General features: G+C 40.5%; 4 protein-coding genes across 5 annotated transcripts; 3 read left to right on the plus strand and 1 right to left on the minus strand.

Moving 5' to 3' along the window:
• Positions 1-27,629: 27,629 nt before the first annotated feature.
• On the plus strand, positions 27,630-31,128 carry pnoca (prepronociceptin a; the record flags this gene model as incomplete). The annotated part of the gene is made up of 2 exons (XM_083915958.1): positions 27,630-27,749; positions 30,514-31,128. The coding sequence occupies 2 exons, from the start codon at positions 27,630-27,632 to the stop codon at positions 31,126-31,128; spliced, it is 735 nt and encodes a 244-aa protein (XP_083772084.1).
• A 3,012-nt stretch (positions 31,129-34,140) lies between these two features.
• On the plus strand, positions 34,141-47,598 carry pdpr (pyruvate dehydrogenase phosphatase regulatory subunit). The gene is made up of 18 exons (XM_083911871.1): positions 34,141-34,212; positions 34,931-35,204; positions 35,458-35,591; positions 37,079-37,160; positions 37,761-37,924; positions 38,136-38,257; positions 38,479-38,596; positions 39,108-39,257; positions 40,743-40,935; positions 41,135-41,259; positions 42,209-42,364; positions 42,471-42,604; positions 42,924-43,072; positions 43,159-43,271; positions 43,921-44,015; positions 44,226-44,315; positions 44,430-44,612; positions 45,218-47,598. The coding sequence occupies exons 2-18, from the start codon at positions 34,942-34,944 to the stop codon at positions 45,623-45,625; spliced, it is 2,679 nt and encodes an 892-aa protein (XP_083767997.1). The 5' UTR covers positions 34,141-34,212; positions 34,931-34,941; the 3' UTR covers positions 45,626-47,598.
• Positions 47,599-50,086: 2,488 nt separating this feature from the next.
• On the minus strand, positions 50,087-55,019 carry mrps11 (mitochondrial ribosomal protein S11). The gene is made up of 6 exons (XM_083935815.1): positions 54,882-55,019; positions 54,602-54,697; positions 54,341-54,439; positions 52,320-52,449; positions 51,295-51,360; positions 50,087-50,227 (listed from the first exon to the last, which is right to left on the minus strand). The coding sequence occupies exons 1-6, from the start codon at positions 54,968-54,970 to the stop codon at positions 50,120-50,122; spliced, it is 588 nt and encodes a 195-aa protein (XP_083791941.1). The 5' UTR covers positions 54,971-55,019; the 3' UTR covers positions 50,087-50,119.
• Positions 55,020-55,563: 544 nt separating this feature from the next.
• On the plus strand, positions 55,564-60,864 carry mrpl46 (mitochondrial ribosomal protein L46; the record flags this gene model as incomplete). Of its 2 annotated transcripts, none has more annotated exons than XM_083921242.1 (4): positions 55,564-55,836; positions 57,195-57,396; positions 57,741-57,911; positions 60,576-60,864. In XM_083921242.1, 4 exons carry the CDS (start codon positions 55,564-55,566, stop codon positions 60,821-60,823), a joined length of 894 nt encoding a protein of 297 aa, XP_083777368.1. In that variant the 3' UTR covers positions 60,824-60,864. The 2 variants fall into 2 exon arrangements, with proteins under 2 accessions (XP_083777368.1, XP_083777369.1); XM_083921243.1 differs by having other exon boundaries at positions 55,668-55,836; positions 60,579-60,864.
• Between the last annotated feature and the right edge of the window lie 83,315 nt (positions 60,865-144,179).

Consider the following 144,179-nt stretch of genomic DNA (forward strand, 5'->3'; position numbering starts at 1 on the left):
TCACTTTTTCATCTGTTTCACACATTTTTCACACCCTTTTTCAAAACAGTTAATCCAAATCTGATAGAAAGACACACAGCTCTATTGGGTTAACTGTGTTAGACAAAGGGAAAACATCTATTCACAACACCAAATATTCTCTGAGTAATTCCTCCCTTTGATAAAGATTAAAGCTTAGATCGGCATCTAGTTGACGTATACCAAATTAGCAACATTAGTACATGGCCAGGAGCAAACGTTAGCACGTCGAGAGTCAAGTGCAGGCAGCCAGCATTTATGAGTTATGATTTCAATCAATATTCAACACAGCACCAAAGACTGTAAAACATCGACCCTCACGGCTGGAGTGTGAGGTTAACTGTCCAAACTTGATCAACGTTAATTCTCCTGTTTTTATTTTTGTCTTTACATCTTTAATATCCATTTTGCACTTTTAAGCTACATAGTGCACACAGCATAGCAGTCCCTGATGTGATGCATGCGAGTGGAGGAGACATGTCAAGTGCTGTGAAAGGCCGCAGAGTGTGCACAACAGTGTTGCGCTTATAACATTGTAACTTTGTACACATTTGTTACTTACTTTGCTATAAATATATATAATATATATATATACAATTTCTGATTATCACACAGCTGTCTCCCCACCCAATTATAGGCTAATAAATTACTCTTTTAAATTATTAAAGGCTTAAAAAAAAATTAACATGATTAAGTGGATATAGTTGGGAAATGTGGGCCCGACCTGGCCCGAATCAGGCTCACGCTCAGGCAGAGGCTCAGGCAGAGAGTCTAACATCCAATAAAGATGCTGGCATGGATGCAGTGGTGCACAGCCGTTTATGATTAGTAAATTAGACCTTAGTGTGGCCTGTCAGTAGGATTTTATTGCCATTTCGTAAGCCTATACATTTTTTGGGTCAATGGTATAGTTTGCACACTGCTCGAGGTCACAATCTAGTATATGGCTGTTGAAAAGCCTGAAGCAGTACAATAACAACAGTTTCAGAGTAGCCTTGCCTTTGTTTGAGTTGGTTCTTTGATGAATAAAGGATGCAGTACAAAAGGTGTAATATATAGAATGTCAGAACTGTAGATCTTACATGGAAACAGCAGTAAAAGGACACAGAAAGAGCTACACACAAGAATAATATAAATGAAGAAAACTTTCTTAGAAAATGTCTCTTTTTACAGTATTTCAACAGGGCATTGGGTTTGTCATCTCTAGTTGAAGGAAAGAATAAAGTCCATGCTGTGATCTGCTTGCTTGCTTTTTTTTTGGCACATATTATAATTATGTTAAGGCAAAAACACAGGCATATAAAGTAGCTAAGTCTAAGGCTGAACTGGTTCAGTCCATAGGTGACTGGGCTGGGAACCGGAGGGTTGCTGGTTCGAGTCCCTGTGTGGACCATGAATGGAGTGTGGACTGGTGGCTGGAGAGGTGCCAGTTCATCTCCTGGGCACTGCAGAGGTGCTGTTGAGCAAGGCACCGAACCCCCAACTGCTCGGGGCGCCGGTAACTGGCAGCCCCCTCACTCTAACATCTCTCCATTGGTTGCATGTATATAGATCCTGTCTGTGCATGTGTGTGTATTTCGGGCCTGAGTGTGTGTGTGTGTAAAATGAAAAATAATAGAGTGAAAATTGAATTTCCCCATTCGCGGGACTAATAAAGGAATTCTTCTTCTTCTTCTTCTTCTTCTTCTTCTTCTTATTTTTGTATTTTGTTGTCTACTGTGCAATAATTGATCAATGTTTGCTTTTGTTGCGTGCGTTAAATGTTTTGAGAGTTTTAGATCATCTTGGCTCTGTGTGAGCTGTTTTAAAAAGGCAACTTCTAAGCAGACCAATGTGTTCAAACTAATGAGAACTATTATTGACTTTTGGCCTCTCGGAGTCAGAGGAAAACTTTGTTTGCCCTGCAGGTGGATGTCTCTCAAATGACCAAATCATGACAGTGCACAAATCATACACCTCGACAGAATTCAAATGATGTGAAGACAAAGTGTGCCACATATTGAAATCAAGTCAAAGTGGTTTGCATGGTTGTGTTATTTTAGTCACCTCATTTGTCAAACCTTTTTGTATATTGTACAGTAAACATGTTCTATATTTGTGCTGATGGTTGAACCACTCCACAGGAAGCATCACACTCATAAACAGCTAAATCACACATGTGAAGTATTAAAACAAATCCTGTGCACTGATCCTGTAATAACAAATCACCTACATACTTATATACCGTATATACAGCATACATGCATGAACAGCATTTGAATAATATCAATGTCCTGCCCAAGGCAAATCTTTGCAGGTTGTAAATACTGTGCCTATTAAATATATATATATATATATATGTGTATATGTGCTGTACATAAACCACCTACTGTGTCAACATAAAGTCACATATTACACTATTCATACTATATTTATGACAGTGTTCTTTTTACTCCTATAAACATTCTAACCACATTTCACAGTTGTTTTGTCATGATTATTTAGTGAAGCAGAAATAATGTAACAGATTTGAAGGAACCCAAGATAAGACCACAGCTTGAATTCATTAAAGAGAAAAAAAACATGTTCAGTTACCAGGCGGACATCACAAAAACAGATTTTTCTCAAGAGCAGGAAGAGACCAAAGCAGAGGATGTTTAAATAAGCAATTGTTCATTCAAATCCAATCCTCATCCTCATTTGCTGATGTTCTTCGTGGGCTGTATCAGCAGAGGCCAGGAGTACAGAAGTGTGGTGGACAGGTTTGTGGAGTGCTGTGGACTCAACGTCACAAAGACGAATGAGTTGATTGTGGATTTTAGGAAACAGAGGACCCGTCTGAACCTCGTCTCCATCAGTGCAACAGAGGTGACAACCACTACAAGTACCTGGGCATCCACATAGACAATAAACTATACTGGGCTTAAAAACACACATGCCTGTATTTCCTCAGGAGACTCAACATCTGCAGCGCCATACTGCAGATGTGCTATCACTTGGTGGTGTCATCTTCTACGCTGTAGTGTGCCGGGGCAGCAGGCTGGAGGCAGCTGACACTAACAGACTCCATAGGCTCATGAGGGAGACTGGTTCTTTCCTGTGAGTGGAACTGGAGTCAGAAATCTGATCACCTTAAGATAGCAGGGCTCCAGACTGCGACCAAATGATTGCATTTTGCGACCAAATTTTGAGTGTGCGGGTGATATTTACATCTGTAAGTGGAGTGGAGGTGTGAGAGAGGAGGGTGCCGAGGAAACTGCTCAGTATCATGGACATCACCTCTCACCCCCTGCACGCCACACTGGAGTCCTATCAGAGCACCTTCAGCCATAGACTAAGACCACCGGAGAGCACCACAGAACGCCATTGGAGGTCTTTTCTACCCGTGGCCATGAAACTGTATAACTCCTCCCCTTTCTGCAGGAAGGAAAGCTGCCAGGATGAGAGAACTTAACTTACATAACTTCTATTGTTTTTCTGTTATTCTATTGGGGACTTTTTAGTTGCACTTAACATACTTGAGACACTTTATTTTATATTCAGTTATCTTATACTGTTACTTGTAATTGTTGTTATGTTATCTTATATTGTTCCTTGTTTGTAATTTTTGGAGCAATCTGGGACAAATATTTCCTTCAGGATTAATATTGTTCTATCCTATCTTATCATCTTATAACAGGCAAATGTTCCTGCTCTGTGTAGAAACAGCAGAGGCAGCAGCACACTGTTGGGGATATTAAACCAGAGTGTAAACATTGTCATCCCACACCCGATACGTTTATCCAACAAATAAAAACTAATCCAAACCAGATTCACACTAAGCCTCACCAACAGCACTCCCAGTATGGACACAATGGTGTAGAAAGCCCTCCGCTTTGATAGGTCAACCTTCTCCCTGACCCCCACCTGTTGCCCTGGCCCTGGACGATTCAGAACGTGGAGAACAGTAAGGCTGCAGAAGGCGATGACCATCAAGGCGGGAGTAAGGAAACTGCATTCCAAGATTAAGGAGACGTTTTCAAAATGTATCAGACCTGCTGCTCCACAGCAAAGCAGCCAAACACAGCCGATGATGATATTTCTCATTCTGATCCCTCTCTCTCTTCTCAGGCTCAGGTAGATGAGGGGATGAACGGCAGCCAGGTAGCGCTCCGCACTGGTCAAGACGTGAAAGAACGTCTCTCCATACCAGGTTAAGGTCAACATAATGAGCCCCGTATAGAATGTATTGACATGATGCATGTAGCTACCAAAGCAGCAGATTGTGTTCCCTAAGACAGAAATCATCTCCATGGCGACCATGTGGTAGGTGAAGGTGTCTGAGTGACTGGTCATAGCTGCTGTTGAGGTGGAGCGCTGTTGGAGCCATCGCTGGAGACCCTGGTGGAGGACCAGAACGCAGAGAGGAAGGAGGAGGATGATATTGGTGATGTTGTATGACATGAAGATTAAGGAGCTTGGTCCGGTCATGAGGCAATGTAGGAGCGTAGAGTTGATAAGATGATGAAGGGAGTCATTGGAGGAGGAGGAATAGTTAACTGACATTTCTAGAAGAACAAAATGACAATCAAATGGAGAAAACATAAAAATTACACTTGAAGAGGGACCTGTGCTGTTCTTACAGCCAGAACCACTTGATGTGCCATTGGCCAGCCAACTTTTTGTCCTTCGAAGCTGTATTGAGCTCAATGCTAAAGCTAGAGTAAAGCTATTGCTATCATATGAAACTAGACAATCTATTCTAAGGAATCCGTTAGTACCAACAATGTCAAAAAAAAAAAACATTTCAAAGTTAGGCATAGCAAGTTCCCAGCCTCACAGGGGTCCCTTGACCTCTCACATCAAGATCACGAGGGGACATTATTTAGAAATTCCTCTCACATACATATGAAATCAAACACACGAGTCTCCACGTTACAGACATGCCCACTTTATGATAATCCAGACAGTTTGAGGCAAAAACATGCAGTTTTTCCTCCTTCAGTACAAATGTCTTATTTCTACCTATTCTAAAATGGTGCATTTTAATATCCCTACATAATGTGATTCATGGAATTGTATGAATTATGTCTGACTGTAAAGCTGAGACTCTTTGTGGATTCAGTGACCCAGTTGTATTCATGTGTGACAGTCTCACTCAAAATAGCAGCCATTTCATTGTAGTGAGGGCATTTTTTGAAAATTGAGCTAACTGTATACAATTATCTGTTGTGACCTCACAGCCTCATTAAACTTTACAAACACAATCTAGAGACACAGGGCATTCAAAGGATGGATGGTTTCCCCAGGTATACTGACAATAAAGGGGTTTTTGAACACAGGCGGGCACCCCCTGTGGCCCAATTGTTCAAAAATGCATGCTAAAGTGCCCTCCAGGAGCCAAAACACATGCTTAAGTACCCACCATGAGCCAAAACCGGTCTTAAGTGCCCTCTTCAGACGTGCTATATGTGTTCATTTTCGCCCCTGCCCTTTAAAAAGTCTGTGCACGCCACTGTTTCTGAACAGTGCTCGCCATTCATTAACTGAAAAATGCAATTCTTGTCGAAATCTTCAAACGTTTTTGATACAGAATGAGAGCATGGATTTTTCTGTGGTGTTTCTTGATGTCTTAATGTGATATTTTCAAAGGTTTTATCAAGTAATAAAAAGGGGCGGCAGCGGCTTAAGGACTTGGCTTGGGAACTGAAGGGTCGCCAGTTCAAGTCCCCATATGGACCAAGAGAGGAGGGTGGACTGGTGGCTGGAGAGGTGCCATTTCACCCCCCTGGGCACTGCCGAGGGGACGTTGAGCAAGGCACCGATCCCCGAAACTGCTTTGGGCGCTTCTCATGGGGCAGCAGAAGGGCATCATTAACTCATATATGTTCTAATAACTAATACACTCTAAACATATGAAGAGGCGCTAAACAAAAACACAGCTTCCCAGCTTTCAGATGATGTCTACCACTGCAATTTGGCATCTACTGTTTGTCGATGCCAAATTGTTTATCTTCCCCTTAATATCCCCTGTCCCTCACCCCTCTAGAAATAAAGGCAGAAGTTACAGTAAATCATAATTTAATTTATGTAGAGATTAACTAAGGAAAACCATTGCCTTTTAAAAAATACAGGATGATATTAAAAAGTAATAAAAACACAAACCTTTCAAATGTTTGTTTCTGCTCTTCCCCCCTCTGTGTCCGATCCAAACATAATGGCTAGATGTTGCAGCCCCACTCCTCCTCCTCCTCCTCCTCCCCTCTTTCTTTCAAAGATGAATCCAAATTCAAATGTTTTATTTGAATAAAAACAAAGCAGCCATGACTGACTGACTGATTGAATAACCTAATGATGAATAAACAATCACAGTGACAGATCATATTGAAAATGTCTCATTTATTTCCTACATGTATTCCTTTATTTCGTTGCATAACTGATTAATGCACACACATATAATATGTGTCCATTGGTGTCGATTTCAAAATGTTCTGGTCAGATCAATTGACCCCCAAGACTATTTCTCCCCCATGTTTATCAGTAGTAGGAACATCTGCAGTCTTCACTTCTCCGCCTTTGGCTAAGACTGCTATCACCTGCTGTTGGTGATATAGTCATTTGTCCGTGTAATTGTTTATATGCAATTTGGAAGGATATTATTTTATTCGTTTTGCAATATACAGTATTTCAACCCTGTAGCTGAAAATTGTTTCCAGGAATTCATTGGCACAGAGGACTGCTTTACTGTTGTAAAATATAATAATCTGAGTTTTTGTGAATAAATTCATAATTGAATAGGTTGTCATATTATTATTATTATATTTTTTAAATTTACTTACATTTTCCGTGGAGACAGTTTCATCATAAATTGGTGCATAGAAATATACACAAAGGCAAAATATGTATTTGCAAACAGAAATGATTTACATGTTTATTTACATATAGAGCAGGGGATTGATATCCATGTGACATGTCACATTCTGCTTCCAGGTCTCAACAGACAGATGAGAGCTGTCCACTTGTGGTCAAAACAGTCCCAATAACACAAACAAAGTAAATTAAGCTACAGTAGATCAACAACTCTCTCGTTTTGTGAGGTAAAATTTCTGTTTGTTGTCGAAGGAGTCTGGTGGCTTTGAAGAGAGCATAGATAACGGCTTCAGTTCCCGGTTTGAAAGAGCTTTCTGATGGCAAGGGAAAACTGTGAAAATATTCTCAATAGTGTATGTTTAAGCCAATATAGATTTTTTTTAGGTCGGCCTTTTCCTGCAGCTAAAATACTTTGAGCTGCTGCCCAAATCCACAGCAGTACATTGCTTAGCTTCCATGCCTGTCCATGGATAAGTAGCTCATATAACCCCACCTCCTCAGCATATCTGAACTATACCTTTAAGTGTTGGGCAAGACATTTTGAATTTGGCAAGTCAATATTTGAACAGTAAGGAAAAATATCTGTGTATCAACCTTGGTGGCACTAGCTCAAACGTAAATCACATTGCTGTAGCTTTAAATGCTATTGTTTCCCTTCTTCTGGTTGTTTTGAAGTGGGCTAAAATTAGCATCTGTTGTGGTTCTGTCTAATTTACTGATGAGCTATCAGCCATTTCCCACAGGAAAAGTCTTAACGAGTATTTAATTAATGACACTGATTAATTTGGTGGAAGAAAATCTGTTTCATGGATCAGACAATGAGATCAGACAAAGATGTCTGTAGTTGTTTCTTAGTCCTTGTCTCAGTTACTCTCTCTGTGTTTTACACACATACATTTATTTCAATTTATTAATTGCGTGTTTTAAAAACGGTCCTGTGTGAACATTGCCTCTGTAGAAACCCAACATGTCTCTGTGATGTTGTTTGGCTCAATTAGCGATCAACTAGCGTCAGTTGGTTCCACAATAAAACTTACTGTTAATTTAGCATTTTGTCTCTTTTCAGATTGCCAACACAGTGTGTAATCAGGGTTGGGCGCGGCAAATAAGTCAGCATTGCAGACCATCATTATTGTGTGGGTGATTGTCTGATGCTGCTGAGGTTTATTTCCTCCTGTCTGGTGTCAGAAGATGGACAACTTTGAACTGAAGGAGATATGGATCTGATGACTCTGTCTCTGCTCTCATTATTATTACGCGCTATCTGCTCTCTGTTAACTTGATTTGTGTGTGAGTTCAGTCCATATTTTTTAATCTGAGTTGAGTTTGGCTCAGTGATGTGATGTCTGCGAACGAAACGCTGCTTTTATTGTTTTGTTCTGCCCAAATTTCACCACCTGCCCTACTGTAGATCAGCGCCAGGCTCCTGCTCACATAAGCACTCTGCGGTGTTTTTGCCTCCTCCTGTGGCTGTGAGCAACAGCAGTATCAGCAGCAGCAGCAGGGGCTGCATAATGCACACTGTTAGACTGAAAACACACCAAACATGCTCTTGACATTACATTTTATCCAAGATGTGTGTGTAGGCAGGTGTGTGTGCATAATGCTTAATCAATTGGATAGTAACTCCCCTAAAAAAGGATTAAAAAACAAACAATGAGCTGCTCTTTTAAGTGGCTCTTGGAAAGAGCAGCCATGATGTTGGTTTTGCATTCGTGTTGTGGCTTTTGCATTCGTGTTGTGGCTTTTGCATTCGTGTTGTGGCTTTTGCATGCGTGTTGTTGCTTTTGAATTCGTGTTGTGGCTTTTGCAGTTGTGTTGACCCTTCTGGCGACGGTAGGAGTGTACCATGAGATCCGGATCCCACCAAAGAGCCGTAATTCTCTTCAGTAGTTGGGCTGAGTTGAGTCAAGTCGAAATATTAAAATCGTTCTAGGCCATTTCTGACAACCAAGCCACCACCACTACCCATCAGTGTAAATTAAAACCAGCTTGGGATTTATTCAATTCTTAGTATGCAAGTACTGAGCAGGTGAAAACAGCATCGTCTTCACACGGAAGTCATGCCCTTAAACCACAGTGAACTTTTAGCGATCAAAACTCATATGGCGGCCCTACATGAACAATTTTATTTACTTTCAACAATGAATGGTAAACACAGTTTTGATGCTTCTGACATTTTTCTAATGTTTGTGAGGTGCTTTGAGGTGGATCATGATATGACGCTGTGTGAATCGTGAGATGAGTGGGCACTGAACCTGCTGTGATGTCTTGATTATGGGACAGTCTTGGATTACTTGACCAAGCTGCTGTCTGCCCTGTGATGCCTATCTACTAATGAACAAGAAGAGGCAAACACAGTAATAGCCTATTGAACTCCAGAGGGCTGTCTTTACTGCTGCTGCAACAACCAGTCTGTCGGGTCAACAGTTTGTTGGTTTCTTGGCAGTGAGGTAATATTTCACAGAGATGACATCTGTGACTCACCATTTATGGGATGCTCTCAATAAGAACATAACCCAAATAACCTAGGGATTGTTTAACATTTTGGGAAACATAGACACACTTATCCACTTTCTTGCTGAGAATTTAATGAGAATATCGATACTACTCTCATATCTGTTCATGAAGATGGAGCCATTAAACAGTTAGCTTCGCACAATTCTAGTCAGACTTGACTTGTTTGTTCCAAGGTAGAAACAATCTTCCTACAAGCAAGACCAGCAACATCACTAAAAGTATAAAAACAAATCATGGTTTTACAGGGGGTTATGGGCCATACCAGTCTTCACTGGTTGCATGAAAACCTCATGAGGACAACAACGGTGTTGGTATGGTTTAAACAAATGTGATACAACATGCTAATTAGTGAGTTGTACCAACGCATAAGGCACCTTTGAACGTGGCTTTTAAATCCAACAGGTTTTCAATTGTAAACTCATCAGAGCAAGTTCTTCCTGGTGAATGATCTTGTAGTTGGTGTCTCCTTGTTGCGGGTCAGTGCTGATAGTGTGAAAGCCACAATAACTTCAAGACTCCTGACACAAGTTGACAAAGGTTGAGCAGTTTGAACAGCACGGCAAACTGACGACTTTGAATGTCTTTTCTTGGGAACTTTATTTCACCATCTCCTGGCTCCAGCTTTATATTTAATGGACAGGCATGACAGTTATATTAATATTCTCATCAAACTCTTAGCAAGAAAGTTAAAAAGCCAACCCGTTCTCATGTCAGCTTGTCACAGACAGACGCTTTATCAGGACCACCAAATGACTATGTTTATAACACAGCTGAAAGGATGCATGGGACATAACGGGACATGAACCGCAGCCTTCAGGGTTAAAGTCATGTGATGTTTGACCCATCCACCACCCGACCTCTTCCCTACGTGGACTTTGTCAGCTCTGCGGCACTTACTCTGAGTTTACAACTCGGCGTGTCTCATACAGACACTCACGGCACATATCGGTATTTGGCGCCCTGGGAAAAAGAATCGGCTGAATACTCATATTGTTCAAAATGTCAAACATTGTCTTTAAAAATAAAAATCACTAAGAAATGTCCTGTCTGTCAGAAAAGAAGAGCATGTTTGTTGGCGAGTATGTGTGTAGATTAAAGAGGCAGAGTCTCCTGCAGCTTCTAGATCCCATCTCACAAAACCTCTGTTGACTTAAGGAAACCAAACATGATGCACACAACCTGAGACAGGAAATACTCCAGAAATAGTAAACTAACCCACCAGGTTGACATGAATCCTCATGAGGAATGACCACTTGACAAAACCTATTTTAGGTTGCTTCAGCTCCTCTCAAATTGAATAATTCATTCTGCCTTTTGTGAGGGACTTATCATGCAAAAATATGACATTCAATGTATATGGGCATAGAAAAAAAAGACTGGCATTCAAAGGGAACATCCGAATAAATGAGCCGAGAAACATAATGTATGATTCTATATGCTGCATCAGGGGTCACTAAATGGCTTGATGAGCACGGAAATAATAATCTTCCACCTCAGATGACCAATGAAACCAAATCTTACGCAATTAGAAGTAAAGTGCACATGGTCTGACATATTTATGCTCATTACACACACAACTATCCATGCACATTCACAAGGGACTAAGATATAATTGCAAGTAGTTATACTACTACTTCTATTACGACAGGATCATAATCAAATGCTTATTCAAGTGATCATTTGATGAAGTCCTATTAAACTCACTCTGGGCTCCAACTTTATCAGAGAGAAACATAGTTTGCACTCTCTCTCTTGCCCACACTTTACTGTGAACATAATGAAATGATAATTGATTCATTATATTACAGCCACACATCCCTGTCTCAGTAAACTTTGTATCTCCTGTTTCCTTTTATTATTATTATTGTTACAGAAACATGCATGTTTAATTTTCATCCTGCATCATAGCAAATGCATAGCCAAACCCTAATCAGAGAGAAACAGAGCGCATCCTCCTGACAGATCCTGATAATGAAGGCCGGACAGATGCATAATAAGACACTCTGTAACTCACGCTTGTTGTAGTTCTTTTTTTTTTCTCCAGCACAGATTTTTGTTTTTGAGCAGGATGACAGTAATACAATCCTGCCACTGCCTGAAGAGAGGTTGGAGGAAATCTGACTGTCACTCCTTCACCATGTTGTGGGAGTGACAGTCAGATGTCCTCCAACCTCCTCTCAAAAGAACGCTGCACATACATACAACATTTTCTTTGCATTTTACAGGCACACAACTGTGTAATGACATGCAGCCTGAGTATATAAACATGAGGATTAACAACTGGTAGTATATAATAGGTACAAGGCACAGCTAAATGAAAAATAGGGCATAGGCCAATTTAAATGTAAGCTGATGTGATGGACAGATGTTTAGGGAATATTATATCAGATATAATGATTCATGTGAAGAGTAAAATGAATACAGTAAAATTAAATAGAATTTACTAGAACAAAGACATTCATGTAGAACCTGATTCAAATTTATCCCCCCACTCAAATGTGTTTCTTATTTCTAGTTTAGCTGGATGTTTGAGCGTCACTGTGCAGGATGATGTATGTGCAGAGTTTGACACTAGAAGGTCGTCTTCTGGTCTGACATCTGGTGTAGGCGGAAAGATTTCTGTGATCACATTGTAAGACATGTACGCACAAGCTGGTCCAGTATGTTTATTTCAAAAGTGTTATGTCCCATATCACATTTTCGCTCCCAACTCAGGAACTTTTTAAATGTGCAGGGTGGGGTTGGGTTTCAGGCAACAAAACAACTTGGTTAGGTTTTGGACAAGACTGTTTGGGTTGCAATAAGCATGTTTGTTACTGAGGAAGAAGGTAAGTTACTTAACTTTAAAATAAGGACATAGAAAGCAGTCTCCTGTGTGAAAGCCCTGTGTTTGTTTGACCCATCCATCCACTCCGACTTCGCCCCTTTGTTGACTTTGTTGCTCTTTATGCGGTAGGTGCTAGATCGTCGTTACCAAACAAGGTTACGGAACGCAAATGGCATACTGCGCAGGTGTCAAAACTTAAGCTAGCAACTAGCTCGTTATTAAAGGTTAAGGTTAAGGTTAGGTCAAAAGACAGGATTGGAGGTTACATGTCGTTACTGAGTCCCGTCTACATGTGTAATGAATTATAAAGTTGCCGCGGTTAGCCTCATATTTATTAACTTCAATGTCGGGTTGTAGCAGGGTTCAAATAACCGTCTGTGTGTTGACGTTAGTGCAGGATCTACCCCCGCAGACTTTGACACTCTTTGTATTAGCTCATCTCACAGCCCTGCAGATGATCGTACCCGCTGGACATGTGACACGGGCATACTGAAGGCATTAACACTTCGACATGATTCAGCAGACGTTAATCTTGCTACCACGTAATGCTGTAGAGAATAATTATGAGGCCAAATAAAGCAATAATCTACTTCATAGTACTTGTGTTGACCACATAACTGCCTCCATGGCTGGTGCAGAAGGCGGTTAACGATTGCTTGGTGTTGACATTGCCGAGTAGGGTGGGTATGATCTAGCACCTGCCTTACTCTGAGCGTCTATTGCAACTGACTTTTTCATTAAAAGCCTGGTGCATCTCATACAGACACTACAGGGTGCCTTGAATAACTAGTGAGAACTGGTTAATCCAGCAGTTAAACTTTTGTAATGAATGACATATGCATATTCATACATTTTGGATATCTCAGTGAGAGAATGGAGTAGATTTCATGTTAAGAATTTGTATTTATGTATAAACTATGTTTAGGGTATTTTTTATGTATTAATTCATGCCTGAAGGGAATCTTTCATGCCAGTATACTTTTTTTTATATGTTATGTGTCTTTGATGTCAACAAGTTATCTATTTGATTTATACTTTTTCTAAACTCAATGCATTAGTGTTGTTTTCATCGTGTATCTCAACCAGGAAAAGATAAAAATTGAAATATCTTGGAACATAGCATATTCCCCCAACATTAAAGATCGTCTGATGAATGAATAGCTCCTTCGTCCCTCCTTTCTTCTTCTACTTCTTCCTCTCTCATTGCAGTTCGTCCACCTCTCATCACCCTTTTTCTCCCTATCTTCTTCTCTCTTTCAAACATTTTGTCCCCTTTGAATTTTTTTCTCCTGTCATTTTCTCTCTTGCCAACCTCTTTTTCTCCTCCTTCCTTTCTCCATTTACTTTTCTCCCTTTTAACCCCTATCATTCTCTCTCCTCCTACCTCACATCCTGTCACTGCTCTTTCCCCATCTTCTTTATCCTCTCTCATCTCTCTCTGATTTACATCCCTTCCTCTCTCCCTCTCCTTCTCTCTGTGATGAAAGAGGGAGTTTTGAAAGAGAGAGAGAGAATCAGAGGAGGAGGTTGAAGGGGAGGGGTGGGATCCTATAAGAGTGGCTGCTTCCAGACTCCACGTAGCCAGAAAAACTACGCTGAGACTGAGGGAAGGAAACATATAAGCTGACGAACCTCAACCTGCACCCGAGGGACCCCTTGATAGGCACCCACAATCTCACCCCGACACAGGTAAGAAGCCCCTGTGGAGAAGAAGGCAGATCTGAATTGGCCTGACCTCTGACCTCTGATGCAGAATGTTTTGCGTATTTCAGGTATAAGTAAAGACATTTCGTTGTATTTGTTAAAAGATTGACAGGCAGAAGTCACACTTTACCGATAGTGATGACATGATTTTACATCCTTTTACCTCTTTACCTGCTGCTTCTAATATTGGTTATGTAGAATATTTAGAGAGCAAGAACTCAAATGTGAATATCATTTTAGTTAAACCTAATTCAACTGAAACAATTGGACAAAAGGGAGGGGAAAGGACATGTCGGTAAGATTTTCTCACTTGTCTTTCATCCACTCCTGCTGTAGGGTCCCAGGTTAACTGTTGCAGCTATTGTCGCCGTGCTGTGACCCTCTGACCCTTGATTGCTCGTAATGACACTGATCTAAGAATTAAATCTTTATCTACTGTCGACAGACAAGTCAGGATAATGTCTCAGATCACTCTAGGTAACAAACCACCAATCGTCTGATGCATCAATGCATCACCTCCAAAGGAGCAACTCTTACGACCTACAATACTCCCGCAAGGTTAAATACTATGTGTTTGAGAGGGTTAAAAGCATTAGGCAACGGGGATTTACACACTACACAGAGCACGAGGTGTTGATGCTCCATTTGAGGACTACACGCCATTTGTCTCAAGAGGCAAAGGTCATAAATAGTTGGTTAATCGTTAGAATCTTAGAATCGTTAAGGTCTGATTAACTGCCACGCTTTGATGGGTTTCATGAATGAAAGGGCGCTCTCTGCAGAAAGCTACTGCGTGTTTGTGTTTACGCTGTAGCCAGAGTAATGAAAGTTAATTTGGGTGAGTGCACGTTGATTAATCAAGGTCAGATTTTCTCAGGCTCACTTCATTAGGCATTCGCCTGAAGGTAACTGCCTGAGTCATTATTCTTGACACATTTTGATTTTTTAGCCCCGCCAGATTCAGATTATCAATAAAAATATTCTAAAGGTTTCATTTATGACCACACAACTGAATAATTAGAGAGCATGGGGTACGTTTAGACTGATTCCACTATTATTTTAAATATTGATTTACTGTAAATGTAGCGGTGTGGAAATTTATACTAACAAAAAATATGAATAAATCTCAGGTTAGTTTTGTTGTTGACATTCAGAACCCCGCAGTAAATAAACGCTCAGTAAATGAAGGGGGGGAAAAGGTTAAAGATGTTAATGTAAATAGATTTTATTGATCACATATAAAGCATCTGGCGACATCGCAGAGCCCCGTGCTCCCCTCTGATTCTTCCAAGGTTGGATTGATGGACAAATAACAGGCTTAATGTAACAGGTCAGTCATTTTTATTGAGGAATATATTAAATCACATTATCTTAAAACCTTGAGATCAATTGATTCTTTGTAATGATTTGGAATTAAGATTTTGTAATGATTTTGAGATGATAACTTGAATTATTAGTTGAACTTATCATTATTAGTAGTAGCAGCAGCAGCATTGATACTAACTATTAGTGTTATATTCCTCATGCCTTTAGGCGTTTATGTGTAAAACTCATTATTAAGTGTTTAAAAGAAAGGTTACAGGAAATGATTATGACGTTAATAAACTTTTGGGTGTAACGTTTTTCCACGTTTATTAATCAACACAGTGTTTCTGTTTGGCCTGAGGCTCACTTTTCTTTTGACCTTGAAAGAAACTCCACAAACAAAGGCATTGCTTGAAACTGGTTACTTTAAGTAAAACTATTACATTAAAAGGCACTTTTCTCCACCACTGGGGATAACAGATTTGAAAGCGCATGTATCTGGTTCTAATTGTCCGAGTAACAAAAGCTTCTGTACAGACAGCACTCAGGCTGAAGCGACGTGGTTTTGAACTGAATCATGGGCTGCTTTCTCATACTTTCAGGCAGAGCAGTCCTGTGACTGCAACAGATTTGGGTAGATGTAGAATGTATTTGTTTTCAGATTAGCTTTGTATTATGTTGTGGCATTTCTGCATTGGTCAGCTGAAACAAGGCAGGTAATGTTTTCAGTCGGCTGCACAGACAGAGGGAACAGAACGCAAAGCAAATCATAAGTCTGAGGGTTTCATGTTTAAAAGTTAAGAGCCATAACTTCTGTTGAAATTGAAGCTGTGATATGTAGCTGATATCAGATGGATACACATCAGAGATAAAGACGTCAGTCACACCAGCTGTTGGCAATGAACATCCATTGTGTTGGATAGATGGCAAAAACATAAAAGAGGCGACGATGACATATGGAACTGAGAAAGAGTGGGAGACGAGATTTTAGCACCTACTATAGTAGAATTTAAAACAAAAAATGTTTGAAATATCGAACTCTTGTGAGCCATTCGGTGCAAGTCTCTCAGAGACAATGGGCTACGTTGTCTTTCTATTTCAACACCAGGCTGGAAGAAGACTATGAGAAGCCTCGATAAAGCAACAAGACAAGTGGTTTATTGAGGAAAGAGTGCCATTTCCTTTGTTGTTTTTCTGTAAATCGATGAAGAGTGAAAACATATGAGCGGAAAGAAAATAATTAATTCCTCTTGCAAATTCAAACCACACTGACAGAGTATATATAGAATAAAGACAGATCCATAGAGTATGTGGTGTAGTGAAATAACGCATAGAAGAACCAATGTCAGAATAACAGAAAGTTCTCCTGTTTTTCATACAGCATAATGTGCGAGTGCAGTGGGCTGCACGACAACAGAAGTAAACCAGGAAGAGGGAGCAACTTTCATTTCAATTAATGTACGCCATGTAGGAGTTAGGTATCCTGTTTTTTAAAAAAAACATGTTGGTTAAATGATGAGGTACACTCGTTTTAATCTTGAGATACCCAAATAAATACTTTTAATTAGCATCAAATTTGGTGCACACTACCAAAGCTAGCAAATGACTGAGTGAGCCAATTGGAATGCAGCCATTTACATTAGTTGCACTTGTATTCGATAAAGCTTTAATATAAAAAAACAAAAAACATTATTTTTCTTATACTGTCTGAATATACCTGTATGAACTCTCTGACTGAAAGGCTCCGTTTTCACGCCCGTCTCTTTAAGACCCCCCTAAAGAGACAGTCTGCTCTGATTGGTCTTCTGCATTTGAGCTGTATGCGTCTCTGCACGTCATTGCAACGAGGGCAACGGTACTGTAGCAGCACTTTCTACCTCTCATTTAAATGTACAGTTTCTGAATACGGGCTGTGTGCATTTCTCAGTGGATTCATTTGTCTTCACATCTCGACCTGCTTTATGATAAAAAAATCACATGGAAATCTCACTTTTTACAATATAAGACTTTATTGAGGTGCAGCACCATTTCCATAGCCACGCGTCTTTTCTCCTCGGTATCAGTGAATTTGTTGGTTTCCTCCACAACACATGACACCATTCTCATTCATAGGGTGGATGGGGATGGATCACAGGTCACACGGCATTGTGTTCAGCTCAGGTGGATGCACTGAATTGGCTGTGAATGTGGAGTGGAGTTAATCTGAGGTTGCAATGTTCCTAACGCAGCATGGTCCCTGTCCATCCTTTTGTGCTGCGAGGATTTCACAGGTCCTTCTTCATGTCTCCCCTTCCTCTTTCTCCCTGTCTGTGTCCATATCAAAGGAGAACTGATTCTTGTCATTTAACTGGAATTGTGCGGACAGAGATATACATATTATTTTGCTGTTGTCAATTACATGAATGTTCTTATGGCACAGGAAACACGTCAGAGCACAAAAGTCCTGGCCTTTTTTCAGCCTCCATGATTTTTTTTCGCAAGTGTCAGTTAGATCCACACTACATACTTCAGGGCGGCCGGTGGCAAAGTGGTTAGGGCAGGCTGAAGGTCTTCGAGGCAGCGTCCGTGAGTTCAACTCTGACCTTGCTGCATGTCCACTACCTCTCTCCCTCTCATCCCATTTCATCCCAGTCCTATCTAATAAAAGGCTTGAAAAGTGCCCAAAATATGATATTTACAAAAAATACATATTTCCTCTTTGCAGTCTAGTAGTGAAATAACGCATAGATAAACCAATGTCAGAAAGTTCTCCTGTTTTTCATACAGCATAATGTGCGAGTGCAGTGGGCTGCACGACAACAGAAGTAAACCAGGAAGAGGGAGCAACTTTCATTTCAATTAATGTACGCCATGTAGGAGTTAGGTATCCTGTTTTTAAAAAAACATTTTGGTTAAATGATGAGGTACACTCGTTTTAATCTTGAGATACACAAATAAATACTTTTATTTAAAAAATCCAAATGCTTTTAATTAGCATCAAATTTGGTGCACACTACCAAAGCTAGCAAGTGACTGAGTGAGCCAATTGGAATGCAGCCATTTACATTAGTTGCACTTGTATTCGATAAAGCGTAAGAGATAGAAGTAGTGATAACTCATAATACATAAATACCAGGGGGAAAAACAGAGGACAAGTAAATGTCAAATTTGTGATAGTGGTAGAAAAGAAAAAAACAGGGCATCACCTCATCTCAAAACAAAAACAAAAAAATCAATATGAAATGAGTTTGCTGTGCCCCCCGTGTAAGTGTGCGAGCACACCTCCCGGCCATTAATTGACCTTAAGTGATTAGGTGCAATGAGAAGGGAAATTGATTTAACTTAGCGCATCTGCCTGTAATGGCTTCAGCGTGTAGTTTACTGCGTCACACACAGTCTGACTGACAGGGGGCATCTACTAAAAGCACTAAAGGTTTCTTCGATACGTCAAACCACCCCCTCTGCAGAAACATCTGTGAGGTGACTTGACCTCTGACCAGGAGACAAGGAGCAGGATCATGAGGAACATTGTTCCTCATGCAAGAACATTTTTGTATTCTTCACTGAACTTTCTCTTACTTTTTGTTTTCCGGTGTGTTTGTGAGTGCAACGTCAGATTCAGTAAATGTTCCTAAGATAACTGTGTAAATGACCTGCTTTAAACATGATGAATACCACCTGTGCGTAAATGAGCGCGCCTTCATGAGAATTAAGGCTCTGCGTACTGCTGCGTACTGCCTCATATGTCTTATTCAATTCTTTCGGAGATCCATAAAGGACAGTGGATTATGTTAACAGTTTCAGCAGCGGAGTTAAGGGATCTGATGAAGCCAAGTAATGGGAAAAAATAACAAGTGCTGTTTTTGGCGTATCACCTGAAAAAAAGAAGTGGTCCAATATAAATGTTCGCACCAATTCCTACCAATTCAAAATACGAGAAAATTGGTGAATGCAGCAAGTTTTCCTAAATCACTCGATTGCTTCTGCATTACATTCAGTTTTTGTGACATAAAATAGTAGGGAAGCCCTTTGTGAACTTTTTTGCTAATTGTGGAAGTAGTTTTGTCACGTTTTGTATGTATGTGTTAAAAGACAAAGAGTGAGAAAGTGTACGGGGGAGGAGGTGGGAGAGTAAGCGCATGAATGGGTGAAAATGAGATGCAAATTAGAGGAGGAGAGAGGTAATGACGGATAAACCAGTAGGTAGAGGGTGTGTGTAGGCATTTACACTGACCGTTAATATATAGATTGGATATTGTCAATCAGTGTGATAAGATACAGGTAATATAGATCTACTGGCCCGGAATGTGTCACCTTAGTGACCACCCTGCCATTTTGCCAGATAGCTATCAATATTAAAACAAAGAGTACAATGTATTTTGAGTGGGCCTGAGACAAGCTGTCAATCACACGGACTTTTCTGACAGTTAAAGTAGCTTGCTGTCTGGCTCCAGGCAGAAGACTAAATAACATTTAATTACCTGTCAAACTGACTCATCCACTCACAAAGGCAACATCATGAAGACACTCTAATTATTCAGTATTTCTTTGACAACTATTTTTTATTGGTGAAAGAAAAACATACAACATTTACATATATTTACATACCACCAGATTTTACTGTAAATAGTCAATATTTATTTTGTTTTCATTATTATGCTGGTTCTTTATTCGATAAAGACCCAATGTAGTAAAAAGGGAAATATCCATGTCTCCTTTTTTTTTTATCATAAAGCAGATTGAGGTGCTTTATAATTACTGTGAAAATATCTCTCATTTCCCTCTCCCTACACACACACACACACACACACACACACACACACACACACACACACACACACACACACACACACACACACACAGAAGAGAGAGACAATAACACACATTTTCAGTGGTTATTAACACACACACACACACACACACACTCATATATATATATATATATATATATATATATATATATATATATATATATGTAGACAGACAGTAGAAGAAAACATATGAACATTAATAGTAGAAACACAAAGTTACAAATATGAACCTGAAAACGAGCCTAATATTCCCTTCGAAGTGTTGGGAGCTATTGTTCTTCAGTTAAATTTAAAGCTCTTCAAATTAAAACTGCAGTTTATCAGGCCAGTATGCAGTTGTGCACAATAATTGTAGTGGTAATACTTACTCTTTATTAAATCATTAATTCTATAAGTAATTATAAGTTAATATTAGATTCATTCAGGCTTTTATATCTCAAAAGGTCATGGTGTGTCCAAATCTCCAGAATCATATAGAACGCATCCAAAAGTTAAAAAAAACTTTCAGCCAAGAAACATAGTACCGACATGAATTTGACAATATTGTGGTTATTACATTTAAGTGACGTAATAATCTGCAGTCGCATTTTAAAAATAAAGATGAGCTGCAAGACGGATGAACACTGCTCCTCCGTTCAACCAGGCGTGAATAATCCGGCTTTAAGTCTTTCTTCAGGCTGAGAGTAATTTATTTTGTACTTTCTGTTCTTGATGAGAAAATGGAAATAATGGAGAAAAAATGACGGTGCAAACAGTCGATAACACTGTGCGAGACTGTTGTGAGTTGTTGGATGACGAGACCATGCATTAGACCAGAACCAACATTTGAATGTTCCTGTAATTTTAACAGTACTTATTCATGGTTGACTACACCTTTAATCAACGACTTGAAGATGGTCATGATGTCAGTACTTTTTTCCCTTTAACCAGGCAAAGCTTGTTGGACTCACATTTACACACAGAGAGACTTTCCAATGAGACGGACTAGACAGTGTGACCATGTTTTCACTGTATGGTAAAGCACCACTCAATTTGCCTTTTTGGTACCAGTACTTTTCTCTTTTCATTTTCCACTTCAGATGGTACCCCCTAGGTGTTGGTGGGATTCTTAAATGATCGCCATAGCAACTTAGCATGAAACTGCCATGAAATCACCTTCAACACGACACTCAATGAATCCTTTTATCTGCAATTAAACAGAGGAATGTCTGCACTTTGCCAATTGTACATGTACATGGCCATTGGTATGAACAAAGACTGCTATTGTGGTAACTCGTCCATTTGAAAATCTGGTTTGTGCCATGAGTGACAGTTCTGGCCGACCAATCAGCAAGCCCGCCGCTACGCAGAACGCGTAGGGCCCCAAGGACCCGGCGGGGCCCCCCAAAATTAATGTTAATAAAATACGGCACTATAATTATTACATTTCAAAAATATATAAATAATTATGAACAGGCCCATGTTTTAATTGTGTACCCTATCCCCACTGGCTGCTGCTGGGGAAGGAGGGGAAGCTCAATTTTCCGGCCCACATCATAAATGTGTTGTATTTATATGTAAATTTTACTCCTCTTTCCTTTTCAAGAAAATTATCTGTGTGCACCAACTAGGCGTCTTTTCCAGGGACTTGACCAGTGTCCTCTCAATGGCAGCAGAGCTGGGCTGCTTAAACGGCCTTGGCCCAGCTGGAGCTGCTGCACTAGACTACTGTGAAGTGTGACTGCCTGAGAGTGTGAGTGATCGTGACGGGGGGACAAGCTCCGCAGCTGCCGCTGCTCGTTGGGGAAAGAAACCGCAGAGTGATAGAACAGAGTCGCCAAACACAACGCTAGTCGTTTTTTAACAAAGACAAAGTCTCTGGGGATCGGTAAAGTCTCTGGATCAGTTCAGAACAACGGAATGAAAAACCTGGAAAATGCTCCGGTGGATGTTTATTCTTAAAGATTGCTGATTCGCACATTTAGCTGTCAATCAAAAAAGGTTTCTGCCTCAGACAGCTCATCCAATCATCATGCAGAAGCCGAGCGTCCGGGCCAGCCCACTGCCCCATAGACCCCCAGAGACGCTGAGCGTCTGACTTTGTAAATCGCTGTGGAGATGAATGAGAAGGAAGTTGCACTGGTTACCTGTGATAAATAGCTGATTCTGAACTAAAGATGAAGGTTTTCTAGCGCGTATTTAGTCAATGAAATGTTCACACAGCAGTACATATTTCAACATTTTTTTTTTTTGGGGTGAAATTTTAGGGAAAGCTGAGCTTCCCTTGCAGTCTTAGAGCAATCACCACTGCCTGCACCTTTGGTTACCTTGAAGTGCAACTTGTTTGTCTCAAATGGCAAAACATCAGCAGGTAACTAGTTGAGAACGGATGACAGATATCACTGAGAAATATTCTATGGAAAGGGGTTCCGTGCATCTGAAGATGGTCTTTAATATATATTCTATCATCTACTGGACTGTAAGGCCTTCATCAGCAGTGCCTCAGTGCAGCACCAGACAGTAATGACTTAATTAACTGGTTTATTTAGTGGTTAATCAGTTAATTAAAAGCAGAGTAATTGGGTTTTAAAGGGCTCTCAAGAGAACCTTGCAGGCGTCAATAGAGGACCATAAATAAGATCAGTCGATGGAAAGTCCAATTTTTTAGTAATAGTTAATAGTTTAAATAGTTTTTAATAGAGTTTTTAATAGCACAGAGTACTTTACTTACAAGAGGACAGAAAACAGATAACAGCTATGGAGTACCTACCTGTGTGAATGTCCCATCTGCAAATAGTGAGGCTTGAGTGACTGAACTCAGGCAGGCTGTTTGCATTCGGTCTTGGTATGGACTGAATAGGAAATCGGAAATTTTAATCTTTTTCAGCAGAGAGGGAAGAACTAGGGCTGGAAATTTCGGACTGCTACTTAAACCTCCAATGACAGCTGTCAAACCATATTCTGTGGTTCTTATATTATGATTCACAAAGTCTAGATTATTATGACAAGATCATCCTCACAGGGGAAGATATTTCCCTGCCCTATCTGAACCCTTGCAGTGATTATATTTACATCTACTGTAAAAATGAGTGTTATCTTTGAATCCTAGTTCCTCGGCCCAACACTTTTGGTCCAGACTGAAACAGCTATTAGATGGATTGCCATGAATTTAGGTACAGAGATTAACATTTCTCAGATGACGAATTGTAATGACTTTAGTGATCCCCTGACTTTAGCGCCACCATGAGGTTGACATCATTGGTTTTGAGTGAAAGATCTTAACTGTTGAATGGATCTCCATGAAATTTGTTACACACATTAATGTCGCCCTCAGGATGAATTGTAATATCACTGGTGACCCCTTAAAGTTTGAATGTATTTTTTATTGCCAATGGCTAAACGAGTTGTAACATGACCTAAAACAAAAGCATCCCAGCATTTCTCGGTTGCCTATGACAGCCTGTGGTCTGACTTCTATGTGAGGGACTTGGGACACATTTTCCAGGAAAATGCACTAGGTTATGGTTAGGATCAGGGTTAGAGGGTAGTGTTAGGGTCTACATGGACCTGTTTGCCGGGGAGTTTGGCACTGATTGTGGAAAAAAATAACAGACCCGGGAACGTAGGACCCTTTCTGTGACAAGCGGGGAACATTGGACCCTTTTTTAAAAAAAGGTCTGCTTTTTCCCAGTCACATACAAAGCGGGGAACATAGAACCAAGGTAACATAGGTACGCTCCCATACATTCTGCAGCCAACAGACGGACCTAAGGTTGGTGGCTGGGCGCTGGGGCTGATGCTGGATAAGGGTCTGATTAAAATCCTATATGAAACAGTGACATGTGAAATATATTGTGGTTTTAGCCAGCTAATGTTAACTTATACAGTCAGCTAATTCATCCAGACTCCTGGGGCTGATTTGGTTGGCTTGCCATTTACAAATTATTTTCTATCAGCTAACATTATTAAACAACCACTGCCAGCTAGGTGGCTAACCTTAGCTTTCTTGCTTACTAACGTTAGCGTACAATAACCACGTATAAGGTTGGCCAGTTGGCTGTGACTTGGTCGCGCATCGAATCTGCTGTCAGTTGCTTTGTCTGATGGATTTGCAAACAGCTAGCGTTATTTTATCATAAATAATAGACCGTCAATGTTCTAAATATGACGGGAATTCATTTTACAGCATTCTTATCATGATGCAGGTCTGTCAAATTCAGTCTCACTGTGTTTAACACCTACGCATCCTCTGGCTATATCTCAGAAGACAACAGATGAGAAGATGTGAAGTCTCCTCATGCATTATCCTTAATGTTGGCAGCTTTTTGGAAGCCATGTCAGCACGAAGTCAGTGCAAGGAGGTTGGAGAATGAGATGCATTTGGCCAAATGAACACACCCAAGCTGTTTGTCTAAATCCACTGCCATCTGCCAATCTCGTCCCGCCCTTAGTTGTCCTCCTTATATTCCTGCCTAAAATGGCTGCGCTGCTCTTTTGTCCTTCACTGACAAACCCTTCCTCTTTCCTATCAGACTAAAGACAGACTTGACACACACATTTTTATTGTTTGCACACTAGAACACTGATTAATTTTGATTAGTATTGCAGAGCTGCCGTTTATGGGTAGTTAGAGTTTGGAATGAGCTGTCATTGCAATTACACTTTTATCAGTTTTTTAATTACTCTGAATAAATTCCAAATTTCTAAGACATTATAAAGTAGTGGTGTTTGATTGAAGACAAATTACTTTTACTTTCAGCTACGTCAGTTTAATAGATAAGGAAAACCTGCCGCTAAAAGATCAGTGTAGTAGTGGGTGTGAATTTGTATTTGATTGTGTCTACCAATGTACTGTATAGTAGGCTTACACAGTGTGCACATTAGTCACGTGTGAGAATGTATGTGTATGTGTGCTGCGTATGGTTGTGTGTTGTGTTATTTTGTGCATGTGAGTTTGAGTGTGTTTGTCAGCAACAAACAATGACTCAGTTCATTGCCAGAGGCATTAATTGAGGCATCAATTAATGGTTTTAACGAGTTTGTTTAATGAGATGAAAACTCTGGTTGTGTTTCTGACGTCACCAGACTGGGCTATTCCTGTGAGAATAAAGTCCACACATTTCTCTTTTGCCTTTTTTTCATTCTTTCTTTTTGTCACATTCTATATCTGCTGTGCTCTCTGTCTTTCTGTCATCAGTCTCACTTCCAGTCCCCTATGTCCCTCCTCTTCCCAGTCAGAGGCAGGGCCGCTGCTAAGCTTTCAGTATAAATAGTCAGAATGGTCATGCTCATCATCTGAATCTTCCTCCTGATGGTGTGTTACTCCTTGAACATATTTTAGCATTGACCCTGTGAATATTTTTGAAACAAAAAAATTTGCTAAATAAAAATACCAAAACATTAGGATTGTCTGATGACAAAAATATCATGTTGCACTACTGTTCATAATAGGATAACAAGCGACTTAAATTATTATACGCATCAGCTTAACTCTTCTGTTTATCGGCAAAGCATTTTATTATGTCATAGCTATCTAGTAGCCTTTGTATTTCACAATGATAGGAGAATTAGAGGAAACTTTTATATTATAGTAATTTAGTGTACATAGACAACATAGACAAATACCGTAAATATGGATGTACGCTAATCATACACATTAAACAAAACAATTATTGCATTTTGTAAATGACCAAAGGTGAAGATAACATATTTTGGCTTTCCATAGCTTTAGAACCCCAAAATACGGTATTGGTCCAACTAAACTGTGTGTTTATCTTGCCAGCATTCTGCTAACTGCATGCATGCCTATTTGAAGTAATGGATATATTTCATACATAAGCCCTAAATAAAAGTTCTGAAATAATTATTTTTCATTCATTCATTCATCTTCAACCTCTTGTCCCTGTCGGGGTCACGGGGTCGCTGGAGCCAATTCATATTTCTTGGTAAATCCATCTGCCCGTCTAATCTCTGGTCACTAATCATGAATAAGTCACAGAGTGTGGTCTTTACCTACTCTATATGTAAAGTGTCTTGAGATCATTTTTGTTATGATTTGGCACCATAAATAAAATTGAATTGAAATCATGTTGTGTCACCGTATGCAGAAAAGCTTTGGACTAGAGCAGTGCACTGTGCAGGACTGCTAACTGGAATTTTGTTGACTTCATGTACCCAATATCTGACAGTTGTCAACTGTCATCTTTGCAAACGTGCCACATGCATTTTGAAATCTAGATTATATCATTTTTGGCTTAGAGCTACATCAAATCCAACTGATATGTAACCTAGCCTAGCTTGCTGACGTTAGCTACGAGCTACATTAGCAAAACAATTAAACACGGACTTACCAGCAAGGGATGCACAGGCGTTATCTCTCTTCTTCTGTTTTTCAGCGCCCGATTCATGCTGTCTCTTACTTTATTCATGCCTCAACATTCACAGATGAATAAAGCAGGCTAAATATGGCTACTTCAAGTTCAGGCAGAAGGCAACAGAGCAAACTTCCATGCGCTAAGACAAGAGTCACAAACTTTTAAGGCTGTACCATTTCAGAGAAGGGGGGGGGGGGCTATTTTTATATATTAGTTAAAAACATCTAATTTGCCATAATTGAGTGATAGGGTACACAATCAAAAAAGACATAGGCTTGTTCATAATTAATCATATACTTTATTTTTTAAATGTAATAGATATAATGACATTTTTTATTAACCTTAATTTTTGGAAGCCCCCGCCAGGTACCCGCATTCTGCTATTCACTATTTTGGGAAATGTGTTTGCTTACTCTTCTTACCTAGAGACTGATGAACGTAATGGTATCAATAGACCTATTTATGGCAGACATGTTGACTCATCCAGTGTCCAATCTATACCACGATCCTGGAGCAAACATGTCTGCTGAGTTTTTTTTTTAATTCCAGTTTGCATTCAGTTCAGAAGTAGCTTTACAACGTCTTAGCTAAGCACAAAGACTTAAGCACAGGGAACAGCTAGCCTTGCTCTGTCAAAGATTCCATCAAATGTGTCTAATTAACAAATTGTGTATTCAAATTTACTACATATTGAGATGGAAAAGGACATGGCTTAACTAGCAGCCTAATTCTGGGGTTTAACAGGCAGGTTAACAATGCTTCTAACTGACAGACAACAACTGTGCTATATGGCTGCACGTAGGAATCTCAGAAGCCTGTGTACCACTGTTGTACAAAACTGAGGTGATTCTTGGATATGTTGGTGGCTAACTTGCTAGCTTATAAGACACAACATGTAAATTAAACACCTTAAGAGCTGGTGGAAGGTGTACTTTCTTTATTTCAATGAAAGTTACCTCTTTCGTCTTTGCTAAGCTAGCTCTCAACGCATCCTTAATGAATGCTAATTTGACTCTGCAATGAATAGCCCTGTGTGTACTTTTGAGTGTTATTTTTTTTACATTCATAAAGAGCTCTTTTCTTTTCATTTCATTTCCAAAAGTGTCATATTCTAACTTAAATTGAATAAACTACTTTGACACCTCCATCAGTGTTGAAAACCTTTAAATAGCAGTTCTTAGTGAGAGGTGAGACATTACACAAAGGGAAGAAAAATCCTGTTACATTGTTGGACTGAACATGTGAATTTGCTCTGTCTTGTGTTGTGCAGCAGACGGTGAGACTATGAAGACTGTGGTGGCTCTGCTGCTGCTCTGTCTGTGTGATCCTGGACAGAGTGACTGCCAGGCAGACTGCATGTCCTGCAGCAACATCCTGCCCAAACAGCTCAGTTTCAACACCATAGTAAGGAGTCCACGCACACACACACACACACACACACACACACACACACACACACACACACACACACACACACACACACACACACACACACACACACACACACACACACACACACACACACACATAGGGGAAAGTCCATTGTGTCCGCTGGTGTTAAAAACTGAAAGTGGAAAACAAATCACGCTGAAATATTAATTAGCAAATCATCCATCCAGACAAAACAGGACTACACTCTCACATACAACCCACACTAACAAATCCCTCCACTGGGCTCTTTTAATTTTTAATTTTGTGATAAAATAAGTGGAAACCCCTCACCCCACCTTCCTGTATTCACCATTTCTTCCCGTCCTGACTCAACAAATTACCCTTTTGGCATTTGAGTTTTAATTTGTTGTGGCTAAATGATTCCTGGGGATAGACGTGTGTTTCTTCTCTCAGTCAGCGCCTATGGTGGTTGTTTCTCTGACATATATTCAGACATAATGACATGTCTGTGTGTCATTATAAATTATCATTATTTTTTTTCCATCTTTAAAACTCATACTGCAACCTACGCCGTACAAGTTGTGCAGGTAAACCTTTGCAGGTGAACCCCTGCATGTCCGGCAGACACCAAAAATAACACGTCCTCCCGCATGTGGCACTATAATCGAGTTGAACGCGTTTTTTCCTCTCTGGATATAGGCCACTCCCGCAGAATCGCAATACATGCAAAACCTACTTTTTCGAACTCCTCCTAAGCAGATCAAGATGAAACTTGGCACAGATAATGTTTGGATGGACCTGATCAAAAGTTATCAAATTAATCATCTTAAAATTGTGCAAATTATAAAGAAACAACTTCCTGTAGATTACAGTCAAAACAGGAAGTGTTGCATATCTTTGCAATTATTAGTCTGATTAACTCGAAACATGGATAAGGACTTCCCAATACCCCTTTGAGGTATCGCGCCAAATTTGACGTCAATCTGCCATAAGGTGGAGCTGCTATGCAAAATTGAGCAATTTGTAAATGCTACAAAAAAATGTTGAATCTATTTTTTCAAATACCAATACTTTGTTTGTCAAACTCCTCTTTGTGATGCCCATGGACCTGCAGGTCTGAATTGCATCACCTCCGTCGGTTGCAGGGCCCTAGTTGATCGGGGGGCTCGGACCCCGTTGATACCTGCTTGTAGGTCTAGGTTTTTTTTTTAGAATTCTGATCTTCTTTTGCATATTCTAATTTTCTCCTCTCTTTTATCTCCATTGCTCCTTCTGGACAAGACTGGCTGAAAGGCATTTTACTTGTAATCAATAAAAGACCAGAGCCTTTATGATACGTCTGCTTCAAGGAAAGAGTAGATGATGCTCAAAGCAGTGGAGTTTTCAAAGGAAAGATGTTCATGCATAGAATCAATCTTCAGTCTTATTCTGACAGATAAGTTCAGTCACATAGTAACACACACACACAGACACATGCCCATTGAACCAGTGGAAGATGTGGTGATAAGAAAGCTAGAAATCCAATCGATCTACTTTTCCATATTGGATTTTATGTTGTGACTTTCCACTCCCCAGGCAAACCACTGCTTTGAATAACACTGAAGCATGTTCAATTAGTGTTTTATAAGCAAACTAGATTTTTTTCTCACTGCAGACATATTTGCAACAAAGTTGTATAATTACATAACCCTAATAAATGACAGCAGTACTATGCTAACGAGGCTCATGTTAACTTCTAAATTGCTAGCAAACAGGCCCGTAACATAGTGCCTCTCCTTATGTGTTGCGTTAGATGTAAATATGTGACCTGGACTTCACTGGGTGAAACGCAGCCTTTCCTAACTACTGTAGGTGTATGTAGACCCACCACAAGCTCACAGCTTTTGCCTTTCGAGACCAGTTCTCTCGGGCAATGCGACTCCACTCCGAACACTGCTTGGGTGATGCTTACATCAATCCAGGTGGTCAGCACACTATTCGATGTTGTTGGTCAGTTTAAAAGGTGTATATACAGCCCTTCCATTCTTGTGTGTGTGAGAAGACCACTTTCTCAGTTTTTCTTTCTGTCAAAATGTCTTGTCTCTGGTGTCTTTCTCTTGGCGTCTCCGACCGAGCTCCAAAAGTTTCTAAACTCTCCATACAGGTGATAATGGCAAAGTCCAAACATCACCACCCAAAGTGTGGTGTCAGGGTTAAACCCTGCTACCTACTGCCTGCCTAACCATCCACATATCTACAAGACATTTATTAAAATAAGCATACACATAAGTGTATTTTGGTGTACCAGCTAGTTGGTAGCTATATCTACATGTACTTATGCAGGTAGCTTTCATTTTATTGGCCAAGGTTTTAAAAGATCCACATCAGACACTATGCCCATACAGTTTAATTAGTGGTCTCGGAAGGCAAAAACAGAGTAATTTCATTTACTTCACATCCAAAGGTTAATCTAGTGATAAGTTCAGAGTCCACAGCCTTGCTACTGTGCTTTAAGCCATATATTAACTGCTTACAATTAAACTGTTAACATGCCAATGTTCAGCTGGTATATAATGTCCACCATCTGAGTTCAGTATATAGCAACATATGCTAATCACAAAGGATTTCTGAGGCTTATAGAAATGACAGTAGTTTTGCAGGTAATTGGTTAAATTCTGATCAATGCATTGGACTGACCAACTAACTGTCATATACATACACTGCCATCTCCAAACTGTCTGTTTAAGGATATGAATAAACTGACTTGAAGGCAATCTTTGGTCTATGTCTCTGTCAGGTGTGTCTCACTGAGTGCGAAGCCAACATCTCCCCAGCCTTCTCCTGGGACTTCTGTCGTAAGGTGCTGTCGTCGCCAATTTCCTCCATTAGTGCCATGCGCAAAAGATCTCAGGAGGAAGTGGAAGCACTGTTTCCTGAGGAGGATGAGCAGGTAGATGGAGGTTTGTTGATGCCCTTTGTATTGCAGAGGTACGATCATGTGACCCGGGCACTTGGGGTGGACGAGAGGGCTCTGGGTGGCAAGGGCAGTCAGCTGAACACTGCTTACGGTTCCCAGAACGCCCTGTCTCTTGAGAATGAGTATGAGGAGGAGGCAGGGCAGGAAGAAGGGGCTGCTGACATGGCAGCAGGAGGACAGGGTGATGTAGGGCTGAGTGTCTCCAAGAGGTTTGGCGGCTTCGTCAAAGGGAGGCACGGCTACAGGAAGCTGATGTCTCCAGGAAGATCGTACCAGAAGAGGTATGGTGGTTTCATTGGCATTCGGAAGTCAGCCCGCAAGTGGAACAACCAAAAACGTTTCAGCGAGTTCCTGAAACAGTATCTGGGGATGAGCACTAAGGCCACCGAGTTCAACAGCGTGTCAGAGGACCTCACCCAACAGAATGAAGTTTAACAGAGCTCACCTTTACACCACTGAAATAAAACAATTATCTGATGTATTTTCACTGATGTTGTTTTGTATTTCACCAACATGTCAAACTTTAACTGGTGTCACCAAAGTTGACCCATTGAATCCAAGTAATTTACCAAAAAGTGAAAGCTAAGCCTATAGTCTAAGACTCCCATTGGAGGCCTCTTTGTCTCAAGACATACGAATTGCTGTTAATTATGATGTAAACTATTTGCCTTTAATGATCAGCTTAATCCTGCAGAAATGTTGGCTTTCCTAAAAACAGCTCCTTCTGAGATGAGACTCTATTATCCCTGGCATTTTACAGGGCCCTGTCCTGCTCCGATCTCCCATTCAGTGTCCCTTGTGGGATGTACTGAACGATCATGTTTCATTTTGTTTCCTGCCCATACACTTATCTGAGCTTTGAAGGAAGCTTAACTTTTGGGAATTCTTGGTAGTGCTGCAGTGCTTGGCAGTAAAGCGAAATATAGGATTTATTTAACTGTTTAATGTAATCTGCTAGATTAACATTGGCATAAATATTGCTTTTCTGATTCCCTGTATTATATGGTTTATTTTACCAATTCATTTCATTGCTGGTTCTCCTGTAATAAAAGCCTGTGGCTTTTGGGGTTTCATTAATGCTGAAAGTGTATAAGAAGTACGGGACTGCTCTCTTTATTATACTACCATCTTGTGCCAAATGCAGAACTCGGTCTCTTTTAAAGGACAATACCAGTGTTTTTTTTTTCTTCATGTTTTGGCATTATGGTTAGGACAATGTTTGCAGTAATATAAAGTGTATGTGATTTGTGGTAAATAACTGAAAAAATGCAAAAACACAGCTAAAAGTCATCAACTTATCACTGTGCCAAAGCCTACCTGAGACAGGGCAACTGATGAAAAGATCTCTCTTTCAATCTTGTGCAATAGTGAAGTGAAAGACTACACAGCAGCAAAGCGCTCAATATCCATGCATATGTGCTACTGATCTGTCTGCCAAACTGATGTTATGTGCAAGTGAGTATCATCTCCAACTGGCTCTTGTGCTCAGATGCCAGATTTCTTTATGTACAAACAATATTTGGTATATATATATTTCTCTTCAAACTGTAATTGTGTGAAATGTTACCTACTATGAGAACTTGTACATAGCTGAATTTAAACATGTCAATAAAAATAGTTTCACTATTTCCTTTGTGGCTTGTTACGCAGCAACTGATTCTGTGTCTTGAGGTGTTTTGTTCTTTTAGTATTTCCAGCACCAGTAATGGGGGTGGGTTATATTAATCTCTTTTAAACTACTGTGCTTTTCTAGATCAGTTATAAATCACTGATACGATGAACAGCATTGGTGTTGTCAGGTTGTGTAAAACACGTATGGCCGGTGTTTGGCCATTCTATTAGGAAATAAAGCAGTTATAAATGTTGGGAATCTGTTAAATACTTTATCGTTCTCACTTTAGAATAAGCCATCAATCCACTGATTAGTCTGCACTTTTGCACTTTTAATACCTGCCCCTTGTCCAGTAGGTCAAATGGTCCGTTGGATACCTAATGAACTAGAAAGCTAAAAAGGAACATTTTTCAATACCTGGTACCACCAAAATGTGCTCTTAGAACTGCCTCTACAAAGAACCAGTACATTATATATTAAATTAATTATTACTTACAACTTATAAACCCTTTACAAACACTATAATAATACTTATACTTATATACTTGTTTGGGGGATATCTGTTAATAATCACTGAAAATGTGGGTTATTGTCGCTCTCTTCTGTGTGTGTGTGTCACGTTATATTAACATTAAAGTTAAATGCATTAAATTTAAAATTGGCAGAAAAATGCTCTGCTCTTTGATAACTGAATATACACATTTTTTGATAAAAAAGTTACTGTAAAATATGTAAGACTGTGTCCAGGTTAGTTCCACTCGAACTCCAGCGGGCTTCTGGTGCCCCTTGGTGGCCAGTCCTTTATGTGCCCAGCTGCACATACTACATTTTGCATGGCATGCTATTAGGGGCAGTGTTATTTAAATATGACAACCAGTGCATTCTTCCGTACCAGGGGAAAAAGAAAGAAAAAATAGCAATACCACACTGTAGCAACAGGCCTACGTGAAAAGTAATGGATTAATCCTTTTAGTAATTAAATAGGCCTATACTACTCATTATAGATAATGTAATGGATTGGTCATTGGTAGATTAATGTACATATCCCTTTACTGTTGCAGCTGGTGGGGGCTAGTTGTAATTACTTCATATACTGCTGGGAAGTCAATATAAATGTATTATATTTTATTTGTTGATAATATTTTGTATATTATCAATCTGTAAAGAAACTCATGTTGTCCGATAAAACGTAGCAACAAAAAAAAACCCAGCGTACAATATTTCTCTGAAATGCAGTGGAGGAGACAGTGCCATGAAAAGCAAACGACTCAGGTAAGTGGTAAACGTAAACTGTAAGGTAAATGTACAAAACGTTACATTCCACCACTGTAGACTACATAATAAATTACCTTCAGCTTCCCCAAATGTATGACACTGACGTATCTACGTTAAATTAGTCATATTCTTATTTTAACTCGGCCAGTTAATTAATTCACGTTTATTGACTGTTGGTTTTTTAATGGATCACGATAAAACGCTTTTAGTACACAGGCAAAAGGATTTTGTTTTGAAGGATTAGACCGGAAGTGCCAGTTGTGATTGAACATGAAGGGAATCTAGTGGGACATTTGTTCAGCACATAGGCAGTATGGCACTGCTGTACCCAAACCAAGGCTAATGGAAAAAGGCTGGGATACGAAAAAAGTATCTTAGTCTCGGGGTTTGACACATGCGCATGGAGCTCGATCTGCGCTGTTGGAGGCTCCCTTTTTCCATATCCATGGTTGGAGGACTACAGCAGATGGCGCTAGAAATAAAGTGAGGTTACTACGCATGTTTGATACCCCGAGCTCAGACAATTTTTTTGTGTCCCATCCCTCTTCCATTAGCCTTGACCAAAACAAGACGTTCATATCAGTCAGCCACTTTCCTTCTTATAATATCACAGCGTCTGGACTTCAGATTCGGTGAGTTGTATATCGTTATAAACAATGAAGGAAGCGCCAGAGAAAAGCGTTCTCTACACGGCTGACGTTAAGGTCAGCTAACAGTTAGCTCAACATTAGCTAGCTTCCCGAATAGCCTCAGCTGTGTACGCTAGCTGCCAGGAACATCACCTCTACTACTTTAACCATAGGAGCTCAAAAACACAACATGCCAAGACACCTTCAGGGAACTTTACAAATACACAGGTCAGGTAACACGTGCTAAGTTTAGGTTACGTGTTATAACACAAGTTATACTTTACAGAGATAACGTTACCATGGTAATGTGTGACAGAGCTAAGTTAGCTCTGCTGCTAAAGGGACAACTAACGATAACGTTGCACCTCACAATAGTCTATAATATAGCGTTAATTGTGAAAGCTTAAGGACCACTGTAAGGTAACCTTGCTGGCTTCCCGGGCCCCTTCGTTGCAAAGTCATCCTGTGCTCCAGTTTTTAACGCCGACCTGCGTAAGTGGAACTAACGTTACTTACAACAACCTGATGATTCGTAACGTTAGTCTCCAAATAAACTACAGCTGAATTCAGACCAATCCTTTAGCATGTACGTCAAATTCTATAGATTATATAACGTTAATGTCTATAATCTTGTGGTACCCTTGGATACTCAAATAACGCAACATGAACAGTATGTAACGTCGGTCTGAGCGTTTGTTTGTGTTTGTGTTTGTGATTGCAGACAGCACAGCAATGTGCAGCTGTGTGCGGAGCTCCAGGGCTCTGTCCCCTATCCTGCTCCCCAGGCTGCTGCTGCCTCAGCCGGGGTACAGACCTTCCGGCAGGGGACTCTGGACCTCCCAGCACTGTATGGCTGTCAGTGGAGACTCCCAGCCGCTCCCACTGCCCAGCCAAGCCCGTGTGGTGATCTGTGGAGGGGGTATTGTTGGAACATCAGTAGCCTACCATCTTGCCAAACTGGGCTGGACTGATATAGTACTGCTGGAGCAGGGCAGGTGAGATATGTGTCTCATTTCGTTTGTTGGGAATGTTTTAGTTATGGGGGGGGGGGGGGGGGGGTCTGTGGCATGTTCAGACATTTTTGGTTGGGGTCACCCAAGTGGGGCACTGCAGGGTTGGTATTAAGTGTATGTGTGCATATAGACATGTTGGGCTACCATTCATTTACTGTCTCTCATATCTAATGTTCTCTCTAATGTATTTCATTCTGCTAATGCTGCATCGCCTGTCCTGTGATCCTGTTGGCAGGCTTGGTGCAGGAACAACCAGACTGTGTGCTGGCATTGTCAGCGTGGCCAAGCCTATTTCCATAGAGTGTCAAATGGCAAACTACTCCAATAGTCTTTATCTGCAGCTGGAGGAAGAGACTGGGGTCAAAACAGGTCAGCCACATTAAATGTTTTGCTTTCAATTATATTTAACTATATCATCTTAACTTAACATCATGATCAACCATGAAGGCAGATGTTTACTATATGACCAATATTATTATCCTAACTGCTAGTGAATTACCGTGACAAAAATGAACTGTAATGCTGCTGAAATATTTGACTTGATATCCATGACTTAAGACATTACTTAGACCTGACACAGATGACTTGGAATGTCTTGACTTTTTAAAAAAAAATTAGATATTTAAATTTTTCTAGGTATATATTTGTTTTTGAAACATTGGATGATTTTGTGCAATGCATGCAAACCTGACAGCTAGGACTAGAACGCAGTACACCAGCAGAGGCCAAAGGTGTAAGCAGGCTGCAACCGTTTTTGTTAAGGTTGAAAATAAAACTCAACTTTCATTTCAACTGTCTTTTAACTGATTTAAATGTGTAAACTGAGGTAGATAATCATATGACTTGTCTTGCTTGAACTAGACTTGATTCTCATCACAGTAACTTGACACTTAGTTGACTAGATTTTCTTGTGACTCCCACCTCTGGTATTAAGTAAGACCTGTGAATAAATGGATTGCAGAATCCAGAGTTATACAGCGCACTGAACGTTGGTTTATTTTTAACCCAGAACATGTGTCTGAAACAAGTTCACCCTTCAGTGGCTTATGTCGATTTTGTTGAGACTCACTACAGATACAACTACATTGTTTTGACTATGTGTATGAACATTGTGTGAGTTTCTCGGGTCTACCAGTTTGTCTTGCTCCTGGCTTTATGTGGTGTAGTTGGCCTACTGCATGACTCTTCTTCAGATTTGAATTGCGTGTGGTAGACTAATAGTTTTAAGGTTTTTGGTGTTATCAGTAACATCTGCCAAGAAAATTATCAATCTCTCTCTCTTGCTGTCTGACTCGTGTGTGTGAATTATGTGTATACTATGAAATGGAATCCTACCAGCCTGTATGTGTCGACCTTTTCCAAAGCTAGTATAATAAATCTCCTCAGTTTTAAGTTGTATTATTATTTTGGCTTTACCCTTTAGTAGAGCGAGTGGGGAAGAGCCTCAAGGAGTTTTGAGACCTTCAGAGTTACATCATTTGTAATATATGTATATACTGTATATGTATATATATATATATGTGGCTCAGAGAAAGAGTGGGTCGTCTTCCATTCAAGAGATCAGCGGTTCGATCCCCGGCTCCTCCGGTCTGCATGTCGAAGTGTCCTTGGACAAGACACTGAACCCCGAATTGCTCCCCGTGCTGCGCATGGGTGTGTGAATGTGGTGTGAATGGTTAGATTAGATGGTATGTAGATATCCACTGCCATCTGTGTGAATGTCAGTGTGAATGGGTGAATGTGACAAGTAGTTTGAAAGTGCCTTGAGTAGTCAGAAGACTAGAAAGGCGCTATATAAGTACAAGTCCATTTACCGTTCACCATTTATAAATATGGTGTGTTTGTTTGTGTTTCAGGTTATGTGAAGACAGGGTCTCTGTGTTTGGCCCAGAATCAGGATCGCTTCCTCTCTCTGAAGCGCCTTGCATCCCGACTAAAGTAAGACCCTTAAACCTCAAGTCAGTATTTAGAGGAGATACCTTTGGCAGCGTCTACTGCCTGTGGATGAGGCAGCTTTACACACAGGGACGCATACACTCCTCATAGTTCTTTACAGAACTTATCAAGCTCTGTTAAGTTGCACAAGTACTTTGAGTTAACACCATTTTTTAAGTCTAGCCACAAATTCTTTATTGACTTTATTGACCTTGTGGTGGCATAATTAAATTCAATTCAAAAAACTTTATTTGTCCCCGGGGGGCAATTCAGGGCACACAGAGCAGCCAATAACGACAGTGCAACTATACAGAAACATTTTATCCTAACAACAAGAATAAAGTGTAAAAAAATAATGCTGCAGGATGGCTTTTATTCTTTTACTTGCCAACTTTACTGCTGGTAGAAAATATCATCTGCATTTAGTTTCCACATCATTCACCTCTACTTGAGCGGAATATTCTTGTCTTCACATCACAGCCGTCACTTTTTTCATGATATTGGTATATGCTGATGTTACATTGCCCATACCTCTGATTTAATCAGATATTCAAATGATTCAGAATTCTGTGTTCATCTTTATCCTTTTCATCCAATTCTTAGGGTAATGGGAATCAGCTGTAACATCATTAAGCCTAAAGAGGTGGCCAAACTCCACCCTTTTGTTAACATTCACGACCTGGTGGGGGCTCTCCACCTCCCGTCAGACGCTGTGGTGTCTCCACCTGATGTTAACCATGCTTTGGCTGTGGCTGCTGCGGGACATGGTAACAGACTCAAACTCACGAATTGCCTTGATAGAGCATTAATTAATAATTATAAAAAAAATTCACAAACAGTATGCTCTACCTTTCAAGTCCCACTATTTACAGTTGCTCCCTTTCATTATCTTCCTCTTCACTGACATCTCCTCCTTCCATCCTCTGTTTTCTTCTGTTTCCTTCCTCCTCAATTTCTTGCCTTTCTCATCCTATCCAGGGGTTCAAATACTGGACCGAACCACTGTCCAGCAGGTTCTGGTAGAGAAGGGTCAAGTGATGGCAGTGGAGACTGATCGTGGCTCCATTGAGTGTGAATATTTTGTCAACTGTGCTGGACAGGTAAACCTCAGAGTGGGATACATATGTGGGAGCATCATTATTTCTGCCTTAGTTCCACATTAATCTTTGTCTGATTCTCACCTACATTATGCTAAAAGATAAATACAGTATGGCTAAACAAATGACTTACATGACAGATTGAAGTGTCTCCAATACGGGGCTACTATACCTGAGTTCAGAGCAGCAGATCAACATATCTCTTCTGTCTATCTCTGCTCTAGTGGGCTTACGAGTTGGGCCAGGCGAGTGAGATGAAGGTGTCGGTTCCTCTTCATGGCTGTGAACATTTCTACCTCCTCACCAAACCTCTCCAGGAGCCACTTCCACCCAGCACGCCAGGTCTCACACATTACTCACAGGAAAATTAATTGGTTTTTCAGCAGGCACAATTGCTAATGGATTTTAAATTCCATCCACTTTACTGTTTTGCCCCCTAAATGGGATGTATGTAAGAAGAACTTCCACACTTTCATTTCATTTTTGGCAAATTAGGTAATAGAGTAACTCATTGCACAGGATATTACTGCAACAAGCTTCCACCAGCCTGTTCCCTATTTTTGTCTTCTAAGATGAAGTTCCTATGAGTGTTTGAGGAAGAGGGAAAGACAAAGAGAGAGAGAGAGAAGATAGGTGTGCTTAATTTATAGTTCAATTCATTGAATTTAAGGCGTTTCTCACTGTGAAATAATTTAGCCACTTGGCCCCCTGTATTGATCGATGGTATACCCCAAACATGGCAAATCAAAATCTTTATATACCGTCAAAATCCTTTTTGTGCATGTTTATGGCTGTTACTTGAGGTCACAAGCCCAGAGGAGGTGATCTCATTGAGCCTGTGTCTTGTCTCCAGTGGTGATGGATATGGACGGCAGGATATATGCACGGCCATGGCAGGGAGGCATTCTGTCAGGGGGCTTTGAGAAGAACCCCAAACCCATCTTTACTGAGGGACGCAACCAGCTGGAGATCCAGAACATGCAGGAGGACTGGGACCACTTTGGTAATGGAGGGAGGGAGACAGCTTTAAATTAGCATTTTTCAAAACATTTTGCTATGCATTGCCATCCCTTCCCAATTTTTTGTTTGATAGATTGTTTTTGGTGAAATTACATGTGGCCGATATATTTTATAGGCAGCCACATTGACTAGCACACAAATCTTAGGATTAATCAGTGTTTAATCTCACGTTTTGGTGTTAGCCCCTCTGAAAAAAATGCTGATCTTTTGTGCACGCTCACAATTTCTTATTGAGATGCAGCTTGTCAAATAGCAAACACATCCGTCACGTCAGTAATGTGGCAAAGACATGCAGTGTTGAGGTGTGTTTTGTTTAGTATAACGCTAGGGTATCTCAACTCCAAGATTTGCAGTTGACTGAGCATGTCTTTTTTTGGGGCTTGTGTAGCCCAATATAATTCCTGATGATGACCCACTTTGTTTTACTGCAGTTAGGCTTTAAAACGTTTTTTTTTCATGCTGTTTAATGAACTGTAACCAAAGTATACCTCACACATGTAAACACACACACACACACACACACACACACACACACACACACACACGCACACACACACACACACACACACACACACACACACACACACACACACACACACACACACACACACACACACACACACACAAGCACCTGTCTTTTGGCCTTGACCCTGTGCTAGTAATCTGATATTCCTCATACAGCTTTGATGGGTTGTTGTAAAGACAGCCATATATCATCAGCCAGCCCTGAAGTGGAGCAGGGCAGAGGGTCCAACTAATCTGTCACTAGGCTCTGTGGTTGCAATTAGTATTATTTATTCTCACATTTCCTAACATTTGTATTTCAAAAATAGTAGTTATTTTATTGGATAGAACAGCAGCTCACCTCCTGTCAAGAATGGGTTTTATGCTGCTTAGAGGTATGACGTCTCTAGAGTTTACCCTGTTATCATGTTGGGTCACTAGTCTGCGTTTAAAAACAAAGAAAAACAACTTAGCATCTCATGTGCTGATGTTTGTTATCAATAAGGGAATACCAACAAGAGTCCATCCCAACTTTAAGTTTCTGCTGCCAATGCTGTTTTACATTGAACTGCCATATTTGACCCACTGGGTCAGCTTTCATGCTGGAAAACCTGCTGGACTGTTTATAGTACAACATGGGGAAAAGGTTGCTGTGCAGCAGGAGCTTTGGCGTGTTGAGTCTTTGCAATAGTGGATACTTGGATCTGTTGGTGTTTTGGCAAATTCCATAAAAGCCAGCTTAAAGGTTTTGTTTCTTTTTTGTTCAGTAATACAGAGGGCCTTTATGTGTCTTTAAATGCTGCGAAAGAGTAGGACTGGCAGTACAGCTGGCATTGTTTTATGCCAATATTTACTTGTCTTTACGGATTTGAAAATGCAATATATTGATCTGGACTTAAAGCCTTTCTTTCAGAGAATTTCCTAGTAGAGACTGTATAGAAAACATATTGTGTTCTACCTCCAGAGCCAATGCTCAGTGCCTTGCTGAGGAGAATGCCGAGTCTTGAATCAGCGGAGATCCATCAGCTGGTCAACTGTCCCGAGTCCTTCACCCCTGATATGCGCTGTCTGATGGGGGAGACTCCAGGTGTCTCTGGCTACTACGTGCTGGCAGGGATGAACTCCTCTGGCCTGGCCTTCGCTGGAGGAGCTGGCAAGTAAGAATGAATTGTTTTGAAGACTAGACTGTGCTTTATTCTTCAGCTGAATGCATTATTTAGGAGGGTGAAATATCTTTTAATCAGAAAATGATTCAGCCTTGGTTTATTCATTTCAGTGAGCAGCTTTGTGATCTAATTATTCTTTGACTGCATCACCATGAAGCACAAATGGTATGTTTTGTGGTCTGGTATCCAGGTACCTTGCAGAGTGGATGACCTATGGTTACCCCACTGCCAATGTCTGGCCACTGGACATCAAACGCTTCGGCAACCTGCAGAGCAGCCGAACCTTCCTGCGACACAGAGTGATGGAGGTCATGCGTGAGTAGTGAGCTCTTGTTACAGTTTATTTTTTGGATGTGTCTTAAAACAGTTTTTGAGTTATTGAGCGCTGTAATTGTTCCTCTTGACCATACTGGCAATGAAGACATCCAATCCTTACAAGATTCCAGTGTAAGTTCAGCTGAAGATAATATATCTAGGCCAGACAAAACAAGTGAGTGATCTTCTGAGGTTACACTCTTTTAAAAACAAAATCCTTTTTTTGTTTTACTTCCACTGCTGTTCAGCTTGTACACACACTGGCTGACGCCTAGTGTACTCAACACTCGATCGGTTTTGCGCTTCCACCACAGACGGTAATTGTTGGCGGGGTTATTACTGAATAGTAAGAGCCGTGAACAGCCACCGGCTGAGAAAACACGCTGGAGAACATTTTCATTTCTCACTGCTCTATCCAGCTCTCAGTGTCTTTCCTCTTCATCGTCGAATCAGAAGAGCCTCTGTACCTGTATGTCTGGACTGCAGTGTTTCTAGCTTCACATTTTTAGTATCAGATCAGTTTGCTAGATACCTCAACAGAGGGGTAAAGAAAAAACAGGATGGAATGGAGCGGTTCTGTTGGTACAGTCCACAACTTTTGACAATGGGAAAAGTAACAGTTTTCTCTAACTGTGACTAGAGAAAAATGAGAAATAAAGAAAAACCTTTCAAACAAAAAGACCTACAAAAAACTACGACCTACATTTCTAATGTGACCGGCTCATTAACAACAGCATACGGTGGTGAAGGTTATATAAAAGTTACACACTGTATGATTGAGCTGTTCTTTCAAGACCACCAGCACTGCCACCACAATTAACACTTGATGTGATTATGTAGAGTTTTCAACAACTTAAAGGTAATTAAGTATCATAATGATGTCAAGTGTTTTTTCAGTCTGCAGGTTTCTGTCTGTGCTTCCAACGTGTCCGTGTGTGTTTGTGTCCAGCCCTGCTGTACGAACTAAAGGTTCCTCGCTGGGACTTTCAGACTGGGCGTCAGCTGCGGACAAGCCCCCTCTATGACCGTCTGGACACCCAGGGAGCCCGCTGGATGGAGAAACATGGTTTTGAAAGGCCCAAATACTTTGTTCCTCATGGAAAAGGTACACATCACTCACTCTCAACACTCTACATTCTCTTTATTTTAGAAGTTTTCAGTAAACCTCAAGGATCCAAGTGATTTTGTAAAAAAAGTGAATGTGTGTGTAGATTTGCTGTCTCTGGACCAGAGTAAGACCTTCTACAAGCCGGACTGGTTTGACATTGTTGGAGCAGAAGTGAAATGCTGCAAAGAGGCCGTCTGCGTCATCGACATGTCCTCCTTCACCAAGTTTGAACTGACTGTAAGTCATTTTGTAAGGGTTGATCAGCACTGGATCACATAGGGCAGAAAACTGCTGCTGCATTTCCTTCTTTGCGGGTTCAGATTTCTAACCGTTCATTGCTCTTCTGGACACACCCAGTAAGTGAAGTCAGCATGTTCTTTTTTCCATCGCTGTAATGTTCATCTAAGCCAGAACGTAGCTAAATCTTATTAAAATGGCACAATATGCAATTCTTCATCTACTTGGCGTCACTGGTGCAGCAGTTCTGTTCAGTTGAGTAATTCATCCATTATGATGAAGTGATAGTAGTTGAACCTTGTGGTCTGTCTTGTCCCAGTCAACGGCGGACCAGGCCCTGGACCTGCTGCAGCATCTGTGTGCCAACGACCTGGATGTTCCTGTTGGACATATCGTCCACACCGGCATGCTGAACGAGAGGGGAGGCTATGAGAACGACTGCAGCGTGGTCCGCCTCAGCAAGAACAGGTTAGTTACACCTAAGCAATGATACCAACGGACATGCAGTTGACCATGACCATTTAAAATAACTCACATTTTTCTCCTTCCTCCAGCTTCTTCATCGTGTCTCCGACAGACCAGCAGGTCCACTGTTGGTCGTGGATAAAGAAACACATGCCCAATGACCCGCACCTCCACCTAGAAGATGTTAGCTGGAAGTACACTGGTAAGCACACAGCACCATTATTGAGGTCCTGCAGTGACGTCGCCATCTAGTGCCCGAAATGGAAATCCCACATCCACTCTCTGCTCTTAATCCAGTTATTTAAATCAGACACTAGGGTTTACAAGATGGAGGTTAATTACATGTCCAGAATTTTGTATGTATATATTTAATGTAATTATAACCATAACTGTCTGAAATATAAACAACACTAGGCTTATATTCTATTTATATATGCAAGCTATAAGCACCAACGGAGGAGCTCCATCCCAAAACGTACCAATGGCTTTGTACAGTAAGGCCGTAGACACTCAACATATTCAATGATGATGATGATGATGATGATGATGATGATGATATTAATTTCCTATAAAGTTACAAAACGAAATGGCTCATTTTGTAATAAAAAACAAAACAAAACACTCATGACACTATCTTCTGTGTTTTCAGACTCGGCTCCTCAGCAAGTCTTTGCTATTTTCAAGGAGGATAGCTAGTGAACACAAATGATTGAACAGATACTACTGTAAAGTTATTCTTATGAGTTACTGTGTAAACATTAATTGTGAACTGAGTCAGGACACCTGTAGGGTGAGTGTACCTAACTGTGTGTGGAGCTGTGTGTTTCTTACACTGATTCTTTGCCCCACAGCTTTAAATCTGATTGGACCTCGTGCAATGGATGTTCTGGCTGAGCTGTCATATGTTTCCATGACACCTGACCATTTCCCATCCATGTTCTGTAAGGTAGGAAACAACATCTTAATAGTGGTGATAGTTGAAGGCAGAGGGCTAATATTAACAGTTGATGTAGTTGAAATAGTTGCAGCTGCAGTACTTTAGGTTTCACCTGTGGTTGTATTAGTGTAGCACAACATTTTGTACTCTATTATTAACCCTAAATTGACCAGAACAGTATTTAAACGTGTGTTTGTGTGTGTATATGTGTGTTTACAGGAGATGAGCGTTGGCTATGCCAATGGGATCCGAGTGATGAGTATGACACACACTGGAGAACCAGGTTTCATGCTCTACATGCCTATAGAGGTGCGCCCTGATCTCTGCACACACACACACACACAAATATGTATCCAGTCACCATCCACAGGTAAAGTAGTGTACATCAAGTCTAACATTAGCATTTCCCTCTGCTCCCCACAGTATGCACTGCATGTGTACAACGAGGTGATGTCAGTGGGTCAGAAGTATGGGATTCGTAATGCAGGGTACTACGCACTGCGCAGCCTACGCATCGAGAAATTCTTTGCCTTCTGGGGTCAGGACCTCGACGCCTTCACCACCCCGCTGCAGTGTGGACGAGAGTTCAGGGTTAAATTTGACAAGGTCTGTTCTGTTAACCAGTTCCTCTGTGTCTGCACATCAAACTGTATGATATCGGCCAATGTGGATTCTGACTGCTCTGGTTTTGAGTTATAAAAAGCTCTTTAATTTGCATTATGGTTTCAGTCAACGGCAACATTAACAGTGCTGTTACCAAGGTCATTTTAGTGAAGAAGCAGTTCAGCAATAATCGTAGTAAGAGTATTGTGCCTCAACAGGTGTCACTTAACACCAGCAGTCAGAAAACAGTGGAGCATCTGGTGTGCTGTCTGCTGCACACAGCAATAATGTCAGCGCAGTATTAATGGCTGGCCCTCACAGTGTAAAATTGGTTTCAAAGATTGCTTTTAGATGAGTAGTCATCATCAGCAGAATTGATGTCTTCACTGAAGTAGTAGAAGAAGAAATGTATGAAATGAAAAGTTGTTTCCTGTGCAGTGGTTGTAGACCATGTCCCATAACAGTGTTCCTTTTTTTTTCTCTCGATTTTCTCCTCTCCTCTACTTTGCCATTTTTCTTCTCAATTTCACCTCTCTTTCCTTCCCATATTCTGTCTATTTTCTGCCATAATTTCCTTCTCTCCTGTCTTCTTTTGATGTCTCCATTAGGACACAGATTTCCTTGGCCGTGATGCCTTGCTGCAGCAGCGTCAGGACGGTGTCTCTCGCCGATTTGTGATGCTGGTTCTAGAGGACCACGACACTGAGCTGGACCTTTGGCCATGGTGGGGCGAGCCCATCTACCGTAACGGTCAGCTAGCCGGGACGACCACCAGCAGCGCCTACAGCTACACTCTGGAGCGCCACGTCTGCCTTGGATTTGTATCTCCACCGCCAGGCCCAGAGGGGCTCCCCACACCTATCACCCCAGACTTCATCAACCGTGGGGACTACGAGGTGGACATTGCCGGCCAACGCTACCCAGCCAAAGCCAAACTCTATCCATTCAGCTCCCTCTTCACCCAACAAAAACGCCGCAAGGAAGACATGGAGTTCACCAACCTCCAGGGGAAGTGATGCAGATTGAGACACCTCGTTTCTGTGACACTCCGTCACTTACCTGGCAGTGCCAATTTATCGTCCCTTTTCTAATCCAAGGGCTGTATGCACAATCACTCCTGGTCTCTCTAGTATTACCACGCTGCATCACCCTCTCTCAAAGTGCAATATTTAAGAGGCACCAAATGCTTGAGCTGTATCTAATGCAGCGGTATAACAATACTCCTGTGTCGTCAAATTCTGCAGTTGTTCTTCAGCCCTGCTTCACACTCAAACAGGGACAGTCTGCGGTTAAGTGCCTTTGTCAAGGCAACATATACAATATGTGTTGAGGACTCTTTCACTTTGTTCACTTTAACCTATCCAGAAGGGATTTAGATTGACAATCTTCTCCAGTAGAGTTCCAGTCGCTGTAATGTTTCCACACTACAGTCTGGGAGAGTCTAGAAAAAAAAAGTCAATGCAGTTTCATTTCACAACTTGTAAATTTGCTGCTGTAAAGAATATGAGTGATGTGATGTGGCCTCATCCAGATACTTTATACTGTCCACTAATATCATCCCCACTCCATAATCCTTTTCAATTAGGAGGACACATCAGGAAGCCTGATATAATCTTTAGTAAACCATTGTTTACTGCTCTTTCTGCTCTGTTGAAAAGGTTTCCCAGGCTCTCCCAAATATGAAGTTATGTTAGGCATTACCTTTTCCCCTTGAGTCTGCCCTCATCATCAACTTCCAGCTGTTCTGGTGTTATTCTGCCATGTGTCGAGCTTGTGCTAATGTATTTACAGTAATATAATCCGCCCTGTTATTTATGTTTTGTGATCCCTTTGAAGCAGCGTTACTCTTTTGATGTTCAAGTGTTGTTCCATGTTGAATGTGTGGCTGATGTTAGGTGACCCACAGATGAGGGAGGGCAGAATGGGAAAGCTGCAGCTGGAGCTGTAGTCCAGACATGCCGTACACGATATCTTACATTGGTGATTAGATTTTTGCCTGATCCAGGATTATGATGTTTGTGTGAAGGATGCGCTTCATTGCGATTTGAAATAAAGCAATGTATTTTTGTATAGCTAGTGTGTATAAAATCTCTATTTTCAGTACTGCACCTTTTTCTAGTCAATCAGTTTTAAGTCATATCAGCCATATCTATACTTTGGTCACTTTCATTCTTGTGTTATTTCAGTTGTTGTCCAGAAATATTCTGAACATGTAGTTTCTCAGCAACAGCTTGATGTTTTTCTACATGCGTGTTTGTATGCACCTTTACAGTCATTTTGTCTCCGTCATAGTCAAAAGTCGAAGAGAGCAACAGATGAGCTGGAAGGAAACAATGTTCCCATAAGAGTGAAAGTGGAAATTTGCAATCATCCAGCCAATCCCATCATACTGTGCAAATAGTCGACACTTGAGTGTTGATGAGTATGCAAGTGCTGTGCGTTTCTTGTTGTTAAAAGGCACTAAATTGTGTTTTTTGCTTCCTGGATTGTGAAATCTTGCCTAACTAAATGACTGAGTGAAAACCACCCTTCTGTGCAGCACAGGTGCCTCTGAGCTTCGATATGCTGCTTCCTTATAGTCGTATTTAAATTTGGATGCAGTGCTTGACTCTCTTGGTTTTTCCATCATTAAGTGATTAAATACGCTTAAGGGTGGTAGCACGTGCTAAGATGAAAGGGAAAATGTAAATGCACTATTTAACTCCCAGTGATTGACACACAAACTCGACATCAATTAAAAGCTTTTCTCAATGTTTTTTACGATGTTAAAATGTATATTTGTGAATCACAAAAGGGCCCTTTTTAAAAAATGATTATGTTGATTTACAGTGCATCTCCAACTCTTTATCCATACCTCTGATTTATAGTTGGTCCTTTTAAAGGAGGAGCCTGCGATTCTGATCCAACACACTTTTTGTCAAATCTCCTCACAGTCTGCATCCTGTCTGTTCTTTGTGTGCTGAAATAAAGTATCTGGTGTTTATACACAGCTCTGGCTCTGTATAGAGTGGCAAAGTCCCTCCCATTTTTGTGTAATTAAGTATTTTTTTCAGTCTATACAAATTCTGAGCGAGAGGGATATACATCTTACCCATGCTAATTTTCCAGAGGAGCGCTGATGGGCGGAGTGTCCTTGTTTGGGTGCTCCAGAATCGCTGACTCCACCTTTAAGTTTCTGATCCATTTAAAATAAATACACACTTAAAGAACATTGGATTCTCAGCCGCAAAAGTTAAATTAGTTTGGGAGCTGTCACTTAAGCACTTTAATCTCTGAAAGGGAAGTACATGGCCGTCTCTTTTAGTTTGAATATCACCGGAGATCAGATGCTGTGTCGACAAAAGAGGAATATGGAAAGCCCCGCCAAACCTCCATACTTGATTTAATCTGACTTATTTTTTTATATTTTTCTAATATCTCAGGCTTTTTCACTTCAAATGACACACTTCATAAGGATAAATACATGAGCTCAACCCTGAATGGATCCAGGAGAGAGAAAACAGCTGCCACAGGGAGTCAGACGAGACTTTTCAAGGGCTTATTTCTTCAGTTTCTTCTTAACAAAAGGGTACAAAAATAACTCTTTGTGCCGACTTTATCAGTAGTGTTCAAGTAGAAAAAGGTTCTCGTGTTCGGAATGTGGACTTAGCGGGACGAAGGGCTTACACTTAATGTTTATAAAAAGGCATTGTTGTTGAATTAAGCGACTCATGTGGGAGTTCAGTGAGTCATTATTGGCCAGTGTATCAGAGTCTGATACGCTTTTACTGTGCCACTGATACTCGACCTGCTGGTACTGTAGTGGTAACATCTCTCTGTGATACAGTGCTTTGGCTTTATGTCACAAACTTTTGGAACCGAACACACTTAAAGTTTGGAAAAAATGATGTCAAGTTTTCTCATGTCAGTATCGTATAAGTAAGGCCCCATTAACAACAGTTCAAGCCTCTTATGAACGGAACTACAGGAACTTGTGATAAATTGCGTCCCTTTAAGTTTAAGAGTTCAGCAGGTCCCTTTTTTGTACCTTCACTGGAGGTCCAGTCCAGTGGCTGTAATGACGCCTCTGGATTCTGTGTCTGAAACACTTTGCTGCAAAAACAAACTGCTGTTTTGACACTGATCACTTGACCTACTAGGTCACATCAGCTGCTGTGATGAAGGAGAATAACCCCCAAGCATTTGCACTAAACAAGAGCAGCCGGCTGTTTTGTGTTACTGTATGTGGTCACAGGCTTTCTATGATAATCCATGTATCAGGAATTACTTTTCTTGTTCTTCAAAGGTTAAAGAAAAACAATATAATCCCATAAGTATAATGCTTACCATTCAAAAAAGTTTAAAGGGGGACACTTCTTCTGTAGATGAAGAATTCAAATTCAATTTCCACGTCTGAGGAAAGTTCAATCAATACTTGTGAACATGAGCTGCTCTCTCTCTCTCTCTCTGAAAGCCAGAAACCAGAGGAGTGGGTCTCAAACTTGTGATGTCATAAAGTGTGGAGTTGCTCCATAGACAATTAATGGATCTGATTTTGCTTGTTTTCTTCCATATGTATATAGCTATAGCTTTATTCTATTGTAGTGTTGTCAGTTGTTAGTGCTCAGTGTCCTCTATAACAAATTTCACAATTCATTGTCTATGGAGCAGCTCAATGCTTTATTCTTGATGACATCACAAATTTAAGTTTTAACACTAGTTTTTAGGATTTAGGAGAAAGTTGTTCATGTTTACTATTATTTTTAAAACAGCCTAAGACCATACGATTAACATGTATGCGTGTTGAAAAGGGGTGTAGTTCCCCTTTAAGGCAAAAACAAACCAACAGTGACTAGTACAAATGAAATGCCATTGGAGGAGTGGACATGTAAAGGAAAGTCTGTTGTCACTAATCAGTGAAGTGGTTGTGTTGTCTTTTTCAGTGCTGAAACTGAAACCTTGATGCATGTTTGTCTCATTTAATTTTAACACCACGTAAACTGGACTGATCTGTAAAAACCAGTGTTCCCTTCAAAACTTTACAATAATCCATTTACTGTATATCATGTTAAATGTGTGGCTGTCTAATCAATTAAAATATAAATGGAGCTTTGTTGAATTAGCTTGTCTTCCCTTTAGCCATGTGTGGTGTGGTCTTGTGAGCTCAGTAGAGTGGTCACACGGCCATGCTCAAGGGTTCAGTCCCCATGGCGACCAGCTGTGTCCAAATAGAAGACGTGTACAGCATTGATGCGGCGAAACCTTGTGCTGTGTCTCTTCCCACACAGAGCCTTCAGTCTACTGATGAACGCCAGAGTGCCTGAAGGAGACTCACGCTTTATTAATTTCAACAGTCGCGGCAGAGACACCCGTGCTCTGCTCGTTAAGAGCACCAGAACACTGCAATTATTTCCACTAATGAATTATGTAAGGTAAGCTCAGAGCCAGGACAGTTATACAACAAAACACTTTATTAGTAAATTACAACACAACTGTTTCCTCTCGTCAATGTGAACTCTGGTTTGCGGAGATCATGTCCGTCTGGCTTTGCGTGGGCGGCATCCGTTGTGCGGCACAGGGGTGTTGTCGGTGATTGAGACCACCTCCAGGCCTCCCATCGTCAAGCCTTTGATCGCAGACTGCACGACAGAAAAATACATTCATTCATTGACAAAACTAATGGGAACAGGTCAAGGTGTCTGTGGCTTCTTAAACACACTTAAATTACTTTCCTTTTAAAAAGACTGAGACTAATTAGAGGTATTGTTTCTTCTTGCAGTGACAGGTTAATTTGAGTTACACTCCCACTATTAAATTTTCATCTTATTATCCTAGGACTGTGCTTCTTTATGCTTTCTAAACTTCCATGTGCTATCGTTAACGCTGCCTTATGAAACCAGTTATGCTAATGAAACAACCATGACCTCTAGTTATCAATATACAGATTCATACACATGCATGGCCAAAAAATTTTGACAACCGAATAATCATTTAAGTCACTGAGCAAAGATTTTTGCTGGTTCCAGCTTTTCAACTGTGATGATTCTGTTGCCTTAAATATTCCATGTTGTATAAAGTGAGATTTTCATGTTTTTTTTAAATTACAAAGCAGGTCAAGTGCTTTTTTAAATACTGTGAACGTATTAAGACACTCATGCACAGAGAAATGCACACAGAAACTGTTCCTTCTGTACAGTTGTGATATACTGTATACATACAGTATATATGTAAAAAGTGCTGCTACAGTAACATTACATTTTCTCAGTCCCCGACTGCAATAACAGTGCAGAGACACAGAGAGCGCAGATGCAGAAGACCCTGAAACACTGACCAGTCAGTCAGTTTCGGACAGAGAGTGAATACAGGTAAATTCAGACAGGCAGGATGAGCAAAAGAATGTGTTTTTGAACATTAAAGAATGTGAACAAGTTCTAGTAGAAAGTAGATGAGAAATGTAAAACCAAGTCCAGTTGCTTTTGACTGAAATTGCTTTGGGGATAACGATGACCTGGACAAATGAGAACATTCACAGGCTCATTTAGTTGATCAATTAAGAATATATTCTAGTTGTAACAGCAACAACATAAAATATTTCTAAGGGTTGAGTAATACAATTAACAATAAGATGTTTCTGGGGCCTACAGATACACTATAATGGTATCACAAGCCTATAATGCACAACAGAAACAATTTTTTTTCGACTCACCAGACGACCAGGACCAAGACCTTTGACCATGACACGGACAAACAGGACTCCTTTGGCTTTGGCTTTCTGTTCAAAAGAAACACAGGAGATGGATGTCTATGTGTGCAGCCATCTATCTGACTCCATTACTCAGAACAGCTATCATAGATATCATTTCATTTGATAGAAATCCAGCATTAGGAGAAAAAACGTCACTGCCTTTATCCACTATCAAGATATCACCACTACATACATGAACATAAAAAGGCCATCAAAATGTTGCTACATTACAACTCATAAATGGACCATGGACAAATGTAATCTATTTGATTTAACTACAGTGTTAACCTATATGTGTAGAATAGACTGGCACTTAAGTCAGTGTTTGATTACAGAGCTAAAATGATTTGTCGATAATGCCACAATGCGCCTGTTAGATTTGCTGCTTTTCTTTATCTAATGTGAAAGCAAAGTGAATATCTTTTAGTTTTGGACTCTCGTTCACACAAAACACTTTGGGCTTTTATTACCTTTTTATCAATATTTCCTGACATTTTCTAGGCTAAGCGATTGATTGGTTAATTGAGAAAATAGGCTGATCAATAGATAATGAAAATAATTGGTAGAGGGAGCCCTATTTGATTGACTGCATAGAATAACATGACATTGGTAATTTTCCACCTGGGCTTTCAATCACTAACTAACCAAGAGCCAAAGCTGATGTTAAATGTAGTTAGCGTATTTCCATTTTCAGCTCTACATCTAAACGCTTCATTTCTATAGTGTGTTAACTGCAAATCAGTGTGACCTTAACCCCGTTAGCCAGCAGTCTTTATAAATCAGGCAAATGTAAAGTCTAAATGAGCACTTAGCACCAACTGCTGCACAGTCGCAGTCCTCAGAGGGCAACAAACATTTTATATTCATAATTTACATTTTTCAGAGAGTGGAAAATTAGGATGCAACCTGAACTAATATTTGTTTTAAACAAATGCAAGCCGTGCTTGGATAACAGAGTGGCCTAACGAATGAGAGTAAGAGCGTACCTCAGCAGCAGAGATGCCTGCAGTCTGTGCAGCGATGGGCGTTGACTTCTTGATATTCTTGAAGCCTACTTTTCCGCAGGACGTCCTGACCACCGACTGTCCTGTGCTCTCTGTCAGCTGGATGTGCGTGCTGGTACAGGAAAGGAGAGTTTACTGGGTCACTCAACTCAACTGAGTTTTTCGAATAGTCTGAAATATGTACTGTATATCATACACTGTTGCACTCATGACATGTTAGATATTCCCCATGACTGACTTGACTGCATCACATAACAGTTAATAAGTAGCATAGCTAGAGAAAATGGTAATAAACTCTATGGGGTCTGCTTCATTTGGTTCAGGAGTCCTTATAGAAAAGTTCATAGGTGAGGACTGCATGAGATTCAAACAGGCAACTCAACCTACAGTAGGACTGACAGTCCTGACAGAGCACAAGTCAAGTCAACCACAGAAGCTGCTAGATGCAGGTTTCTGACTTTATCCCAGTTTGAAACACTGAATAACCTATCCTTCATGTGTGCGTCTTTGGCTTAAAGCTATTCTCACCTTTCTGGCATTTTCATACCTTTTTTGTGTAATCTTAAAATGCTCCTGATAAGCGTATGGCCCACTAAAATGTAAAAGAAATGCACCAGGTGTTGAACCTAGTCAATATCCAATTCTCATAGTCTGACCAATCATTTTATTCGGTCCGATTAAAATGCTTTGCCGAGCTTCCTGCCTGTCATTTGTTGCAGCGTCCCTTCCAGTTGCGAGTCGGGGAGGAGGTCAGGCAGGGGGAAGAGGGTTGGATTTTGTGGGGCGGTGGAGTCGTTCATGTTCACATTTTTATACTTGGTGCTGTGTGAGCCAAAAAGGGTAAGAATTGCTTTAAATACCACACACACACATATCTTCGGTCATATTATCGCTGCTAAGTGACACAGCTCGGTCTTCTGTGCTGCACCTATTTGTTTACTAAATAGTTGGAAGGAAGATTCACCCAGAGATGCACCACTCCAATACCAGGATCGGATATCGGATGAATGAGGCCGATCCAGTCATTTCTTTTTTTTATTAATATCATACACAGCAATACAGTTACAGCGATGTAGTCACTTAAATTCAATGTTTGCAACACTGGTTCGGGTTTTACATAACATTTTTAATATCTGTTTGCAGTGCACTTTGCATGGAAGTGTTTTTATTTATTTTTGCTGCTTATATACTTTTTTATTTGTTATTAAATACTATTAAGTACATTTATATCTGTTTTAATTGTTACCTTTTTTTAACCAGGCTGAATGTTTATGTCAAGCCTGATGCCTTCAATCACATGGACAGGTATACTTTTCCTTCATTCAACAGTAGGATCGGATCGGTATCGCCAATACGCTCAGTCCAGGTATCTGGATCGGTATCGGCTTGGAGCATCTCTAGTCTGATCCTCAATAATGTGTTCTGAGAGACACCCGAGGGCAGAACCTCTGCTACAGTCCTCATGTCCTGAAAATCTCAACTCAGCACTCCCTTGACTTCACAAGACCATCTGCCAATTGTTCTTTGTCACCAGGGTAAGTTTAATAATAAGAAATATATTTTCTATATGATTATTGCATCTCTTTCTACTTGAAATGACAGATGGAGGTCACAATCAAAATTCTCCAACATCAACCATGTTCCACTTTTAAAAGCACAGCACTACGGTAGTAATCTATTTTTTACATCTGCCTTATATCAGAATCTTTGACTTGATCTTTAATGACATTCAAAACAATAAACTGCATTGTCTAAGTACAACTAGAGACCTTTTTTTGAGTAGTAAATGAAAAATGTTATTTTGTTATTCAGTTGGAGCACCTGGAAGCACTTAGAAAGCTGAAATTCTGGTTGTCAAAATAAAATGGCTGCTTGGCTTGTCATAAAAAAACAGATGGGAATAAAACATTAAGATGGCTCTGTTTCAATGATGTCATTAGTTTGAAGATCAAAAATGATGTTCAAATCACTGTTTTACTGTGACTTTTATAGTCTCCACTTACTTGTTGTATGTAGCTTTAATGTGAGCGATTGGTAACTCATCAAACTTCTTCCCATCCCATCTCAGTGGACTTTCCTGGCCAGGCAGTGGCGGAAAGATGCTGAAAGAGTAGAACTAAGGTTAATATCGCATCAATATTAGTCCGCAGCAGCGAGTTGTGTCTCTGTTCATTGCGCACAGACACAGGTTAAAGGGGAAATACAATAAGTAATCCAGAATAATCCCGTCAGTAGACAGACATGTGCAGGTGCGTGTGTCTGACCTGGACACTCTGGAGCTTTCCCCAGTGGAGGCGGCGGTCTCCTGAAGTCTGACAGCACTGGTACACACTGTCCGTTGCAACCCAATGCTTCCACACCTGTAAACACGCAATTGCATTAGCAACATCATAAACCATTGTGGCTTGTTAATTAGCTAACAAATATAGTTCTATCTATCGAAATGCAATGAGCAAATGCTACAACACTCAGCATGCATGACCGTATCAGAGCTAACATTAGCTGTTAGCTAACACGGATGATAGTCACCTAATGAACACTTACAGAGAGCTTCCGTTTGCATTTAGGGAGGTAGTAAGCTGTCGGCATACTTTACTCACAGAACCAACTAATATACATTTCAATTTATACATATTTAGAAACACATTTGCTGTCAGACACTCAGCTGCTTCACACACAACAAATGTGACATTGAAGGTACCGTTCATCCAGACCAGACCAGTTATATCTTTAATTTGAGGGGTGGCATTGTTATTATTATGTTATGTACATTATTATTATTACCAATATAAATACGTGTCACATATAAAATGTATCAAAACATATCAACATGTATTTTAAATATATTTATATCGTGCGTACCATGGGTAATTTATTTATACATACGTATATTAATATCCTCTCCCCCCCTTTGATATGAATAGACCGTTCGTCTTCTTGCACAGAATTGTGGGTAGACGGCTGTAAAATTTGCTGCATTCAAGTACCGCGAACATCGTCGTAAATATAAAATGTTCATGCTGAACACTCGTCCAGCCCCCAAGAAACCACCAACCTGCCCATTATACTCTAAAGAAACGAAAGAAAACACTACTAACGAGAAATGCCATCATTTTTTAATATTTTATTCTGCGCTATCACCAAGTAAGCAACATGGCTGAAAATTCCTCCTCCAGTATGTTTTCATTAGTAGTGGCCAGCGTCAAGATTTTTTGGATTGCAGTGAATGCATCGTAAAAAGATGGCTGCGCCCTGTAGGACGATGGCGAGTCGGTCTGTCTTACAGTTTCTGTCTTGTTTTAAGAGAACAGCGGTGGCGAACATGGGGTTTCGTCAGTTTTCCAGCACGTCTGGTTGTCATTCGTACTTACAGACTCAGACTGTGACGAGGGCGCATTCTCCGTGGACTTTGATGGCGGCCGTGTGTCTTCAGAGGCTTCCGGTCATTTCAGCGGACTGCAGCCCGATAGAGCTGCAGTTCAGAGAGATGATGCAGCAGGTGCGTTTGTTCAGCACGGAGAAGGTGTAAACAGTGATGTACCTTAGCAAAATGTTTGGTCAATGACACCGTACAACCACCTGGATACTGCGAAGCCACCGATTTTGTTAACAACTACTCAATGCAGTATGTGACTGACCATGGTAATTACATATGCAGGGGTCCAATGGATCACAGAATCCAGTGTAACACTTGGGCTATTTATTTATTTATTTATTTTTAATTTGGCACGTGCATTTAACACATCTCCAAATTTGATATTTCATTTCTTCTTCTTCTTTATTCTATTCTATTCTAAATATTTTGAGGGACTCTGTAATTCAGTATACTATAATATTACCGTTCAGTGTATGGACTCTATTCATATTTTTTAATAACACGTACAGTAATCAGTGTGGCAACTTCTTATTTCTGCAGTGTGAATCCAGTCTGAGCTTGGATTCCTCAGCCTCCATAAAGGACTGAGAAATGAAGCCATTTCCGCAACGTACAATGGGTGAAACTGTGCAGTCAAAAGAAAAAGGTTAAATCAGATATCAGGGCTGCACAGAGAGGGAAATATCCAAATATACTCGGTTCTGCCGTTCTACTGCTTTCAGTTTCCTGCTAGAATACAACAAATTACTTCTTGACCTAAACAATAACTGAAAGGGAATTATTTCCAGCATTATTTCATTGAACAAATTCAAACATCGAACTGGACGTGATCGGCACCATTAAATAAGAAGGAAATTTACATTTTTAAGTGCTGTTTTCCCACTGATATTTTCATTCAACTAACTCAAAAATATCCCGGAGTTACTTTGCTGACGGGTTCATTACGCAAGTTGATATCGCAATGACAGCAAAAATCAATATTTATATTGTGCAGCCCTACCAGATATACAACTTAAATTCAGACTGGGCAGTAATGAATTATTATTGATTTCTTTTTTTAAGAATCCTATCCTGAAATAAAGATATTAATAAACAACAAAAAAGCAATTCATCTTAGAGGTCAGTCTCAAAGAGAGATCTACAACAAAATGTTTGTTTTATCTAAAAAAACAAAAAAAAACACAATTTTATCAGATGTCAAATTACCATTTAGTAACATCTGATTTGCGTCTGTGTTCTTGTACTGTGTTAAAGTCATTCAGGATTATCATGATATAATATGCTGCTGCGGACTCACACTGTTGACACCAGCTGTGGAACATTAAGCTACAGAAGTACTCGATAGGGTCGATGACGGTCACATTGTTCCACCACAATCAAAAGATGACACCCAGCTACTATTTCCAAAATCTGGTCAGCAAATGGAGGTCTGAAAGGGTTGTGGAAGTTGAGATCCGGACTCTGCTCTGACTTAATTTCAGATGGAGCAGGAGAAAAGCCTGCTGTCGGACCACGAGCTGTGGCTGCTGGAGGACGCCGAGAGGATGAGACGTAAGCAGGCAAACGACTACGACTCTGATGAAGAGGACAACCGCAGGGACCAGGAGATCATGTTGGCTCAGGACGTGGAAGACTCCTGGGAGCAAAGGCTGAAGAGGTTCCAGCCAGCGCCGAGGGTCACAGGTCAGTATGGGATATGGTGGAAATGTGTGAGCAGTGGGCCACACAAGTAAAGCATGAATTTTGAATTGCCCCGATCTTTAATCAGTTGAAACAGAATGGAAAAGATATTTAGAAAATCTGAGGTTTAAAGTCAATGACCAAGAAGGAAAGAGACTTGTATAACTTTCAGTGCAGGATTCTTTTTTGTTGTTTTTTTGACATTCAGGAAATCTATTCGCTCCAGTTCTCCCACTTTGCATTTTATTCCCCCGTGACATTTCCAAAGATTGTGTACATTTTTCGCTCTCCAGTCAAAGAGAGACGTAGGTGTTGTGAGGCGGCTGACCGTCCTGTCTCTTGTTTAGCTGATGTAGATAAGGACTTGACCTCACTGGAGCGCTGCCTGGCCGACCCGCTGCTTCTCCTGGCGAAGCAGCGGGTCGGGGATGACATGCTGTGGATGCTTCCTCAGACTCAGTGGCAGGAAGGAGAAACGCTGCGGCAGACAGCCGAGAGGGCCCTCGCTTCCCTGCCAGGTAACATGAACGGTTTGGGTTTTTCAAGGCTGACACAGTTAATGTTTAAATGAAGCTGCTCATAGTGTGTGCTGATATTCAGTCTACGGTTTTGAAACCCTCTAAAGTCATTTTTAAGTACAGTAGTATAATGAGTATTTGAGTGTTTCTTTTGAATCCTGCTGAATCATGAGGCACTGGAACTCCACTGAAACCACTTTTCTTTGAGTTCCTTTAATATTAAATGCACCCATCATCATTAACTATGAACTATATAAAATTTGTCATTAGGTTTGATATTAGATATTAACAAGTAGACTTGGGGATGGCACTGGAGTAACCAAAGTAGACGTTTTGAAACCCTAAACACAGGCTTTGATAAAAGCTCACTTTTACATGGATATACCAGCTAACTGATACATTTCTAAAAACGGTTTACAGAAACAGCAGGTTGACTCAGACTGTAGCAAATGTTTCTCCTAATATGAAGTATATTATATAACCAATCAAAGAGGACTGTATGATATTATGCAATGACACAAAGGTACTTCAGGTATATTATCCAAAGAGCTACTCTTAAATATATCTAATTTATCTGCTCTCCCTAGATATAGCATTATTTTGTGTTGTAATTATCTCCAAAGTCCACAGCTTTTAATGTAAACTGTATAATGTAGCAAACATGACATCTCCTAAGTACAACGGTTCCGGTTTGGTTTCAGACAAAGGGAGGACACAGTGTAGTCAAAGATTCTTCAAACAACCAAACAAAGGTGGAAACTTTATTTCAAGTGGTAACCTCCAAGGCTGGAAAATAAAACCCAACACTGAAGTGACAAAAACAGCAGTTCCTTGAAAGGCCACTTGAGGCTGGCTCCAAAAGTGAGTCAATGCCCATAGACCCCCATGTTAAAACGTCAAACTTTTACAACAGAACTGAACACATTTACAGCCTGGTACGGAAAAGTTTTTATACAGAGACTGTACGCTTTATTCAGCATCCCTCAGCTCCATTCACGCACCACCTCTTTGCCCATTTTTGGATCAGCCGGGAGTTAGGTGGAGTCAGGGTCTGCCAAGATGGCGACAGCCACACTGAGCTTCAGCTTCCCATAGAAACCTATGGGTGACGTCACAGAGACTACTTACATATTTTATATACAGTAGTTTCTGAATTATATACATTCTACATTGTGCATTCAGTGCATTATAATAATATAGTGCAGTGATGATAGCAATACATAACTAAAATCACCTAAAATCATATTTAGTTGCACTGATAGAGACCTGGGGCCTCAGTTATAAAGCTTGCTGCTGACAAAAACCTTGCGTAGACGGGCAGAAATGCGCAGTGACAAATCTTAGTATTTATAGAAAAATGATTTGCGGAGAAGCTTGCGTATTCCTACGCCAACTATCACCTTTGAGTAGAGCTCCCATAAAGTTTTTCCAACTCGAAAAATCAGCGACACGCGATGGAAACACACACATTAACTATAAAATAATTGGCAGCAAATGTATTTCACACTGTGTGAAGCCTGGTTGTAGTTGTTTATATTGTTGGCACGCAGTTTAAATGCAGTTTGAATTAATTATCAAATCTATTTCATTTAATATGTTTAATTGAATTTTATAACTGCATACGGCGGCAGTTGTGTCCGTTTGTCCAAAGTTGTGAAAAAGTTTTGTGCAAAGTTAGGGCCAACAATTATGAATTGAAAAGGTAATTTTCATTAGATAGAAACGCTTTTTAAAATTAGGCAATGATTACATTCATGTTTTCAGTCAAATCTGATCCTGCTAAGATAGAAAGGATTGATGTGTGGATCTCACGTGTCACAAATAATGCTCTTGCAATCTTTCCTTTATAGCCTATTTATAAAGGAAAGATTGCGTGCAAATGTGAGCCGCACAGTTTTATAAATCTCAATTTTCTTTTGTGCAGCATATTCATGGTTATGGGAACACAATGTGTTGGGAAACGATTCTACGCACGTCTTTAAACGAGGCCCCGGATACTTGAACATTATGTTGAACAATGTTTTATTTTCATCTTTACTACAAGAGTGCTGTTCTTTAAATTATGGTCAATTCTAGCATCTTTTTAGGAGAATATTAACTTTACATAAAAGAAAGAAAACAGAAACCAGATATTAAAGAGAGAGGAAAGTATGTCGAAATGGGTTACAATGTCTTTCAATTACCCCCAAAGTCACTGCTCACGGCAGGATATGAGGAACGATCCATATCCTAAATATCAGCTGTTGTAGGTTGTGTTATTGTCAACACGCTCTATTTGTTGCATTATTACTGTATCTACATTCATATCTCCTAATCTGTAATGACCCACTTTTATCCTCAGGATCATTAAAGTTTGATGTGCTCTCATCTAAAATAGCTGTGCGGTAAAATCAACAAGAGGATCAAACCATCCTTAAGCCTCCAACCAACTATACATTTATGTAAGCAGCATTTGAAGATATCACATCATATTGCGTAGTTGCTTTGAAGTTCTCCCAACCACTTATACCTCAGCAAATGACTGGAAGATAGTTTGGGGTCACTAAACTAAATACAGCTGCGGCAACTTATGCTTTGAAAGACTGCATAAAACATCAGAACATCTGCACTATAGCTCACCTTTTGTCTCCGGCTGAACAAACTCACCCTGTTCTGTTCCCGCAGCAGCTGGTTTCAAGGCGACCTTCCTCGGGAATGCCCCCTGTGGAGTGTACAAGTACAAGCTGCCCAAAGCTGCTCGGACAGAGAGTTCGATCGGAAGAAAGGTGTTCTTCTTCAAAGCCATTCTGTCAGACAGCGGTCCCCCCGCAGCCCCAGACGCACCTATTCTGTGGGTGAAGAAAAATGAGCTGCAGCGCTACCTGAAACCAGCGTACATGATCAGCGTCGATCGATTCATCCTCGACCTGTGACACCTTAATAGAGGGACACTGACTGTGAACAGAACAATATTTACGAGGCACAGAAAGTTACCCTTGTCGCTTATCTGTCATCTTGTGTCATAAAATGTTCTTTCATTCAATATGTGATGTATTGTAGGAATAAATTGTTTTTCCACACAAATTGTATGGGTTTTAAAGGTGCTCTACTCAAAATACTGAAATAACATTTTTTTTTTCCAACATGCGCACGCGGCCGGACAGTCCATCACAACAAACAGCAAAACTCAGATTACATCAGACCTAAACTTTGACATATGAGCCAAAAAATTTTAATTTGCAAGAGAGAGAAAGGTGCATTTCAGTGATAGGTCACTTTGAATAGTGTGAGTTTATTTAAGCTCCCCCTTCTGAAATAGCCCAGTCTGCTCTGATCGTGGTCAGCGTTCCTGGGTGTTCAGCATCTGCGCTATCGTGTCTTTGCAATATTGAAGCTGTAACAGCGCTGTAGCAGCACTCTCTACCTATATTTATAGTATAGTGGTGACATCACAACCGTACAGGACTCCTGACGGCTCGTTTAAAGACACACTTTCTTAATACGGGCTGGGTGTATTTCCCTGTGGATTTAACGTTTTGATAATTTCACAGTTTTTATGTAGCACATAAACCTGCTTTAATATGAATTAAAAAATCTCACTTTATACAACATTGGGCCTTTAAATAGTAAGAAGCCTTAATGAATGAATTTGTTCTACATTATAAAGAATAAAAACATAACATTTGTGTGAATATACAAAAAAAAAACAATATATACTACACAACCAATTTAAGGCTGACACACAACTCAGATCTTTGCCTAACCTATAATAACTGCTAACTGCACTCATGTCTACCCAGAATGCCCTTCGTCAAGCCAAAGGGTGGCTCCACAGAGTCACACTCAGCACTTAATAAACCACCCTTCAAGAAGGAGTTGGGTATAAATATAGTGTTAAGCTTTGGAACCAACTTCCTTCCCTCTGACGGAAACAGGAACTGTTGTAGGGTTTAATAATAGTAGTTAGAATAATAATGTGCACAGATTCACTGTATTAAAATAGCAGGAATATGCAAAGCAGAGAAACAAAAATAAATCAATAAAAATTACTCCCAAGCTACTTTGGGGGCTTATATTTTCTTCCTTTTGAAACATTTTCTCGTTATTTTCATTCTGATGTTTACGAGCTACTTTGTTTCTGCAACAGTCCAAATATATAACACCATCCATTCATCTTCAACCGCTTGTCGCTATCGGGGTCGCGGGGGACTGGAGCCGATCCCAGCTGACATTGGGCGTGAGGCGGGGTACACCCTGGACAGGACGCCAGTCTATCACAGAGCACATAGAGACAAAGAGAGACAGACAACCATTCACACCTACGGGCAATTTTGGAGTCATCAATTAACCTAACACGTGCATGTCTTTGGATTGTGGGAGGAACCTGAGAAAACTCACGCAGACACGGGGGAGAACATGCAAACTCCACACAGAAGGCCTCCAGCCCGGATTCGAACCCTCTTGCTGTGAGGCGGCAGTGCTAACCACCACACCACGTGCCGCACTTTACAATTGAACCCTTTTTTAGACTAACAAGAGTTTATTGGATTCTAAATGCAATGAAAACTGCTAAGAATCTGTCATGTCTGCAACATAAAGAGTTGCTGCACATGACAGAAGTGTGGATTGTAAGCCTGCATCGATGCAGACTCGCTGTTGGAGGGCTTAATAACCCACTTCCACTCTCCACTAACTGGTTTTGAAGGACACTGCCCTCCATGTGAACGTGCAGAGTGAGGGTGGGTAGATGGAGGGAGGGAGTAGGGGCTGGATTAGAATAGGGCCACACTGTAATGCACACCTTGCCATGTTAAAGACCACTCATCATGCAATCTGTCACAACCTTTAATATCTCTATAATTTGAACATTTAATTATATTCATCAGCCAGAAAGCCACATTTTCCAGAAAATATCATTATCAGCTCACTGATTTACAGTAGAAGGCCTGAAAGTGTTTTGTTATTTTGATACTTCAGCAGTTAATGAGTACACATCGAGCACTGATAGCTGAAAAACAAATGTAGTTGCTGCCGTTTGGAGTGCACACTTAATCCTGAACTCTGTGGGCCTGACGGTCCTGCTGCAGGTGAAAGGTAGATGGCAGTATTTGCACACCAGCCACAGAGGAGCACTGTGCAGAGCTCCATAATTAGGCCTGTGTGAGGACCTCAGAGGGGGACTGCAGAAAAAGCTTTTCTGATCAACTTGCCTTCCTCTTTTCTCATACTGAAAGTGCCCATCATAGGAGGAAAATGTTCCTCTGGAATAGCGACGATAATTCGTCTTAGGTAAGAGCATTCTGATGTTCCCATCCCTGCCTCTGCGATCAGCCTGTTCTTTCTATTTGTGTCTGCTGGGACAAAGAGTTATTAATGTTGTAGACATTGGCATTAACTTTTCCATCTTTATTTTCAGGGTTTGTTTGTCAAAAGCCCATGCCCACGCTGTTTGTGAGATTGGCTGAGTGCACTGCAGCCCTGCTCTGTAGGTTGAGCTCTGAAGGTCAGGGCGAGCTAATCAAGGCCATTTCTATCTGTTAGACCATTTACTTTGCACACGGAAGCAGAGCTTACTGTTCTGCTGGCTGACGCCGGCCTCTTTCTGCCCCGCTGTTGCCCTTTGTGCAGTTTTGGTAACTGACGTCACATCAAGGTGTAGTTACAGAGAGCACCAGTCACTGCTTTCATCTCCAAGGGGAGTCTGATGAAAGTGTCTTTACCCAGTTTGTAGTGAAAGGGCTTAGGAGGTTAGAGAAATTGGCTTGGGTTCAGCAGGTTGCCCATTTGAAACCTGAAACCATCAGAGAGTTGAAAGGGACCAAATGTCGCTCTGCCGTCCATGGAAAACCAGTCAAGGTGCCCTTTTGCAAGGCACCTTACCCACATTTACTCTTGTTGAACTACTCAGTGTGAAACAATCCTGGACTGTTGGTTGGGCAGCTCATGGTTTGAAATAACTGTGTAAATGCAAGATAGATAAATGTTAATGGGAAATTCCACCAGAGTCAATTTAGTAGTCATAGTGCTGCTTTGACTTTGAAAACAGATATAACATGTCCTCTGTCTCAGGAGGAGCTTTGCCTCGGCTCAGACCCACCCTGATGGTGTCCTCAGGATCATTTTCTAACTAAAACATTCTATCAAGTTGCAATATGGGAAGTATAGACTTGGGACTTGACAGCATTGACCATTTTCTTTTAAAACATGTCTCTTGTGAGTTCCCCAACTTTATGAAAGTGCGACACTAAACCCCTTGAGTACTCCTTAAAAGTTTAAAAAAGGAAAAGGGTTCTTTGTCCAAAAAGAACGGTCAGAAAGAGGCTGACATTTCTAGTCACTACTGCGGGTCAAGCTCCAGAAAAACTTGATCCTACATCTCCCATAATGCAACTCAAAAATAGTGTGTGTTAGACTGCCTCTACCTAGTAAATGCCCACATCTTTCAACTTCGTGCCCCATCATGCCCCACTTTGTAAAACAGGTTTCTTGTTAAACCTTTAGTCTCAAAGACTGAGATGAGATACCCTTGATGACATCACTGTGACATCACCAGGGTCACTTGAGGAAGCTCCAGGACATTAGACAACAGTCTTCACAGGCTGAGTAGTATTCTTCATGATAAGTAAACTGAAATCAGTGTAACATCAGCGGAGAAATACAGCCTCATTTTCTAGAACGACTGATTAAATGTCGACTGTCTCCAAATAGAAATTAGCAAGACAAATGTTTACATGTGTACAGTCAATTCTATTGGTTTGTTTAATGAAGGAGCTTTCCCCTTAATGGGATCAACAGCTCATCAACTGTCATGTATCATACAAAGGTACAGATCTGCCATTGCCAAAAAACACCCAGGCAGAGGTAGAAGATCATAGCTTCACTTCATTACAATATGCCACCCTCCGTTCCTGCCAGAGGCCGGCCCAGCAGTCTACCTCTTCATCCAATTAGATAGCACATGATAGCACCAGGATAACAAATGTCAAAAGAAAGGTCTTGCAGTTTTTCGCCACTGAAAAGGGTAAAAGAGCGACGGTAAATGCTGAGGATGAGGCACGTGGCTTGGAGGTGGCTGATGGCCGCGTCTCAAGCCCTGCTGCTGGAAACAGTTGCACATGAAGCAGAGGATGTTGCCATACCTGCTACACTGTCACATTCACACTGGCCTCATTCTCACTCGGGATTTCAAACTGATTTTAAAGCAGCCACTAAATTTTCTTTTAACCTTATTCTTGTGATCCTTTGAAGTTCAATGCCAAGGAGTGAGGCACTTCCAGGCCGGGGGCTCAGCTCCGTTAGGATGTCCTGTGCTAATAATAGTACACTCACTTTTGGGCTCTATCAGGGGTACAAGCAGTGCCGGCAGAAGTATTCAGATCTTTTACTTAAAGTACCCCTCCACTCAAAACAGTGTTTCTGGCCCCTAAAATGTCTGACTTCAATGACTTGTATCTGAGCAAAGCTAACAAAAAACAGAAGCTAATAAAAGATGCTAACTACACTTACCATTCTAGGATGCCGTAGTAGGGCCACGTATGAAAAAAAAAAAAATACGGATCTGGGGAAGGGGGGTAATATTTGGAGGGAAAAAGTGGCCCTGTATAAAATGAATGTATTATTATTATTATTATTATTGTTATTATTATTATTATTATTATTATTATTATTATTATTATTATTATTATTACTAAATGTAGTGGAGTAAAAAGAACAATATTTGCCTCTGAGATGTGAAGTATTAGTATAAAATAGAAACACTCAAATAAAGTTGCCTTCAAGTACCTCAAAATTGCAAACTTTTGAAAACAGGGAGGCACTATTTGGATTTAATAGACTCAATAGTGAGAATAAAAGACTCCCCCTCCATCTCTCCCCCAATCACCTGTGTAACATGCATTTTTTATGCAAATCTATGACTGAGGGATATAAGCAGGCCAGTCATCCACAGCAGCTAAACAAACCATTTGATATTTGAGCTTATCAAGACTCTTGATTTAACACACAATAACATGCAGGTAAAGTAGAGTGGCTCGGAGCAAGGCTTCTGGATCCTGACCGAGCTGGACCACCTTAAGTGCCTTAACCACTACCCTCCTTAGGTCCACTCTCCCATCATGCAATGCCCCCAGCACTGCATCATATTACTAACAGTTAAGCTTCATGGAGAATGGAGACACACTCTGTTGGTAGCGAGTGGCTGCTGTCAGCTTCACTGTGTGCCTTTGAGTTTACATTTCTTTACAGTTGTTTCTGCATGTTTGGAAGCTCTGCTGCCTCACATTGCCCTCTGGTACAATGAGGTATGTATCTTAATCATTTTTAAACATTTCATATGTTTTTTTACTCAGTTTTATGTAGTTGTACTTGTTGTTGTAGGGGCTCATAGCAGTGCGCAGAGGGGGCGAAATTGACAAGGTGCTTAAAACAAGAGCTGAGCCCGAGCAGCCTCCGTGGCCTCCGTGGCCCATGTAGCTGCTTCAATTGGATATAATAAATGCAATGTGCCGCGGGCATCCTTGGAGAGCCGTGTCGCGCCACTTACGGAGCCCATGGCGTTTCAACATTAATCATTCAGTGTCAGTCAGTTAAGCACGCACACTTTCAGCCCCATCCTGCTTCACCTTTATACAGCTACACACGGAGACAGAAGTCTGCCAAGGGAGTTTAGCTGCTCTTTTTAAGTGCTTTCACTCACCGGTGTTCCTATTATTGAAGCACCTAACAATCGATTAAATTAGATCCAGCTTTATTGTCATTGCACACAATAAGTACCAGTACTTACATCTTCCCAGAGAGTTCAGTGTATATAGAGATAAATAAAGATAAACATGTACAGAAATACACAATACTAGCTCTGCACAGCCAGCTGACACTAGCAACCACAGAGCAAACAGTTCAAGTCTACGCTATCGTGTCAGGCACAACAATCTGTTATCTACAACAGTGGAAAGAAAAAGAGACTCTGTAAGATCTCTTAAAGCTACCATGCCACTACATAACAATACCTGGCCTTCAAACTAGTAGCTGGAAGGTTTTTAAAATCTTGTGCGGACAAGACAATGAAAATAAAATATTAAACAACAATTCAGAAAAAGAACAACAGAGTAAGCTTTTATTGATGAAGAGTTTTACATATAAACACAGCTGTGTTGGTATGGTTTGATCAGATGTGATTGACAGTTGCCTGGTAAAAAAGCATGACGTTAAGGAGCTTCATCAGGAAGTTATCCTTGAATTGCCGTTTTTTCAGTGCAATGAAACAGACCTCCCAGAACCAACTTCTTCTGCCTCTGTAGCCAGTTCTCCAACCTCAGAACACAGTATGTCTACCATGAGAGCAGACTCTTTAACCGTGGCAGTGTTAAAAGAAGATGCAACAAGTGCAGCAGCTCCCTGCTGTGCTGCTGAGGGCTCTAACAGCCAGGATGGCAGACTGGAAGGAGGAGCTGCATTTTGCTGTGACCCGTTGCTCTTGCTAATATCTGTCCCATCGCACAGATGTGATTTTTGCCTCTCCACCAGCTGGATAAACATCTTCATCTCCAATTATAAGCAGACGGTCAAAGTAGAGTATATTTTCCTGGAGGTAAAAGCTGTGGTGTTATTTGAGGCTTGCAGTATGGCAGAAATGGTTGAGGTTTTTATCCTCAATAAGGCCTCCACAATATTTGCTTTATATTTGAGTTAAGCTGTACCTGCTTCATTGTAAATTACATCCACTAGAATAATCTATTAGTGTTAATATAACAGAAAAAAGGCACTGTATTTGTACAGGTTTGTCACAGGACACTGAAAAAAAGCCTCTTGCCAATAACAGGGTACATACAGTAATCTATTTTTTATTTATGCCTTATGTTTACGATGAGGATATCTCAAAACCTGCACATAAAACTGAACTAAACCAGTCCAATATGCTAATGCTAAGTGACAAAATATGTTGTGTTTTTTTGTTTGTGTAAGCTGTCACTTTAAAGGGATACATTGCCCATTTTAAACCAGCTCTGTATCATGGCAATGTGGGCAGTGTGTGCAGATGAGATGAGCGGGGTTTGGCTTCCCTCCGTGGCAGAAATAGAGTGGCGAGACTGAAACAAAACTGTCAAGTCTTGGGCCTGAAAACTAAAACAATAAGTAGACGGTGAAACACTTCTTAGCACTGTGGACAACTGCAGGGTCAAGTGATAATTATCTGGTGGTTCGTCACATACTGTAGTTATTTGATCCACTGTTAATATGAAAATATTATATCTGCTTTAAGAAATTGACCAAGAGAGTTTTGGAAAAATGAAGGCAAATTCAAAGATCCTATCAGTACTACTTGGGGCCACAGTGGCTACATAAGCCCCTTTCACACAGCCTGTTCAAGGCGGGTATGTTATTCCACCTCGCCATTCCGTTAAAAAAAACAACCTTGCCTTCTCCCAAAATGCAGAGACTCTTAGTATTTCTAGCTATGGTAGGGGCCATGAAGCATCACTGTACTACTAGATGGTATTGCAGCCATATAGCACTAATAGTTCCTTGAAAACTGTGTGGAAAACAGATTGTGTAATTTTATCTACAGAAAAAGAATTTGCCAACATCCTACTTAATATAACGTGCATGTACAATAATGTTCGCTGTAGGTTAATTCAGTTAAAGATTAACGGAATGTATTGGACGACTTCTAGACTAGTTTTAAGCTTAACAGTGATCCCAGGTGCTGAAAGTGCCCTAGAGACAGCACATTAACTCATGTCTTATGGTACCGCCCCAAGGTACCAGACTTTTGCTCATTAGCTCACTACTGTATCCAGAAAATTGTTGGTCAGGAAGTTCCCTTTTGCATAAGCTTATTCCTGTTGCAAGATCCGTCCACCCTGAATGACACAATCTCCTCTATACAGTACATACTGAATGGGTTCAGACCGCTATCATGCTGGATAGGGGACTGCTTGTTCAACAAGTTAGCTCAAGCACCATCAGTCAAAGAGTGGCATAATCTGCTTGCTAGGGCTACGTATGAACGGGTATCCTTCTCTTTGCTGGGCAGGATAGAACGGTATTTTTGAAAAGGGAAATACCTCTGTACATTAATGGCAATTAAAGACAAACCCAGTGTTAATCTCAGAAGAATAAGACCACACACCGGTTATTTGGAGCAGTGTAAAAAGGAAAGCTGGCCTAATGGCGGACCTATTTCAGGCAGAATTTCTGTGTCCCACATTACAAGCAGGCTGATGTATATAAAGAGATGAAGAGGCAGAGGCCAAAGCACTCTAATGACCCATAATGAAAACATTCAGTATTTAGGCTAATATCAGTTTTTCAATAAATTGCTCTGTATAAAGTTTTTTTGGAATGGGTAGATTTAATGTTGAAAAATGTGAACGTGTGAATTTATGTGTATATATGAATTTATGATGAATGTATTGTAATAATTTGTATGCAACAGAGTTAGTGTACTGTGATGCCGCATGATGAGTTGAAGCAACACATTAAATCATTTAACTAAATGTTGCATATTTCTCTTTTGGCTGTTCCTGTTTTGTGTGAGTCCAGCTTGAGTGAATCTGCATGTATTAGGAAAGAGTGAGAGCTTGTGTGTGAAGCTGTTGGGATGGAACAGTTGGAGATGGCAGACGCTCCTCCTGCTTCTTCATGTCCTAGTCTCCACTCTGCAGGAAGAAGCTTTAGTCCTCCACACCTCTGTCTATCCTTCCTTCTCGCCTTCTTCTTTCCATCCCTCCATCCAAAGCTGTGTGTGTGTTGCTCAGCACATTTTCATTATGAATATATGATTGATTTTTTTACATTTGTGACTTATGTTATGATTTTGTGAACCCTGCATATGTGATATATTTTATATTTTTTCATATATAGTTTGTCATTTATACATTTGTACAGGTGCTGCAATGGATTGTTTAGGATGTGTATAACACATTTTTCTTGTCTTCCTCTTTTATTGATTTCTTGCATCTGTTGTTTTCTCTCTCCAAACACAAATTCCTTCATCCCTCTCTTTCTCACCCCCTCCGACACACACACTGGCATTCGCATGCATGTACACACACACACACACACACCCAGATCCGTTCATACTGTGTCTAGCAGGCAGACCTCCGGCCGGCAGGGTTAGTCCTCCTTCCCTCCTCTGACTGTCTGGATCTGCCACCTCCTTCCTACAGTATCCTTTCCCCATTTCCTCAGAAGCTGTCAATCCAAAACAGACTGTTGTGTGGGTTGGGTGGGGGTGGGGGAAAGGGGGTGGATGGATGACAAATGGGGTGTTGGAGATGGAGGCGGGGTGAGGAAAAAGAGTGTGAATGGACAGCAGGAGGGTTAAGGTCACATCCTACTGTGCGGTGAGATGGCATCGTGTCAGGAGAGACGACCCCTTCACTGACCTCGACTTCTTCCATCACTGTCGACCCCTCATAGCTCTCCTCCTCCTCTCCTTCCAGCCTATAGGCCGTCTGATTGGCTGGGGTTAGCGGTTCACCACCAACCACCAGCTGGACTGGAATGTTATCACACCTTGAGGTCACTGAAGCATACGGGAGGAAGGCTGGAACAAGTTCACTGGTCCAGTGCTGTGTATAATTTAGAGAGGAGACAGAGATGTTTTACCTTAATATGATCAAAGAGCTTCAAATGTAAAACAACTGCTGACACAAAATCAAATGAAACAGAATTAGATGGGTGGCCTTAAGACGATTATAGACATAAACAAGGAAACCTTCACATGCAGTGTGTTCATTGATTGGTGTGGATAATTTGTTGGCAGCAGCCTGTGAAGGGGCAAGTCCCCTTCCAAAGACCTTTCTGATGGCGATCAATGGTCCCTGAGGGATTCCTGAATGGCTCTGCTTTGGCAGCAGCTCCTGTCCCACGTCCCCTGAGATCAGAGGGACAACAGCTGCTGCAGCAGGACCAAACATCTGGCAGAAAGGTAGGAAAGTCAAAGTCTTGTCCGGAAGGTTGTTAGTAGAGACAGTGGCACTGAGGATCTTGTAAGACGTCTGCGCTGTCATCATTAACAGAAAACTCCCAGAGTTAGTCATCTGTGTCTTTCCCTCAAAGCTCTGCTGAACATTTCTTCAGGGATAAAAGACACAGCAGTTTTGATTGGAAGGCCTGAGGGACTATTTTAGACTGTGTTGCATACTGCAGGCATGGTGGCAGCCGGTGTAGAAGACCCATTGTTTACTGCCTGCCTGTTGAACTACTGTCCCACTCCAGCATCTTTTCTCTGATGAACCAGTCAAGAATATTTCTATTCATGTATTTTGATCTCTTTGGGTTGTTCACACCTTTAGGGTCACATCCGAGTCAATAATTGGGGTCATCAGAGTCACGAAAGGTAATGTGTGATAATCTGTGAATTAAATTTGATTGCATGAAAGAGGGCTTTTATGATGGTGAGAAATCAATCACTGGCTGAAGTCCACCCCCTTATGATTTTGATCACAAGGTAAACCACTGGAATAAATGCCAATTCAACCTATTCTCGAAATATTCGTCAGGACCTGATCGTATATTCATAATCTTTTTTTTGCTGCACAAAATTGTCAAAGGTGTGGTGGCAGCAAAGAGAGCACCAAATTTTTTTACATTAGCTGCTGAAGAAAAGATCTTCACCAATGTGACAACACACAGCAAGGACAGCGAACACCCCAGAAAAATCCTGCAAGGATGCAACATAATTCAATTACAACACAATGATAATAATACTAATAATTATAACAATAAACTTTATTGACAAAGTGTCAAGATGCCCAAAGTTTCTTTGAGAGATATGTGTCTGACTAACACAGTGGTGAAGACAGTGGTTTTCTTCTTTTACTTGTGTACATACGCTTGCTAATTTTACCAATCACTACAGTTCAACCATAGAAATAGAATGAGAAAAGAATGGACACTGAACAGTTGAGAGAGACAATGGTGATTGTTGTTGTCATAGTGACAACACACATCAGTGGGGCCATAAAGTGTGTCACTCACTGTTGCTCCTAATTGCAACTTTCCACTAACCTGACTCTCGCCAGATGAATTTCGTTCCGCCTTGTTTCACTCACATCTGGGATCGCTCCATAGGAAAGTGATTTCAGGAGGCTGGGACTTATCAAAAATCATTTTTTCAGAACATATTTTAGCATACCGTTTAGCTGTAAAATGAGAAGTGTGACCAAATTGAAACAAAACCAAGCCCCGTCCACCAGCCGACCAGCCGTATTCATATTCGGGATATGGTGTTTCACAGAAAAATCGAGTTATTCATATTCCCCATATACGTACATGATAAATACCACCCCTGATGACTGATTACTGTGTTCTATTTGTGAAGGCGCAGTGTTTACAAAAACAATAAATATTAACCACTACATTGTATATTTATTACCTATTTACAACTTTAACTTCTTCACTGCTCTGATCACCAACTACAGCGGTCTGCTTATGGCAAGTGGTTTTAACATTTAATAGTTAAACTGGATATGTATTGAGAATATCTACAAATCAATTCTTCCTGGTCAAAAGATATCTATATTTCAGATATCCACAGCGTCATTCTTACTTGTACAAATGACGTCACTTTTGCCGTTCATGTGTATTGGGCTTTCAATTCTAGATACTGTATTCACAATTAGATTTTAGATACCTAGGATGAACATTCTGGATATCTGTAATGTAATTCTTACTAAGAAAAACTCCCATTTCAGATATCTACAATCAAATTGTTACTAGTCATACTTTTAATTTCACATATCCCAAATGAATTACCCCTTTCCAGATATCCATAATGTATTTTTGACTATCCAAAATATATTCTGACTAGTAAAAAGGTCATTACGGATATGTACAATTGTTTTTCTAGTAAGAACTACATTCATGATGTTCATTCTCGATATCTGAAATGTAATTTTGGATATCTATTGAATACCATAGTCTGCTCTTAGTTCATCCCCCGACTCCCTCTTGACCGACTAACACTGAGAGAAATTCTCTGGAGTCCTCAGTGTTTCGCAAATCATGTCTTTACTAAATACTGCATGCATACAGGAGAGACATCCTAACCAACCGCCGGGTCTCCAACAATCTCTGCCTGTCTCCAAATCACTTCAACATTTATACAATTACATCAAAGCTCCTTAGGGCGCACTCACACTGTCCTTCTGGCCGGGGCCAAAACCGTTTTTTCAGCTAAAGCCTAGTACCTTTAAGCAGTGTGAGTGCACCCGCTCCGCGCACAACTGCGGCCATCTTTCAAGCGGGCCGCCCACGGCCCACTTGAAAGAGGTGGGCTTTAGCGGAGCCGTTTGCACATGTACGAGCACGAGCGTGCGCAACAACAACAACAATGGCGGTGAAAGGTTCACGTTGATGTGATGCGGAGGTGGAGTGTTTACTGCAGATTTGGTCGGATGAAAGTATTCAAAAACAGTCGACAAGACGCACAAAAACTCTGAGGTCTATGGAAAGATTTGTAAACAAAGCCACACACACTCGATCAATGCGTGTGACCTGTTACGGCGTGATGGCGTATGGACAGCAAGAAGTATTGACCGAGGCCCAGGTAGTGTGAGTACAAACGGGGCTGGGGCGAGGGGGGAGAGGGAGGGGGGACAAGTACCCTAAAGCCCTGGTCGCGGTGCGGAAGGACAGTGTGAGTACGCCCTTACAGACACAAGGACATCAATGTAACCAAAACACACTACCCAATGTTTATGACCCCAGTGGATGTTATCAGTGTTTTACGGCCACCAAATGTCACCATTTGCAACCCATGTGACTCCTATCCACAATCCTCCCCAGCAGTCATTCACAGCTTGAATGTTATGTTAATCAACATACAGGGATTTACATCAAAGATAAATAAAGACTTACAAAGAAGGTAGGTCAATCTTTGGTTATTTCTCACAACATGCATGCACACACACACACACACACACACACACACACACACACACACACACACACACACACACACACACACACACACACACACACACACACACACACACACACACACACACACAGCGCTGAGATAATCCTGAAAGGAGCTACACTATAACATCCTCCGCACCTGTGCCAACCTGCCACTGTCATCAACACCACGTAGACATTCAACCGCTTTCATTTACAGAAGACAAAACTCCATTTCTGTTTTCGTTGTTTGTATTTCTGTTATGGATTAGGTGTATATATACAGCAGTATCCAGGTTTCTTTTGGATTACTCCAGGTACTTTTTTTATTCAGGTTTCTGAAAATGTGATATTGTGTTTACATGGATAAACTCATAAATGGGATACTCCAATAACCCGACCATAAACAGGTTATTCATGTCCATGTAAACGCACTCATTGATGCTGTGTCAGAGATTCCTCCTCTCTGATTGGTTGTTGGTCAGGCGCAGTTGATCTAGCAGATGACATTAGGAGCAGACAGAGAGAGGTAGAGTGACATTACTATTTCACATATTGTCTGTCTCGTGCTGTTGAAATATAGTGACAATTTCAGCAAATATGGGAAAGCATTTTTTTTTTTACAGAAAGTTACCAGATTCCGATTGAACTGGAGCTTCTTCCTCAAAGACGTGCATTTAATCAATACACAAAAGTCCCTATTACAATTGTATGTAGAGTTGGTGTTTGTGGTTTTTTTTGCACTCATGTCCTGTGTTTGCACTGTTAGCCATTATACCTGTACTGAAACTAATTCCACCAGCCTAACTGTGTGATAATTAAAGAAACTTCAACGTGAACTCTGTAGATTTGAATGGGATGTGAGTACTCTCATTCTCTTTCTATGAGTTCAGTGCATAAAAGGAATCCAAATCAAGGCACTTTCAAAAGCCAAAGTCAAATAAAAATCAATACAACATCTGTCTCCACAAAAAAGGAATTAGCTTCTTCTCAGGCATCACTTGCTCTCGGGCTATGTATCACTTCAATCAATTGACCAGATTTTAGGTTACCACAGCTGAACAAGTTGTAATTTAATGCCTTAAACTAATTTTACATTATCTTATCGGAATGCTACACGGCCTGGTGAAAAGCATTAAAGTTACTTTAGAGAAAATGCATCGCTGAGAGGTTACAGAACAAGCTCAGTTTAGATTTTTAAATGTTATTGCAATTTATTTTATTTATCAACTCGACAGAACTTTCTGCCCCAAGGTGAAGCAGCACCTCATGCAAGACATCTGTGGGCAGAAACAGCCAGACTACAAAAACGATCAACTCCAGGCATTTCTGCCTTTGATAATCATTTTGAATACCATTAATGGTGATGTCAGTGTCTTCTAGTTTTCATCTCATCTTGCACTATGCAATATTATAGCTAGTCAGTGCTCTTCCAGACATTTTTATTTAATTTGGCCTTGTCAGTACTTACCCCTCCTTACTCTGGTGGAGAAGTTCCACAGGAGGTTGCTGAGCATACATTCTTAACAAAATCCCTTTTCAAATTAAATTTAAATGACCCCCTCAGCTCATAAGCAGAGGCTCTCCTGACAACTTAATTCATAATTCAGTGCTGAGCCAGGGCCTTGAGGGCCATAATGATGGCCTAAATGGAGGTGAGATGCTACTAAATGGGCTGTTTGTTTGCACCTAAACCTCTTTACAGGCCACAAGTCCACAGCTCAGCACTGTGGTGGTAAGGAGAGGAGCTGATGTAAAGAAGAGGTGGAAGGCCAAGACAGTTTGCTGACCCGCTGCTTTCATGTCTCGGGTCGTTGTGCGCTGCTTGACCACAGTGAGGTTTGGGTAGATTTGAGATGTTTTAGAGATCATCTCCATTTTACGCGTGAGTTAATGGCTGTGGTTTGTTTGTGTATCGACGTAGGCAATGGGAAGAGACAGAAATATACTCATGAGATATTTATGTCAAGGAGTGGATGGTGTAAATGGTGACACAGTAAAGCCACCAAACAGGAAACAGTTACAGGAATCAACTAATGGGAGGGAACATCTGAGTTGGTGAACACTGTAAGAAGAGGAGAGTATGTTGTAAAGCACTGGTTCTCATACTGTGGTACTTGTACCACTGGTGGTACTTGAAGGGATCTCCAAAATTAAAGAAAAGGAAACATTAATTACTAAATTAAATACTTAAACTTGTATGACCCTTGAAATGTAATTCAAAATAAGTCCAGCATTTCCTGTCATATTGTTGTTTCTGGAAAGGTTCTAGAAATGTACCACCCCTTTTGCAACCCTGTGATAGGTTACATGCTGTGTCTCAAACACATTTAAGAATGCAAGGTCACTGGAAGGTAGGAGATCAGTGAAACCTCTTGGTATGTTTGATCAAATAGTTCAGTCATGAAAATTATGTGTGTGATTAACCCTGTCAGTCAAACTCTTATGATGTGCAGTGAATACAGTACAATTCAATATAACATTATGCTCTTCAAGTCTTATCTAGTTTCTTAATTTTGGTACAAAACCAGTATCACTTGAATAATGTGTTGTATGCGTTGAAGAGGCTATAGGTAAACAGAGTCAACTACAGTATGTCTTTGCACTGATATAACTGCCCTGGAGGAGAAAGACTAAGCCACGCATTGTACAGGAGTAACAGTCTATGTGTTCACAGGTTACAGGTACTGTACAGCACTGTACTTCAAGAGAGTAAGCAGAGGTAAAATGATTGGTTTGAAAACACTGACATGTCCGTTCTGATGCTGGCCCTTCCTACAGCGTGGCTGTGGCTGAAGACAGTCAACAATAAATAATCTTCTGATTAGGAATAAACCTTAATAGTGTCAGCCTACTCAAATGTGATTTAACATTGGTCTTAGTGGTGGTACTTGAGAGAGCCTGATCATTTCTGAGTTTGTACGTCATGTACAAAGTTTAAGAACCACTGGGAAAAGGATGTTGAGGAGAATGCCTTTAGAGTCGAAGAAAACTGCAGCAGGGGTACAGAAAAATAATGCAATTTGTTTTTATTCAGAAATTTAATGTGAAAAGTCAAACATCGCCTTATAACTGAGGGACCATTGCACATTTTAATTACCACAATGTCAATAATTGACCCAGGATATGAGCTCTCTGGCCATGTATATTTCTCTTCATCCTGAAAATTCTTCTCCACCATCTCTAATCTGTGTTCAACCATACATGAACTTCACCATCCACTAATCCATAGAATGAATCACTGCAACGAGCTCCCGTCTCTGAACTGCTGAAGCTGTTGCCCAAAGCCTCTGCATTACATCTGACAGAAAAATATAGTGAAGGGCACTTATCTTAAAAACTGTACCCCACTGCAGTGCTTTGGGCAGAGTAACTGTGATAATGGAAATACAATTTGAAATAATGAATCAGTGCAAAAAGGATGTAACAGTATTTGATAGCTAAATAATTCAGTGGGCAAATTATAATTTATTCAATGTTACATTATTTCGACTTAATGTACCTCTCTTGCTCAGACAAGAGAATGAAATGAATTGTTGGTATCTGAAGAAAAAAAAAAGTGAGCCATCTTATTTACTCCTGGATAAACAGTAAAGGCTCAGGAAGAACACCACCTGCCAGTACTCAAGCTGGTGGAAGAAATCGTCAAAAGATGATGCTGAAGCAACACAAGGTCACGTCACTCAGTGTTGACGAGAAGATCACACACTTGATGTGCTATATACTCTGAGGCTGGCCTTGAATCCACTGCTGGAATTCTCTGAAACACTCTCTGGTGAATCACACCTGTGTCCTACCTCAAGCTATCTCTCGTCCTTACTACACAGATTCTGAAAAAAGTCAATGCACAGCTCAACACAACACGAAGACAGCAGTCACGATTTCTTTCTCTAAAATATGCTGACCAGACAAGACTGAGGCACTGTAAATATGAAGGAAAAGTGAGATATTTTTCCCCTCACAGCGTCCTCTCTGTCTTGTGTAGAACCGAACAAGGAGATGCTGCAGCTTTACCTGCACTGAAAAAGATTAAGTACAGTTTTCACAGTCATTCACAGTTTGGTGGCTCACAGACAGCAGCTTGAGAAACAGACAGACACGGGAAACAGACTCTCCAAATGGAAGTTTCGTCATCTTTGTTGACTGCTCTGTTTATTGTCCTGCAAGAATTGACGGCAAAAAAAACAAGCTTGACTCCAATTAAGGGCAGCGTGCTGATAAAATTGGAGATTAAACTTTCTGATATCTTATAAATGATACACTCTATGCTGTCCAGAAGGCACATATCTTCATCTTTTTTTTGCTTGAGGAACTCTATTGCAAGTAACTGATTCATTAAATTATTTATAAATAAATAATTACATTTACTCTCATTACTGTAACGGAAGTTGTTTTTTGTAGAGAGTAAGGCAAAAAGTCACGCACACAGTTCTTTTTTATGTAACTGCTGAAAACTCGACCAGGTTACTGTTATCCAGTTGGTGGTGTTCAAAACTCAAAGGAAGTCCCTTCACTTCAATCAGCAGGTGGCAAGCAAGACACAGGAACTTGTCTTAGGTCATGAGGAGTTGTAGCACTTATTTACTGACAAATCAACTGTACTGCAGTGTGTGTGCAAGCAGTATTATCTAGCTAACAAACTGCTAAAAAAATGGAAACAAATATAGTCAATTTCGACCTCTGTGATGGCCTAACTATGCAGGAGTGGATTGAACAGTGTGTATTTCCGGATCCAAAAATCCCCTGCTGAAACTAAAAAACGATATGCAGAGATATGTAAAAGGGAGGCCAACAAACTGTTAAGCAAACAAGATGGGCCATCAAATGCTTTGAAGACTGGTGTCAGGATAAAGATGTAGTTTTAGACCTTAAACCCATGACAAAGGAGCAGGTCAATGACATTGTGCATGGCTTTTCTGGCATCAGGTAGGCTTTCCTCCCTAATCATTGTGTTTTTAATCTTAAAGTGAAATTCCAGTGTTTTTGGTGAGAGAGATATCCTGGAGAGACGCTAACAGTCGCTAACAGCTGAATGTGGCTAAAACACAGATTAGCAATCAAACTCACATTTTAGTTAAAACATCTTAAAAATTCATTAATACCCCAGGGGTCACTAGCAGAAACTCAGAAAAGAGAGTCATTGTCCTCTGGTTTTCTGGTCTGTGTTTTTATGAAGCCCTTTTCTATACAACTATATTGATTGAACAGGACCTGAGCATTGTTAAGCCACATGTATGTGTTTTGTGCCTGTTAGGGTCTGGTTCAGTCTGCAAGACATACAGTAAATGTGTCCTGCACCTACCAGTTTGCTCTGATGGCTTTTTTTTAATCTATTAATTTGCTGACGGTCGCCGTAAGGACCTCTTGTACCTCTTGTAGTCAGTTGTACTCATACTGGTCAAAAGAACTAAACTTTAGCTGTGATACATGCTTGGGCACGGTACGAATGGTAAGTGTGAGTAGACCCTAATACTTTATATTGTCATACTGTCATCTTACAGTGCAGCGATCAAACAAACAAGAGTGACACTGATGAGGCATCCAGCTTACGATTACAATAGATGATCACAGCGTCAGGCAACTTGGAGGTGATGTAGGGCCACACCACTTCATACTGTATCTACGGTAGTAAAAAGCACCTGATAACACCCAATTAATAGTTTGACAAAGGTAAAATTAAGCATCTACTGCAACACTTGTCTGCATGGCCAGTAGACAAGTCTATTGACACTGAGTGCAAGAATTATTTTTGACCCTTAAAGTACAATACTCAATAATGGCTGACGTTGCAGATGCTAACTTAGAAATAGGGTGCTTTTAAATTTCTTTTTAAAAGTCCTTTAATGTACTTGTCAGCGCAAGCTCCTCAGGCAGGTTGCCCAACACACATCTACAGAGAGCTGCAGTTACCTAAGGGGACAGTCAAAGAGCCCGGACCACCCATGTCCTGCTGTGCCATTACCTGCTTTACAGCAGTGATTCGTTGGTGACTCTCATTGGCAGTCTGTGATGTAGGTTTGGGAGTGAGCTCTATTAAAAAGTCATTAAAGCTGAAAGAAAGCATAGTGGGTTCTACCCTCTTGGCGAAAGGCGCCTCTGGAAATTACTCCATCCATCATAATTACAACAACCGGACACTGCCTCACACAAAGGCCAAGGGACACAGACTTTATGACCTCATTGAACCAGACTGAGAACATATAGTGAGGAAGGAAGAAAGGAAGGAAGGAATGGATAAAGAGGGGGAAGATGTGGAGAAAGACATCTAAAAGAAAGAAAGAGGGAAGCAGACTTAGAGTGTAGCATTAGGAGGAAAGAGGAAGTGACAGGACCAGGAGGAAAGGATGAAAGTTTTGCTGAGTGAGGGAAGAAAAAAAGAAGGAAGGAGGAAAGTAAGAGCACATGACCCTGTTTAAACAGTTTAACTGTGAAGAAAGGCTGCTCTCATAAAACAGAGGATACAAAGATGAACACATTTCCTCAGTATCTTACTGTGGGCTCTGTGTCTGTGAATCAGTAGGATGTAAGTGCACAGGGTGTGGCGACTGAGTCTGGTAATTTTGAGGCCAGAGGCAAACAGCACAGCTGGAAATTAGGTTGGATTTCTAGAAATACATTAACTGCGTCTGGCTTTGGTCACGACGAATCAGATAAGCACTTCTTTAAAGTTAGAAAAAACTGTGATGTAATAGTCCAGAGCATCACAAAAGTATGTCTTGAAAGTAAACTAATGTCCTGTGTAGGAGGTGCAGATTTGCCACAAGTGAATATATGGTACCGTAAAAAAACTACTTAGGGCTGTTGATTGTATTTGTTGCTGTGGCCGTAGGGGAACAGTTGCCCAACGAAGAAAATGATATTAGACAAAGAGACAATCGAAGGTTGGCAGCAAATCACAGTGTTAGCCCACACTATTGACTCCAGAATGTCCCAGTGCACATTGTTTAGAGAAAATGGGAACAACCTCGATGACCTGTCAGTCGATTATGGGGCTAACACAGATAGACACACAGACATATTCAAATGCAGGGGAGCATTACACCGTCCTCTCTAGAGTTGGGGTTGATTTAATTGAATCCAAATCCAATATACAATCCCTTATCAAATCCAATTTATTCAACTCTTGCAAGTGTAATCGGGCCAAAAGAGGGCCTTGCCTACAATGTGAAAATTTCACAGGTCTAGTGTTGACAGTAGAAGGTGATTTGTTTTAGGATAATCAATAAATTAAAGGAATATGTAAAACACACTAAAAAACACCAACATAAAAGAAACGGCCACTAACAACAAAAAAACACCACGATAAGAGCAAATTTAAACAGTAAACAAGTATAAATGGACCACCAAAAATGAAGATCAGCTAAAGGTAACTAAAGACAAACAAAAAACCAAAGATAATATACAATTAAAAGGCCAGATAAAACAATCAAATTGATGTCTAATAATAATAATAATAATAATAATAATAATAATAAAAAACAGTCAAAGGTCAAATGAAACAAATCAGGGCCCAAGTAAAATTTCGTGTGATTTTCAAATCTATTTTAACAATAGGCAAAGCACAGCAGCAGTGGCTGTTCCTGCTCTCTGAAGAGAGAAAAAAGACACACGTTAGTGGTGGTCCCAATTTAACCAGCATGCACTGCAGGGTACCTTGGCTGAACGCTCGTCATCAGGTCACTGATGATAATGCACCGCACCAAGTGGACAATCACTCCGGGATTTCTGCGGGCTATTATCCTGACACACACTGGAGCAGCACAACACTCAAGACCGTCATTTGGACTAAATTACTTAATGACATGTTTACACAATCAAAGTAACTCTATCAGGAGCTTTGCATAGGGCCTCATATTGCGCTGGGGGCCTCATATTATGCGCAAATGCAGCGCAACTATACGTGCCATCGTGCCACGGGTGCGAGCCCACAAACGATCAGTCAAGTCAAGTGAGTTTGAGAGGAAAGAAAGGAGGTCTGTCATCTACTGTACCAAACACATTGGTGCAATGATTGACAACCAACAACCGACCAATCCCTGCTCAGAGCCATGCACCAGTGCAGGTGAAGAGATGGTGATAAAAAGACAACACCAATCTGCCACAAGCAAGAGGAAAAAAATAAACAAGAAGAAGCTTCATTTGAAGGTGAGTATGTTGTTTAAGTACAAATGTAAAACATTGGCCATATTATAGGCTACACTTCAGCTGCAGATATTCATGACATGAAAGACTATTACTATTACTACTATGATGACTATTTATTAAATGTCCTGTCAGCGCCTTTAACTGCACTCTCTTCACCTCTGATAAATTGACCAGTTTGCAGACATACAGTATATCAGTTAAAGTTTATAGTCTTAAAAACATGGAGAAAATATATACTTTTTAATTGATTGATGATGGAGTAAGAAACAGAGAAACATCCGAGCCCCCAACCACAGCGAATTACTGGTTGATCCAATAAATAAGTGCCAAAAACAGCAGTTCGCCGAGTGGCCAGTCACCTCGGAGGTATACGTCAGCCAGATGGACGTATGTCCCTCCCCCAAATGTCACATATCAGTTATTATTACTCCAAGTTCTCTTGTCCTCCAAGTTGTGTTCTGCATTTGGGTCCTCCTCTCAGTTTCTAGCCGTGACAGTACAAACTGATCATCATGGACCCAGCTCTGCCTGTTCGACAAAAGAGTGTTTCAGTTTCAAGTCTCTGTAGAAAACCTAATTTCCTCAGGAACACGTCAGAGAGCACATGTGCTTGAGATTGTGGCACAGGAGCAGTGGTTTAAGGAGAGGCCTTGGGTGAGTGATTTCGTTCCCTACCTGGACTTTGAAAAAGACAAGCTCAAGGTTTTCCTCTCCCCACCGCTCTCCAAACCTTCACCCAGCCAACCTCTCAGACCGTGAGGGTTTGTTTTCTCAGACTGCAGCTTGCCTGTGCTGTTCTCCAGTCCCAAACGTTTTCCTGCGAGCTGGTCCGGCCCTGGAAGAACCACAAAGCCTCTGCAAGAGCTCCAGGCGTCATGTGCAGAGGCCATGTCTTTTTTGGGCCATGTTGATGGTAATTCCCAGAATAATTGTACAAGGTCGACAAAGAAAATATCCTTTAACCTACCTACTGCATGCATTGAGGCCACTAAGCCAATACGTCCCATGAAATTGTGATATTAAGGGAGTAACTTTTCTGCAATTGGTTTGTAATGCATGTAATGCGACACAATGTGTCACAGTTTAATAAATACAATACATACAAAAATACAATATAGAAAAACCTAGGAATGCTGGAGATTCTTCTCTAAATGTATTTATTTTTCCATAACCTATACCTTCATAAAAGTACAATATAACTTCTAAATAAACAGAGTGATGCCTGAGCCATTTAGTCTGGTCTCTCAGTAGCAGCCTATTATAACTCACATAATGAATTCAACAACCTTTTACAGAGCAATGTGATACAATACACTGCCATTTATTGTCACGCCCCTACATTATACATATTTTCTAATTCTTTGTTTACTTGATGAGACTACCATCATAGCCTTTAGTATTCTGAGAGGCCACTTTGTTTTGTGTGTTGCTGTGTGCAGCTTGTCTGGACTGATCTAACTCCTCCATCTCTCTGTGCACCGGAGGCTCTGAGCCTGGCAGCGCTGCCAACAGGACTAGAGGAAACATCAGCCCGGAGACACAGAAACACGCAGCGAGAGGGACCGGGGTTATTAATGATGACCGCTGGAGCTCGGTAGAATGACAAAACAGGGAAACAAATAATGTGTGAAATGCACACCTGTTCGCTCTCGGAGGTGGAGTGAGGAAGAAGGTGAATTCTATGAAGATGGACGAGGAGGTGCGGGGAACTGTAGAGAAGAGGGCAAGGTTGTGGTGCAAGGAAGAAGAAGAGTGTTGTAGAGGCCAAAGGAGGAGGACAACAATAAGGTGGAAACTGTAGAAACAAAACACTTGGAGGGGAGGAAAACAGTGCAAGAGGTCTGTGTAGAGGAGAGGGAGGTAGAAAATAAAGAACGAAGAGGAGGCGTATAATACTATTGCAAAGCAGGAGAAGGTGGAAGAGGAGAAAGCTGTTTTTGAGTCTGGAATAGAGTCACGTCTGCTGGGTCTGAATCGGAAGATGCGAGAGACAGGCAGAAAGAAGAGAGAGTGAGATTCTAACCCATATTTCTATTACTATGTGGTCAGTGTGTGAGGTTTCTTGTTGCTTAGTTACTGTATTGCAACAGCAGCGTCAGTGTCTGTATTTGTATGTGTCATCCTCCCAGTGGTGGGTGTCTGCACTACTCCCCCCCTTCTGCTGCCTTTAAACTATGCTTCTGTTGACAAGAATCAGTCTTCTGACAAAAAACTTTCACCCACAGCCATCCCTATAAGTGCCTTGCTACATCTTTTGGTCCAGACTGCCAGTACTGTAGAGGGAATAGCAGTGCCCAGCTGGTGTTAAGGAGCCAACATGCTCCCTGGATGAGCTGTGTGCATTGGCCCAGGTGCCCTGTCGTAACCTTGCCCATCAATCACCATTGGCTGACAGGCCCAGCCATGGCTCCCGCCCCAAGGAAACGTGAATCTCCCTTTTACCCCCTTCAGGATGATGGATGAGGATGGAGCGCTGGGCCCTCAGGGCTGAGGCTCTATGGAGTGTGAAGCAGCATGGTGGTAGACGGGGGCAGAGATAGAAGAAGAAACAACCCAGGGAGAAGTTACTGAAGAATAAGTTGAATCTTATTGTATGTCTTGAAAATCATATTGTTTTTTTCTTTAAATAAATGAAAAATGAGCATTGGAGTGTGATGAGTCACTTCCCTCCAGGGTACATGAACCCATTTTGATTGTTTTTGTTCACTTGCATGAATAGACTGTATAACAGAGATGGACATTGCTTCTAAGTCTGAAAAGGGAAACCAATGTTGAAGGGCCTTAAATCTGCATTGTTTCTAGTGTCCAGCTGTGGACGACTAAACTGGTTGTAAAAGGAAGTCAGTTTGGATAGAATTCATTTAGGAGAATAACTCCACTTCTCACTCGATTTATTACCTTAGTAAACATTTTTCCAAATTAGTTTATGGTCTCAATCTCTAGTTTCAAGTCATCTTCAATACAGCATGACGTTCATTTATTAAGTTATGGTCCTATTTAAAGAAAAATAGACCATAAAGCAGGGGAAACGTTAGGGCTCGGCCACTTTGTGATTGACAGGTGGCCGAGCTAACAGACAGATGGTTTAGGGTAGAGGTTTAGCGATTCATATCCATGGCACTGTGTACATGAAAACATGACTTAGAGCATGACTCACGTCAGCCAGTTGAATAATCTACAGTTCTCTCTTTAGCATTTTTCTTAGCACACGGTCACGTTCGGTTTCAAAGAAACCAAACCAAAACTTTCTTGATATAAGCAACAGAGCTAGAAAGAAGAAAAATCAACACAAGGAGGGAGGATATTCGAAAATTAGATGGTTTAATACTAATAAGCATCCATGCCATGCCTGCTTTAATCTGTTTGCCATGCATAATCTCACTCAGCCACCACTGGTCAGATATCCTAACTCAAAATTACCCGTTTCCCGCAGGATCCCAGGTGTAAAGGGGCGTGGCCTGGGGAGAAGTGGTTGAGAAATGTTTGGGTGGCAGGAAAGGGAATGTTTTTGGAGGTAGAGAGGAGTAATCATACAGCCTTCAGTCAAGAGAGGAAAAAGCATTTAGCTCCTTTTTCTGGTTGTACTTCATCCATTTGAAGTGAACAAGGAAATCAGTGTGATTTGAGGACTACAGCTATTGAGCAGAGGACCACAAATCAAGCCAAGGCTTGATTACTATTTCCCAATAGTAGGTGAGTTGTGTTTTTTGGTGTCCTTTTTTAAAGCAATGCATCGTTTTCTCTGATTTCTGATTTTTGCATTTTGAAGGGAGAACATATATTCCATTGATGTTTTTTTTTACATTCCGTTGGAATTATTCAAGTTGACATTACAGTTATGTTTTGTGGATTCATTTAGGGGAGGGGTTTGGTTTCTCAGTGTGTTAAAACATACATTTAAGTTTGCTGTCAGGGCTTTAAAGGCATCCAAATTCTGTTTATTGCTCCTTTTAACCAGTCATGACCGAAAGAACAAGGTCGCGGGTACAAGCGGCCGAAATGGGTTTTCAAAGGAGGGTGGCTGGAGTCTCCCTTAGAGATAGGGTGAAAAGTTCAGCCATCCGTGAGGAACTCAAAGTAGAGCCGCTGCTCCTTTGCGTTGAAAGGAGCCAGTTGAGGTGGTTCGGGCATCTAGTAAGGATGAACCCTGGGCGCCTCCCTAGGGAGGTGTTCCAGGCACGTCCAGCTGGGAGGAGGCCTCGGGGAAGACCCAGGACCAGGTGGAAAGATTATATCTCCACGCTGGCCTGGGAACGCCTCGGGATCCCCCAGTTAGAGCTGGTTAATGTGGCCCGGGAAAGGGAAGTTTGGGGTCCCCTGCTAAAGCTGCTGGCCCTTCGACCCGACCCCGGATAAGCGGATGAAGATGAGATGAGATGAGATGCTCCTTCTAACCAGGTCTTAGATTAGCTTGCACATCAGCTGGAATCTCAAAAGATCACAAGAGAATTTCTCTTGTCAGGCTTTGGGTAATGTGTTTGAGCCACGGTGGCTCAGATCAATCAGCTTCCTGTGAGGAGCTACTGGCAGCTACGGACGTGACAACCAGGCCCCCAGGAAGTGCGGCAAACTTTGAAGCCAGTTTGACATAGTGGCCAAATGGTGGAATTACAACTTCCTTGTTGGTCACGTGATTTTATTGGACCCAAAACTACTTTTTCCTATTGATATGGGACATGACGAAAGATATGTCTGTAAATCCATGGATATATTTTTTTTCAATAAAAAATAGGCCAAGAACATTTTGGATGTCTAGAAGAGCCACATGGTTAAATAATTGAATTCCCATTCAAGTTAACCAAAGTGCTAAACCGGAAGTAGCCTTCAGCTTCTCTATGGGCCCAGAAGTGCTGAGCATCCAAGTATTATTTTTTTCGGTGCAGCAGTTTTTTGACTTTATGTACCACTGAGCAACTTTCATAGGAATGAACGAGGCCTACACAGAGAGGTGTCTTTTCATGCAAAACGACAATGGCAGCATCTACAGAGGTTAGAGTAGATACTGCTATAGCATTCGTTCTATCGGAACTCAGAGCATTTCTTCATTGAAAAAATGAAAAGTCATTGAAATTGAAATCAACTCCTTTGGTAAAAGATTGACCATTTGACATCCGTCAGGTAGTTTTTGAAAGTCCCTGCTCTTTTTCCAGTGACAGCTTATATGGTGCTGTGAAACAAACCAAATGATAAGTCTGGAAATGTAAGTAAGCAGTTACTTAGTTATGTGTTAGCTACAGTAAAAACCTGCTGTGACCACCATTTTATGCTGCTTTGTTTTACTCCACTACATTTTTCTTTATTTTTTATCTTTATTTAATCAGGCAGTCTCGATATTGTTAGTAATATCGTTTTTCCAAGAGAGACCTGAGAACAAGGAACACTCACAAGAACACAATAAACAAAACAGAAACAACATTACTACACAATAAACAAGGAATAAAAACAATTACAAGAATCATAAAAAACATTACATAATGAAGCTTTAAAATCTCCAAGAGGAGTATGTTAAGCAAGCCAGCAGCTTATAGTTACAATTAGCCCCAACTGTACCAGCTGCAACAAAATGCTCCGCCATGAATTAAATTCATAGTTATAATCCAATATAAGGGGCCATTCTGCGTAATGATTCCTTTTTTTTTTTACTTGTTACTGAGTATTTATACACTGTGGTACTGATTTTACTTAAGTGAAAGTCTGAGTACTTCTCCCAACTCTGATAAACAAAGCACATCTCCGCCAGATCTTTTTAATGAATCTACTATCAAATGTATGAATAAATTATGCAGTGCTGTGGTCACCAAGATCCCTTTCTTTCTTTTTGGCTCCTGCACACCTTTGCTTCAATATCTGGAAGATTTTTTTATGTCTTTATGACGTTGGGACACCTCTTTGAAAACATAAGCACTCCTGAGGGCCTTGTCTCACCTTAACTAAAAGGTTGCCTTCGCAGTATGTCTGTGTTTTTTCATGGCCACTAGTTTTTTAACACACTCATAAAACAACATATGCTATCTCTCCCAGAAGACACACTCACTAAATGAACAGTGGCAGCAGTGGAGAGACTCCGTGGCTGCAGTCATGCTAATAAATGCAAAAGGGACAAGTTGATTTTTGCTGCTCCTCTTTCAGCAGAGAAATGATAAGAGTGAAATTAGGGCCGTATGAGTTGATTTTGTTGCGGGCCAGCTGCAACACTGCTCAGATTATGCAAATGTGTTTAATGCCTTATCCTCCAAATAAATAGTTGCCGCCAATTGCTCAGGGCAGCAGCTCCACTTTATTCCACAGACTCCAGCTAACTGCAGTGAAGAGGATTTTCCCTGTAGCGTGTTGAAAAATGAGAAACACTCTCTTGAATAGTGTTAATGGCCATAAACACGAACCTACAACTGGAGTTCTGCTGAACAAATTAACATAACTGACTTTATTTGGACCCTATTAGACGCACTGGCCGCATGATTTAGATGGAGCGAAACCCAGAGTAGCGTAATGATATCCTCATACTACTGCCTGCTTTACATTTCCTCTGTCCCAGACAATGTAAAATACGGATGCCCTCATCATAGTATGGGAGCTAATTGCTGTGGGGTTATAATGTAATATTTTAATTTTTTTTTTTTTAAAGAAAGGCTCAGTATTATTTTGTGTATAAGGGTAAAAATGTAAATAGAAATGGTTTTAAAGAGTTAAAAAATTCAGTGAACTATGTAAAATGACTGAGGGCAAACAGGGTGGTATTTAAAATGTACAGAAACATTAAAGTGCATATATGCTCACAAAACAAACATTAATCCTAGATAAAATATGATAATTCCTCATCTTAAACATCTGTGTATGTATTCTTCCAAGCTGGCAGGGATGTTAATAGCTCTCTATAATACTGTGCATCGTTTTTTTTTAAAGAAAGCATTGTTCAATGTATCCTACCAGTCTAATAAGCATAGTACTATTATAATTTTGCCAGCTAAGGACTTAAGTAACTTTCCTTTAGAAAAGTAGTTTCTTGCTTTTGGATTAGTGTTGTTTTATTTTCCAAGTAATTCATATTGAAATAAACTCCACCGGGTTCCCCTCAAATAACCTAAACATGTTGCTGGGGAGAGGGACATCTGGGATACCTGGTTATTGCTGAGCCAGACTGCACGGGTGAGCAGCGTGTGTGCTTCGCCGAACCTTTTGCTTTTTATTCGGTGCCCATGTTTACAGGTTGGAGCAGCCCCACTGCCCGCCTGAGCAACGCGGCTCAGTTGTGTGTCAGCTAGAGAAGAAAGGTGTCACCTACAGCATCATGCGGGCGGCTCGCAGCTCGCAGCAAAAAGAGACAGAAAGGTCCTTTTGACAGTCATATCAAACCAGAACCTTCACTTAAGTTTTGATGTGTACACTGGAGATCAAATTTAGGGAACAAAGTACTAATACTTTTACTTTATTTTTTCTGAAATATTGTTATTTTTTATCGTTCAGATTTGGCAGAATATCCACGTGTTCATATCACTGCTGTGCATTTTTAAATAGCCAAGGCACCTCAACAAAAACCTTTATTTTGTGAAAAAAACAGGTATATATTTGTTCCTTTAATATCATGTAAAAATACAGTAATGGCTATACTTTCAGTTCAAGAAGGCTACTTTGGGATTACCTGGGCTTGCTATTTCTGTTGTTGCTCGTCGCCTACTATAATAGCTACTCAGTGCTAGCAGATAAGACTCCTTTATGTGATGCACAAAGAGAAACATGCTCTTCCACACACTGCTGCTCACTACATAGAGGAATATGGAAAACTTGGAACGACCTCCTGGACAGAAGGCATGTTGGACAGGATTTTATTGTGCATTGCTGTGCCACTTCCACAGATTCTTAGGTGAACAGTATCGGTGATCGGTGTAGAGGATACTTTGTTTTTGATTTGAAGCATGGCCGTGTTAATTTTATATCAACTTTAATTATTTAGGCGTCAGGGGACGACTCAGAATATCTTGCAATGGTGCTCTTTTTAAACTTGTTATTTATACTACTGAGCTGCGTGACTATCGAAAACCTATTTAAAGCAGGGGAAAGGTGAGAAAACAGTCTGCAAATGTTAAAGAACATGGCATAGCTACTCTTCTTCTCTCACCTGACCTTACTGATTTTCCTCAACTGCGGGAGGATAAGGTCTAAAACACGTTATGAATTAAGCATTCAATAATGTGGACCTAACATTTCAATATGAAAGCTATCTTTAGTGGATATGAGGCATTTGGCCATAGTTAGATGGACTGCAACAGTTGCTGCACTAGGGCAGAGAAGTATGTGGGCATTGCTTATGTCTAGCCAAAAATAAGGCCATGTAAGGCAACACAGCAAGAACAAAAGTAAAGGAGGGTCACACCAAGAGGCACAAGAAAGTTCATCTGCATGTCCTACAGCTTCCAGGGTAACAATGATCTGTCCAGCTAATAACATGCTAGGACTAGGCAGTCACAACCATTAAGTTATGGCAGGGATGTATAAATAAAACTGAATACAGCGTTTGAGGCAGAGCCCCGTTCATTCCTATGAAACTTGCTCTGTGGTGCATGAAGCCAAAAAAATTCAACTGCCGCGTCTAAAAATACCTGGTACCTGCTGCTGCATTTGGGGCCAATAGAGCAACTGCACTAGAGACTTCCGCCAGCCAAGCTGACTACTTCTTGTTTAAAACTTCAGCTAGCGTGAATGGGGATTCAATTATTTAGTTTACTTCTGGACTTAATGGATCAAATTCTGATATTAACAAGAGTAATATTGAAAAAACGCATCCGCTGAATTACAGGCATCTTTTTCGCCATTGAAGTCAATGGGAAAAAGTCTTTTAGGAACCCTTGTCATCACATGATGGACCCGGTAGTTGTAATTCCATTATGTCAAATTGGCTTCAAAGCCTGGTGCACTTGCTGGGGGCCTGGGTTATGGTCCTATTACTGTTACTGTCCCACTTAATGGGACCATGGCTCGACACAGCTTATTGAAAAGACATGGGCCTTATTTTGGAAAAAATATGTACTGGAGTGACTAGGGACAGAAAGTGCATCTTTTTAAAATTACTCTTAGGATTAAATAAAGGTGGATGTTGCAACACTGCTAACACACTATGGTCGTTTCTGTTAATCGGCTTTCAGAGACCTCGAACAGAGGTCAACCTTAATTGTGCGGTCAGACAAAGTTCACAAAGTTAAATTTACTTGTGGTGTGGCAAAAAGTTCACAAATTGCAGCATTCCACAAATTGAAACGTTTTTAAAGTTAGGTCAAAGTGAATTTAGATGCTTTCCAATATTTCACACTTTTGGACCTTAAACATTTTCTTTGCTAAGCTTAATTGTCTTATCATTTGGCAAGTCTGTGAGATGAAAAATGACATTGACGTGATGCCAGTGTTTGTAGATGTTTCCCTTGTTATGTCTTAGCTCTTATAATTTGAACTGGAGAATTATAACCTAAAGCCAATTAGCCAACCAAGGTTGGGTTTTAAAAACAGCTGTCAAGATGAAGTGGAGGCTTTCCCAGGGAGGGCTCCAAACAGTTTCAGGGTCTTCAGCTCAGTGAAAAATATCACATTAGTTATTTCAGTAGTTATCAAAAGAAGATAATATAAAAACACCTAAATGTGTGTGATTTGGTTAAAGAGATGGATCAGAGGCTTGGGGAATTTTACTTTACCTTTTTATGTCTTTGGTGTAATGTATAATGTTTGTTAAGTTATGTCAAACAACAGTATTAGGCTATCTTGGCTCAACCGTTGAGTGTCCATCGGCTCAAATAACATAACCATGATCCCATAGGCAGGTCAGGAATTGAGGGAAACTAAGCAAGTAACTAAGGGTTTTTTTTCCAAGCTTTGATGGTCTAGTCTAAGACATAAAAAAGACAACCCTGCATGGTTTCATTGCAGCAGGATTTCATGCAGATGTAAAAAAAAATAAAGCATTGTAGCATGTTCAGAGAATGTTTATTATTGAGATAATGTTCCCCATGAAGTCCTATGAAAATACAGTTGCATCTGGATGGTTTACATCTTTCATCCAATTATACATACAATTAAACAATATTGATATCCTGCATATATTAAAAGCTTTATTCATGACCGTATGCCAATCTTATCCATCCTACATCTCATTGCCCTGTCTGAGGATGCAAGGAAATCTTTACATTGGTTTAATATCTCATCCATCTTCACCATCTGTCTGTTTCAATTTAGGCACCTTTCCAGAGAGATGGGCTGTGAATGAAGAAGAAGGGGATCTGTTTGTAGCTCAGGGTTACACTGACACAACACATGGCTGTTTATGGAAACACTGGCCAAATTTGTGATGTTATGATTATTACCAGTATTATTTTCACCTTGTCTGTGTGTGTGTGTGTGTGTGTGTGTGTGTGTGTGTGTGTGTGTGTGTGTGTGTGTGTTTGGGGGGGGGGGTCTCAGGTTGTTTATATACATAAACACCAAATTTTGCCATTTGGTGTTAATGCATATCTGTTGGTCTTTCTGTGGACACTGCCATAGCTTCGCAATCTTGCAAGATACAGTCACAAAACTTTACGGGTGTGTAGTTGAAAAAGAAGACTGAGGTGTGCTGACTGAGGTGTGCTCCGAGCAAGGTGCCAGAAGTAGGGTTGGTAGGAGGGGTCTAGAAAAAGCTCAAATGGTCTCTAGTTATCTTTTTATCCTGTTCCTCATCCTGTTGCCCAGTATGAAGATATCTGTACTCAGAGCTGACAGCCCTGATTTGTTAAAGATGGTGCAGTAACATTTTCTTGGAATGTCCTACTAACTCAGACAACTCAATCGCAGTGTGCCGGCTATGCTTCATTGCCTCATCTCATATCTCATCCCAACCAGCCTCTCCATTGCTTTTTCCCCCCTCTGCTAGTTTTCTCATTACATTCTTGGCACTCCTAAGGAAATAATACAGAGTTTTTCTATTGGTCTCTATAGCAAAATACATTTCCTTTCATCTAGCCCTAAATGTATGTGGAGAATCCACCTGTCCTATCAAAACATGTATGCAGCCCGCTCTCCCACTCTTCAGTTTCCTTAAATAGGCTATTTTCTCCTCTAATGTTGTTTCCCCTCGTCTCTTCTCTGGTATTGATTGGACAAGCTTGCTGGATCAATAGATTGCTGTAGATCAGAGCGATTGCTGCTCGGGCGGGCTACCGCATCTCACAACATTCAACACGGCCTCCATATAAACCACTCAGAGCGCTCTCATTTCTGCGCCAAGGTTATGAAATAAAGGGCTGATAGAAGTTGACAGTGAGGCTTGTTTGTTTTGACCGATGAACAGGTTAACTGCTCTGGCGTTGTAGCAAGCCTTCTGCAAGTGCTCTAGGTCTCACCTCATTGTGGAGAAAATTACCTTGAATCTATGGTCTTTTTATTGCACTCACAAATCCTGAAAGTTGTTAGTGCCACAGGGCAGAAGAACAGAAGGGAAGATTGTATACTAATGGCCCCATGATGCCTGTTTTTTTTTTTTTATTCAGTTGAGATATCAAACCATCAATCATTGTGCTGTATTCAACCAGAAGTTCTTTCTTACTTTCGTTTCACATTTCTTAACATTTAGCTGACAATGCATTCTATTCAGAATTTGTAACTTCCTGTATAAATCAGCAAACGATTCCTTTCTGTCACACACAAAGAGCATCCTTCAAATAAAATCCTCATTATTTCTACTGGCCTTGAACGCCACTACATTTCAATAAAAGACCACTGATACAGTTGCCCTATATATAATAAACATAATATACGGTTTTCGGTGTTTGTAAATCAAAAGTGTGTGTGTGTGTGTGTGTATGTGTATCTGTGTGTGTGTTGGTAAAACTACCCTGACAACCGTTTACCTTCAAGAGCATTTACCCAAAAAGCAAAGCGGTTTTATAAGTCACTCTTCCTGTGGGGTGGTTACCGCCAGAAGTTCAGCATGGTGAACTCTGGGTGGCAGAGCAAAATCTATGCGTGTACACGTGGGCGACATATGCTTGCCGCAGTTATCAAAACCGCTTCCCCCTTGAAATGACTGGAGGTGGATTGTTAATACATGGCAGTGTGAAAGCCCCTTAAAGCACATAAAACACACAGAAATGTAATAACAACAGCTGATTTGTATCATATTTATTGCAGACATTAGAGGGTGCCTTGTGTGACACAATCAGACACTGACGCTGAAGTGACTGCTCCCCCTTCACACGGTTATTGGCTGGAGGTTACACACCCACGTAGGGCCAAAAGGCTCTTTGCTGACACTTATAAATGTCTAACACAGCAAAAAAAAAGAAGAAAAGAGAAAATATCGGCAGAAGGCAGAGTCTCTAGACACATATATCATAAGTGATGAGTGAGAGGGATTACGTTTGTATTATTTTATACATTGTTCTATAGGACTAAATATACCATTAAAATCCCAAACAGCTCTTTGCCCACTGCTTGACCACTTTTTAGCCATGCTAGTGGCATTGTGCTAGAGATGGCAATGTCGTTCTTGGTTGGCTCAGACCATAGACTATATATGGCCTCTGGATGGAAGACGTGGCTCCATTTCCTCCTACTGTACAAAAGTAACAGCCAAAATATATCTAACAGGGCTGCTGCTGTGTTATAATTTTGCAACCAGAGTCTGCACATTAGTAGAGTTATTTAATCGAAGTAATGTCCATACAACCGCCGATTATTTGCGAGTCGATCGAGGCTGTGAATCATAATATTTCACCCTATGTTTATAGTATTAAATAGCTAAACTAAACCAAACATACAAGGAAAACAAACACTTGAGCAGCAACTACATTTGGTAAAAATTTATGTGAGATGTACTTTGAGTTTGTAGTTTGGCCCATGTCCCATCCGCTAACATGGAGAGAGCGGGGCTTATGACCTATACTGCAGCCAGCCAACAGGAGGCGATCAAGATGTTTTGGCGAGAGCTGTCAAGCCATCCATCTTTGTATACAGTCTATTGTTCATAACCTACCAGACCCATCTTGAAAGACGGAGCCTGTCTCATTTGCATCCTTCGTAGGTGTTGCCCTGCGGGAATATAAGAATATAATGTAATGAATTCAATGACTAAAAACAAACAAACACAACAGACTAAGGGGGAGCAGGTCTCAAAGCAACACTACGTTTATGTGCAGCCTCAGAGCTGCAGGCCTAGACCCTTCCTCATTCTTTCCAATTTGCAGCGGCTAGATATCCTTGTAATTCTGCATTTTTTTAATCAGAGGTTTGGAGAAAATGACTATTCATTTTTATCTTCTAAGAACAATTCCCAGGGGAATAATTCTTGGTCCCATTTCTTTCTCTACTGTATACCATGCTTCCTCCTCTCAATGTCTTTGCAGAGGATGTGTAGCAAGTAAGTTTAAACTATCATTGCAACAAGCCTTGTTTGTTTGCTCTCTCAACACATATTATTTGGACACTTAGGAAAACCCTTTGTTAAGCTGGTTGATTAAAAACACATCTAACTGCTATTTCAAGTAAATAGGGGTCTTCAGGCTTGTTTTTTGCAGCTAAAGACCACTGATAAAAGAATGCCTTTATAAAAATCTAGCAGACCTTGAGACCGATCCACACTTTTATCCCATCTTGTTAATAGTACTGTAACAAACTGCACTCTGGGTGTGGCTTGTCCAAAATGTTGGCAATATGCAATGCTTCTAACAAGCTTTAAAAATTATAGACTGTTTTAGATTTTCTTTAGCAGCTGACAGCTCCAGAAATATTTGCTATTGCTGAAAACAACTTTTACTTTCTGAAGTAAGTTAATGCAAAACATTAAGCTTGCGTTAGTTCATGCAGGACACAGTAGTCATACGTCCCAGCCGTGATCGGTTGACAGTCGCTGATTGGACGATAACCATGAATAACACACCAATCACAGCCCTTCCTCACACAATGCTGTTCATTAAAATATGACTCCCATAGCACTGATCTCTGCACACAGACACTGACTCACTCAGGCTGCCTGGCAAAGCTTTGCCTCCTTCACCCCAGCTTCCATCTTTCTGGTTTAGAGTTTAAAAAAATGGTATCCAATGTCCATCTTTTAGCCCGCGCTTTTATATCCCCTAGAGGGGATTACTGCATTGAACTACCTGTCTCGGCTCAGCATGTGTTAGATTATACAGGGAGCATTTTTACGAGTGGAGCCATCAATGGCAAGCATAACTGTATTTCCATCTGTTGCAATAAATGGTTAAATCTATGATGAGTGTTCCTGAATGAACCCTTTTTCAAGCAGATTTTAAGATATTTTAGCAGATTTATAAAATAAAAATCTAAAATATAACATGCAAAAGTTTATTATCCCTTTACTCAGTACGCTTTTGAAGCACGTCTGGAAGTAATTCCAGCCTGGATTCCTCTTGAGTATGAAGCTACAGGCTTTACCAACATCAACATAGACAAATGACGAATGTGATCAAGGGACGCGATACTCGGGTTCTGGGCGATTTAATCGCCTCCATCACTTTTGGTCTGAATGCACAGTAAGTGGCTTGGGCAAACTGTGCTGTGTGTTTCCCTGGCTTGTCAACAAATGCACATGTATCCCCTGATCATTTAACCATGACAACTTTTACGACAGTAGTCGAAGAAAATACTGTTTCCAGAGAGATTTTAATATCTCTCGTAAGGGTCCCTGAAAATCATATATAAAGAGTCTGTTGATGTTGGTAAAGCCTGTAGCTTCATGCACAAATAGAATCCAGGCTGGAATTACTTCCAGATGTGCTTAAAGTTTGAGGGGTAAAAAGAACAGCACACACAGAAATCAGTTTCAGTTTTAGATTAAAGGAAAATAATTACCAGCAAAAATTCAAACCATTTTGGGATGACACCAGCCACAACGCCAAATCAGACAAGGGGCGTACATTGGTGGAGCAATGGTCCCTTCCCTACTGTCGTAGCTGGTAACAAACAAAATCTCAGTCCTATTTGGATAGTCACCCTCAAAATTACTTCGGTTTATTTTCCACAGTCATTATAAAGTATCCTGCAAGAGTTCAGTCAGATTACGCAATAAAATAATTAATCTCACCTTAAATCACCTCTTGACATTAGTCTCTAAAGGCAACCATTACTTGCGTTGCAAGGAACAACAGCCTGAATATAGGGCTGTTTAATCAGTCAGTCAATTTGCACATAGATCAAGCGCAGCTTCATAATGTATCCACTATCTGCAGAAGCCATCTGGAGAATGCAATGTACACTGACAGCAGTCGGAGCTCCAGCGAAAGGCAGAGTGCCCTGCAACCCGTAGCTTTGGCTCCAAGTCCGGTCAGGAGCAGAGATCTTGCCTTGCTGCTCTGCTACTCCCCGTTGATGCCTTCTTGCTACACTGGTGATTATGAGCTGAACAAAGCACCAATTTATTGCTGTAAGGTAGACTATCTGAAGAACCTAACTGACAGGTGATGCTAGGCAACATAATTTAAAATGCAACCTGGCGGCTGGTTTAAGCGAATGGATCGTATTTGATTATACTTTTTTTCCTTCCGATATCCAATCTAGTGATTTTAGTAAGTATCAGATCTAGAAAATGAAGCCTTCTCCCTAGATGGCCTGCAACCTAGATGACACTCCACACACTTAACATCAAACTTGGTTTCTGTTTTGCTGTTGGCTTATAATAATAATATATAAAAGGTTATACATATAACTGTTTTTCTAGAGGGCTACGACAAACTTAAGCCAACTCTGAAACAACGGGGAGGGTTAAAGGGGGAAATTGGGGAAACAGATTATTATTTGTATTATGACAGAAATGGTTCATTTATAATGACAGCCAGCGTTTAACAGGCAAGGTCTTAATGAGACCTCATCCATCTTTCTTGCTATGCAGCCTGCAACCACAGTATGCAGCACTCCAAATGTAGAGAATGAACTGCAACCCTGTCCATTTTAAATGACTTGCGTCTTCACCTGTGCTATAATCTCTGGGACATTATGCAAAAGGTCCCATCCAATCACGATAAGCCTGTACTGCTCTCTGCCTGTAATCAGATGTGATTATACACTGTTGGCTGCAAACGCTTCTTCAGCAGATACATTCACAATGACCATTATCATATTCAAACCTGTGGGATGGGGTGAGTGCAGGGGATGGACAGGGGTAGAATATCCACAGCTGCACAATAGTCTATTACAATAGCTGCATGTTTGGTGGTGTTTTGGATGGGGTGGGGTAATGTCAAGTGAAGGAATTTAGTTTTTGAGTTTCATCATGATCATGAATAAATTATGATAAAAAAAAGGTTTCCATTTTGAAAAGAAACTCAACTAGTTTCTTGTGGAATGATCTCTCAGTTTGTTTCCCTTCATCCACAGAGTTAGGAGCACGACTCAGTGTGCAAAACAAAAACAATTTCTACCTTAACATAACGGCTACCAAATCATTTTGATGCTACACTGACTTGTAAGAGACTCTGCCATTCCCTTTGCACCCTGATGCTTGTTCTTGTACTATGTAACTTTGGTGAGCAGGTTGGAACTCCCGGGACACTAAACACCTTACGACACTGACACTTATTTCGGTGAAAGACGATTATATTATAGGGAGAATGTTTTCTGGTTTTCCCTCTGATGTCCTTAACTTGTTGCTAAATTAAGGCTAACTGCTAACTATTACTGCTCTCAGCTAGTTAGCCGGGCTAACAATGCTAGCACAGGAACTTTGGACCATGGGGAGGAAGAGATTTTCAGGCCCAGGACGGGTGCGCAGCCTCTGCAGCCAGAAGAGACTGAAGCCAAGAAAAGAAAAGGTGAGAGCGACCGGGCAAGAAGTTGCCAGACAAGTGTAAATCTCAGACTGGCTTTTAGTTGTTGGCAAGTGCTTCACAAAATAAAAGGGTGCAACACATCAACTTGGCTGCTATGTCTTGTGTTGTTGCTCTTGCTTTATGTTTGGCTGTGTTAGCAAAGTTGTCGACTCGCTAGTTTACAGCTGTCCATATTTACATCAGTGGTAGAAAGTTAATTGTACTTTGAAACTTTAGAGGCTTCAAATGCAATGTTGCTTAAAGTTACAATACACAAGACCACCATGCTTGGTGTAGTTCTATCCTTCTTAAACTGCTTTTGTTTTGCTGTTTTCAGCCTCTCAAATATGAAGATTACCTTCTTTTCTGTTTTAAATCATACTGAACTGTATAACTTTGGGTTTGGGACTGACAAAATAAGACATTTAATCACCTTGGTCTTTTAGAAACTGGGATGGACATTTTCACTTTTTTGACATAGATGATGTGATTTAATCGAGGAAATAATCAACACATTGAGGAATAATAAAAAATAATCTTAGTTGCAGCCCTAGTTGTATTTAATTTTGATCTTGATGATTCCTCATCACAGAAGCATGTGCTGTTCTGGGAGTCAGAGACAGACAGCGTGCTCTTATTGGTTCAACTTGAGTGCAGATTGAGGAGAGTAGCATGATCAATCATGCAGATCACATGCGTGATGAACACATACATACAAATACGATACACATACAGCCCTATATATAGTTTCTATCCTTCTTATGTTCCTGTCTTCATAGAGAACTAACTCTGGCCTCATTACAGGGAACAGATTCTTCACTGATGAAAGCCTGTTGGCCATGCAAAATATCTGGTTCAATATTTCAATATTTCATCATCCCCTTACGGCAGAGAGAGTAAACAGCACTATGCAATTCAACTGATCTCCAATCTTGTATTCTATGCTAACATATCTGTATTTTGGTCCATTCTAAACTTTCTATTGTCATTTTGTTTCCTTCCTTCTCTTCCGTATCCTGTTCTCTTTCTTTCCGTCTGGATCATATAATATTAACCAAGTGCGCTACAGAGTGAACAGTGGGTGAAAGGGGCCTTTCCAGTAAACACAGCTGTGCCTTTCAGAAAGTTTGCAATTTGATACATTATGTTTTGTCTGAATCAATGACTGCAAAGATCCTCAACATGTATTTGTTCATGTTCTGCTAAATCATCAAACTCTCTGAAGACGTTCCTTCCACTTACCCAGACAGATTAGTCTTCAAGCTGTTATTAAACAGTTCATTCATTCATTCATTCATCTTCAACCACTTGTCCCTGTCGGGGTCGCAGGGGGGCTGGAGCCAATCCCAGCTGACATCGGGCGTGAGGCGGGGTACACCCTGGACAGGATGTCAGTCTATCACAGGGCACATAGAGACGAACAGAGACAGACAACCATTCACACCTACGGGCAATTGAGAGTCATCAACTAACCTAACACGTGCATGTTTTTGGACTGTGGGAGGAAACCAGAGAACCCGGAGAAAACCCACGCAGACACGGGGAGAACATGCAAATTCCACACAGAAGGGCCCCAGCCGGGATTCGAACAAGGAACCCTCTTGCTGTGAGGTGACAGTGCTGACCACCAGATCACTGTGTCGCCCCTATTAAACAGTTCATTCAAAAAACATTTTTTTTGTTACAAAATCACTATTGCTTACTCCTGAGCCAAATATTACATTTTTTGGACTTTTACCTTTTGATTAGACCCTCATCTTTCTCATCTGCTTTTACTATTCCACCCTCTGACATAATACATCACTTATGCAACTCAACTCTACTGGAGTCACTGTTTTTTTGTTTTCCATTTGCAAAAAATGTCGATAGTACCTGGCACACTTTTTGGCACCACTTCTGTTGAGCCTCGAACAACCTGAGCGGATACTAAAAGAGTTTAGTATCCGCTGCAGACCAGTGTTTGGTCAGAGAGAATCGTTAAAGCATGACACAGGACAAAGCCTGTACAAACTATTTTTAAAGCATTTTTAAATAGCCTAGCCACCACTATAGTTTCATTTGCTCGAGCCAGATTTTAAAAAACGGCAGCATTCAAAACTACGGCGTACATTGTCAAAGGGGGAAACCAGTCTTGTTCTTATGGTGGTCAGCTAAGAATCTTGACTACACTGAGAGGAAAAGAGAAAGTACTGGTACAAAAAAGAGTGAAGAGAGAGTCCAGTCAATCAGAGCCATACCATGTAGTGCAAATATTAAATTAGAAAAAAACCCACAAGCGATTGCATGAAATTTGAAAACTAACAGCTGCCATAAAATCTCAGTCATGCCTGCATTTAAACCAATGGCACTGCAGAACAGAATCTCAGCATTTCAACAGAATCTTCACGATCACAAATTCCTGCCGTTTGGGGTCAATGAGACAAATGCGTTTCTGAATTGGGTCAACTAGAAATCTCCTGAGATAATTGTTCAGCATCGACTAGGAAATTAAACTCAAATGTTGGTCCTTTTACTGCTCTCTAGTGTGTTTTGACCCCTCAGCCTGCTGTTGCAAAGCTTTTCTCTTTTGAACAGCTGGGCTATACCAGTGCAAGCTTTTTGTGAAAGTGAAAATTAGTTTGTTGGAGTTTGACAAAATACATGGATTCACTGAGCTCCGACACAAGCAAAGCTGTTACTGAATCTATTATTTCTGCTCCACTCTCATTAGCAAAGAGCATTGTACAAAACCCTGAGGCAGCAGCTTCTTTTTGTTATCAGAGACTGACCGTTGCCAAATGTCACCAGCGACAGGTCGTATCAGCTGTTGCTAATTAATGTTAATTCAGTGAGTAGCATGATGATAGGTTAAAATGAAACTTGGCTGTTGCAGGGTTTTGTAGCTCTCTGCAAATTGGTGTCCGTGCTCAGCTAAAAATAATTTGTGAGGGAAACCTCATTCAATAACACCACTGTAAAACCACAACTCTAGTCAAAAAATATCATCAAAAACCAAATACTAGTAATTAAAATAATAGCAAAAATATCAAGTCATAGAAAGAAATATATGCTTGTTTGAGTATATAATTAACTTAATCTGGTCATCTTAATAGTTGTGAATCACACCCTGTAGTATTTGGACCAAGAACACTACATATGCAGCTATGCATATAATCATTTTTAATATGTACTACAAAATTAACATATTTGGGATGAATGCAGTTGAATCTCTCAGGCTGTAGCTTTAGTGTGAACTGGGCAGCTGTGTCATTTTTGTGTATTGGATTGGATTTGACGCAGTATCAGCTCGATTGAGACATCTCTAGCAACCTACCGGTTCGAGTCTGAGCTAGCCCTGTGAGTTGTCACTGTGTTGGCAAAATTCCAGCACAACCTATTTAATGAGGACATGCAAATTTATCTTGCAGGGTCAGTGTTTTGGTTCATACACGCCATCGTGTAACCTTCCTGCACTCTTTCCTAATTTTCCATAGGTCCTTTTTTCCTTTTCGGGGGACAGAGGATGTTCAGGGGCAAGTAGCAGGTCAACAATAAATGGCACATAAAAGCTGTATACATCATCTGAGAGTTGGAACCTGAAGATTAATTTGAGATTCAGCTTAGCACTGTGTCAAGGTTTCTAGTCGAAAATTTGTATTAAGCATATTTTTACCGCTCGAGAATTGATAAAAATGTTCAACAATATCTAAAGATACAACATTTAGACACCCAAACCTTGAGGAACACAATACAAAAAAATCCAAGCACTTCTGTTCAGGAAACTGTTCAAAAACCTGCTTATTGCCAATATACCTAGGGAAGCCATCCCTGTTTTTAATGCCATAGGTTTCTAGTTTGTGTTTTAAACAGTGAGCTTAGTGAGATTAAGAAAAAAAGGTCTAAATACAGTGAAATGGCTCCTATGGGGACTAACATCATCATCTAAAGAGTCTCAAACCCGACACTAAACTGAGCCTGCTACAGTCTCCGAAAATAAATGGTGGAAGCTCAGTTTAGTGTGTGCATCTGTAAGTACTTGAGTTCATGATCGGTACAGTCACAGGTGATACACTATCAGTAACACTTGCTCTTAAGCTGTGTTACAGTTGCAACACAGACAGTGACTGTAAAAATAAGTCTTATTGGATTGACAACTGATTCTGACTGGAAACTGGACTTTTAAAGCTCATAGTGTGTGTGTGTGTGTGTGTGTGTGTGTGTGTGTGTGTGTGTGTGTGTGTGTGTGTGTGTGTGTGTGTGTGTGCGCGGCCCATGTCCTGGCCTTGCTACATCCATCATAACCCAAGAAGAGACAGAGAACATTATTACACTCACAGCCCTGACAGCCAGACTCTACAGTATGACCAGTTTGGAGCTGGTCATATTGTTGGTTGTCAGGGTAAATTGTTGAAACACATGCTGAAGTTCTTCCAAACTGGGTCAGCAAGCCAGTGAATCACTACACTGCATCTCATACCCCCACTCACAGCGTCCTCCTTGTTATAACACACTGAAGAAATAGCCTAACTACCTTTCTCCTTGCTCTGTTTCTTTATATATTCATAGAACATCTGTCCCAGGAATATTGTCAGGCTACTTAATGTTCTGCATTTCTTACAACTTGTAATATTTGTCATCTTAAATTTGAAGCTTATCATAAAAGCAATTTTAAGTTTTGATCGAGCAGAGATCTTGGTTAGGCATTGTCAAATTACCATTACAAAGCACACCAAGCAATTTTTAGACACAAATATGTTCATCACGCAGGTGTGATCTGCACGATTGATCATGCTACTCTTCTCGATCTGCTCTCAAATTGAACCAATCAGAGCACAGCTGAACGACGCCATCTAAGAATCCCAGAACAGAGCATGCCTCTGTGAAGAGGAATCATCAAGATCGAAATTAAATACATCTAAAGATCTATTCGGACGGGATTGCTTTAATGTGGGAAAGTGGGGTAAAACAGTCTTACCTCAGGACGTCTGTAATATAAAGTGGCCAATTCGCACGGGATTAACAAATCCCTGTGTTCTACCAGGAGTGGGAGGGGTCACTTGATTTACACACTGCCATCACCTCCCTCTCACCATGTGCGTGCTACGTAGCTCTCGATATCACCAAATTAAGTTAACACGAAACTAAAGGACAGAATCGATTATCTCAAAAAAAGTGATGAGTGCTTCTTCAAGTGCCTTCATGCTCAACAATGTGTGGAAACCACGTATTGACGAGATATGACAGAATATCAACATTTGTTTTACAGAGGGTCGTGTTCGGACATGATTAGATTTAACGAGTTAAATCGCTATTCTAAATTCTATTCTAGTCTAGTCTAGCAAGGACCAAACAGGGGCAGAAACAGAAAAAAACGCCTTTTCAAACAGACAATCAAATTCATTAATCTGTAACATGAAGTAAGGTCTGTCAATCATGCTCAGAAGAAAGGTATTTTTTAACTTTAACCCCGAACAAAAAGGTTTAAGATCAAAATCTGAAAGCTGTTAGGCAATAGAGTATTAAGGTTTTCAAACACCCCACAGACTATCTGCCTATCCCTGAGTGTGTTAGAAAAAAAGCTTAACTACACCCGAATCAAAGTCAGTCATTTCTGTCTCTCAGTCAAATGTGAATTGCCTGTTGGGGGGGCCAAAACAGGTGTGTAATCTCCATAAGGTAATCACCACATAATTACAGCAATTATATTCACACTTAATTGTGGCTTGCATTAAAATCTACTGAGTATATCACTTGTTTTGGTATCAGGCCCCTCTGTGCAAAGACGTATCTGCATTCCTCCTTTTTTACAATCACATTTCATTTAGATGAAGCCCTTATCCAGAGCAACATCCCTCAAGGAGAATAAAGGTCTGGATCCTCAACAATACAAGCAAGTAATAGTATGATGGCCAGGGTTCATGGTTGATTTAGCATTTATGGGTATCAAAAGTGACAAACGTAATAGTTAGATCAAAGTAAATGAGTACATGACTTAGCAAGGGCCACATAATGACACTGTGCAGCCCCGAGGACTGGGATTAGGTTTGCATTCATTTGATGGATTGTTTGGATGCTAAATTCCTTGTAAATGGCTTATTTGAATCTTGTTTTGAATTTGGTTTACCGTCTTTACCAGGGGTGAAAGTAAGCCGGTACTGGCCAGTAAGGCGTACCAGTGAAAGATTTGGAGGGGCTGCGCCGTACCGTAAAGAAAAATATACTGTCTCAGAAAATAAATGCACTTTCAGCATGACAACACACATTTATTGATCTAAATGACAAAGTTCACCTATGTATACAGCACTGTTTAGAATCCATTTGGCCCACTTAAGAGGATTTTCGGGTGTTTTCCTCTTTATCGGTAACGTTGAATCTAACCACGTGGGCCGCCATCCTGTAAACAAAAAGAGAAAAGCAATGATGGAACAGAAAACGTACCAGGTAAAGTTAGCAGACCAATACGCATGGAAGATGAAAAGTCAAGATAGTTTTCTACTTTTCTGTTAAAAAAAAAAAAAAGTAAAAAGTACTAGAGTGATAAGAAGTTCTAGTGAATGCTTGTATTAGTGTGTATTTGTGTATTTCTTTTGTATTTCTGTACACTGTGTGTGAACTATGGGTCAATATGATAGTACCGGCAAGAAATAAAAACTACTTTTAGCCCTGGCCTTTACTTACATGGGCTTTACTCGACATTCAGAGCATTAATATCGCAGCAAACACATATTTGCAATGTAAAGATCTAGTGGAGTAATTGCGTCCTGAACAGAGGATGAGGTCACTCTCCCTCTGTGTGTGTTGTAAACTGAGTTTCTCTGTTGTTTGTCTTGGTAGTATGGTGTATGTGACTTATCAATACTATGACTTGTCCCCTATAGCATATATTAATAACTCAGTAATTCAGTATTGTATCCGTCTAGAAGCTATGTATTGACCTCACTTGCTCTCAGCTCAAAAGTAGTGTACATGCACTCGGTCCTGTATGGATTGGGATGAGAGCTGTGTGGAGGCATTTTCAGCTCACTTTTCTTTTTTCAATAGGTCTTTTTCACGTAGAGCATCTTTTTAAGCCGGAGTCATATTTACAAACTTAAAAGGATTTTCTCTCTGTGACTGTGTTTCTATGACATATTTACCCTAAGTTTCTTTTGATGTGTTACTGTTTATGAATAATCTTACTTTGATTTCCAACAGAGAGGAGCTGAAAATAGATGTGTTTTTAGCTGTTGTGCAGATGAAATTATATCTAATTTTATAGAATATGATTAGTAATATTCTTCCAAAAACTATTAAAGCCAGATCAATGAGCCACGTCATTGCACTGGGTCACAAAACTATTGTTTTTAGGGCTTGGATTGTGAACAAAAGGGCTGTTTATTTACATGTTTCATTAAATAAATATATCAAAATGCTTTAGGGGGCTGTAACTGGGGCTACAGAGAGGTATGACGTGGCTTTAGCATCTCCTAGCCCTGGTTTAGCACTGTGATTTCACACAAATGTTGTCCTGGGGCCATAAATACTTACAGGACGTCAAACGTGTAATGCACAATTACAATGCACAATTTAATACTGTTTGAGTAATGTTTGCTAGTTTCCAGATTTGTGTGAAATATATGCATTACATAGTAAATTCCCACCATGGCATCATTTTTGATAAAATTAGCAGTCGTGGGAATCTACTACTATCAGTAAAAACTCAAAAGGAAAATATTAATCTGTGTCCAGAATCTCAATATTTAAATTGAGACTATATTGTGTAGGGATTTTGGAAACAGCCTGGGTCTATTCATGGGGTTTGTTGACTATAGCAAAATGATAGAATACTGCCAGCTCTATCCTTTAATAGAGGTTTGAGAAAGTGAAGGTTTGGCAGGTGAAACAGGAGGAAGAAGGGTGACATGGAGGAAGAAAATACAGTCACGGCTGCTAATTACGTCCGCTGGAGGGTTTTAACAGTGGGTCTGCAGGTTAAACAGCAGTTTAACTCTGGAGGCAGTCAGGACAGTCAGGTTGGGCTGCAGATGATAGATGAACCAGCATATGGCTGTTGCTGGACCATTAAAGGAAGCTCATCAGCAGCACATACATTGCAGACTCAGACCCTTACTTGTACAGATGACTTAGCTTTCGGGGACGGACAGTAGCCTCAAACATTTGTCGCCATTAGAATGGCTGAAATGTTGACCATCTGCTGCTGGATGACTATTTCTATGATGATCACGTCTACTTAAAGACTGGTCTCATTTTACTTTTCAATGACAAGCATATCAGGCTATTGATCAATGAACACTGATGCGTGATTTGTTATATATTGCTTAGTCATCAGCAGTAGCCTCCAATAAGCCAGATGGTTCTTACAGAAGCATCCTTTTTTATTCAGTGTGAAAGGAAAAGACTGTGTTCCTCCTTTGTTTACAGCTTTAAGCCATCTGTGTTAATCTGTAAGTATGAGCAGAGTTCCACGTGGATGGATATTACACTGTCACTGTAAAGGGCACAGGCTTATTTCATTGAATAAATTGCAGGGAGGTTAAGAAGAAACCAAACAGATGGCAGCTGCAGAGCCCAGAGCAACACCTGTAGCGTGCTACAGCACAGGTATGATTGATCTAGAAAGAGGGTTAGGAAACATGTGTTAGGAAGCAGGACATACAGTATAAATCAATACTTAATAATAGAAAAGCATCTTACCATATGGGCTAAATCTGTTTCAAGTTCTGCTCTAATGTGTGCGTTTGGTGGTCTTTGACATGACAATATGTAGATCATAATGTGGTATCACAGCAGCACGCTTTGTTGTGCAGAAGGGAGTCTTTTATCATGTTAATGCTTTTCATATTGCTGATAGGGGAGGCAGGGTACTCAAGTACTGGGGGAGACAGACATCCATCACCGCTGCCTGTTCTTTATCAGATTTTGTTGGCTGAATTAAATTTCAGAACATTCAACTCAAATATCTCAAACTGATTCTTGTAAGTCCCGACTCTAAGCACATTTCCGTCGCTAAAAATGAAAACATATCTAATGTTTCGGAACAGTTTTTCTCAGAGGCGGTGCAGGAAGCTTGCCATGAAATGCAGGGTTTCTTCACAAGTCATTCCTGTCATCACTTATGTCATGTGAGTGTAAATAGGCCAGTCATATCAAACATGTGCACCCGATAGCATAAATGGGAAAGTCGTGGAAAAGAAAAAAAAATAGCTCTGGGGAACACATGATAAAACTCTTCATTTAACCTCAAGGTAAAACGCAGTTAAAGCCACAGCAAGTGAATGTAACATCTAATCCCTCAATTTAATCCCAGCCTGAAGAAAGCATCAAAATGCTGACAAAATAATGCTGTGGTGAGAGACATGCTTAGAAGAAATATGCTTTTGCTTTGCTTAGTATTAATGGTTATGTGAGGTGGCAGCTAGCAGAGATAACAGGCACCATGCATTTGAATGGAGAGTACGGGGTACATGTGTTCATTCATGGCATCATTTTCTCACGTGATATAACTCCCCCTCCCCACTACTGACCTGCTATGCTATCTAATAGCTGCCTGCTATGCTATCTAATAATGTGGCCAGACATTGAGTTTCCTGGCAGAGATTAGAGATTAGTCAACAACGCACAATGTGACTTTGATACAGGAGACCACAGTTTGCGTCCTGTTGTCCAGTGATAAGCTATACTGGTAATCAGTGAATGGAATAACGACATTGATAAATAATGCAGTTACTAACGGCGTTACTAAAGACATTACTTTTTCCAGTAACAAGTTATCTAATTGATTACTCTTCCCATCATTCTAACGCCATTACTATTACTGCCAAAAAATGGGGCACGACTTCCACGGTGAGGGGGGACGAGACAACCACATAAATGATGATAAATGATATCGTGGTAAGCCAATCAGAGGTAGACTTGATCAGGTGTTGTTGACACAAAGTCGAAAGCACGCATGGTTGCACCATAGACTGTATAAAAGGCCCATTCTCTGACTGGCTGATATTCACATATTAAGCCACATTAGCTCCACCGCCCGGGAGTGGGAGTCCCGTGTCTCTAGCGGAGACCGGCAACGGGAGTGAAGTGCAGGAAGCCGCTGAGGTGGGGGCTTGGGTTGCTCACACAACCACAAAAGTGTTTCTTCTTCTCTGTTGTTTGTGTAAATCTGTGGCAGAGTTACAGCACCACATACAGGCCTGGCATGTGTGAACTAGGGCGTTTTGGGACTGCGCTCATTTTGTCCCACAGGCCACAGCTACATTAAAATAGTTTAGATTTGTGTACACTGTTTCTGTTAATAATTTATTGTAATAAGTGTCCATTTCATTATAATATTCAGATTCATCATAAATAATTCAACATGCAAATGTATTTTAAGTTCCATTAAGTTCCACAAACTATTTCTTCCTTTTCTCCTGAGGGACAAAAGCTGGATGGGTGTTTTTCAGTGAACCTCAAGATGTTGGCTATTTGCTGAAACAGTTAATGCTATTGTTGTTCTTTGTTAGATAGTCTTGCCTAAATCTAACAAAACCTTAACTATTGCCAACTATAACCTTAAAATGGTCATATGTTTTGCATCGGCAATAAATTCACATTGATTACATTGTTTCCTATTGGAAAGTCCTAACTGGCAGCAAGCAATGCTGTTTTGAGCTGAACTTCTGTCGGACGCCCTGTTTCTATGTATTCCTGTTGGGTGCATTAAAAAGCTGATTACGAAGTTGAACTGATGAGTTTAAGTCATAGAGTGTGGTCTATACCTACTCTGTTAAGTGTCCCCAGATAACTTTTGTTATGATTTGGCACTATAAATAAATGAATTGAATTGAATCGATTTATCTAAACGAGACATCCTCATTTTACTGTAAACCCTAAATAAATGTGTTGTTGTAGCAAAGCAGGCAAGACAAGGTAAAGCCAGAAGAGGCTCGGAAGAACTGAGTTTCGCTGTGTGTGTGTAGCACCTTTGGGCAGAAGGCGGCCTCTGTGAAATGACGGCACTCACTCTTTGTTAAACACATTAGGAGTCCGCTGGTGCACAGGATATTTTCCTGTTTTTCAGGGGCATATTTTACAGCTTGTTCCACACATTCTATGAATAAGTGTTGACAGAGAGCATCGAAACGGCGCGACAGTCTGGCGCTTGCGTGCTGTTGGGACACGGTGTAAGTGTTTGTCACTCAGGGGGGAGTACTAGTACAGTAAAGTATCTCGATGTATTACTTCATCAACATCAGTATTAAGCATGACATTCCTTTTTAATGTATGCAAAATAAATGTATTTAAATTAAGGTTAAAATAAATGGTTAAATAAGAGGTGAGGGAGCATTTAGTCAGTAGTAAACAAGCCATTAATCATTCCACCTCCTCACAGGATCCTCATATACTATAATAAATGAATCTGTTTCTTTAGCTTCCAGTTAAAATCACCAATACACCCACAAACCGTTTCAGAGGTTATAATATGGGTCTAATTAGACCAATCATTCTTCATCTGAGACTCGTATTTTAAAGGTTTGTTGGCAAAATTGCTTCCACTGTTTCTCAACAGAAATTCACTCTAGTTTTGAAGAAGTTATTCTTACATTGCTCCTTGTAGATTACTAAATTGACTGTTTTTCCGAAGAAACTGTCTAGTGTAGTCAGAAAAAATATATAAATTAAAAACAAAGTACCTGTCTCTTACTGGAGAGGCCTGTAAAAATTTTAATTAAAAACAGTTTGCCAAGTACCTTGGAATATGAAGAGAAACCTTGTCTAAGAAATCAGGTAAATGATGATTTGAAATTAAAACAATGGATAAAGGGGCTGTTTTCTAAGGGTCACCTACAGGAAGAACGATGGTCCGCACAGGTCGTACGCCATTCAGAACAGCTGATCTCTATTTCTCAGCCAAAGTAATGGCACAGGCGAGGAAAAGCAGAAACATCATTAACATATGAATGTGCTATGTTTACTGTCAGGAATAATTAACATTGGCTACATCTCTAAGTAAAAATGTTCCTGAAACATTCTGAGACTCTTTGATGCATCAATATGAAGACAGAGCCACACTGACAGAATGGGCCGATAATTTACTATTCACAGGCAGCTGCTCGACTCCATCAAACAAGGTAGAAAATAAACACTTTACTTTGACATTCAAAAAGCTTTTTCTTTACTATTAGTCAATAAATACTGCTTTACATTCATGATTTAATTTCAAGGAAATTCAACGAAAAGACACCAAAACAAACACAAAACATCCAAGCCATTCTCCATTGTGGTCAAACCTCCCTTCGTAAGATGTAGTTGATATCGTTTATTTTATTTTCGGTTATTTGGTGCAGTTGCCCTGAGATACAAGGGTAGAGAGTAGGCACATGGTGTCACTTGTTGGACTCAAATTTAGTTTAAAGCAATCTCCTTTACAAAATAAATCTCTTTGTCCATGGATATTGGTGAAAACTAATAACTATGCACCTTGAGGATGATAAATTAATGTGTAGCACTTTAAGTATAGGACCAGAGTCTAGATTCAGGTGAGTGGTTAATCCTAGTGTTAAGAATAACTGACCATAGACCAATGAGTGAATTTTAACTTCCGACTTTTTATAAATAAAAAATATCAGAAGAACAATTGGTACCAAACACTTTTACACGCATACAATAGATTATTTGTTCAATCTCACTTCAACCATTCAGAATGAAACCAAAATCTCAGGAAAATAAGGTTATTTATCCCTATTTATCTTATTTGGATTTAATACAACCTATCTGAGTTCAGATATAATTTTGTACCTCGGTTTCGGTTTTGTACCTGTTTTTTTTTCTTTTGTACCTCGGTTTCTTATTCTTATTGTTTGTTTAATACCTATTTTGAGTTTACTTAGTCTAAGTTCTCATTTTATCTTATCTTTTAGCCTATTTATGAGTTTGGTTCTATTTTTCTACTTTGTCTTTGGTTTGCTTAACCAGCTCTATTTAAGCTTTAACTCACATTATACAACCCAACCACATAATACCAATTTGGCACACAATAATGAAAAAGTGAAGAAAACATTACGCAAAATGTATCAAAAATACAACTCACTCAGATCTCACAGATCAATATAACCAATAACTTGGATCTCCCCTGTTTGGTTTAGGACCAGTCTTTTGTTTAAGTCATTTATCAGTCTAAATAAAATTCACTGTGTGTTGCTGCAAAACCAGTCAGTTTTGTCCTTCCACGATACCAGTGTAAGAAACAGTGTCTTTAACCACGCATGCAGGTGAGTAAGACCCATGAGATCTTGCAAATTCACAGATGATCGTGCAATATAACAGGATGTAGTTTCTATAAACAGAACCACAAAACAGTTTCCATCCAGAGGAGTAGAAGTCAACAATAACTGATCTCCCTTTTTTGTGGAGATCATTGTGATTCTACTATGGTTAGGTCAAGCCCCACCACAGCGACTTCCTGGCTGATCCAATACGGAAGTGCCAAAAACTGCAGTTCTCTGAGTGTCCAGTAGGAATATTTTGCACAATAGAGCAGTTTCTCATTGACCCCCATGTAAAACCGACTGTTTTTACAGCATAATTTAACCTATTTAGGACTTGTTTACAAAAAAATATTCTAGTCTGTATGTTTAGGTCATATGTCCATGACAACCCAGGTTAGTTTTTATTTTATTGGAGGTTAAAGTTTAAGAATAATTAAACTTTTTTAGTGACAGCTAGCCTCTGGCCATCACTTCTCCTCGGAGGCTAGTTGTCCGGATTAGCATGCTAACTCCGTCATCTTGACCTGGACTGCGGTGGTGTTACTATAAGTGACAAGATGGTTTGCTCTTCGATCGACTGTACAAACGGTTTAGGAACACAACCTGTTAGCTCTGTTATGCTAATTAAATAGCCGCACTTGCACCATGACTTGCAATATTGGGTACTATCGAGGGTGCATACACTAGATGCTAATCTGGAGCAGCAGGAGGATTTGGGCCGTGAGGGTCGGTGTTTTACAGTCTATGAACATGGTACTGTCATGAATATCAGTTTAAATCATAGATCATAAATGCTGGCTGCCTGCTCTTGACTTGTGGAGCCGGCGTTTTTTCCGCTAGACTGACACGGGAGTGCTGAACCGGTGTAACCTGACATGTTCTGTTAGCCTAGCTCCCGGGCGGTGGTGCAAATGTTGCGAATTCAGTTAACGTCAGCCAGACAGACGTATCTTCCATTCCGCCAACGTCACATCAATGCTTTTTTGGTAAGAGGAAATGAGGAGGAGTCAAAGTCTGACAAGATGGCGACTCCCAGAGGCGAGTATGATTAGATCAAGTTGAGAGTATGGGCCTTGGCGGAGAGGCTACGTCCATTTTTATACTGCCTATGCTCTTTACTGAATTGCTGTGATGTGCTTCTGTGTCCGGCAAAAATCTAAGCCCTGCGTAACTGCTCCAGAAGGGTTCGGATCGCCTGAGCTGTGATGGAGCTGGAACACAGTGCAGATGGAGTCAGTGTAAACACAAACATTGACTATAATTATAATTCACTCCACTCTTTAGCAAGATGTGTTTGGGGGAGAAGCAAAAAAGTAAATACAAGAAGAAGGTCCTGTGTTCTGGACCAGTGCATATAACTGACTAAAGCCAAGCTTGCTGTCTCCATCCAAACCAATTAATTTTATTTAAATTATTTTCCTGCTTCAGAAGTGACATTGCTACATCTACTCTGCTCACAGACACCTCCCTCTGCTCTGTGTGTGTCCTTCTCCAACTTCAGCGTCTGCTGGTTTGACCACAGAGTACAACTGGTAATTGGGACAGATTACATTATCACCACAAACAAATCGTATCGAAGCATACCAGAGTTGGTTTGTAACCTGACCAAGACCATCTTCTCTAGGTACAATCGCTGTGTTCACACCTACGACAAATGGAAATACTCCAAGTACCTCAAGCAAAGTACCTAAAAATTGTACTTGTACTTGAATAACTGTACTTTGTTATTTTAACCACTGCCAAGTTATAATTTTCTCAGAGTAAAGCTCAGTTTAGATGCCTGCTGTACTCATTAAAAAGCCCGTCTGTACTGTGATCTTTTTCAGTTTCAAAGCAATGTTTGCTGCATGCTAATGCTGCAAGACTGTCTCACCTCTCTTTTAGCATTCAACTTTTCCATTCTTCCTAATCTTTCTCTTTCTTTAAAAAAAAGATTGATCTTTGCATTTATTTGCATTTGTGACAAGAAAACTTCACTACTCACTGTTTACATGCACCTAAAGCTGCAGTATGTAAAAAGCAAAAAAAAATACCTCTTCTTGCATCTCTCCCTCTCACAGGCTAGACTTTCTAAGGCTTGAAAACAGAGCAACTTGAGTACACTTGAATTACAATATGATGAAGATTATTATAGATTTTCTGCCCATCTACGGCAAAAAAAACAACATATTATTGACTTTCTTCAAGGCCCTCCACACCTTCAGTGCACCCTCTCAAGAAATGTTAGTTACTGACCAACCAAATCTGTCCGACCAACCCGTTAGCTTTGTGGCACCTGAGCAGAAGTCAGCTCAAAGTGAAAACAACAATTACTTTTCTGCTGGAGAAATCTGGGGCTATGTTCAATCTGAAAACATAGTGCCCCGTTTTGCTAGGGTTTCCAGGTTAAATTACATGTTTCCTCAAAATGGTGTCAGACGGTGTGCAGCGACGTGTATGTAAACATGCAGAAAAGGCAGTGTGCTTGCATACAACAGGGTGTTCGACTAACCACAATTTCAGTTTGAATAAATGTACTGCTACATTTTGTCGGGTTTGAATGCACCCCTAATTCCTTGACTAAAAACTGGACTTTTGCAGCATAAAGACTTGAGAAAGTAAATGGTGTAGTGTGGTGGGATGCAGATACCTCCCCTCGGACCTCTAACCCCCGCGGCGTCACATAACAACAACGGTGCTGCTGCGAGAGGAGAGAGGGACGGACCCATAGACTGTTTACTGAACTGTACTCTGAGCGACTGCATGGGAATGAATTAGGCTGAGCATATATTTCTCCCTTTTCCCTGATGCTCTGAATAAGTTGCTAAATTAGTCGCTAGTAGCTCTTTATAAATAAAGTTGCCAAGAAGGTCGCAAAAAGTAGTGAGACAGTGACCACCTGTGAGTGCTTTGGAACGGGCAAGGGGCTCACAGCAGCACCCTCTGCTCGGTGAGTAGTGACTACAGAGTGATTCGTGCATCAGAGTCCGAAACACCACAAAAGTCTCTAATGGACTCCACCTCCGCATCACACCAACGTGAACCTTTCGCTGCCATTGTTGTTGTTGTTAAATGTCTGCGCATGGTCCGTCCTTCTAATTTCTATGTCAGAACAGTGCGCACGCTCGTGCTCGTACATGTGCAAACGCGCTCTACAAAAGCCCACCTCTCTCAGGCGGGCCGTGAACGGCACTGGTAAAACGCACTAGGCTTTAGCTGAAAAAACGGTGTTGGCCCGGTGCGGAAGGACAGTGTGAGTGCGCCCTTAAATTTCTTTGGGGAAACAATCAAAATGAGTCAGTTTCTATGTCTGGACAGTAGAGCATTTGTAAAACCTAGACATGTGCACACTGTAAGGAAAAGCTGCGCTGTCACACTATGCAGCCTGTCCTCTCACTGCCCAGTCAGTCCGATTGTTCCAAAAAAAAGGCTGCAGACTCATATCATCAAGTCACGTCAAGTATAATCAAAGGATATAGGAGGAATCTTAATACTGACTAAAGTAGCCAGCTACCTGCAGTGGATGTAAACTCCTTAATCTGATAAACAGGTTAACATAACTGTGATTATCAAGTGTTTGTTAAGCCAAGCCTTCCTCAGACTGTTTGCTCATTCCCATAAAAGGGGCCTTTGATGTCAAGTCAAAATACAAAAGGCAAGAGAGAGGAATACTGGCATAAAAGTACTAATTGTGTAAATTCACAAGTTTATATATTTATTTTACTGCTCAATGCACACTCTCTGACATTGTAGATGTACTCTACAGCCTTACACATTAAACTTGATGCAGCAGATTTCATTTATTAATTGAATATTATCGCGATGAATACCAATAGACTAATCCATTTTCTATTCAGGGTTCCATTGGCTGCAGTACCAGCAGTATAAAATCAAAGCCTAAACTGGAAAGTATGGTTTAAAGGATTTCTACCTCATTTCATAGGCAAGTAAACATCATACTGATATATTTTTTATAAAATATAGTGAATTATGAATTTATACTTCCTGTAATTTTCTAGAGGACTTATTTTAGAGCCAGCGAAGGCAAATGGGTCAACAACATTTTCAGTAGTTCGGCGAGAGCAAGAAGAATAAAACAGTATTCCTGCTCAGATTTTCTGTAACATCAGCTGAATGCATGTAGGTTCTCACGGTGATGCTGCATACAGTTTTCGTTACTGTAATGGTATTACTAACATACGGCCAAACAAGTTTGTATATATAATGTGTTCTGTCAGCTGAGAATCTGTGTCGCTCATAGACAATATCTTCAGGAAAAGCCAAAGGATCTATTTGGTATGTAAAAACTTTATCCCTCCGGGGAGAACCTTCTTTTCAGTCCAAAACTCTGAACTTAAAATAGTCTGGACCAGGTTAGTTTTGCACTGCAGCATTAGTTACCATGGCGATCTAGCTAGTTTAAAAGAGAGCAACCTTTGTGACATTGAAAATTCTGGCTTAAGGCTCATCATACCTCACTAACTCACGGATCTCACGTCTTGGTACAAGCGTCTGGATTCCTGTGCAAACATAATATTTCTTTATTTATGTCTGAATTCATTATGCCGTCTGGGTCAATCCACTTTTCTCCAAACCATTAACATGTTGTGTGTGGTTGTGTGGTTCAAACTGTATCAAGTAAGCCTGACAGGAGGGAATAATTAATCCACAATCCTCATAATTAAGCAAATTAGCTGCACCTTATGTTGACACCAGCATTAAGACGTCAAACATGAACAATCAGACTGGTGGTAGTTTTGTTTACCAATTGTGACGAAGAAACTGGTCATTATCCCCAGCTGGAGTATGTGCCCAAATCTAATCTTCATATTATCAACATCACTTTATCCAAGTAGCCCAGTCTCTCCTGATTGAACTATCTTTTAAAGCACTCTCACTCTCTGTGACAAACTGGTACTGACTGACTCTCAGGCTCACTTGGTGCATATAAACAATGACAAATAGGTAGCAACTCTTGCTGCGCCCACTCCATACAGTATGAAAATAATGTAATGTGACTGCCTGTGAACATTACAACTCTTTAAATAACTGCAGTAGTTAACTGCAAGTCATCTTGTAATATAGTTCACTGCTTTCAAGAAAAACTGGTTGAGCAATGTGGTTATCATAAAAACTTGTGCCTCTCGTACCTAAAATAAACACCCTGAAACTGCCTTGAGAAATTTCTAAGAAATACAAAACTGTCTAACTCCATTAGTAGTTTTTGTTGTGTGTGCATCTAACACAATAATACAGTTACAAGTGCTCTTTTGCTGTGTTGCCCATTACAAAGTTTTTAGCTTACTGCATTTCCAAAATGCTTCTGGTAAACAAACTACAAGCCATATAGACTGAATTAACCAAACCACAAAATGTCTGCACTGACGCTAACTTGATCAAATGATCTCATTAATATTGAACTCTAACAGCACCTTAAGGCCTTAAACATCTCAGTACGACTAATAGCTTCACAAATGACTCTATGATTGGACAAAACATGCTGATATGCATTTTTTGGGGGTGGGGGGGTGCGGAATAGCATTAGTGGTTTGGTATGGCTAGAGGGGGAAACAAGATTGGTTATTTGCAATAATTACATTAAGGAAAGTGATACTGGCTGACTTTAAATGGAATAAACATGAGTGCTTAATGCACCCCTGCATTATGCTTCCCATCCTCCTTGCATTGTTCTTAAGAAATTGGGCTTCTGAGAATTCATAATTACTTGTTTTATTCTTGGCCTAGCTTATGAAAAATTAAAATTACGTTTAAGGCAGGCTTCTGCCTGTGTTGTTGCAGAAGTGCTTTTGTATGCCAATATCTGGGGTACTTATCACAGAAACGGATATCTCATGAACGGGTGCTCATGGTTACTCACAGCTACTCTGCCAAATCTGTCAGCGTCAAATGTAACATCTAAACTCTGTTCAGACATGCTGGGTGAGTGAAGCCCAGAGGAGCCCTCTAAAGAGGAGATCGAAGGGACCATACGACAGAAAATAAACGGTGTGGGAAAACATGGGCTAATGATAAGCCTACAGAGAAATGGTTTGCTAGCCCTGTGCCTTTTAATATCAGTTTGAATTAGAATGATATTATTGATTTTTGCAAGAGCGGCCTGACAATGTGCCTGTAGCTAGTCCTTGGAGAGTAAAGAGACAGAGACAGAAAAAGGCGAAAGGACAGAGGAAGGCAGGGAGGGAGATAAAGAGGAAGAGGCAGGGGAAGACAGATAGAGGGAGGGAGGGAGGAGAACAAGCAGATAGAGGGAGGATGGGAAGCATGAGTGAGGGTCTGCTTGCAGAAAAAGAACGACTCCCCAATCAATTGTGCGTTGGTGGACCTGCTGTGAGACTTCGGGGGATCCCTCTGCAGGAATATATAAAGGAGAGGTTGTAATAGGCCAATACATTAGATAAATGGCATTTACTGCTATGGAAACGACTCCGACCTGGCTGGAGGTTGCTCACCATGCTGGCAGCAGGTTTGTATTTATAGTCCTCTCCTGCACCTCGCTGTGTAATTTCTCTGACACCCTACCGCCACCATCACAAACACACACACACACACACACACACGCCACCTCCCACCTCCTCCTGCTCTTCAGCCTTGTCTTCTCTATCCTTCTTCACCTCCCCAATTGGTCTCAGTGATCCTACATCTGATATCCTGCCACTCGCATTCACTGCTGCCTCTCCTTTCCTTTATCCGATTCCGGTTCCTGGCGTCCGCCATGTTTCAGGATGGCGCTGTTGGCCGATTGCCACTTCCTGTCAGAGCAAGAGATGGCCAAGGGAGCACCAGAGCAGAAGAGCAGTCATAAGGGGCGAAGATCAAACAAGTCAAGATTGTTTTCAGGACTGTGGCCCATTTGTGGCAATGACTGACATAATTCCTCAGCATTTCATTTGTGTTGTCAACACTAGTTGGTTCTAGTGGTGATCTGAACTGATGGCAGGGTCGTCACTAGTCAACAAGGTGAAAATTGGCCGATGTATATATACATATTAATTAGAGCAGCCACTATAGCCAACTAGGGCTGAAATCACAAAGTAAATGGGCAGTTATTATTATACCAACAATGTGTAATGTGAATGCTGTAGTGAAAAATATGGAAATCAAGAACATTTGAATTGGTTCTTAATAAGAAAAGTGCAGTGTAAATTAGATTGTGATGATTTAGGATTTACAGTGTGAGTCGACCCTCTGTGAGCATCGACGTCACTTGGACAGGGGGATGATGAGTTTTAACAGTGTGCAGATTTAGAGAGATAAACGGTCTTATAGTCTGACCTCTGGTCTTAAATGACTCAGTGGTGCCATAGCTAAGGAAGAAAAAAAAGAGGACTACTTGGGTTGTCTTGGGCTTATGGTGAAATCAATCATGTGGTATACAGCCAACAAGTGACATCGATGATACTGACTATTGTTACAGAAGGGAGATTGGGGAACTGATGGCATGAATGCCTACACTCTGCATTTTTAATTTCCGTAACTGGCTTAGATGTGGTTCCCTGATATAGTAATACAAGGACATCTTCATTTATCATAAAGATGCTCCTCTATCTGTTTCCACTGTTCCCATTTATCCTCAAGTCTTAATTTCAGCTTTACTGACACCTAAAAAGATTTCTGAATCTATTGTGTACAAAATCACCTCCTCCACACTCTTTATTTCCCTTCAGCGGATGAATAATTAATTCCTTATTCAAGCAGGCTCACAATATTGTCTATGAAAAAGTACTTATAACCCACAGACAATTGTCACATTTATGTCTCCCAGGGGAGAAGTTCTAACACAATTTACTGAGCACTAACATTAGACTGTCAGAACCAGGCTAGAGCCCCTGCCTGCCCCCCAAACACAACGACTCTGGTCAACTAATGCACGGGGGAAGAGAAGACATCGGGGAAGGCTTTGCTTTCAGGTAATGGCTCTTAGCGACGCCTATTCATTAAACAGAGTGTCTGAACAATAGACCTGTACGTAATGCATCTGCTTTACACATCCTGCATTATTTATGAGTGTACAATCGCTTTATATTCAGAATGGGTTAAAAGCTTAAAGGTTGTTTGAGGACTTGTTTCTATTCAACTCTGTGCATAATGGTGAGATTGTAAAGGGACACTGATTAAAAGCTACAATAACCAACTTTTTCATAGTTAAGTAACGATGAACAAATAACATATCTGGGTATATTGTAACAATTATGTGCCTGTCTGTCTCTCAGTATGTTTATGTACGTGCATGCATATCTTCCTGTTTACCTAAAGGTCTCAGTATGTTCGCAAGCAACCACTTAGCACGATGTGTTGTCCAACTGTGACCGACGGCAAGAGTGTTTTATAGCTGTTCACAACAGCACCATGAAGTGAGGGGAGATAATCATTTAGATGGGGATAACGGCGCACACTTTAGGACAATCTCTCCTTTGAGTCATTCATAGTCAGTGCATTTACATGCAGTTTAAAAACCTGATTATAATCGGTTTAAGGGCATACCTTACATGCGTTTACATGCACATCAGTAAGCAGAAAATGGTCTTTCCCCGATTAAGGGAATAATCAGGCTATTGAAGTTCCTCTGGTATACATGAGCAGGGGTTAAATGGGAAAATTATGGAGTAACTCGACTTCCGGTACAGTAGGTGGCACTCAGCCAACATACAGCTGGACTGAATACGGCTTTTTTTCCGGTTCACCTTTGTCAAAATAACAAATTATGACAGAAACAGGTCTTCTTGGTAGTGATGTTACTTGCCGTTGCAAAGTCCTCCCTTGGTTTAACAGTAACGCTCTATTGTTGTTTTTTTCAACCTTCTGCTTTATTCTATTTCTGGGTCACCTGGTGCCGCAGCTCGTAACTCTGTCTAAAAGTCGGCCATTTGTGATTGTGACAAAGGGGAACCAGAAAAAAGCTGAATTCAGTCCGGCTGTATGTTGGCGGAGTGCCACCTACTGTACCGGAGGTCGAATTACTCTTCTCATTCAACCCCTGCTCATGAGAGGAACTTCGATAACCCGATTATTCCCTTAACTGGGGTAAGGCCCTTTTCGGTTTACTGAGTGTTACACTTAGTGTTGTTTATACGAAAAGAGAAGGAAGTAGCTGAGTGGAATAATGAAAACGAGAGCTTCAGTTCAAACCGTACTTTCTTTCGCACATTCACTCAGCTAGCCTGAGCTGCATGAAGCAACTTAATTCCATAACCTTGCTTTATATACTGCACTTCATTTTTTCCAACTGCTAAGGGCCAAACACACAGTTTTGACGGTTAAATCAGCATTTTGGTGTATTTAGATCATGTTTAGTGGTCAGTTGCATGAAATATATTATATTATTAGCCATGCTAACAGTGTGGCTCCAGGGATGGCAGTGTAATTTGGTTGGTTGTTCCGCCACTTTGGTCTGTCTTAAATATTTAAACAACTATTAAATATCTCTTATATAACTTTTCTCAAAGCTCCATTTTGATATTGACATTTGTCAAACTCCAGAAATGTTTCTTTTTATCCATATTTTATTGGCACCTCCTGATAAATTGGACCAGGAAAGCCATTCTTAATACATCATGATGAGAGTTTACCATCTTTGTACGGGCTGTTCTTTGACTTCACGGGATTAGTTAACCGTATAGCATGGAATGCTATGGATTTTGCCTGGTCTCTCTGCCCACAGCTCTGTCACCGCACACAATCCAGTCACTATTCTTGTGGTCTCTACATGGCATCTCTGTGATCCTTACATGGTTACATTTTTGAGAAGGTGCACGTCAGCTCTGGAGCCTCCGCATATACTGTAGCTTCTGCAACACCCTGACGCACATGTATAAATCCTACACAACACACACATATTCATTCACATACGGCCCATGCAGAAATTCACACACAGAGCTGGCATCTATTTCTGTGTTCTCAGTACAGATGGGGATGTAGGAGTGATTAAATGAGGTGTGTGTATGTGTTAGCAGGGTGATAGTGGGGGGTAATCGTCAGACTGCTGCTAAATCCTGTCCTCTATAACCTCTCACTTCCACCTATATCATTGCCTCTCAGCTTCCAACGGAGTGTGTACTTGTATGTGTAACATGCCACATTCATACAGCTTATTGTATATTCATACACAGAGAAAATAGCAAAAACTGACATTATATTTACACAAATTAAAGGTTTCAGATATGTATATATGTATACAGTATGTGTGTGTGTTCTTCATACTGCGGCCTCCATTAACCTCAATAGCAAGACCCTCTTTCAGACTCAATACCTTATTGTGTCCGACAGAGAGAGGTAATCACACAACACAATACATGAAGAGACTATAGAAAATAATGTGGTAAACAGAGACTAGGCTGCAATTGGGTCAAATCCTTCATTAGTGCTTAAGCTTCATTCTTCATTTTAGGAAGGTCTTCTGATTCAAATGTAAAAAATTTTGCTCAAACTTCCATCTTAGGTCATACATGAAACACAGATTGTGATTTCAATACCAGCTGCAACAGCAACCCTCATTTTGGCAAATTGCGTCATGGAGACACCTACTGTAGCAGGACGTAACATAGAGACTCTTGTATATAATATATAAATATATAATATTTTCCCAGGTGTTTATATGTCTGTGGCCAGATTTTATAATAGTTTAAAGATGGATGTGATCTGAGCAAGGGAAAGGAAGTAGCAAGGGAAAGGAAGTAGGAAAGAGGCCATTGCACCACAACTTTACGCCCCTGGACTGATTTAGCGTCGCGACTGGTGTGATCCCATCACAAGATGGTCTCTAGTTTATTCATGAATTCTAAATATGCTTAACTATTCAACCCACACTTTTAAATATTCATGCATTCTTAAGAAAGAGTTCAGGCTCTCCTCAGGAGTTTGGCTCTAGTGCTATGTGTATGGATGATTCCAACTATATCTATTTGGTATCTCTCCACCTCCTTGCCAGAGAGGTGACATTCAAGATCCCTAGAACCAGTCTGTGATGCCAGAGGTTTGATATTGCACCCGACCCAGTTCCTATCTCTGCAGGTGGTGGGCCTTAAGGGCGGTCACTCCATAAAGTTCTTCCATACGCCAAGGCCCAGCCACCGGACAGTAGTCGGTGAGGTCCCCTCTTAGGCTAAGTTCACACTGCAGTTCCGAGTGACCTGAATCAGATTTTTTTGCTCATATGTGACCCATATCTGATTTGCTTTTTAAAGTGTGAACAGCCCAAGTTGCACTGAATCTGATATTTTCACATCAAAATTAGGCCACTTTTAACTGTGCCTCTGTATCGGATACGTATCAGATTTTCTGAATGGGCCTGCAATCTGACCAGCCAGGTCCCATTTTATAGGACTTTGATGTCATTCTGACCCGCGCTGCATTGTTTTACAAATGATTGACAAATAAATTGAATTGAAAAAAAAAGTGTGCCACAGGCTGGAGCCAGGAACAGAATCAAAACAAACATGGAGGACAGTAGTGAAGCAGGCAGCCAGTGGAATAGGAATAGTGAAGTTTTAGACCTCATTAGTATTTGGGGGTGCCGCCACACACACTGTTTTTTTAGCATTAAGCCATAAAGTTTGGTCGCCGTTGCCAAGTTCACTTCCGTAAACACCGTTTTGCATGACGTCATCAATGATCAACTGCACATGCGGGTTACTACAGGCAGGCCACATTTAAAGACGCAATGTGAACAGCCAAAAAAAAATCAGATTTGAGCAATAAATGGGAATCGTGCATTTGTGATGGATTGAATTATCTGTATTACCAGAAGACTGAACAATATGTATTATCAGCAGCAGATTAACATTTAATGTCTTTAGTGTGAGTACCTTCATTGTATTTGATAGTTGAAAGTCATTAATCTTTACTCTCTGTTATAGCAGTTTGAGTACAGCATTATTGTATCTCCTTATGCTTTATGTTGAAAATGACATTTTAACACCAGCAGTATGAACAGTAGTTGTAATTACCTGAGGGCTACAGTAGGGGCATTGTAGAGCTGTTGAGCTATCTTACAGGCGCTTCACTTCTTTCTCTCAGTTATTAAGGGCACACTCACACTGTCCGTCCTTACCGTGCCCCGTGCTTTAGGTTACTTGTCCCCCCTTCTCTCTTACCCCGCGGGCCAGGCCTGTTTGTACTCACACTACCTGGGCCTCGGTGATTGCTTCTTGCCTGTCTATAAGTCATCACGCCATAACACGTCACACGCATTGATTGGCGTCATCGCGATGCGTCACTTTGTTTACAAATCTTTCCATAGACCTCAGAGTTTTTGTGCGTCTTGTCGACTGTTTTTGAATATTTTCATCCGACCAAATCTGCAGTAAACACTCCACCTCTGCATCACACCAACGTGAACCTTTCGCTGCCATTGTTGTTGTTGTTAAATGTCCGCGCATGGTCCGTCTTTTTAAATTTTTTTATATGTCCGAACAGGCGCACATAAAATGACATCAGAGCTGCCGTAGGCCTCATGCTCGTACACGTGCGCACGCTCGTTCTCGTACATGTGCAAACGTGCTCTACAAAAGCCCACCTCTCTCAAACCATGGCCGTCAAGCTGGCCGCAGCTAGGCGCGGTACGGTTGCACTCACACTGGTCAAACGAACTAGACTAGATGGATGGACAGTGTGAATGCGCCCTTAGATGCATGGTCTGAGGAAAGTTGTGCTCGTGCATCTTTTATTCATAACTCCCCTTTTCAGGTATGAGTCCCTCATAATAAGAGTTGTTGTTTACTTTAGTGTTAGTTGAATGTGTAGACATTCTCAGGAGATTATTTGTTACGCAGTACGACCGTGTATTGTGATGTAATGAAGTTTACCTGACGATGAGTAAGCGCGTCAAATGAGCTACCCTGTCGCGATGCTAGCTGCACTGCATTGTCGTGTTTACGGTACTCCGTCGCTGTGTGAAACTCTGTTGCTTGGAATGTCAGGCCATTGTGTATCTACTGAAAAGAACGATTTATTCATTGAGTGTAATGTTAAGAGTTGTATGGTTTACAGCTGCAGTATGTCATTTTGGTAAGCAAGTACATTTAAGGAAGTACATTTTTATGCATAACTATTTGTTGATCTCAAAAAAAAAAAAATGTGATGCACATTTTCTCTGGAAATATTTCAGCAGAATTTTCTGATGCTTGTTTATTATTGCAGTTATTAAGATGCATGGTCTGAGGAAAGTTGTGTCCGTGCATCTTTCATTCATTACTCCCCTTTTAGTCCCGGTTTCCCTGAGATGCTGCAGCTCCTTATTGGTCGATTCTGCCTGAACAGTTAGGCCTCTATGAAAGATCTGTGACATAGATAACACAACACTCATTGATTTGTGATGCTACAACTTTATTTATAAGAAACAGACAGTATGTGTCTTTAGCTTCACAGCAGGCACAGCTCACTGCTCGAATGAGCCAATGGAGCATCAGACGCAGACTATCTTCTGCTTGGTCTTTTTGACCTCCAAAAGGACAGTCAGTTCTTGAGCCCATCTCAATGGAAGTTAACCACAGTACGAATGGATTTATTGGCTGAGGCACAAGTTCAAATCAAAGCTCCTACCTGGTGTGGTATCAGGGGATTTCTGTATATTTTCATGTTTGTCATTGCCAAGCAGAGGATGGCAAACTCTTCAGCAGGTGTCAACAGAGGAACCAATGGAGGCAAAACAACACCAGTCTGGTCGTTCCGCCCACACATCTTATGCTGAATTTCCATGATTGACACCCACACTGAGCTGGAAGCAACTTGGATAACACAGCTTGTGACATGGGCATAGCACAAGTGGTTTTCCATATGAAAGGGTGACATGGTAAAAGGTGTTGCCCTCCCTGATGATGTGTTCGAGGTTTGAGTTCCTGGTGCCGCAGCTCTTCATCTTATTGTGGACTGTTTCTATGAATAATTATAGAATGTTCCAGCTGATCCCAAAATGCCGCATATTCCTCATGTAGATCAGCACTTTGTATCTTCACACACACACACACACACACACACACACACACACACACACACACACACACACACACACACACACACACACACACACACACACACAGTGTCAGTATCAGTGTCAGTGTTAGTTATATTCTTTGCTGGTTTAGGTCCAAGGTAATATGGAAAAATTATTGGACATCATACAACTGTGAAGCCTGTTTGCCATGTGGTTAGCTCTGTAACTTCAGAAGCTTCATAGTTTAAGGACAGGCTGATAGTAATGTACTGTATATTTACACATTTCTCAGAGCTCAGTATATTTGGTCTGTGAAAGCTGCTTTTGAACTCAGGTGTGGGACAGAGAAGTGATATAATTCATTCATCTAAAAAAAATATGTCTGGAGTTTGCTTTAAGAAAACTCCCTCCAGTACAGACTGCTGCACTCCACCCCCATGTGTGGTTTTTCTGCACACACTCGAAGTTTAATAATGTGATTAAATGAACATGTCATATTGCTGCGTATTTCATCATGTCTTACTTAATTATGTAAAATTCTGTTGGGAACCAGGTTCACTTGGATGTACCAATCATGTTGGGGTCAAAGCATTAAAATATTATTATAATAATAAATAAATAAATATTATATTATATATTATGATTAAACCTACATTTAACCATCTCGTTGCAGGGCACAACTTGATAAGATAAAGAAAAGATTAGCCAGATAGTTAATTGAAGTCTTGTCTTGTAAATTTGGAATTCTGATTAGTATTTACATTAATAACCAAACACCCAAAATTAGCATATCCATAGGAATATGCTAACTTTATATACATAAACATTTTTCTTCCTCCATAGGGGGGAATGTAAGAACAAGTTTGAGTACCACTGAGAAGATGTAGCAACTCAAAATTCAGCCAGCACAAACCCCATCGCTGGGTGTCACTGCGGGCTGGTGACCAGTGGTGCTGCTGGGACTACTGGCAGTAACAGAAAGCTTTCTGATCCAGTTGGAGTCAGGGTCGACCAGGGATTATTGTAAGGGAACGTCATTTTTTAGGTGAGGGTTGCACATTCCCAACTGTTAGTGGCTTTGTCATTAGAGTAACAAGGTTCTATTAGCACAGTTTCTCTTGTGGAAAATACTGTAAACTAACCTCAGGTGTCTGGGGTGATAGAGCTGTGAAGAAACAGAAAACAAGGGATTGCAACTCAAACAGAGCCACAACCAATCAATTCTGAATTAGCGAGAGCAGAGTTCAGAGACTTAAAATCAACATAGGTATACAGCAGGTCGATGTCCTAGTTTGTTGCAGTTTGCATCACTGGTTAGAATTTACAGGGTAGTGGATTTTAAAAATTATTTTATAGGGCATTTTCCCCTTTATATGACAGAGGACAGCGTATAAATTGTGGTGGCGTGGTTGTTGGGGGCAGGGTTAAGACCCTAGGTATAGGCGGAAATTAAACCCAGGTCATTGCAATAATATGGCACACACTTATTGTTTTATTTAACCAGGTAAAACACTTTGAGATCAACAGTCTCTTTTATAAATGAAACCTGGCCAGGGTGGCAGCATAAAAGGGGAACAAAGCACATAAAAGCATCCCTTCCCAAAAGAACATAGACCTCATTTATAAAACTTTGCATAGGATGCACCTCAAAGGTGGCGTTAGGACGGAACACACTTTGCACAAAAATATTTGGATTTATAAAACAGAGTGCACTCACATCCTATGCCAGTTTCCCTTTATAAACTATAAATGTGACGCTGTTTTGTCGGCTTCATGTCACGCCCATATATGCCTATAAATAGTCAATGGAACGCCCCAAATTAATATTCATTCATACCGCAACATGAAAAATGCAGAGAGGAAAAAAAAACAATCAATGTGAAGTCCAAGTTCTTGTTGGAGGGTCGAGAAAAAAAATGTTTTTCGGAGGGCACAGTGTGGACATTACTAATGCCAAAAAGGCCATAGAGTGGCAACATGTTGCGGACACAGCTAATGCCAGCCTCAGAAGGTTGGACCATAGCCGAAATTAAAAAGAGTTTGAGGAAAGCAGTTTGTTTCTCATTCGGTGCCCTTATAACAACATGAGTGTAGTCAATAGCACCGATTACAATTGAGAAACTGAATTTGCTGCAAATTGCGCTTTTTTATTTGTCCGTTTACCCACTATGTAAGAAAACTTTATGTAGAGATGCAACAAATCTATTATACCTCCTAACATGTCTGGCATAACACGGCTGAGGGTGGGCTGGGATATCCCTGACCTGCCAATTCCCTTTGGAAGTGCTAGATGCCAGAAATCCCAGTGCTGCTAGGACTTGAAGAAGAACTGGCACAGCGTGATTTCTGTGAGTACTCAAAACAGCGCAGAGATCCAAGAGAACAGCGCGCGGAAGTCGGAACCGCTTCATAAGCCACTTGTCCTGATTTGCCAGTAAATCTTCTTCGTCTCTGAAGATTTGCTCTTTCCTAATCCTTCCATTTGCCACATCCACTAACAGTGCCAAATCTGCCATTGTGCGTCATTACGCGTGGCCTTTTTTAATAATAATAAGTAGTAGTAGTCATTTTAAAAACACACACATTTGAACCTATAATAAAACCAACTAAAGCCATAGAAATAAACACTGTACAAAACTCTATTCTATTTAATAACAATATTAAAACTGTTTGCTCCTATCTGACAAACGGAGGCATTGAAAATAGCATCAGTGTGTAAACATTATTTTCCCTGTTCACTGTATTTTTTATGAGAATAAATTCCATAACATGCAAATATTGTTTAATAATCACAGAACATATTTATGAGTTATGAAGTTTTTTTCAAACATATATTTATTTGAATCTACAATGCCTACACCTTGTTGTTGTTTTGCATTGCAAATAGAATCCATCAAACAGGAGTTTGTGTTTTAATTGTAAGAATGGCTTTTGTGAATTCTTCATACGATTAATGAGAGGCAATATCTTGATTTATTTTACACAATGGTCTCAGTCTGTTTCTCGCGTGTCATCCTCCTCACTCAGCCTCACTACTCGGGGCGTTCGATCTAACAGGTGAGCTACTGGCTCCTCCAAGACAATGCAGCTCAGAAAAAAACGAGATCCTATGTCTTACTAACAAAAATGAATGACTTGTTTGTAAATTGCCCCAGTAACGCAACTTGCCATCAATCACGCAATTGTATGCCATCAAATTAGCATAATATAGGTTAAATATGAATAAAGATTAAATGCACAACTTGATTTCCTTATTGAAAGCATTGAAGTAATTGTATGACTTAATTATCATATATTATGTACAAAGTAAAACAAAATCAGTGTTATCCTATAACAATATGAATCAGACGGTTTTAAACATCTGCAAAGCTAATTTTCAAAACATTCATTCATTCATTCATTCATCTTCAACCGCTTGTCCCTGTCTGGATCGCGGGGGGCTGGAGCCGATCCCAGCGGACATCTGGCGTGAGGCGGGGTACACCCTGGACAGGACGCCAGTCTATCGCAGGGCAAATAGAGACGAACAGAGACGGACAACCATTCACACCTACGGGCAATTTCAGAGTCATCAATGAACCTAACACCTGCATGTCTTTGAATTGTGGGAGGAAACCAGAGAACCCGGAGAAAACCCACGCAGACACGGGGAGAACATGCAAACTCCACACAGAAAGGCCCCAGACGGTACCTTAAAGTTAATGAGGACTCTTCTCATGTAAGATCAGTCTTTAAAAATGTGTGGTTGCACAATCACAATAACCATCAGACCATTGCTTGTTGGATCTTATAAAATAAAATGAAAGTGATGAAATTGATCATTAAACTTAATAGGGATTCTCTAGCGAAGCAGGGGCAGTAATTAAGACCTCAATTAGAAATCATCAGTGATGCACCCTGTGAGAGAAGTAAATACACTTTTCTGTATCATTACTTTCCAACTCACTCCAGCATTGCCACCGCTCCCTCTCTCGCATCAGATGCCAAATATTATGAAAGCAATGTGGCTCTTTCTGTAACAGCTCTGTCATGTGTGAATAAAGTGGTAAGGAACATTTACATGAATGAATGATAAAACGACATCACTTAAACAGATAGATGAAGCCAGCGATCTGGAATTTATGTCTGAAACTATGCTGTACATATCCATATATTATACTATAATGTGTCATATTCTATAGTATGATTATGAAACATCAACATGTCTCTATCACTGACACATGACTCAGTAACTCAGATATTTATAAGACACATTAAAATGACTTCCGTCACTTAATATGATTATCTCAAAATAACACAAGAATAAATTTGACTCGCGATAATTAACACATAAAACTGGCTTGTAAAAGCAATAAAGCAATACAATATTTCCTGGTGTTTTAAAGGGATTAACTTCCATAAATCTTATTATAGAATTGACCGATGGACAGGTACTATGATATAATTATTTTCCACTATGTGCATTATTTAGTAGGTATGTCATGACTCATGACAAAAAACATCATAAACAACATATAAATTATAGCATTTTCTGTGGTATGGTATCACCGATGCTGATTGTATAATTAGACAGTGAAGTAACTGGATTATTAGATTATCAAGCATTGATAATTGACTTTACAATTAAAAACAGGTCAACTACAGGGTTAAACTTAAAATCGGTTTCAAAATGAGAGACGTTGAGTGCTAACAGCGGCTGATGTGCATCCCGTCTCTGTTTGCAAGGTGCTGTAGGCTGATGAATAATTGATACTGTGGATGTACAGCCACAAAGTGTAGCACTGGGCTGGCTGTGATAGAGCCTGGCTGAACAAACTGAGAACAGCAGGAGTGTTTTAGCAGGCTGGCTGTCGCTCTGTGATGCCACCTCTAGTCTGGCAGGGACAGATCGCTGTGTAACGAGCCTCATTAGAACACAGCTCCATCGCCACATCAAAGGCTTCCCTTTTTGCACCAGGAGTGGGATCACAATCCTTGGGATATTTCAGCACCTACTCCATCCCCAAACCTTCACATCTCCCTCTCTGAGAGCAGGAGGAGGCAAAGTCAAAGTTTTGGGTCATTTTTAGATCTCCGCTGCTGAGTAGTGGGGGCGGGTGCTGATTAATACAGAATTATGATAATGATCTGGAGGATGGGGAAAGGGCAGATGAGGCTTTTTATTATCCCCCCCCCCCCCCGTTCAGGTGATGATGGATCCAGGCTCTGCTGCTCTTTGACTTTGGGGAAGTGACTAAGACAGACTTTTTCATTTTGTCAAGTCAGCAGGCCTCAGCAGGACGATGTTTTTGGTTTTTAATTTATTCTTTTCTGGTCTGATACCGTCGTCCATTTTTGGGGGATTTGTGAGGGAGGAGAGTGTGACCTCATTTCCACCGGATCTTCCAGAAAACACAAGCCCACATATGCACCTCCTCCTATGTTCTGCATTACTCTAATTGGAGCTCAGGCGACACAGGCATTGCCAGACACCCCTCTTCTCTCACTGTCTATCTTTATCAGTCTCACCGCCTTCTTCCTTGTCAGTCATATTTATGCCTCTATCTCATCTGGCAGTGTTCAGCTGAACTGAATTCAGGGTTTCCACACCTTCTAAAATATCAAATTCAAGGACTTTTCAAGGACTCCCAATTCCCTAAAATTCAAGGACCCAACAACTAACCGAGCAGGCTGGCACGTGAAACAATGATGCAACTGCGGCTGACGGAGGAACACCTGTTTACTAACGTTAAGTAAAAAAGAAATATCAAAAGAGCTTCAATTTCTAGTCTTGCACAAAATGTCTAAATTCAAGCACTTTCAATGACCCACGTCTATTTCCGTCTATTTTCAAAATCTTTCAAGGCCTTGATTAAACACCCCCTCTCCAATTCTCAAACTTTCAAAGAATTTAACGTAATGTGTTTTACATAGCAATTTGTTTTATATTTTGGTATATATTTAGTAGTAGATTTAGGGCAGTTGCTAGTCTGTAGTGGATATCGTTCTATAGCGTGCATGCAGGGCTGCTGGTGGAGAAAATCCGAAACTTAGTTTCAGTCAAAAAATAGTGCTACACCCTCTTTTCTGGCTGAAAGTCAACCAGATAGATTCACTTCCTCCACAGTAATGTGTTGGTATTGCCGTCCCTTTTTTTTTATCATTGATAAATGAAAATCCAAATCAATCATCTGAAGCATTCAGGCGTACATATGAGTGCAAACATCCCTTCCACAGCAGTATCATAGTCCCACTCCCCTCACAGAAGGATATATAAACACTATAAAATATAGCCTGTGCATGTTCTCATTTGTCCAGTCCATCGTTATCCCCAAAGCAATTTCAGTCAAAAAGCAACTGGACTTGGTTATTTGTCTAGGAAGACGTTTCACCTCTGATCCAAGGGGCTTCATCAGTTCATGTACGCATCTGAACAGGCTGGGACTGGTCAAACTAACTGGTGTGAGATCCAGGTATTTAACCTCTCACAAGGCCGATGATGTCCCTGGAACCCTTTGTGCTCCAAGTGCCAAGGCCCGTCGTTAGAGTGGCAGTCGTTGGTGGGGAGTTGGTTTCCTACTAAAATATACAAGGCTTGATTGTTAGTACTAGTTATAGAAACTGCCAAATACTACCACAATAATAATTTACAGGCTACATACAGGGATACACTGGCCTATTTCACAAGTGCAATTTGTAACTTGGTCACACTACTTATTTTCAAATGGAAAGCTGAAGAAAAGGGTCAAAAGGCTCTTCTCATGCAACATTGAATCAAGAGCAATTTGTTGAACATTTTTTTCTCACCTCAAGTCCACTTCACGCAGTGGGGAGTGAGTCAGTAAAAAACATTCAGACCCTTAAGCCAAAAGGTTTACCAATGCCAAAAATCATTTCAAAATTTGCCAATGAAATATTGCTATAGCTGATCTGCACACATGCATGTTTATTCATTGAGATTTATTAAACACATTAACTTTAAAATTATGTTTGTGTCACAGTTAATTATGCAAATGGTTACTATGGGATTTTGGGTGTGTAATATCAGCAATTCACTAAATCACAGTGACATGTTTCAATAACCATGAAAAGAGGGAAGAAAAATCCCTCAATGATAAAACATGCGATGTAAACTGCAAAATGAGAATATTGACAGCATTGCAATACATGCAATAATTAAAACTACTGAAAAATTCTTCAAAACAAAGTTAACTGTTTTTAGTGATTGAGATCTTCTTTCCCCTGTCCCACTCTTTCTACTCTCTCTCTCTCCCCTCTCTCTCTCTCTTCCAGATCAAAGTAGCTGCTTTAGTCATTCCAGTGCTGTTTAATGAACATATTTCCAGTCCACCCACCTGCTTATTCAGAGCCGCCCACATCAAAGAACCTAGGAGGAACTTTGACTGTTGCTGTGATGAAGACTAGGCCTACTGTGCTGCTCCGTTGTTCCATCTCTGCCTCGGGCTTGAGCTCCAGAGCCTGGGAGCTCCTCCACTTAATGTCCTCCTTCCTGACAGTGGAGAAGCCCACAGCCTCGACAGGGATTTTTTAGAGCCTTAGTGAATAAAAATATAAATATAAAATAAAAATCATAGGCCGAGTTGTACCGGCCAATTTATGGAAAAAATGTCTCTGTTGAGGCAGAAGCTTTCAGGTTACTGTTGGGAACCTTAAGAACCAGGGACAAACTACAGAGTTGATATCATATATATACAAGCTCACTCATATTGTTTTCAATGCTCTAATGTCACACTTACTCTGGGCCCTCAAATGTTTTATTTATGTAGACCTACTCTCCAAAAGATTTTTATTTGCTGCTCCGCTTCCTTCCAAGCAGGTATTATACAACTCTCAGATGCACGCAAACACCAACACAAGTTTAACCAAAAGATTTTTTCTTCAAATGAAAAGAGCACTAGGAAGTCTGACTTCATCAATAGAAGTCCCATGGAGATATTATATCACAGAGAGCAAATCAAGCATGCTCAAAGGGAAAGTGACTGCCTCAAAGCCAGGACTATAACATTAGTATTGCCTTTCAACAATGAACAGCACTTAAACATGAGAACTGAGGGAGCTGCACATGTGTCTGATTATGCACAGCAAAAACATGAAGTCAAAAGTGGCTCTGCTGGTCATAAGCCCCCCTTCGCTGACATTTGTTTATTTTTAAATAAACACTGGTCTTATAAAATGATTTTTTCAATAATATTCCATATCTAACATGTAGCTCGCTGATGTCTGTGCCGGTGTGAGTTAGCAGTCTATATGACGGCTGTCAGAATTGTCATCAGTGGAGCTCAGGATTTTAAGTGAGGAGGTGGTGGGAAACTCACACGTTCCTGAGGAATCTGTCATGCTTAGCGCTGATTTCAGAAATAGTAATAGTATACCGTCTGACTAAAGCACCAGAGGGACAGATGGCATTTTTTATGAATCACCTCTCCAACATGTTAGCGACCAGATGGTCCTGTGGCACAGAAAAATCCACAACGTACTGAAACTGAGTACAATTCTTATGAATTCCGGAAATGTATGTGTCATTTTAAACTTTTTACTAAACATCTTAAATCTTAATCTAATCGTGAAGTACAGTAAAGTGGGTTCAACATTCATTTGGGAGTTGCTGAGGAGCTTCAGTTAGCCGCTGTGGCACGTCAAATTTAGCTAGGCACAAACCCCAGTGCCAGGGGTCTGACCCTGGAATGCCCAACTTCCCAACAGATCAATAAACGTTCTGTTTACTTGCTGTTTCTGTTTCTGCAGTTAGCGCTGCAGCTGGCCACCAGCCTGCTGTTCAGCCATGAAAGCATGGCAGAATTAGCAAGCTAACTGGCCAGATGTACGTCCATCTCTGGACCTGCCGTCAGCTCCCTTCCCAGCAAAAATCTCCTAGCAGAGAGACCGTTAGGTCTGCTGGCTAGCTAAATTGCTAACTGACAATTGAGTTGACTGCCCATAGCTACTGTAGCAAACATTAGGTGGTGAATTGTATCGAAGTGCATCTCGGCATAACGTTATAATGTTACCATACGGTTTAGCAACTGGGGCTGCATGAGCCACTCATCGTCAATGTGTCACATTGTAAAGTTGGGTGAAAGATCATCAATAAACTAGTGAAAGGTTAATATTTGAAAAGAATATTTAAAAAGCTGTATATGTGCAAAATATTGGACAACAGTTAAGAAATATGTCCAGACATAGAATCTGGTAGCATTTGTGGCACTTAGGCATCATCAACAATACTCTCTTGGCTCAAAATCAAAAAGTTTTATCAAAAAACAGTTTTACTGTGAACGACAGGAGGCTTTACTGAAGATGCTGACTTTAATGTTTACATCAGCCTGATACAATATAAAAATGAAGCAAAAATACAATGGGATAATCAATGATCTATTGGAAATGTGAATTAAGACTAGTCCTGTCTTCTGTTTTCCCAGCAACTGTTGAGTCACCGTGTCACTGTCTCCATCAATCACAGTCACCCGTTGCAGCCCTGGTTTCCATGGTGACAGGTAGACAGCAATTTATGTAGACAGGTCAGAAAGTTAATTTAATGGAGATTACACCTCTCAAACAACCTCTTTTAATTAAAAAAACATGTCCAATGTTCAAAATATGATTATAACCAGAGAGTAGATACCCAGCTGAAAATATTGATAACATTTTAATGTTTGTGGGGTCAAATATGTAAGCACAAGAGCAGATTAAAAACCTGGCAGTCTGCTGTAATCCAGACAATTTCTTTTCTGTTTGTATTGAAGCACAATGGGAAACTGGTTGGCATTCCTGTGGTTTGGAGGCTCAAAGGGTCAAACGTGTACGTCAGTTTAATCCAATAGTAACATGTCTGAAACCAGCACAACATTTCCTATGTTTTGACTTAAATTGATGAAAGAAGAGTGAAAATTGTGGGAGATTCTTTTCAGAATGTTTTATAGCTCCTCCACACTCTAGCACATACACAACCATTATAAAATCTTAAACGGCCTGAAAATTTTAAGAAACCAAAACTCAGATTACATTAAAACTGTGCTTGATATCAAAATGCCCATTCAGCCCAAAGAAGTTGCAAATCCCCTGACCCGTTTAAACTTTTAATCGGTTTTCTGCGTTAAAGTATGGGAAATCAGTATGGCCCTGAAGAGGGGGGTTTTTGAGCTTGGTCCATAACGATTTCCCATTGTTGTGTATGTGGAAATTTGGGGCCGTGTTTTTTTGCGTTTTTCATGACAATGCTTTGCAAAAATATAAAAAAAACTGAACATTTGAAAAGAATATTAAAATAAACTGAATATGTGCAGAAGTATAAAAAAGCTAAATATTTGAAGAGAATATTAAAATAAGCTGAATATGTGCAGAAGTATAAAAAAGCTGAGTATTTGAAGAGAATATTAAAATAAGCTGAATATGTGCAAAAGCATGAAAAACCTGAGTATTGAAAAAAATATTTAAAAAGCTGAATATGTGCGTAAGTGTGAAAAAGCTGAATGTCCATTAACACCATAACCAAAACACCATAAATGTATGAAATATGTGGAATATTTTAAGGTTTTAGAAAAAGCTGCCACTAAACAGTTTTGCCGGCTTGAATGTTTCAGGAGAAGGTTAAGCAGTAGGAATACTTAGAAAAGTGAGATCAGGTTTAATTGGTTTGCAAAGCTTTTAGAGGATGAATAATACCCGTAATATATATAAAAAAATCTTTGAATATTTGAAGCATTATCTTAAAGCTGACACTAAATTGCATTGCTAGTGTGTAATGAGAAGCAGTTGGTGGAGAATGAATACGATGGAATTGTTGAAAAGGGTTTAATTAATATGAATGGGATTTGAAAGATGAATAATACCACTAATGTAGGAAATATGTGGAATATTTTTAAGATTGAATGGAGTACAAATCACTAGATAAGAGTTGAAAATGTACGTAAAAGCAGTTGAAAGCTGTGTTTATGAAAAAAAACATAATATTTGAAAATAATATTTAAGGCAGAAAAAAGCACAAGATAAGCTGAAATGTGCTAAAGGAGCTTAATATTTTAATATTTGAAAGGTTTAAGCAGACACGCAGACAGATAGACAGACAGACAGACAAAACGACAGGCAGACAGATAGACAGACAGACAGACAAAACGACAGGCAGACAGATAGACAGACAGACAGACAAAACGACAGGCAGACAGATAGACAGACAGACAGACAAAACGACAGGCAGACAGATAGACAGACAGACAGACAGACAAAACGACAGGCAGACAGTTAGACAGACAGGCAGACAGACAGTCAAAACGACAGGCAGACAGACAGACAGGCAGATAGACAGACAGACAGACAGACATACAGGCAGACAGACACACAGACAGACAGATAGACAAACAGGCAGACAGACAGACAGACAGACAGACAAGACGACAGGCGGACAGACAGACATACAGACAGACAGATAGACAGACAGGCAGACAGACAGACAGGCAGATAGACAGACAGACAGATGGACAGACAGACAGACAGACAGGCAGATAGACAGACATACAGGCAGATAGACAGACAGGCAGACAGATAGACAGACAGGCAGACAGACAGACAGGCAGACAGACAGACAAAACGACAGGCGGACAGACAGACAGAGAGGCAGATAGACAGACAGGCAGGCAGACAGACAGACAGTGGACAGGCAGACAGACGTACAGACAGACGGACAGATAGTCAGACAGGCAGGCAGACATACAGGCAGACAGATAGACAGACAGACAGACAGGCAGACAGACAGATAGACAGACATACAGACAGGCAGACAGATAGACAGACAGACAGATAGACAGATAGACAGACAGACAGGCAGACAGATAGAAAGACAGACAGATAGACAGACAAACAGACATACATACAGGCAGACAGATATACAGACAGACAGGCAGACAGATAGACAGGCAGACAGATAGACAGACAGACAGATAGACAGGCAGACAGATAGACAGACAGACAGATAGACAGACAGACATACATACAGGCAGACAGGCAGACAGATAGACAGACAGACAGGCAGACAGGCAGACAGATAGACAGACAGACAGGCAGACAGATAGACAGACAGACAGGCAGACAGATAGTGATATCTATGGCAGACCATAGTGATGGTCAGTGCTTTTGACCCTGGGGCAGACCCTTAGAATATATTGGAGTGCACCTCTCAAACTCAGTCTTCAAGGTCAAAGACCGTAACTCTGATCGCTTAGATATCTGGCAGTGAGGGTGAAGACAATGCTGGACAATGTATGTAAGATTTGTGTGGTTAGTCCAAAAACTGTGAGCGTGAGAGCAGTTTTTAGAAAGACGCTGAAACTGATCCGATGCCCATATTTAGAAACTGCCATTGACAGGCAAACAAATGACACAGACCATGTCCTTAATTAAAATGATGGATTCTTCTGGATCTGAACATTGTTGGAAACATTTGGGATAATGTGAGTGCACATATAACAAAACAGTAATTTGAGGGCATTTTAATGTGGAAATGTTATGGCTATATCTTTAAGATAAAAAAATATATTTATTTTTTAATATATATCTATAGTAACAACCCCAATCCTGCGCCCAATTTACTTTACATGCAGAAAAGTTAGGTGCGATTCCAACAGCCCATGACAGTGATTTTTTTTGCACTCAAAATGATTCACCTATCGTCAAAAACAGGAAAGAGAAAAGAAAGGACAACAATATATAACCAGATTTTTTTCAAAGAAAGTCTGTGAATGGTGGAAATTTACCTGCTAGCTTAGTCTTTTGTCAACATTTCGTCCTTTTTTAAAGCAATTCCGGCCCTCTACCCCATGGCTGACCTCTGAGGCTGCCGCGCGTGGTGCAAAAGTGAGCAGCGCAGGTGAAACGGGTCAAGCATAGACAGATCGGCCTTATTTACACAGATGCCGGCTAGCCAGCATTATCTATTAGCTGGAGAAGTCCTCTAGGGGGCGGCAGTAGCTCAGTCCATAGGTGACTTGGCTGGGAACCGAAGGATCGCTGGTTCAAGTCCCTGTGTGGACCAAGTATGGAGCGTGGACTGGTGGCTGGAGAGGTGCCAGTTCATCTCCTGGGCACTGCCGAGGTGCTGTTGAGCAAGGCACCGAACCCCCAACTGCTCGGGGTGCTGGTCACTGGCAGCCCCCTCGCTCTAACATCTCTCCCTAATTGCATGTATAGGCCCTGTTTGTGCATGTGTGTATTTCGGGCCTGTGTGTGTATGTATGTATAATAATAAGAGTGAAAAAAAATTCAATTTCCCCGTGCGGGATAAATAAAGTAATTCTTCTTCTTCTTCTTCTTCTTCTTAGCGATGTGCTGAACTAGCTCTGGTAACTGTACGACCAACAAAGTCAAACACAACCCCAGTTTTAATATTGGGACGGGGTTAAAAACAACTTCACAATATACACTGAGGCTGATGCTAAAGCTGAAGCTAACGTCTCCGGTAGTGTAAACAAATCGGGCTGTGACAAGTCAGTTTATTTACACTACCAGTGATGTTAGCACTGATGCTAATGCTAGTGCTAATCTTTCTTGCACAAATAAGATAGTTTTACAGGACTATAGTAACTGATAACTGAGTAACTGCATTATCACATAAAATGTTGCGTTCTAGAATTAGGCAAAGTAAAAGTACCTCTCCAGCAAAAACTCTGCAACCATCTCAACTCTTTTTAGCTCTGGATAAAACTGCATTAACCTCCGCCATTGCTGGAGATCAGAGCCGATGTTGACTCAGGTTTTGCCTCTTGACACATCAAGTTTTTTTCTTTAGAGCAGCCTTTAGTGAAATGGTCTTCTTTTTGTTGATGATTTTCTCTTTGGGAGCAGCTGGGGGTGGAAGTGTCAGTTCTTCGTTGTTTCTTGCTAACTCTCACAGACCGCTCTACTCACTCTGCCAGAGAGGTGCGCGACTTGCAAGCGGTGGCAGCGGTAGGCAACTGGAAGGGGCGCTGCGTCGGATGACAGGCAGGAAGCTCGGCTAATCATTTTATTCGGACTAAGCAAAAATGACTTTTATCAGAAATATATGAAAATTGAATATTGATGACTTTCAACACCTGGTGGATTTATTTTACATTTGAGTGTGCCATAAGCTTATTAATAGCTTTTTAAGAAAAGTGTAAAATACCAAGTTTTTCAAATTTTTTAATACGTATTTAGTAGTATACTGACATTTTAGCTGACATATAAAAAGATAGGTACTGGCACTCTGTCTGGTGCCAGGCCAAACCAATGCAGCTTCCAGTTTAGCAGCATTTACTCCCCTTCCCTCTTGCAATGTGCCAGCTCAAATCCCATATGAAGATGGAGGTTCATTTCATATTTGGTATACATTATGTCAAGTTTTTCTTGTTTCTTTCTACAGCATGCAGGTATTTAAGAATATAATTAAAATGTTAAGAGATGCATAAAGGGATGGGAGGAGGACAATATAATAGACTAGATAAAGTCTGGGTAGTAGTACTTAAATCTACCTTCACCCTCAGATTCAGAGTCAGATTGTCATTAGGCAATTGAAGGATTATTTTGGCAGGGTTTGTCTGCTATTATTAGCCTATCATTGATTGTGGCTATGTCTATATGTTCTGTGGGAAGTTATTTTTTAATGCTGTGAAAAATGATTAGAAAAACTTTCAAATGATAAGAATTCAAACAGTGGAATTGTTTCCCCCTGACAATCATCACAACATGAAACTAAAAAAGCACATGATCTGATTTTGAGAGACTTTATCAGTGTTGAAAGCATATTATCTTCAAAATTAAATTAAGACTGTAAAATGTCTAAAAAAAGGTATTATTATTGTATGGGTTACTAAATCCCAATGTAGACACAATACTGCATTCATGCTTATACAATGTAATAGTTTTTCCTCACAGTACATACGATTTTTTTTTACTACAAGAGAGTTGCAAGCTTCCTAGCTTCAAAAGGGGAGATTTGGTTCTGGAGGTGTGGTAACAGCCTTTTTTTTTAGTGTTGATGGGTCTATGGTGGGGGGCTTAATGTTATATCTATACATGGGGCTCAATAAAACCTGGCGGCACCCCTGCCTACAGAAACAAAAAGTAATCCAAGGACAGCTTAGTCTTAAACCCCATTAGCAGTCATCCTCTGGACTACTGGCAATTGCTTATCCCCACGAGAAATACTTCAAGTGCCTCAGCACCAAGCACATGTGTAGTGGACAAGCCTGAATGCTCTTTGCAAAGAGGTGCCGGCAGTGTTACAGATATTTTGGTTACTCCCTTGGAGCTGCAGTTGAAACACAAAAGTGACGACCGTGCCAGAAAGGCTGTGTTCAGGGCCAGCCCTCGCACCCCTGACAAAAGAAGATGACTCCGGGCCATCCACTGGATGAGTACTGCCCTTTTGGCCATGTTTGCTCATTCAAAGTTATATTATAGTACTCCATCTTCTACTCTAGAGGACAAGAGGATATTTCTTTCTGCTAAAGACAAATGAACTGTGCTATCCACCTGCCTAACGTTAAATTCTCCATTTCTCCCATCTATGCGTTGCATATATATGTGTGCAACAAAAGACTGAATACTTGTTATTGTCAATCATGTATCAATTCTGTTTAATGGCCACCTCTTCTTTAGGTGTCTAACGTTAACATTACCTGCCTCTATAAATGTTTTTACCCACTATACTCGTTAGCTCAACAAGTAAGTTAACTAACCATAGGCCTACTTCAGCCATTCTCCTCTGAATCGTGCTGGGTGGCACTCTCCCGATTTCTCACATTGATAGACCAGACAACACAAAGCATGTCGCCCTATCGAGAGGCGGGTGTCAACAACCTGTGCTCGAAGTACTAGTAAAGTTAACTTCTTGGACATCTTCCACAAACACACTGTTCAGTCAGTCTCAAACTATTTAAAACTTTGTTATGCACATCTATACCTCAAGAGCAAAATAATATCTGCTGATAAACCTGCTTTCTCGGAGCCCACCAACATTTTCCATAATGTCTGCACTCTTTTTGAGATTCAGTGTCTTTTTTTACCACGCCACCTGATTTGCATATGAGAAATTGAAATAATAGAGAGAGATATAACCAAGTGTGGCATTGGGAAATATAAGTTTCCAGGAATAATTAAATGTGGACTGAAATCAAAGTACCCTGAAATCAATATAAGTAAAACACATTTATTTAACTAACTGACTCATTTATATATGTATATTAACATTTATTTAAAATGTTTTCTTTAGGTGGCTTAAACATGTTTTGCTGCTACCTGCCACAGGGGATTTGACCACCATCTTATATAAAAATCTGAACTATCCCTTTAAAGATTTATAGTTTGTCACCATTCTTCATGTCTAACCACTGAAAATTGTTCAACGAGCATTCAGTAACAGGCCTTGTTTGGGAACTTCTTAATGTTTGGATTATTCCTCCCACCTCACATCTCAGAGGAACAGCATAATCGAACAAGTCACTGCACACAGTACATGCAAAACTGCACCTTGTACCTGTGCAACTGTGTAATGACATTTAAAAACTTGAAATCTGACACTTGTTTGACACAAATCAGTAGCCAAGGTAACTCTGATTTCATGCTTTATTTAAGCTCTTATAGTAAAAAAATAGAAAAGCCTGTATATCCTGTGGTACTTTGTCAATGAATGTCAAAGCCACAGACACGGGTGCTGCTAGGATTTTGGGTTCAATTGTCTGTACACGATTATGGGAAGAGCCGGGCAGTAACTGTCAGAGTTATGGACTGGATCTGGATCTCTATGCCACTCCTAAGATAGGTATAGTACGACTTGGAGCTGAAAATCAAAGCCTTGTCTCAGTAAAGCAAATGTTTGGCAACCTCCCAGTGCTCGTTCGTTTGATGTGCAGGGAGGTACGGTTAAAATAACCTAACAAGGCAGTAGAAAAAGAAGTATAAACTTTGAGGTAAGAGAACCATTGACTTATGTATTTCAACTGCAATCACAATGTCTAATTTGTGATTTGTGAGGGAAAAAAGGGTTGTCCTGGACTAACCTGTATATGAACAGTCAGTCCCCTCCATACAGCTATCTGACAGATTTGATGTGTTAACGTGTGTATGCATACTAGGGATGGACATTTGAATTAAATTCCATATTCAAAGTACTCACCTTGAATAAAGTACTTGGTTCTTGCACAAAGTCATACATAGGTAATAACATAAGAAAAGGGTCCAAAAATAATTTTTTATGACATTTTGAAGTAACATGGGGTCATGAGAACTGTTGTCTTCTTTGTTAATCAACCACCATTGCAGATGAAAATATATCTAACAAAGTTTTATTCATGTTTATCATAGGGTGACCAGACGTCCCCGTTTTCAGTGACCTGTCCCCTGCTTCAACTGTGCCCGTAAATGTCCCCGGTTCTCACTGTGACTGAAAGATCCGAAAATGGAATAAAGAAAAAAAATAAAAAACGTTAATGTTGACCAAACGGCTCATATAGTTGTTTACCCTACTACTAACAGGCCAAAGCCAAAGTGGTTTGACATCTCCAGGTCAGAAGATAAGGTAGCATAATAGATAAAAGTTTTGTAAAAAATCATTAAAAAATATATTATTCAAAAACAAGCCTTGTGATACATAAGGAATATTAGTCTTTACATTGCACAAGTGGTTTGACACAATTCGATAAAATGGTTTAAATTCATAATAGTTTGTTTTTTTCCCAAATTTTTGCATTAATTTTTGCAAACCAGAGCACAGAAACAGGTAGAACAAATTAACAGTATGTCTGCTTTAAGGTGAAAAATAAAGAAAAACACAGACAAAAAAAGAAATACCCCAAAATGAACAATTCACGTCAGACACGGTCACAATAAAAAAAAAAACAAGTAACCGAATAACATGTAATGTAAGTAGATAAAGTAAGATAAAGTTAAAAAAAAAAGAGAGGGAGCGAAAAACACACTTTAACTAATAGCAACAATAATTAACGTAATTATTAAGCTTCGTCAAGAATAACAGTAATACTTCTGCTAATAAAAGCCAGCAGTGGGTCCCAGGTTTTGTAAAATTCCTCCAAAGATCCCCTCTGTGAAAACCTCAACCTACTTTTTTATTCTGAATATCAAATGCATGTTGAATGTCAAACTGAGTTCATACTGGTCATGTTTTGGAGGATTTTACAACCCTGAACCAAAAGTGTCCCCAAATTTGGTTTCAGAAATCTGGTCACCTTTAGTTTATCTATGGCATTACTTACTTAGAATTAGATGTAGAACTACCCATACAGCTATTATAGCTAATGTTATGTGGCAAATTCAATCATATGGTAGCATGGCAATG

Source organism: Echiichthys vipera, assembly GCF_963691815.1.
Source record: "Echiichthys vipera genome assembly, chromosome: 1".
NCBI classification, from domain to species: Eukaryota; Metazoa; Chordata; class Actinopteri; order Perciformes; family Trachinidae; genus Echiichthys; species Echiichthys vipera.

Bases quoted from the DNA above. Each gene is read 5' to 3' on its own strand.
- pdpr (XM_083911871.1), top strand. From the start codon at position 34,942: ATGTGCAGCTGTGTGCGGAGCTCCAGGGCTCTGTCCCCTATCCTGCTC. The intron at 37,161-37,760 runs GTAAGACCCTTA...TCCAATTCTTAG, and splicing joins CGCCTTGCATCCCGACTAAA to GGTAATGGGAATCAGCTGTA. The intron at 43,073-43,158 runs GTTAGTTACACC...TCCTTCCTCCAG, and splicing joins GTCCGCCTCAGCAAGAACAG to CTTCTTCATCGTGTCTCCGA.
- mrps11 (XM_083935815.1), bottom strand. From the start codon at position 54,970: ATGTATAAATTGAAATGTATATTAGTTGGTTCTGTGAGTAAAGTATGC. The intron at 54,698-54,881 runs GTAAGTGTTCAT...GCGTGTTTACAG, and splicing joins AATGCAAACGGAAGCTCTCT to GTGTGGAAGCATTGGGTTGC. The intron at 51,361-52,319 runs GTACGCTCTTAC...TCTTTTGAACAG, and splicing joins CAGGCATCTCTGCTGCTGAG to AAAGCCAAAGCCAAAGGAGT.